This window comes from Diplotaxodon limnothrissa, linkage group LG16 (genome assembly GCF_057381915.1).
Source record: "Diplotaxodon limnothrissa isolate DT_005_m linkage group LG16, D_limnothrissa_male_GT1.1, whole genome shotgun sequence".
In the NCBI taxonomy this organism is placed as follows: domain Eukaryota; kingdom Metazoa; phylum Chordata; class Actinopteri; order Cichliformes; family Cichlidae; genus Diplotaxodon; species Diplotaxodon limnothrissa.
The window spans coordinates 12,181,783-12,325,961 of NC_140611.1; the positions used below are offsets into that span (position 1 = coordinate 12,181,783).

Here is a 144,179-nt window from a genome sequence, read left to right on the forward strand (position 1 = left end):
AGAGCTGGAGTAGAGGTAGGGTTGCGAAGCAGCTTGCAGAGGCTGCGGGAGCTGTAATTAGGCTTAACCTTAGCCCTCAAAGGGTTAAAGCAGCTTAAACCTCTGAGGGCTTAGTCATCAGCCTAACCCTACCATAACCCTGTAAAAATGTGAATAGTTTCTGATGTGTGTCAGACTGTTTTCTAAATTCCATCATTGCCAAGATTTGGGAAAGGAATTTCACGAAAACATTAACTACATGTTCTGAATTCCCAGGGTTAGGTTTCGGAGTATCACTGATGACTTTGAACAACGTGTAGCATGTTTATCTTTACAACCTTATTTAGTTGTTAAAATGATAAAGTTTAGTACCTAAAATTTTTATGTCCTTGTCCTTTAGTTTAATCATTTGGCAAGGCAGACACAACATGGTATCATTAACAAAATGACTGCCAAATGTCAGCTTTTTCTTGTAAAGGTAATACTGTTTAATCAATATGTTTGTGAGCAGAGCTCTGGCCAGCATGTGTTTTTCAACCATATCTTGATTAAGTTCAAACCAAATCGCAAACACACACTAACACATGCAAGTACATAAAAAAAACATCTGTGTTCTCACAACTTCTCTCCCCTAAAGCACCAATTTTCCAGTTAACTCAATTGTTTTAGCTTTGCGCTTTAAGCACTGCTGCCAAACTGTACACACACACATGCATACCACCTCTCCTGTGGTTTTACACATCTTCACTGTGACCCATGATGAAAACACAAGAGGCTGGTTATGTGATGTACCATGTCCTTTAATTGAGGAATGAGCAGTGTGTGTGTTTGTGTCCATGGGGTAAGGGTATGTGTCTATGCTGAGGTGTCACTGCTGTTTGAGGGCAAGCTGAATGCATCCTGCAGGAAGGCAGAGTAGTTGATGTTTTTCACGGCTGCTCGGCCACCATCAAACCCCACATCGACTTCAAACTGGAAACAGGAACAGGAACACACACGTCACTTTGAGCAGATTCAAATACTTAGTGTTGTAAATAATTGATCATTCTGGTGTCCAGCTTTATTTTACTATTTCTTTCTCTCCTCTGTGACTGTTTGTGCTTCTCTGGGATAACGCTCTCCTTTATTGTTCTTTTATTTGCTTGACTCTGCACTATGACTTGACTATGCACTTTTGCACAAATGAAACATTTCAGAGTGTAGCAAAAGGGCTATTTAAAATAGCACTGCTTTTTCAAACGTTAACAAAACTGAGGGCTGTCTTTTACCTCCATTATACTGATTAAACCCTAGGAAACAAAGGAAAATCCTGCTTACAAAAGTGCCATTTAGCACTTTCCACTTTTTTTTAAAATTGTTTCCAAGATAAAGTAAAATGAACAGAACAAAAGAATGATAACAGCAGAGGCAATAAGAAAATCAGCAATGCTAAACAGCGAGCTGGAATGCAGCAAATACCAAAAAGGCACGCAAGGAGAAGTTAGTTTGTCTGGACCTGCCAACGTGACATTCCTGTTGTTCTTGACACCTTAAAAAATGTTAAAAAGGTGCAGTGGCCATTTTTGGTCTCTTCGAGGGTTTGCCTTGGAGATTTTTTAGGACGGCAGAGTAGTTGAGCAGAGACTGAGCAATGAGTTTGGGCTTAGAAGCAGGCGAGGAAAAAAGCAGCTGGAAACCATGGCAGAGGAAAATGGAGAATAAATTAAGCACAGTGTCAGTATACACACACACACACACACACACCGTGAGCACATACACAGATTCCTTCACTCTTGTTCTATTCACGCAAGTCTGGTGAATATCTCTCCTGCTCACCTGTTTCTGCTTAGATTTGGCTGTAGCGTAGCATGCCGAATTTGTATTACACAGGAAAGATACAAGTAAAAGAGAGAAGAAGAGAAGAGAAGAGCTACTTCTTTTTGACCACCTCTGTATGTATGTCTCTCTCAAGACATTTGCCTTACACACACACACACACACACACACACACACACACACACACACACACACACACACACACACACACACACACACAAATTGTCTTCTTATCCGATGACTGTTCCTTTCCGCTCACTTGATTCTGCCTTTGGCTCACTCATCCACTGAGTGATTGCAGGTTAGAGGAGAACGTAAACTCATTTTCAGTTACCCCTATTTAAAAAATCTGTGCACATGCTGTGAAATCACTTACTGTCTCTCACTGAATTGACTCTTTCTTCTTGCTTTATTTGCTTTATAGTTCCTGCTTTTTCTCACCTTTAAGGTGTCTTCAGGCATCACGGGTGGAGCAGGGTGCTCTAACCAGTTAATACCAGCAAGGAAGGCATAGTAGTCAATCTCATCTCCATCTGCAAACCTGAATAAAAGATGCCATCCACTTGAGAAACTGTTTTTTTGTGCTTCATGGTCACAGTCGCTGGAGCTTATTGAACCATTTTGCAAACTAAAATTTAAGAATTGCTTCCTTTTCAAAAATAAGTCACAGATGGAATTACACATTAATTATCAGACTCCTGCAATTTTTGCTTATTCTTCCAGTTCCAGCTGCCCCAAAGGTGCTACAATAATCATGTACTTTCTGTTTGTCTGTGGCTTCTGGAAAATCCAGTCTGAGTCAGAATCTCTGTGGCTTTCATACATTTTTTGTTGAAAGGTGAAATATTTTCAGTTTGTACGGATGCATATTGGACTGTATTCACACCACCTGGGCCAAGTTTAACCCATATTTCTGCACTTTATCTGCACTACTTCAAAACTTTTCTTTGCAACTTGTAACAACAACTGTAAAGCCAAGTATGATTTTTTTTAATGTGGAATAAAAATAAACAATGTAGACTTCAGAGAAAACAGAAACTACCAAACAATATTCTGGGCTGACAAAAGCAGCCAAAAAAATACGTAGAAATTGTCTTTAAGATTTTTAAAATGTAGTTTTCTCAACCATCAGGAGATGTTAGTGCAGATTGTGATTGGGATGTCTACTTGATGTCTTATATGTCTTACCCAGTCAAATACCCCCAACACAAATAATAACAAATAAAAACAAAACTGAGTCTAAACACTGAAACTAAATAAATCAAGCTGAAACAAAAAAATGAAACGCACACTGGAAACCAACTGAAAATAGAAACCAAAATTTCAAGTGCAATTAAAAAAAACAACTCTGGTCAGAACACACCTTTAAATATTTATAAGATATGTCCTTGAAAAGATTGTAACAAGGCACCATTTCTTAATTTTTGTGGTTTTCAGTTCGGTAGAGATTTTTTTTGTATGACAAGAACAATCCCGGGCACAGATTGCGGACTGCACTTCACCTCGGTGAAAATAAACCTTTCTGAAAAGCCTTCTGAAAATGTTCTGACATTTTTGAGGGGACCTTGAACTGCTCTACTCTAAACTGATTTGTGGGCTCTTACTTGCTGAGAAGACCTTCGAGCAGGCTGTTGGGCACGGGAAGGTGGAAAGCTTTACAAATGGTCCTTATCGCTTTTGTGGAGAGACGTTGTGTCCTAAAGAAAAAAACAAAACAAGCGCACAACATATCCAACATATGGTAGAGCCAAAAGCTGCAGCTACAGTTCAGACTCGCATTGGCTGTGAGCCTGCTGTTTGTAGAGACATTTGAGAAAGGCTCTAAGAAAAAAAACAAAACAAAACATGTTGGTTAGAGGCCAGTACATTACATCAGAGACAATGTGCCATCAGCAGCAACATGAGCTGGCCTTTGTTGTTAGTTTAACATAAAGTACATGTAATTCCCATAAGGACTGACATATATTCAGTGCTAGTGGAAAACGTTTTAAAGTGATATCGTATTTGGACAATGTGTGTAAAACAGAGGATGTCTGTCCTGCAAGAACACTTATTCTCCACAGTAATGACCGCGAGTCCAGAGGCGCTGTTCTTTTCATGCCTTCCTTATTACAGGGACGCTGATGAACAAGTTGATGCCTATCAAGGGTGTCTACACTTGTGTCACATAAACAAATCAGCAAAAGTGGGTTAAAGGTCCTATCAAGTGGATGAGCAGTGTGTGCGCATTAAATATGTGATTTTATGCACTAAAACAAAATGAAGGTGACAGACAATGAAAAACACACATAATAGACTCAGGAGACTGTGTGTGTGTGTGTGTGTGTGTGTGTGTGTGTGTGTGTGTGTGTGTGTGTGTGTGTGTGTGCGCGCGCGCGTGCGCACTGGGCTAAACAGGTCTTAAGGATCCATCTGGTTCCCATGCTCCGCTATGGCATTGCTGGAACTAATCGTTGCTCTGAGGTATGGGGGCCACAGGCTGCACGATTGATGCCTTGTTGTGACGCTATCTGCCTGTGTGTTTTTCTGTGTGTGTCTGTGTTTATGTTGCAATAGTATTTTGCCTTACTTGTGTCGATCGTGATCCGCGAATGCTCTGGCCATTTTAGGGAATTCTTCAAAGGCCTTCTTCTTGAGGAAGTCCTGGGCCACAGCCAGCATCAAGCCCACGTCCACCTGGGTCTGCTCGCGCTCTGAGAAACACCGGCCCAGCACCAGCACCTCGTGCTCAGACAGATTGCAGTCCAGTCCCAGCAGCAGGCTCCTATGTGGGGAGAAAATAATATACAAAAACTGATGACAAATGAATTAACCCACATCTCACAATCCTTTAAGGTTGTTTTCACACCTACAGTTCACTTACTCTGGTCCAAATCAGCTCATGAGTATCTAAACACGAAGATTTGGTTTCTGGTTACCAGATAAAACTCGAAGGGGAACTCCAAGTGAACCAAAATGTGTTGCTACAAAATAAGTGAGAACGTGTAGTATGCTTATTGGTCAGATGTGTCTGGAGCAACAAAAGTAAATAGAGGAAAGAGGTTGAGGTTATGTTCTCGCTGAGTGGATAACATGGAGAACTTACATTCAATTTATAGCTGGCCCATACTAACTGTTTTATTCTCCATTTTCCATAAAACGAAGAGAGTTCGACTTAGAATTTGATTTAAACTGACTAAACCCTGCAGATGTGAAAACACCCTTAATATACTGTGCACAGGATTTCTCTTTGCTTTCATGTGTCACTTATTATATTTACATCCCTAGAATTGGATAGGAACAAATTAGTCTCCAGTAAATCACTATTTAAACTCCACATATGTAGTGATTAACTGTCCTTTTCATCACTTTATGGTTGGGAACTAGAACCCTTCTCTCGGTCTCGTCCAAGTTACCACACTCTGCTAACAGGAGGTGCTGGCAGTAATTTCACCTTGGAGAACTGAATACATTGATCACGTACTTCAACACTTGCGGGCTAGAGATTAAACTGCAAGTGTTTTTGCTTCATTACTGTACCTTATCGACTCAAAAGGGATGAAGCCAGTGTTGCTGGGGTCACTGAGAGTCAGAAACTTCCTGATCTCACACTGTTTCTCCTCCGGAAGGGACCTTAGTTTGCTAATGATGATGCCCATGTTGGCTCTGGGAAACTTTAAAGGGTAACACAGAAAACATGCTTAATAGAATAGAATTAGAATAGAATTCAACTTTATTGTCATTGCACATGCACAGGTACAGGGTAACGAAATGCAGTTAAGGAAATAATAGCACTTAAGGAAAAGCGGACTGCTTCATGCCCCCGAGACAAAAAACTAAAACCAGCTTGAGCTGATTTCTTATTTTTCCTCTTTACCTCCTCAGCATGCTGCTCCATGTACTTGAATGTGTATTCATCAGCATCCAGAAGCTGGAAGTTGATGCTGTTAAGGCAGAGGGTAGCTCCCACATACAGATCCTGAGCTGTAAAGTACTGAGACAGCTGACTCTTAAACAGCTCCTGGCCTGGCTTCTTTACACGACCGCGCTCCAGAAACTTACCACCAAGAACACCTACAACATGGGACAGAGTGTAGAAAGAAAGCTTCTGTAATACTTAACTACATGTATCCGAACCATGAGGGTCATCGATTTGTATCTCAGGTCCTACGAGTGTTTCTGTTGCAAATGAGGATGGAAAGTTTTTACCTGAGTTCTTCTGTGGGCGTTCAAACACACTGATGGTGTCATTGGAGAGGTAGAAGGAGATGATGAAGACCCGCTCTCTGTCAACTGGATCAGCTGTAATCATCTTAGCTTGGAAATTCAGCACTTTACTGTCCAAGCCATACCTGTGGAGACAGGCTCACAGTAGAGTTCGGGACTAGCACTAACACACATATAGTGAGAGATAGAGTAGAGATAAAAAACTTTCACTAATTTGATTGTGACTGTGACTTAAACTCATCGAACCTGTCTTTCGCCATAAATTTCTGGAAGTCTTTCCGTGGTGGCTTGGGCAGGAGGTGCTGGCAGAAGCTAAGCGAGTCCTCCTCTGAGCCAAAGCCGTTGTAGGGGGGCACAGGTCTCGGGGGCTTAGGGGCTGGCGGAGCTTTGTACTGCAACGGGGTGAAGTCCTCTAAGAGGAAGCAGAAGAAAGAAGAGACAAAACATTTAAAAGAAGAAAATAAACCCAGGAGGAGAGCTTAAATGATCACAACGAAACAGGTCATCTATCCCTGAGCTGACCCCTGACTACTCAGAGCAAGAAGGGACACTTCCATCACAGTGACCTGTCAGCGGGGCCTCTGTCTTGTTTCCTACTGTGACTAATGCAGCAAGCCCCCAAAACCTGCCCAGGGTGGCAGTGAGCAAGGATACACTATAAGGTTTTTCCCTGCTGGGGAGTAAGTGCCTTTAACTTTAACTGGAGGCCCAGGTGTCTTTTGTCAGTTCATCAGTGGTGTTGAACACTTTCTGTTTTTCTAATAAGCGTCAAGCAATAAGCGCTCTCTATAGACAGAAAGCAAATCTATCCTGTACCATTGGATTCAGGAATCACCTCCACAAGAAAGACGGCTTTGGCAGATGCTTGCTCTTACTGCCCCCAAGTGTTTATATTAATGCAATGCAAGACACAAGTGAAAATCCCCAGGAAAAAATATGTCACTGTAAGCATTTTCTTACATCAGTTATTCCATAGGTGTATACATAATGCAATTTTTTATTTTCAGTTGACAATCCTGTCCAAAGAAACAATGCAAACATTTTTAGTAATACTGAAATAAAGAAATCAACAGCACTGCAGTAGTGTTTACCGTACCGATGCCATATTTGGCGCGGTAGTAGTGTTTGGTGAAGTCATCACAGTCAGCGAGGATTACTCTCCTGCCCCACACATTCACTTCCCCACCTATGATTAAATCACAGTCCTTGTAGAATTCCTCGTGGACAGCTCCGGTCTGCAGGTGAGAATAGAGATAATGACATGAGTAAACAAAACAAAAACTTATATAGAATCTTACTTGTTGAATTGAATTACTTAAACACACATGAATTGGATGGTTATATCTATTAAGAGCCTGGTGCTGAGTGGATACAGGGAGTGGGACATGGTGATCGAAGAATCCTGTATTAAAATCCACAGCAGAAATTATGTCACCAAAAATGGTGGAATAAGATTAACGCTCTGTGGAAGCATTTTAAAACCTTATTTTGGGTCAAACTCAGGAAACCTTTATTTCTGATAAGACTGATGGTTGCATACAGGCAAAACTGAAAATTGATGGAATTATTATTTAATACAGAAAAGTGTGGTCAAACATAATCTGTGTTTGATTAGCAACAGCTTCTTTTTCAGCATGACACTGCCAACGCAGTAAAAGCATATCTGAATAGAGAAACACACAATGGAACATTATCAGTCATGGACTGGCCTCAGCAGAATCATTTTAGCAGTGTGGCATCATCTTCACAGAGAACAGAACAAAAAGCAGCCAACATCCAAAGAAGAACTTTGAAAGTCTTTGAGAGCTATTCCTAAAGGATAGTCAAAGAAATTAGAAGAAAACCCACCTAAGAGAGTTCAGACTGTGAAGTATAAAGGTGGTCATACTTTGACTTTCAAGGTCTTGTACATCCTCTGTTTTTGCCTTATATATTGTATTTCCACATATGTACACACATGTTTCAATAAATTGCCTCTATTTCCTAATTTCCTAGCAAAATATGGAGGAAATGAGGAGTGACACAAGAGGTTTGCACAGTATTGTATTAACTGAAAAAGGAAGCTGCCTTCCCCTAGACTGGATTACTGGATTGTAATTTGACGCATATTTTATCCTCTAACTCTAATCGAGTGTCTTAATAGCTCGTTTTAGGTTTAACCTCTGAGATTCATGTAAATCTCGCTAACTGCCTAGCCTCTCAGTGACCTCTCAAATAACATCCCATTAGCATGTTTGTAGTGTGAGCGTGGCTGAGACAGGACATACTTTGAGGCTGTCCAGTATGTAGCGGTTTCCCATAGTACTGGAGGTGAGCACGTTGAGCACCGTGCGGTCTGTTATCTCTCCAGGCTGCTTGACTTTGGCTGGAACATGCTGCAAAAGGGAAACAAGTGCGGACAGGAAAAATACAGAAACTGTTAAACAAAAATTATTCTTTATAAGTAAATACCATTCTGCATGCACACAACTGGTAAGAGAAATAAAAAGACGGATAAAAGACTGAAAGAGAGAGGGAGAAGCAGATCAACAAAATAAGACTGAAGAAGGAAACGAGATCTGTCGTTAAGGACACGGTGATTTCCCACTGGATGGCAAAGTCTGCTCAACCTTTAAGGCTGACATTTAATAAAAAGGCATCGGAGCAAACAACGTTACTGGACTGAAAACACATAGTTATACATTGACATGATTGATGCCTGGATGTCCTTCAGGATGAATTAAGCTTGGTCAGTCAGTAACTGGAGGAGAAAGCCTACATGCTTGAGGGAAACTGGGTGCTAAAGCAGTCCTGTCAGAGTGAATGAGGTCTCCATGAAAGCAGGAAGACGAAAAGAAGCAACACAACCAGAAAGAGGGACACTGCAAGCCTTTAGGTTAGGAGTAACCATCTTTAAAAGTTAACAAAAACAAAGAAATAGCAAAACTTCAAGCTCAAAAAAGCCCTTATTTATCCTTTTGTATAACCCTGCCTGTGCTTTTTTTCTTTACTCTCTCATTTCTCGACAGCTGTTATCGCGCTCTTATCACGCTGCTTTACCTACCTTAGGTAGTCTGCAGCGACGAAGAAATTTGTTCACTTTGTCTCTGCCAGAATTTGGGGGGATCACCTCCCGGATCTCTATGGTGTCATCAACCAGGAAGTAGTGCAGTATGAGCTCCCGCAAGTCAACATAAATGCTCTGTGAGTCATCCCAGAAGCAGTAGAAGCGCAGGACTTTGCGGTCATGGTCCAAGAACTGCTTCAGCGTATCATGTCTCTCATATGGCCGAAGTGGCTGCATACTCTTTTTGAGCTGAAAGCGTGAAACAAATAGATTATTCGCTATAACTTTCTTTAAAAAAAATAAATAAAGGAGGATTAAAATATATTTCGACAGAGTTAAAAAAAAAAAAAAGAGTTAAAATAAAATACAAACAACAAAAAATGTATTTCGGATGCCCACCTGTTCCCGTAGGCTGCTGTAGGGGTCCTCAGGTACAGTTGTAGGGTTATTTACGTGCACCCCAAGTTTTGTCAGAAAGTTCCTTGTGAAAGAGTCACAGTCAGTCACAGTGAATGTGCGAGAGTGCAGCTTCATCTGTTGGTTGATGTTGAAATGGAACAGGTTGTAGAACTGGCCTTCATTTGGAGGAGGCAGTGGAATACGGTGGCGACGAATGAGTGTTCCTATGACAGGGATCACCAACACAGTAACAAATGAGTCTGGAAACTCTCATCATATTGCAGATTTTTGGGCCACTTGGGAAAAAGCAGAAGATTAACAAAAATCCAAACCCAATCCCAAAAGAGTTGTGATGCTGTATAGAATGTAAATTAAAACAGAATGCAATCACTGACAAACTCATAAACCCATATTTGTCTGGAGAAATGTCTTTTTGCAAGAGACAAAGCTGAAAATCAATGCTGGATGCCCATGATCATCGCCACCCCGAAGGCATCTAATACAGGCATGGTTTTATCATGGAAATCACTGCATCAGCTCAGGAACACTTCCAGAAATCACTGTTCACTTTCCACAAATGGTTGGCAGAAACGGTTAAAGCTCAATCATGCAGAGAAGAAGCTGTATGTGAACAACGCCACCATCTTCTCTGAGCAAACACTCATTTAAAATTTAGAGAGGCAAAGTAGACTGCATCTGTAGTCAGACGAATTAAAATGCAATATTTGAATTTCTTCTTCTTCATCTTCCTCCCATCAAATTCAAAAGTGACCTTATTTTTTTCTTAAAAATGTTACAAGTTTTTATCATGAGTAAAATGTGAGTTTATCAGATTTGCAACTCATTTTATTCTGTTTCCATTTATATTTTGCATAGTGTCTCATTGTTTATTTATTTATTGAGGCTGTAATTGAATTTAAGCAATATTCTCAAGATATTTCCTGTTATATCACAGACACCTTGGGGAATGCCACTGTTCTTGTACTCCGGCTCCACAACCTGTATGGTATCGTCTTCCAGGAAGAAGTAGATCTTACACTTTCTGATTCTGTACGTCTCAGACTGAGCCTCAGGTACAGTCTCCTGGAAGTATGCATCAAAACACAGAACCTAGAAGAACAAAATGATATTTTGTGGCTAAAATTACTCAAATGACAAATGCAAAATGATTACAGGCTTTAAAAAATACCAGGCTTTAATTTTTTTTTTTACTTGAATGAGTAACACAAGATATTGGAAGCTTTAAACCTTAATAACAGACATGAAAAAAAATAACATAAAGCTATACCATGTCTGTCTGAGTGGAGAATTAAAATCAGTTTCTATTATTCACCTGTTTGTCAAAGGTTACCCATGGTGGTAAACCGGTACCACTTCCTATGGGATAGACGGAGTACTTTGGTTTAATCTCCTGACCAACTAAATGTTCTCCTCCAATGCCTGGCTTCTCAGACCCAACCAGCATAGGGACTCCACTGGAATAGTTAAAATGTTGGGATTTGTGGAATCTCTCCTTCCCCAGCTGTGGTACAGAAAGGAGAAAGTATATCTGAGCACTTTCTATTAAAAACATGTTAAATAGACTGGTTCTTATATGCCTGAGTACTCAAAGCGCTTTCTAAACAGCATACATCACTCACCCACTCGTACAACCACTTTTATCTGAGCTTAAGCGCTCTCTAGCTAACAGGCGACCTGGGGTTAGTTTCTAGCTAAGGAAGTCGCCTGCTAACGAAACTCGGTAATTTGCGAGAAACATACGAAGTGTCGTAAACTTACTCTTTCATTGGGAGAGTTCCCTGGCAGAAACGGTAAAGCCATGGTGGTAATACTTATAACTGTTGGATTACTTTCTCCATAAAACTCAGCGGCCCTGAAGTTCCAACGGTCTGTTATTGGTCTGTTACCATGGAAACGTCTTTTGGGGACACGTCTCTTAGCAACAAAAAGAACCAATGAAATATTTTTATTTTCATAACAATATTCAAATTATTGCTGTTCATCGTATATTTTGATGCTAACATAGCCAATTAAATAAAAAAGAATTTATAAACACATTATTTTTCCTACAAGTTAAAAAGTGCAACAGAGCGTAAACTGTGTACTTATGTACTATTTATATATTAAAGTTTACAAATAGTATCAGAGTTGGCATAATATAACCACCACTACTAAGGTAATTAAGTAATTATCCCTGTAAATAATACCTTGCTGTTTAGAGTTTACTGTACATTCTGATGATTTGGAAATAATTCTTGCTTGAACTTTTTAAAAGCCCTCTGTGTCTACCTAAGAAATTATAATTTAATGTATGCCACACACATCCTGCAAAAATTTAACTTGGACTCAAGAATACATTATAACACATCCTGTTTCCTTGTAAACTGTAAACTATTATGCTTGTAGGGCATACAAAAATAAATGGCCAGAGTAGCAGCTCATTTTTGTTTCTAATTATAAGTGCAAACTAAAACATTTTACAAAATCCAAGTGAAAGTAAACCAAAGCATGGATGAATGTATACTAACAGACTTCAAAGGCATCCGAGACTAGGTTTCTTCATCTGTACAGTTAAATAAACTGCACTGTAAATTGAATTAGACACAATTAAACATATTTCTTTATTTTTATTTACTTACATAATAGTCAGACCACAGCCTTCAGTACCCAAAGCGATGCTAAACATAATAGACCATAAAAAACAGAGACCGCAAAGACTGGTGTAACCCAGTTTTTACTTTGAAGATGATTGATTATAATGTGTTAAACCAAAATATAAAAATTAACAGTGGCACTGATGGAATACCCTAAAGACATGCATCCCCTGCCAGGTGTAGGTGAACTGAAATCTATTTGCCCCAACTGTGCACAACCACAATGGGAAATCTTTCCTTCTGGAACACTGTCCCGTTTTTTTAATAAATACATAATAACAGAAACATTCTGCTGGGTTTCCTTTTTTGATTTAATTTACATGATATGTATTATTATTTGGCGTTAAAACTGGAGTGTTTCAAGATGGCCATTCTGGGCTAATAAATAAGTCCCATGTCTATATCAACAAGTATGGTGTTATAAACAGAGGGGTTTGCAATGCAGCTTAAGTAAAAACACAGAGCTCCAAGCTAAACTGGTATCTGTTGGTCACTTGCTGTTAAAACACTTGAGAACTTTTCAGCAAAGACTTATAATTATCCCCTATAGCTTTTTATAACATCAGAAACATAACACAAAAAAACCCCAATAACTCTTCTCATTCGGTAGGTCCTAAGATGCCAGGCCGAGCAGGAATCCTCCGATGAAGCCACTTGTGACGACAATGTTTTTCTTCACAAACTCTCTGGACTGAAAGACACAAACCATATTTCATATGACACAGTCACTTTTTCGTTGTAATGGGAGGGTGAAAATGATCTCACAGTCAACCAGACAACTCACAACAAAATTACCTTCTCAACAAATGTGTTGAGCTCAGGGACTGCCTGATCTGTTCCCTTCTTTAACTGCTTCTTAGCTTTGTTGACATCCTTCTCTACTCGCTTCCAGTCCACTTGGATATAGCCACTGTTGTTAGCTACCTGAAGAAAGACAGATTCATGAAAACAATGTCAATGTGTTGAAAAGCTTAACCTGCACATATTTATGCAGGGCGATGCAATAATACCTGTAAAAGCAGAAGACCTCCCCCCACTGCGGTAGCAGCAACTTTTCCAACCTTCTGGAAGAGGTAACCTGCACACCTAAGGCAAATTGAAAAGAGAGCCTAGTAGCTGATCTAACAATAATAATGACACAAGTTAGCCTAACAATGACCATTGTAAGGTGGCCATTCACTGTCATAAGGTTTGCATGATGTGAAAGGTTCCACTGATAAAGTGTAACTAAGACACTGTTTGCAAGATACCTTAACTGCAGAGTTATAAAGTTGGGAGTGTGAAATTTGTTTTCTTAAGTGATGGCAAAATACAATTTTGTCTCTCTGCTACAGTAACACGTGAACAGCACGATGAGCATGCACTATATGTAATACAATACTGTACAAAACATTTTGAGCTACTCCTCATTTCCTTATATTTTACTTCCAAAGAGCCAGGCCTCCTGGTCATTTTTTAAAGCGGCCTTGAGCAGTAGCTCTCCAGCCCTTCTGATGCTCTTTTAATGTTTTTCTTTGGACGTTCCTTTCCAAGTTCTGAGGTATGCCAAATGACACAAGAACTGGGTTGTAAATAACTTGTCAAAAGTAATAAATTCATGAACACAGAAAATGATCTTTGATCCACCACCCAATGTCATCTCTAAAGTGTCTGATTTGGAAACTGAAACTAAAGAATGAAACTGCTGCCATACACGCTGCTAAAGGCATACCTGGATAACCCCCCCCCCCCCCCCCCCCAAAAAAAAAAACCCCAAACAAAACAAAACAACAACAACAAAAAACACAGTGGAACGCTGTCAGCCACTGATTGTGCAAAGCCTGGACCTCAACATTACTGAAGCAGTGTGAGATCATCATGACAAAGAATGGAACAAACAGCATTCAAAGGAGAACTTTGAAGAACTATCTTTGAAGAGTGCTTAAAGGAATTAGACGAAAGCTTTCTGAGGAGACTTCGGGCTGTTGAAGAATACTCATGACCATGATCACTTAAAAGGTCATGAGTATTGTATAAACTCTGTTTTTCTTATATACTGTATATATGTTTGCATGTTTCAAATACTGTCTGCACACATTTCATATTTTCCTAGGAAAGGGGAATGTGGGGTGGCTAGAGATTTTTGCGCAGTACAGAAATAAAGACATCCGTGTCCAATTAGCCAACAGAAGATATACTGTAAACAAGATGAGACACAGAGCAATTTATAACCATCTAAATCTTGAGATTTTCTCATTTTGCGTTGGGGTGTTTCTCAGCCATTCATATTTACTACGCTAAAGGCAGCATAATTTTAATGAGAATATTTACCATCCACTCACTCCACCTATTGCAATCTGTGTGGCCACAGAGTATTTTTCAGCTATGGGGCCGGAATTCTTTCCGAAAAGGCGGTTCCACCATCGCTGACGTTTAGCGTATTCTGTCAGATCCACGACCTTGTCGTAAATCTCATCTTCCACTTGTGTACATACAAGAAAAAATAAAAGACAGCTAGCATGAAATAACAATGAATGCAGCGGCGAGAAGCCTTACAAGCACAGTTATATTAATGCTACAAAATCAACATACGATTCTGGACGCTATTATCCATAACTCAACGATCAATTTTAGTAGTTTCCTGCTTTTTTACTTAAGATTTATCATGACAGAGGCAGATACCAATAGTTTCATTACGGGCTCCATTACAACTTACTAAAATTCATGGGCCTAACAATAACTTAGCATGACTACATAACTAAAGCTAACAGGTGAAAAGTTAATGTTAGCTGTAAATGGTGCGGCCCAGGACACAGTCAACGCTACAGAGGAAACGGGAAAACGTCTTCAAGGCTTCTTAGCAGCAACGCGAACGTTACTAAATGCACCCACGGTGTCGAGACCGTCCTGGATCCGAATAACATGCAATAACTTTGCAGGCCTCCTTACCCTTGCTATTCGCCATTTTGGAGTGCACTGGTCTGTCCTCAGCTGCTTTCACGTCCGGCGTCATTTGCATAAATTTGACAGTGAAAAAGAAACTGAGACATGGGCAGGCCTACATATACTGCAATGTTATACGTTGTGTAGTAGTAGTAGTAATAATAATAATAATAATAATAATAATAATAATAATAATAATAATAATAATACATGTTTTTGTTTCTTATGAAACATTTGGAGATTTTGCCAGTCTCGCAACTCCATCCAGGTTTCGCGTGACCTCCAATACACTCAGTGCACTGAAGGTTGTTAGGACACAGGTATGGGCAGCTAAAGGTGTGTTGGTTGTGACAAGTTGTTTTTTAAGAATAACTCTAAATGAGTGCATTCCAAGTGGAGATGGTTAGCCCCCTATTTTCCTAACTGATATTAGGAAAACAATTCCTGACTAATTCCTGACAATAACAGGTTTCATTTATTTAGGTTATTTTTGCACTATTAAGTTAGCAGAAGAAATTCTGCCGTGAATTCTCCATGAATGAGTTTCGTAATAACCCGGTGTGCCTAGTGGTAGAAAAAGACAAAACAGACAAACAAAAGAAAGAATCGATAGTAAATATATTAAAATGTTATTACTAAGTTTTATATAGCTTTTTATTTTTTATGGGATTTGTTTATATCTTTTTTTGGAACACCAAGGCATTGTGTTCATTCGCTAACTGACGTCCTCCTGAAGCTTAAAAAACAGATAAATAACACGGCACAAAACTTCAAAAAGGGAATAGTTATAGTTTTCTGGACTGTTTCACTTTAGTTTACTTTCTATGGTTCATTTCACAGTTTCTTCAGTCGTTCATTTTTTTAAATTCATGTTTATTTGTGTTATTTGGAGGAAAATGAGTTCCCAGTTTCTTGAGCTATCTATCTATCTATCTATCTATCTATCTATCTATCTATCTATCTATCAGTCAAAAAGTACATGTGCGACGTTGCAACAAATACCCTTGGCACATATGACAGTTATTTTAACCAATACGTTACCTACAAAAACAGTTACGTAATCATAATATAGCCTGAAGAACCAATCGCAAGACGTGAGGCGGGACTTGGAAACAGATTTGATGTGTGCGTGCGCGTGTTCGTTCGCGTGTTCGCAACACGTCAACAGGAGACCACCACGTGACCGCGGATGCCGCGTGCTGATTGGGCACAATGAGCAGAGGGCGTGTCGAAGGTGGCGGCATGCGTTTGCCTGTGTGACACAATTACAACAACTTTGAGCCGATGGTTGGGGAAGTTTGCGATATTATAAAATAACACTCAGTCCTACAACCCAACATTACATCAACTTCATGCATAAATTGGCACTGGAATACACGTTGAGTTTGATGTACAATGAGGAGTGTGGAAGATAACTTGAAGGGATCATTTCCTTGAGGATTTGGCAAGAATTACACTACGCCCCGTTTTAATCCTGGATAGGTGTGCAACACTTTCGTTGTGACTGCATTTTGGCGGAGTTGCTCGGTGCCGTTGATTTTCCCAGTTCTTTTCCATGAAATCGTGCGGAGTGTCGCTCACCGCCGCTGCCTCTGCTGCTGCCCGGAGTCTCGGCGTTGCTGGTAATGACGAGGAGAAAATGGCGTCGGGAAAAGCGACTGAAATCGAAGAGGACTTTCCGAAGCTAACAGCGCAAGAGAAAGAGAGCTTGGTCGGAATTGACAGGTTAGACGCTCTATTGTGTGAATAGTTTAATTCGCTTAGTTTTTTTGCAATTAATAAATTTTCTTCGCGCAGTTGGAAACAACAATTGCCCCCCCTCCCCTCCAAGTAATACGGAACCGCCTGTGTTGTCTGTCCTCTACTTGCAGTTCACTGTTTGGATTTCATAGGCTTCAAGAAGATGGCGCCAGAACGAAGGCCTTGCTGTTAAAGGTATGCCACAGAATAGGATCACAGTTGCCGCTCTCCGTTATCTCCACAGACGAGTGCATATCCCATATGAAATACGTGGTACAGACCTCCCAACGCCACTCTTGGTATAAGGCTAGCAGCGACATACACAAACCATAATTTCCCCAACTTTGAAGCTGAACCTGCGGGCTGAATGTACAAACCAGCCCTCAGTTTTACATCATTGCATTCGCAAGACAACACGTACAGTGCCAGGTACACAGCGAGCCAACTCGAGTGTATTTCTGCTATGTTTATTACTATGTTTAGTATTAAACATGCCCAAACTAGCCGACAGGGCTACAGTACGATTGCAGGGAGATGGGAATCTCCACCCTGCTCAAATCGGTGGTGTCATCGGTAGTTGAGAGTAGGTACCATGTACATAGCGTTTTATGGAGTGTTGAAAACATACTTGGCGTAGCAAAAATATTGCTTTTAACAAAACTCACAATAAGTGGAAGGCACGTGTATCGGTGAAAAAACGTATTACAGTGGTTATTACTAGTTAAGTATTGCTAGATAGTCATGCACACGTTGTAAACTGTAGGACTAACAAATTTAATACTTTGCTACCAAGCCAACTTGGTGTTTCGTATCTAAAAGCATTACAGCGAGCCTAATAATACGGTAAACGCCGACTTTTTTGACTTTTACCGAGAGGCGTTAACAGAAATATCAGTGTCGCACTATGTCGTCCGTCCCCTCCTCAGTAACGGCAGGTAGAGTTTGGTTTGTGCGTCAGCTCACTCTGTTAGCATGTAGCAGCTAACTGTCCAGTGGTTACCCGCCCCTACCCCCTTCCTGCTCTCACTTTTAGCTATTACGGCATAACCTGGAGAACACTAAGAATGAAAAACACAATGTTAGGTATTAATTTAAGCTTGCAAAAATAATGGCTGCTCAACTTGGCGCAAGATGGCGGGGATAGGGAGAAAATACCTAGCAAAGGTTTGCTAGGTGACTGGCTAACTATCAGCGGTGGCTAGGCTAACCACCATTCGCTTAAAAGATACAACGACGGTGGCGTTCAGTGTTTTAGAACAAAGGTGCACGATTAAAGTGCAAAGAAGGGTTTACAGTTGATTTCACGGTGTGTGTTGCAAACACATCAACCCTGCTCATTCAGTCAATGTTACTACAGGTGAGCTGCCTGTGCTGGATGTGTCTTCAACATGTGGCTTCTGGGTTTCTTGTTGAAGCGGTTTCTTGGGACGTTGTTTTGTCAGGGTCTACTTTCAGATTAGGGCCGAGCCATTACACTCATTCTTTGCACATTTGTGGTGTTGCTGTCCTTCATACTCTGCTGGATAGCTGGACAACCTGACCGTTCAACATCATAACGTTAAACTTACAACGTCTGGTTGTTGAGTCTTTCTTGGCGATGGTGTTTTAGATTGTATCCCATTAAATACAGTTGTGTCTTCCAAAATGAGTGCGCTTTACCTAATTCTTCTTATATTCTTTCCGCATCCTACCATTTTAAAATGTGGTGTGACTAATTCTTTGCACGATGCTCTGTTCATTGAATGGTGAATATTAAAAACAAGTAGATTTGTCGTCGTAGAGTATATAATTTGCTTAAATGGTTTCAAAAGTGGTCCTTGCTGATTGACACCGTCTCTACAGACTTCACTGCTGCACCAAAAGCAGAATTCGTGAGCAGAACAACAATAGTTTCAATGTGCATGGATTTTTAACCAGTTAATGATACATCACAGCCCTTTTTATGTTAGCGTAGTTGTATGTGCAGTGACGAATCATGCGGGAATGTTTTTCTTCTAGACCGCTAGATAAGGTGCATGGTGCACAAGAATAATGTTTTCAATTTTTTTTCATAAGGTCTTGTAATAACGAAGAGATACTGAGTCAATTATCTGAAAAAGTACTTTGCCAGAATCTCTGAAAAATATACCTCTGCTGTAAACAAGCAGCATACATATATGGAAGGTTGCCTTTTTTGCAGAGCAGTAGAACTGATCACAGATAAACACTATGCAGGTTTCAGAATCAGTGCAGCTAGTTAATTATATCTGTCTAAAAACAGTGCAGCAACATTGTGCACGCAACATAGCCGTACAGTGAGATGGATATCATTGTTTTGCAAAGTACACCTGTCAGGGGAAAAAAGTGTCTATGCTAGACCGACATGCATGGGATTCAGAAGGATGGAGTGCTGCTCACGAGTTCTGCAAAACAAGAACCAAAACCAAAAATAAGGAACCATTCTGTGTTGGCTGTTGCTACCAGGCTGATTTCCAGTTCTTGCACTAACATTATCCACTACTACCTCTTTTCCACCAACATAGTGCTGGTGTGTAGCCAGTTCTGCCTTGGTTCCCATTAGACCTCTAGACTCAATTTGAGCGTTTTAAGAACTAGTTATTGGGTAGCTCTGCTTGCAGACATTGGGTCATCTACTATTGTAAGAAAACTAAGGTGGTAAGATACCTGTAGTTTGCTCTGCCTATATTTCTTGCAGTGACTTCTCCAGTAGCCACTGAGATCAATGCTTTCAGCTTCAGCTCCATCAATATGATAGTGCCAGTGTTTTAGAACAGGTTCTAAAAGGAGCATCCGTGACAAAGCCTTAAACTGTAAATAGATAAATACTACTGATAGTTTTGCTGTGTTTCAAATATTGATCTGAGTCACATCACATGACAATAACCTGACAGTGATAAAGTTAGTTCTTTGCTGAGTAGGGCTGCCATGATTAGTCGACTAGTCACGATTACATCGACTATTAAAATCATCGACAACTAATTTAATAGTTGACGCGTCATTTGAAACTTTGTAAGATCCCAAAAGACACAGGAATAAGTAGTAGGATTTAAGAGTGTAACAATGGCCTGAAACAGAAGATGGCAGCACTGCATGTACAAGGATGCCAGCTGCTATTAAACCTTGAAGAAGAAGAAGCAGTGTCCGGTATCGTAGCTGTGTCCAAATTCAGAAACTGCATCCTCCTGTGCCCGCATTTGTAGGCTGATTACGTTACAACGACACAACGAAGACTGTCCAAATTCGAAGACTCCAACAAATGCGGCCGACAAATGCGCCCTTCATTTCCCCAGATTTGAAGGATGGGTCAGGTGTATACTTCGTGGCCTAACCTATCCCAACAATGGCGGCAGCTAGTTAGTTTGAATTTTACTCTTATTATTCTTTCTGGGTCACAAAATAAACGTTTAACATATTTTTTAGGCGAGAATGTAGCTGTGTAAACTTCAGTTTATCAAGACGCCACATATTTTCAAAAGTGCTCCAACGTTTTCGGAGACGTCTGTTATCCACCAGCTTGATAGGTAGCCGGGATTCAAGGCTCACTAGAGCCGGCGAGAACACCGGACTCCCAACAAATCGTTTACGAACCCACAGCCGTCTTTCGTTACTCAGGTTAAACATATATATAAGTCACTTAGATAACTTAAAAATGTTATTGTTTGGCTTTTTTCAGTATTTTATTTGTTCCTGAGTAAATCGGTTGGCTGAGATTAAAGTTATAGTTTTTACACAGGTGAATAAACGTCTAGCAGACAACTGATTATCAGAAGTGTGAGATGCTGGAGAATATACTCCGGTGTCCTGTTATATTTTAGATAGCAAGGGACAGACGGCTGAGTTTATTAAACTCCAATGAAACAATCTGCAAATTTCATTAAAATTTAATAAACTATCATCTTGTCTTTATTTTTAGTTAGCACATACCTTAAACACTTAAAGCTGTAAGCTAATGATAGTTATATAAGAGCAGATGCATGCTGGTGCAATAAGCTGTACGCTGTACGTCCAATGGATGCATGATCTGATTAGTCGACTAATTGCAAAAATAATTGGTGACTAGTCGACTATCAAAATAATTGTTTGTGGCAGCCCTATTGTTGAGTTGTAGCTGGTATAAAGCAAGTTCTGTAAAGCACTTTGAGTAATCAGGCAGAGTAGAAACGCGCTATATAAGCACCAGTCAAGTTACAATTTATTTTCTGTGACTGTTACCAGCTCAACAAGACTGTATTCTGTATGCCCAAATTCACAGTACACTCTGTTCAGTTCACTTACCATTTATTTTTGTCAGTTGAGTTACATTTAATTTATTTCAGCGGTTCCAAATGATACAATTGTTTTTCCGCCTTTATTTTACCCTCTCATGTACGCACACAGTCATACTCATCAATCATTTGTCCTTAGTGACTGCAGCGCGGGCTAAAGCGCATAATTTGTATAGCCATTGTTTAAATACTGACTTTCCAGGTCCATATTTGGGCACAGAGCTGGTACTATGCAAAGCAGGTCTAGAAGGTTTGAAAAGGATATCCCTTTGATAGTATGTGAGTCAACTGTGTCAGAACGCTACCTCCAATAAAGCTCATCCGGTGACCTAAGCATTGGTCATATCGGTCCTTTATAGCCTCATAACGTCTCTGTAATATGCACAGGACAAACTGAACATCTACCTTACTGTTATCAGTCGCACCCTTTTAAACTCTTCATTGCTATCACCTTTTTATTTAGGCTGTTAGCTGCTATGATGCCCTCATCCTGAAAGCAGAGGGGAAAGTGGACCCTGACATTTTCTGCCAGCTTGGACACTTCAACCTTCTGCTGGAGGACTATTCAAAAGGTGAGAGACCAGAGTGTAAATGGCTCCCTGTTCCTGTCAAATCTGCTTCTTAGGATCCACTAAGACATCTTTTTTTTCCCAGTAAAAATTTGACTTCACTCTTGTTTCTTTACTCTGCTTGAAAAAATGTTGATGATAAAATATTCAGATTAGGTCATTTGTGCTTTCTTGCTGGGAAGCGTTGAAGTGTAACAGAGCTAAATATCTTTAGCTTTTAACATTGTCACAAATTGTTTACATCCTGTTGAGTCTTTCCCTCTCTCTGCTTTATGTTCTTATATTTAGCATTATCTGCATACCAGAGGTACTTCAATTCACAGTCGGACTACTGGAAGGTAAGCGTTCATGACTCTTATAGGTAACACAGCCATTAAAAAGCTGTATTCATTTATTTATGTTTTAATTTGCTAGGACTGATTTTTTTCTGGGATACACAACATCCCCTATTACCGATTTTTCTACTGCTTTTGTTTTTGAGCTGGCAGAAAGGTACAGGTCAGCATCAGAAACGGTGCCTTAAATGCGCTGCAGGTACTGAGGGGCGGTAGAGGCTAACAACTGCTCAGATGCAAGAATGTTCAGCATGTCATTGTCCTTAAACAGTGTGCGCATACCAAACAATGCTTGACTGGTTGACAGTTAGCCTGTAAAATGCGCCTCAGCAACCTGCTTTAGATTATTCACTCCTAGTCCAGAGCCACTGCTGGAGTAGATACTGTGATTGACAGTTTGATATTAGAATCAGAATCAGAATCAGAAAGGGGTTTATTGCCAAATGTTGAGCAGGTTTACAACATTAGGAAATTGCTGCGGTGCTTCAGTGCAAACATAGTGTCATAAATAGCACTTAAATAGACATGAAAAAATAAAAGTAGGGATAAGAATTAAAAGTGCTACGTAGAAAGATATGTGCATGAGATATACATGAGATATATACATGAGAATAAGAATTAAGAGTGCTACGTAGAAAGATATATACATGAGTGCAGGTGGTGATCAGTGCCAAACATGGAATGATGCAGTGACACAGCGTAGGGTCATGTGTTAGTGGTGGGAACAGTCATATGGTTATTGTTCATGTGTCCAACAGCAGAGGGGAAGAAACTGTTCTTATGGCGAGAGGTTCTGGTGCGAATGGACCGGAGCCTCCTGCCTGAGGGGAGCAGGTCAAACAGACTGTGTCCAGGGTGAGAAGGGTCAGCTGAGATCCGAGCTGCACGCCGCAGTGTCCTGGAGGTGTACAGGTCCTGCAGAGATGGGAGTCTGCAGCCAATCACCTTCTCAGCAGAGCGCACAACACGCTGCAGTCTCTGTTTGTCCCTGATAGTGGCTCCAGCGTACCACACGGTGATGGAGGAGGTGAGGATGGACTCGATGATTGCAGTGTAGAATTGCATCATCGTCCGTGTTGGCAGGTTGAATTTCTTCAGCTGCCTCAGGAAGTACATCCTCTGCTGGGCTTTCTTGATGACGGAGGTGATGGTGGGCTCCCACTTCAGGTCCTGGGTGATGGTGGTACCCAGGAAGCGGAATGAGTCCACAGAGGTGATGGGGGTGTCAGTCAGGATGATGGGGGGGAGTGGAGCTGTGTGCTTCCTGAAGTCCACAATAATCTCCACTGTCTTCTGGGCATTCAGCACCAGGTTGTTGTGGCTGCACCAGGACACCAGACGTTCAACCTCCCTCCTGTAGGCAGACTCATCCCCGTCAGAGATGAGTCCAATAACGGTGGTGTCATCTGCAAACTTGATTAGCTTGACAGACTGGTGGGTGGAGGTGCAGCAGTTGGTGTACAGGGAGAAGAGCAGAGGAGAAAGAACACAGCCCTGAGGGGAGCCGGTGCTGATGGTCCGGGAGTCCGAGACATTCTTTCCCAGCCTCACATGCTGCTTCCTGTCCGTCAGGAAGTCAGTGATCCACCGGCAGATGGGATCAGGCACATTCATCTGGGAAAGCTTGTCTCGGAGATGGTCTGGAAGGATGGTGTTGAAGGCAGAGCTGAAGTCCACAAACAGGATCCTGGCGTAGGTTCCTGGGGAGTCCAGATGCTGCAGGATGAAGTGTAGGGCCATGTTGATGGCGTCGTCTACAGACCTGTTGGCTCTATATGCAAACTGCAGGGGGTCCAGGAGGGGGGCCGTGAGGGTCCTGAGATGGGAGAGAACTAGGCGCTCAAAAGACTTCATGACCACAGATGTCAGAGCCACGGGTCTGTAGTCATTTAGTCCAGTGATCCTAGGTTTCTTGGGGACAGGGATTATGGTGGAGGACTTGAAGCAGGCAGGCACATGACATGCCTGCAGTGAGGAGTTGAAAATGCCAGAAAACACTGGGGCCAGCTCGTTTGCACAGTGTCTGAGGGTGGCAGGAGACACGCCGTCTGGGCCGGGAGCTTTCCGAGCATTCAGGTTCTTAAACTGCTTCCTCACATCTGCTTCATGAATATGAAGAGTTGTGGTGGGAGGAGGTGGTGTGAAATCCTCTTTTGTGTGGGGTGAGGAGGGGGGTGTTGTAGGTGAACAGTTTGAAGGTGGTGATGGCTCTATGGAGGGGGGAGAGGTGGGGGAATTAGTGTCCAAAGTGCCTCTATTGTTGGGGCCGTTGGAGGTGTGAAGGCTGCCTGATGGCTCGTCAAAACGGCAGTAAAAGTCGTTAAGGGTGTTGGCTAAACTATATATTAGTTTATAGAGCTTGGAGATCGGTAGTCATGTCAGTGTGAATATAGTGTGGATATTCTTTTTTGCTGTTTAGTTATTCTGCTGAAACTTGAAGTGCATTCTCTGAATTGGATACAATACCAGGAAGATGGGGTGGATGGATGGAAGCACGCAGTTAACTAAATGTAACAGTCTTGCAAAGACAGTAGCAAACATGATTTCATATAAACTGGCTTGATTACAGGTCATTTAGTCAGCAGTATTATGTAACCGTTTTGAAAGCTGAAGTTTGCCAAATGTTGCCAGCTAGTTTGTGTTTTTTTTATATCTGTGCAGAGACCAGAGTCACGTTGGAAATGCTGTGGCATGAAGGTTAAAGGCTCCTTTCTACTGTTTGTTTTGAACTATCGCAATTCTGCTTTTCATAGCCTTTAAGAGGTCAGGGGATTTTGTTATTCTGTGCTGTGTCAAAGGTTTAAATGTGCATTGGTGGGAGGCTTTGTTCCCCATACGGAAAAGAAATAGTAAAAACTTATATGTGATTACTCATGAAAGTGGCCACTTTCGCATTACTTTCATACATTATTTTAGTAAGTATCCAAAACATACAAGTTTCATTATATAATTTTTCAAGGGATCTTATATCTGTTTTCACTCTTATATGCTTTTCATACAAGTTTCACACAAGACGGATACAAACTTTATAGGATTTATATATATCTTTTCCATATGGGTCCACCTCTAACTTGGGATTTTTTACTGTAGTCGCTTATTACTTAGGAAGAGACTGTAGCAGGATGACAACCTGCCTAAATTGCAGTTCCAGTGACATCCAATTTGCATCAAGAATAACCATGGCTTTACAGCAGTAACTAATTTACTACTGAATGGAATAAAATAAAGAAATAAGGCTAGTCAGCTAGTCTATAAGTAAGTAAGTAAAATGTATTTATATAGCACATTTCACAGATAAAAATCACAAAGTGCTTTATAATAAGATCAGACATACAAGCTAAAATTAATTAAAAGCCCGTTTGTATAAAAATGTCTTCAGCTGCTTTTTAAAGGAGTCAGTTGAGTCTAGAAAACAGTTACAATTTAATCAACAAGATAACTGATTTAACCGAGGTTAAACAGTGTCCCAGATCTAGCATGTGTGTTTTGCCACCATTAGTCACATAATTCAGGAAAGAAATTCTGTCTTAAATGTTGCTGAAATGTCTTTCTCATTGTGCTGTGCCTAACACTGGACACATGATGCTGCAGGTAGCACTAGCAGCCTTCTTTCCTTGTAGATTAGTGCCCACAATGTGGTTATTTAGTGTTCTGGTTCATATGTCGGTTTCGTTTGACAAAGTCTACACAAAACCGTTCATTAACGGAGCAAAGTAATGCAGAATCAGTGGCTAGCAGGGAATCATCTGGATTACTTTACGTTTAGCTAGTTTCAAACTTCCTATAACCACAACAAGTAAGAGAGAGAGATGCTGGTGTTTGGTTTCACCTCAGCACTGAAAGCGACCAAGCTAGAGAGAGATGGTGTAAGCATGTTTGCTGGAGCCTTAAGTCATATCAACTCACTTAATCACAGTTTTTGGTTAAAGAAAAACTATGTCTTTAAAGCCCAAAAGGTTGATTCTGTTCATCTGGACGTAGCATTTTCAGTGGGAGAAACGTTTCGTCACTCAGCCAAGTGACTTCTTCAGTCTCAGCTGACTGCAGAGTTCCCCAGCCTTATAAACAGTACATTTGCACAATAACTGAAACCAGCCCACTGAATGGGCTGTGAGGTCAGTTCCTTGGTCATTAATATGAAAACCATTGATGAAAGACCACTGATTAATGGCCATGAGAACCATTCAGAGAGTTGGGGAATGGCTGCAATCACAGCAGTGTAAGATGGCGAAAGATGTACCCTTAGGCCTCCTCCTGGAGTCTAGATGAACAGAATCAACCTTTTGGGATTTACTTACCTGGATGACTGAGCATGCATCAAGATATGCCTGCAAAACAAGCTATCTTAGTGGTCCCATTAGCGGCCATTGCTCTGTTGCTAATGTGCAGTGTAGAACTGAATGAATAGACTTTAGATCAATTGGTATCAGAGCCAGTTTTTGAAGTCCGGATTGGACTGATATCCAGTCCAGCTACTGGATCGGTACATGCCCAGTTGAACATTAGTCTTTCACTGTGTAATGAATCCCCTTTTGGGGATGCTCGTTTGTTTTTATTCTTTTTACACTGCTCTGCTACAAATGAACTACGTTTGTTATGATTTTGTTTTCTCCTATCATCACAACTTTTTCAGTATTTTGTTGCTAACTGCTTTGAAGCAAGTTCATAGCATGACAGTTTTAAGCTTGTTTTTCTCCAGTGTGGTCATATGATTTGTTGTCTTTGCAGTTTTTTATTAATCCCAAGTTTTTTGGAAAGTGGAGCGGCTGTGCTGAGAGTTTGCACCTGTATTCTGTCTAAACTAAAAGCAATAAGGTTAAGTGAAGTGTCGCGCATCCTCTTAATTTAACAGGGCAATGCATAGCTTGTCCTGCTAAATTACAAGTGTATCATGCCTGGCATGAACTAGCACATTAACTTATTTGTATTGTTCAGGAGGATCACAGACAATATTGTGAGGGGAAAAGCAAACTTAATATGGTGAGAAAGAGGATCACAAAAGCACTTCAGGGGAAGGAGACAAAAAGTGCTCTATTTCTGTCTACCCGACCACAATTACCTCATCCATAATCATGGTCCCCCATTGTGTAATTTGTTAGCTTAAACCCCAGATCAGTAGTTTTTTTTTCCTTAAAGCATTATTTGAACTTTAGTCAAATTGTCCAGTCATCTATGTTATGATAGTTTCCAGTCCGTGCTCTTCATGTGCTTCAGCACGCCCGTTAAACAGAGGTGTTGAGAGTTCGATTGTGATCAGACCTGACAGCTCCCTGCTTACAGCTCACCACAGTGAAGTGATAATGTAAGCTCGTAGTCTCGATTTCCCCGACTCAGTGCCAGTCCCAATGAGACTGCCTCCCTTTAACAAAGCAAAAATAAAAAATAAATACTGTAACAGAAAGACGGTGTTTTATTTATGTAACAATGCATCGTTTGTGTGCCATGTATAGATTACTGCACTAATATGGGGGAAGGGAGACAATGACTCATGACTGATTTTGGACATGAGTTAAACACAAAACCTAAACTAGATTTCCATATAAAATGATCACTGAGATAGAAAGTTAGAAGCAACATGGGGTTGCTATAGATGGTACAAAACAAATGGTGGACCTGAGAAGTGAAGCCAAGGCAGAAGTGCCTTCAGTTGCCATTCTTTCAATGGTCATCCATCTTCATCCGCTTTATCCAGGGCTGGGTCGCGGGGGCAGCAGCCTAAGCAAAGCATTTTGACATTTAAAAAACAAATAAGAAGAAGGATTCAGGGCCCTAAAATTGAAAATGGAAACCTTTTTTCTTTTTTTGGCTATTGTTTAATGTGGTGCTACTTTCTCTCTTCTATCTTGCTCTCTGTTTCACCTCAGGGAAGAATTCATTTAAAGTGGTATTAAAGGCCTTGAAAAGTCATACATTTAACTAGTATTGAATGTGTATAAACATGTTTTCGTGCCATCAAGGTTATCCTTGCGAGCTCTTACTTTAGTGCTAAATTCTGTACAGTAAACAATGAGCTGAAAAACGTCTGTTTTGCTCTTAACAACAATTTTCCAACCTTTGGTTTTCTCCACAGAATGCTGCCTTTTTATATGGCCTTGGCATGGTTTACTTCCATTATAATGCATTTCAGTGGTAAGTACTTTTGAAAAAAAAAGTTTCTCATTGCATGTGTGATCTCTGCCAGTTTTATAATTGTTTCTCCATGAACCAAGTGGGGATTAAAAAAATCCTTTTCCTTTGCTGTGTAACGGTCTGACCTTGTGGTAAATAAGCGCACGTTATGTCACCCCAACTTTGTGTGAGGACCAAGAAACTTGATAAAAGCAGAACTGTTTCAGGGAAAGACAGAACAGTTGTAAGGCAAGGTTCCCCTCTGGACTGAAGGCTGCCTTCGTGTATCAAGCTAATATGCAGATAAGAGTAAGAGAAATCCTTTTTTGAATTCCCAGTGCTCAATAGGCACTTGACATATTATTGTCAGGCATTAGTTGTGTGTGTGTGTTTGTTGAAGTATTGCTTTCCCGGCTATTGGAAGTACACTTTTCTGTGTTTATGTGATTTATATGCTGTTAACAGGCACTTTTTGTCATTAAATGTTTACATCTGTTGCACTAGAGAAACTTTGTGTGTTATGAATGATGTCTTTGTATTCCATTAAATATTCCCAGTAAGCCAAGAGGCACTGGCTGACCCTCAAGGTTGTGGAATTGGTGTAAGTTATCACCACCTCTGCCATTTAATTTTTTAAAAATTACACATGCTGGTAAAAATATTCTTGACTCTTTTTTTGCTTTCTTAAATCCTTTTAACCTAGGGCTGTTCGATGTAACGATATATATCGGATGACGATATAAAAACGTCTATCGTTTCATTTTACGCTATCGTTTGTTTCGTGGTGTCGCAAAATAAACTGTTTACGGCAATATTTTTTCATGGTTTTGATGGTCACTGTAGTGGCTATATTAATTTCTTAAAGTTCTCTCTATCGCTTATATTTAATATAACTACACTACAGACAGACAAGCGTTTGTTTTTATGCGTTGTCGTTAGCAACAACGACGGTAAAACCACCGCGTGTCTGCTTGTTCCACATAAACCTTTCACAATAAAGCTCAAGATCCTGTTGAGACTTTTCAAAATAAACTGAATCACGTGAAAGAGCAGATTGTTTACAGATGAGAAGCAAAAAAGAGCCGCCAGGTGCTAAAAAATAAACCTTAGACTCAAACGTGAGTACAGGCTTTTCCCCGCAGCACGCCGTGCACGCCGTGTAATAAGCCGTGTGCAGTCAGCACAATCTGGAGCTGAACACTCTTAAGACTGTAGAGATGACAGTGGCCTTCAGGAGACATCCCTCAACTCTGCTCCCCCTCACCATATCAGACAGCCCTGTGTCAGCTGTGAAGACCTTCAAGTTCCTGGGTACCACCATCTCCCAGGACCTGAAGTGGGAGACCAACATCAACTCCATCCTCAAAAAGACCCAGCAGAGGATGTACTTCCTGAGACAACTGGGGAAGTACAGTCTTCCACAGGAGCTGCTGATCCAGTTCCATACTGCGGTCATTGAGTCTGTCCTGTGCTCCTCCATCACAGTCTGGTATGGAGCAGCCACTAAACAGGACAGGAGCAGACTGCAGCGGACTGTACGGGCAGCAGAAAGGATCATCGGCACCCCCCTGCCCTCCATCCAGGATCTGTACCTCTCAAGAACCAGGAAACGGGCAGGGAAAATCATCACAGACCCCTCACACCCTGCACACAGACTTTTTGATCTGCTGCCCTCTGGCAGACGGTACAGAAGCCTGCAGACCAGGACCACCCGACACAGGAACAGTTTCTTTCCCCTCGCCATCTCTCTTCTTAACAGTTGACCTGTCACACTGCTCCCACTGCCAGACTGCAACTGCACCTTATGTACATTTTGTAGTATTCATTCCACCTCATTCATTTCTGTATTTTAGGTATATAAGTTAGATTCGTTATTTATAGTTGGTTTACACAGCTTTGTGTATGTATGTGTAATGTGTATATATAGACACGTGTGTGTGTGTGTGTGTGTGTGTGTGTGTGTGTGTGATTTACATTGCTGTGCTTGAGAGCCACCATCTACCGGAACCAAATTCCCTGTATGTGTCTGCACATATACTTGGCCAATAAACACGATTCTGATTCTGATAAATACTCACAAAGAAAACGGCGGCCGTTACAACTTACCGGTATGTCTAAAAATGTATCGTTTCATGCATCGGTTAAAACACTCGACTCCAGCTACATGACGCTCAGCTGGAAACACTTCACGCAAGTCGAGCTGCCTGAGATTCACAGAATTTACAGAAAATGTTACATTTTTGTGATTTATATCATTATCGGACGATAGATGTCTTAATATCGGGATATGAGATTTTGGTCATATCGCACAGCCCTAGCACAACAGACTTTCCACTTGTGTATCGTGATTGTATAAAATCTTGGAGGCTAAGACTGTATTCAGATTGTTTTGTTCTGCTGCCGCCTGTGCTGGTGTTGATGTGCAAAGATGTGATGAGCGCTGACACTTATTGCATTAGAATGTAGTAGATAAGTCTGTGATGTGAGTGTAGTCATCTTGCTGCACCGACTGAAGTCCCATCAAACAAATCTTGTAACCAGACTTATGGAAACCAGGGGTGTAGCTTTCTTATATACCAGGCTGTAGAGGCTGACCTGCTGCTGTGTCTGTTACCTTTGGGCCTGTTGATTTTATTGCTTTCATAAGCTACACCAGCAGAACATCTTATTTTTTTCCCTTAGCCTAAGCCAAGCTTTTAAAGCTTGAAAACCTTCTTTAGCAAGTCTTTTACTACATTAGTGCTTTTTGCCCTGTAAGGGACCACCTTGTTCCTGGGTCTATTTCACTGAATCCCCATTGTAGAACTTTTACTTTGATTTAAGATCAAATACTTTTAAGTAATGTCCAGCATTTTTGTCTAATGACCAACCAACGTATTATCATTGGTTGGTCATTAGACAAAGGCAGATATTTCCTATCAAATTTAAAATTACATTATACATTGCAGTGCACCGGCTGCATATGCACCTGTCAGGCTTTAGGATCAGAAATGACTACTCGTCTGTGCTCCATCAGTTTCAGGAGTAGAAAAATATGATTGGGTGGCTGATACAGTATTTTCCTATGGAGTACTGGTACCCAGTACTCCATTTTTTAGTACTGGGATTCCAAGCGATCTGAAAATGTGACATCAACAGACTGACGATGAGTCACATGAGCACATCTCTTTCACAAAATTCAAAACTATAATTTTTAACACCAGGCAACTAGGGAAAGGGCTTCACCTGCATTAGGTGGTACTCAATTTTAATGGAAAAACGACCAAAAGGGGGATCGGGCCGAGCTTGTAAGGTACTATTGGAAAGGGCTATTAGTGTAGCCGAGAGACCTGCGCAGAAAAAGTCTGTGTACAATAAAGAGGAGAAAGATTTTTACGTGATGTTCTAAATGGTTAATCTAAGACTGGTTGCATGTTTCAAGTGATAAACTATGTCTGAGTTTGCTGAATTGCAGAGAAATTGTTGTCTGCAGAGCCTGCATATTCATCCTTTGCCCTCTTGCTCGCCATATGTAATTCCTTTCCTAAGTGCTTTCTGAGTCTCTCAGTGCAAACAGTGGTTGTAGAGCTGTACAGTCATGTTTCATTCACACTAAGATGAAACCATGGTTTTGACAGGTTTTTGAATCTGTTTGTGTAAAACGGCTGTGAGTGTTGGGGGATGTTAATGGGGGAGGGGAGCATGTCATGTTGGGACCTCAAGGTCAGATTACGTCAACTTGAGCCGGAGGCCCAAAGGAATGCTGAGCTGTCAAACGGTGAATGTTACTTCACAACGCTGTAGTTTTGCATATCCAGAGAGGGATGCTAGCCTATGAATCACAATCCTTTGATTCTTAGTGTTTATTAAAAATAAAAATAAATAAATAAAAAGAAAGCCATAATGGAAGGATAAGATATTAGGTCATAAATGCCATGCTAATTTTGATGTTGAAATAATGTTGGACATTCAATTTCAAATGGTCACCAACCAGTAGCCATATTTCAGATGTGCACCTTTTTGTTGTTGAATGGTCTTTTCTAAAGGCCTGGGTCGCCCTCTGTTCATCCTTTGGCTCGAGTCTGCCTTATGCTGTGTGTCACAACCTATTTGGTAGAGCAGCTTCACTTTGGATTGTGCCATTTAGGGAGGGGAGGGTGAACACGGAGGGGAGGGTGAACACAGAGGGGAGGGAGAGAGGGAGGGCCCAGATAAACAGGGAGGAGGGAAGGAGGGCAATGAGTTCAGTCAAGCTGCCGTTTGTGTGTGCGTGTATGTTGCACACAGTCAGCAGTGAGCTGAGTGCCCTGCCATACAGGAGAAGGGCTTCGTGCTGATATGCAGTTGCTATTGTTGTCATAGCTACACAGTGAGTGGCTTCAACTGGAAACTAGTATTTGTCTGTGTTTTAATGTGCTCTCGTCTCTGTAGGTTAGTTTATTTCAATATTGCTGAGAGATCGGTGCTGAAATGTTGAAAGGCTGCTGTCATGCTAGCAAATTTACGATTGCTCTGACATACACTACACTTGTGAAGCCAGACCCGCCGATATAGACCAGATCCACTGTGCAGATACTGTTACTGAATGACTGATTTTTAGCTTGCAGCAAAAGTGTTGAAGAGAAATTTGGGGACTTGAATTTTCAAACTGCTGAGCATGCTGTCATTCTTAAATAATCGCGCTCCATTTTCTGCTGGCTGTGCTGTATTTGACATTACAAGGATGGATTTGTTTAAAAAAAGGAGGGAGGGTTTGCATGTGCACTTTGCTTTTATTTTACAGATAAAAACAAAACGGTACAGCGGAAAGTCTGTTTGCCTTTTTCTGGGCTGAACTGAGAAATTAGTTCAGCATTTTGCTGGCAACTAGGGACCAAGATATGAAGTCCTCTTGTTAGCTTTGATGGAACATTATACCATTGTCACGTCAAGTTTATGTGAACTGAAACCTGTTTCAGACTAGAGTAAAAAAGTAGGATGGCAAACTGTGCAACCAGGAAAAACCACTGGTAAATAAGCTTGGCTTTTGGGTGTGTTTGTTTGTTTGTTTTTTCTGTCTGGGAACAGTTGAAAGTCAATGCAGTTACCCTCTAGGAGGCCAGAGGCTGAGTGCCCTCTGCTCTGGGCACCCAACTTTGGTCGCAAGGCAACTGCTCAGCCTCTGGGTGGGAAGTCCAAGGCGGGCAGACTCCAGTCCCTCTTCAGTAGATTGATGAAGGTTTGCTGTTAATTGCCGTCTAATCTATAAATGCAGACAAGTTGCCAACAAATTTTAATCAGTGGTTTGCTCAATCACATATAGAATAGCACAAACCTGAGTTACTGTTCGGGCACTGAAAAGCATGTTTTATTTTGTGCCAATGTGTGTAGTTGCCTCTTGGACTGTTTATTTGGAATGAGAGGGAAAGATGTTACCAGAACAAGTGTGTAATTGGCACGGCTGGATGGCTTAAAGCTGTAGGTCTCTTCTGTCGCTCTTTCCTCAGTGTTTATAGCCGAGTCCCACATGTTCCTGCTCCACAATGATGCTGGTATTTTACTGAAACAGTAGAAGTAAACTCAACTTAATGGAAGGAGGAGAATTCTAATGCAAGACACATACAAGGATTCAGCTTACTTTCTCTCTTTATTTTATTTTTTTTAAATTATAGTGAGCAGAGCAGGTTCCAGTGTGTCTGAATGTTGCAAAAGGGTCAGTGTTAGTTAAATTAATATGCAGAATATTCCAAGTCGTGTGCTTTCCTCTTCAGACACTCGAAGTCAGACGCAACAATACAAAAGTATAATCTGTAAGAATTAAACGCCCTCTCCACTTAGCCAGCTGTGCCACTCAACTTCGATGTTTAATATGAAGTAATGGCAAGAAGTTGTTAAAGAAAGAAAGAGTTAATGTTACACTGCAGTAGATTTCTAAGAAAGCACTCTACTTTGATGGAGGATTTATTTATTTTATTTTGTAAGTCTGCAGTTACCTTGAGAGTTAATAAATATGTATAATTACTCTGCATCTGTAGCAAGTTTCACACCATCACCATGGACTGGAAGTTCTAAGTGTGCAGTGAATGATGGTTGGGTTAGGGTTGAGTTTTTTTCACTCAGCTGCTCTTCTTGGCCCGTCACAACAGTTGCATCATCATTTGCAAAGCCAATAAACTTTGCATGACATTTTATCAGAGATCCTCTCACAGCAAGGCTTTCTAACTGTAGGATGTGAGACTGCAGCCCCGGTGCATAGCATCAGTTAGGTTTCGCACACTGTAGAATACCTCTGATCAATCATATTTGTACACCCGGCACAGTAAGAGCATCTTCATTAACATGCGGACAGCTTGGAACTGACAATAGATAATGTTTTGTTCTTCTAAACATCGTATATGTCAGGTGTTACAAATGGATTTCAGGCTTATATGGAGGAACAGTTTGCAATAAAGCAACTCTAAGGTCAAATCCTGCCTCCACTCGAGTCTCAGTCCTCAAGCCTTCACACAGTTACCGACAATTTCAAACAGAAGTGTTCACACTTGTATCATATTTACCGATTCCTCTTCAGCCTTGTTACCTGCTCCCTGACTTTTGCTCTTGGTGAAATGCTTGTAGTTTGCCGCGTCTTTACTTGTTTGCCCCGTTTAGATCTGGCCCAGCCTGAGAGAGTTGATTATGCACGGTCCAATGCTGGCAAGTCTGTCCCTGGCCCAGGGTACAGCTCTGCAGGTTGGATGTAGGCGGGAACAGATTTGAGATTGCAGTATTATCACAAACAGATTGCATGTAGAGTGCTTAACAAATGTGTTAAACCACGTGTCATAAGTGCCAACTTGTTCCTGAACTGATTCAGAGAAAAACCACCCCCAAAAAACAGTGGTAGCCGACCGACTCGGTCTTATTGCTGTTTTATCCCCATTCTACCGCCATATTGACACACCAGTGTTGATTTGAAGACGGGCAAGTTGACTACAAGTGGTCTCAGACCCTGGTCCCTGACTTTGAAGCCACAATGTACAATTTAAAAATGGTGTCAGACTATGTTAACTGTTCATCTGCACAATTTTATACAATTTCTTCAGATTTACTGCAGATTTTTATTTGTGTAAAAACAAACAGCGGTGGATGGAGCAGCTACAAAGTTTTGCTTTTCTTTGCATCAGAGTTTTTGATCGGGTGTTTTGATGAAGGACTCCCGCTTGCCTTTTTCCACTAAAGGCATTAATGGTGATCACAGGAACAGCACTGCTGTTTACGACACTAGAAACACGTTTTTCTTTCACTCTACCCGAGCTCACCAGCTCGGTAATGGCTCCGCCTCTTTGCTCTTTATGGTGTGTAAAGATACTCTGGGTCCACGTTAAACTGTGCCAGCATCATCACTACTGCTGTTATGTTATCAGTGTTTTTGTTTAAAACTGGGGCCTGTTTGGGCTTAATGTTGTCAGACCTTTTAGTCACACGCTGCTCCTAAACACATTTATACTGAAGGTCCATTTTTAGTCGCACATGCGCGTGAAACCCTCATGTTTACATCATTTAACACATCGGCGCAATACAGAGCCATGCGTTAACCGAAGCATCGAAGCAAAGTTCGTGTTGAGAATTTTTTTTTAATAATCGAGTTCTTGGAATTACTCAATGAAATGTTGTAGCCCTGAAATGGTTTCTTTACCTACAAGTTATGCTTCTATATGTATGCAAACATGTAACAGCTCAAGTGAGACGCCTCTGGCTCCCACCAGACCACTTGCCATGAAAAATCATCTTATGAATATAGTAAGCTAACAAAGTGCACATAACTCCATCTTTACTGTAGTGATGAGGGCCTCCACGTAGTTGACCCTGTTGTGAACTTTGCAAGCAAGCAAAGAGGAAAAAAAATTTACTTTTGGGAAAAGACACATGCGTGAAGCCCACATGGAACCATGTGTATCATAGATTTGGGCTGGTAGATACCAATATACAGTAGTGTCTGCAGCACCTTGAAGAATAATGGGAAGATACTAGGGAAGACACTATCCACTGACCATAAAGGCTACAGTACAATATACTGATACACTGCTGAAGCCATTTTATTTAATTGAAGTAAACAAATTGCCTGCAGCTGTTTGTACAGTGAAATGATTAAGATTTTTTTTCTGTTGTAAAAGTAGCATCAAGCCTTATCTGGGCTACCTCAACCTGGATAATGTTTCGCAACACTAGAATAGTTTACAGCTTAGCAGCTGTTATGTTATGTATGGGTTAAGTTGCACAGTTGCATCTTGCTGCCTTAAATGGCTAATATTAGGTCCTCATCCCTTATCTCAACCTAATTTCCGAGATGGTTTTACAAATGGGATTTCACTCATTTTCCAAGTTTTTTTTCTTTTTTCTTTTCAAAGTAGCATTTACACTTATCTGGTTACCTTGGAGATTTTTATACTCCATATTATTACCATATCCATTCCATTCGCTTCCGCTTCTCCTTTTCAGGGTCGCGGGGGGCGCTGGAGCCTATCCCAGCTGTCATAGGGCGAGAGGCGGGGTACACCCTGGACAGGTCGCCAGTCTGTCGCAGGGCTAACACACAGAGACAGACAGCCAGTCGCACTCACACTCACATTCACTCGCACATTCACACCTAATGGCAATTTGGATTATCCAATTAACCTATCCCCACAAGCTGCATGTCTTTGGACGGTGGGAGGAAGCCGGAGTACCCGGAGGGAACCCACGCAAACACGGGGAGAACATGCAAACTCCACACAGAAAGACCCCGGCCTGATGTTGGAATTGAACTCAGGACCTTCTTGCTGTGCGGCAACAGTGCTAACCACCGTGGCACCGTGCTACCCCTATTACCATATTATTATTATTATTATTATTATTATTATTATTATTATTATTATTATTATTATTATTATTATTGATTGGTAGTGTAGTAAAGTGTCCACATGGGCTATATTGGCATATTTTATTAGGTTTACTGTTTGTATTCATTTCTGTTCTTGTTAATCCTCCTATTTTTGTGGTCTTTTTCCAGGGCAATCAAGGCATTCCAGGAGGTGCTTTACATCGATCCCAGTTTCTCAAGAGCTAAAGAGATTCATCTGAGACTGGGATTCATGTTTAAAGTCAACACAGACTACGAGTCAAGCTTAAAGGTAAATTCAATTCAATTTCAATTCAGTTTTATTTATATAGCACCAAATCACAACAACAGTCGCCTCATGGTGCTTTATATTGTAAGGTACACCCTACAATAAAAGATACAGAGAAAAACCCAACAATCATATGACCCCCTATGAGCAAGCTCTTTGGTGACAGTGGGAAGGAAAAACTCCCTTTTAACAGGAAGAAACCTCCAGCAGAACCGGGCTCAGGGAGGAGCACCCAACTGACGCGACCGGTTGGGGTGAGAGAAGGAAGACAGGATAAAGACATGCTGTGGAAGAGAGACAGAGATTTATAACAAGTACAATTCAATGCAGAGAGGTCTATTAACACATAGTGAGTGAGAAAGGTGACTGAAAAGGAAAATCTCAATGCATCATGGGAGTTCCCCAGCAGCCTATGCCTATTGCAGCATAACTAAGGGAGGGTTCAGGGTCACCTGGTCCAGCCCTAACTATATGCTTTAGCAAAAAGGAAAGTTTAAAGCCTAATCTTAAAAGTAGAGATAGTGTCTGTAAATCTAAATAGATATGAAGTTTGAGACAGAATCCAGTCTGTGTTTTCAGGATTTTATTTCAGTGGTGTCATATCTTCCACCTTGTCTTGTTTTATGTATTTTCACTGAGATGGTAAAATATGTTGGACTGAACTGAAGCATGCATGCACAGATAAAAAGGGTGATCTGAGGTTGCTATACTGAGGCTGCAGAACAATGTCCAACTTAATAGGATGCACTGTAGAGGACTACTGAACAGATGTTGTCTCACACATTTTAATAATGAAGTTACTGATTTCAGTTGGAATATTCTAAATATCTTGAACTATCCATCACAAAGGACTTGGGGTGACAACTCTGGCTGTGGTCTGACGTGATTTAATAAATGTAGTCAGAAGTAAAGCCATAGGGAAGCAGGCGAGCTATCTTATCTTGTAATGTTGTCATAACAACCTTATCAGCTAATATTGGAGGGATACTGGAAGCATTTGCTATTGTGGGTGTTTATGAAGTGTATTATACAGTCTTACTTTGTTCATTGCACATCTAAAGGTTCTGCACCCACAGCTGATAGAAGTGCAGCTAGAACAAATATATACATTTTGACTCGAGTCATCAGCAGAGTGTCCTTGCCTGATGAGAGTGCTGGAACAATTGAATCATTTTGCATTCATGCCACTTAAGTTTCATGAATTCCGATGTACAGTCACAGATAAGAGCCTTTTAACTTTTTAGATAATTCTGACCTCCCTAGTCCTTTGGATCAACACCGGCTGCAGGATCATCTGTCCTGTGTGTCTGTAATCCCCGGATACTTGTGAGTTGTCGAGACAGTAACAAAAGGAAAAAGGCATTCTGACTTTTAGCTGCCGATCTGTTGTCGGGGATCCCTTTGGGGATTGATTGCTCTGATCCTAGGCTTTGTCCTGTTTCAGACGTTATGTCACACTAGCATACTTATGCCAGTGCACTACAGAAGTTTAGACATGCCAACTGGATATTACAAGTTTAAAAAAAGTAATATTTATTACACTGCCATCGCAGAGGATTTTATTCATGGTGATTATTTATGAAATAAAAGTTCAAATAACCAGAACTAAGAATAGAAAACGAACTAAGAAAAGATTAAATTCCAATAAGTTACAAGTAAGTGTCAATATTGCAGCAATAGGTGCATCAGTGTATTTAACACTCTGAATGACCACAGTCAGAAAATAGCAGGGGAAGCACTGCAGTAATATTCTTCCAGGCTTACAGAATATGAAGTTCATACATAGAGCTGTTCGATATAACGATATATATCGGATGACGATATAAAAACGTCTGTCGTTTCATTTTACGCTATCGTTTGTTTCGTGGTGTCGCAAAAAAATAAACTGTTTACGGCAATATTTTTCATGGTTTTGATGGTCACTGTAGTGGCTATATTAATTTCTTAAAGTTCTCTCTATCGCTTATGTTTAATATAATCACACTACGGATGGACAAGCGCCTGTTTTTATGCGTTGTCGTTAGCAACAACGACGGTAAAACGATCGCATGTCCGCTTGTTTATTTTCCACATAAACCTTTCACAGTAAAGCTCAAGATCCTGTTGAGACTTTTCAAAATAAACTGAATCACGTGAAAAAGTATGCAGAGTGTTTACGGATGAAAAGCAAAAAAGAGCCGTCAGGTGCTAAAAAATAAACCTTAGCCTCAAATGTTAGAACAGGCTTTTCCCCGCAACATGCCGTGTGATAAATACTCACAAAGAAAACGGCGGCCGTTAAAACCTATGTCAAAAAATGTGTAGTTTCATGCATCGGTTAAAGTACACGACGCCCAGCTGGAAACACTTCACCTTCCCGAGATTCACGGAATTTACAGAAAATATTAAATTTTTTGTGATTTATATCGTTATCGGGACGATAGATGTTTTATATCGGGATATGAGATTTTGGTCATATCGCACAGCCCTATTCATACATTACTAAATCTTTTGGGGAAGGTATAATAAGTGCCAGACACACAAACTCAGACACATATCGCTGTGATCTCAGTCAGCAGCACAGGAGCTCCTCCTCTCCTCTGATGCCCATGGAGGATCTAGAAGGAAAAAGGTCGAGGTGGTCATATTTTCTTAAAAGTAAGTTGTGAGTTAGTGTTGCCTGATCTCCCTGACTTTCTTTTTTTCAGTCAGACTAAGTAACCTAGTTTGAATGTGAGTAGAAATCCTGCCGAAACACGTTTGAGCGGTATGGTTCAGAGGTCTATGAATTCAAATAAATTTGTCATTGATAGAAAAAAGCTGCAACATACACATTTAAACAATTCTCTCTCCAAAGAAAACACACCGACATCAGATTAACAGATAAGATGACACAAGAGGAAGTGCATGTAATCAGCAAGGTGAATTACATTTCCAGAACAACACTGACAGTCCTGTATATGTGCAAGAAACGAAGTGTGCAACACTCGGAATTTAAGGTGCATGACACGTGTCTTAACTATATCAAGCAAATATTCTGTATTGGTTAATGGTGAAAGAAGTATTTCCTAAAGCTTGACATTTTCAGTTTACAGTTTATTACCAAAGGTTTTAAGAGTTTATACACATGGTGCTCTGTGGAGCTAACTAGGCTGCACGCGTTGCACGTCTTCACTCGGTGTTGGAGGCCACCCCTCCCTGTTTGTTCTGGCTCGCTGCCAACACATATACACACACAACTGCCCCACTTATCTAAAGGGAGGGGTGGTCTCTCACGCAGAGGAGCTGAGATTGAATAAATGTAAGAAACAGAAATGAGAAAGGAATCAGAAACTGTTTTCTGTAGTAAATGCGTGCAGGAGGGAGAGGGAGGGAATGTAGAAATGGACTTTCATGAAGGATGCATGTTTCAAGGTGCAGAGCATCAAGTGACTGAGATGCCTTGAGTTTCTAAGAACACATTGCAATGTGAATCACTGCATGTAACTGCACCAAACTTGGATTTCACATACAGCGCAGACAATTTCATCCCATTAGTGTCTGCTAATGTGGTTAATGAGAGAAGAGGAAATGATTTGGCCCCAGTGTGCTTTAAATTGAGGTTATATGAGTTGGCTGCTTCTGTAGAGCTGCGTAGCCATAGAGAAGAGCTTTGAGCTGAGAAAGAGAGGTGAGATTTGGGTTGGGTGAGGGAGGGGGGGCTGTAGAGGTGGTGTTTCCCTGCCTGTTCCAGCTTTGAGGTATTGTGTGTCATCTCTCAGCACTCTCCACTGCAGCCGTCTGCTGAATAGTAATCAGTGACACCAGGATAGAAGAGGGGGAAGGAGGTGGCGTGAGAGAGGGAGGGAGAGAGACAAAAAGAAAGATTGCAAAGAGACAGAGAGAGAGTGAGGAAAGCGAGACATGGGGAGGGAGGTGGAATGCCAAGCTGACAATCCTGCTGCATTATCTGCCTGATGGTAGAGCAAGTGTGAAAGGGAAGGAGGGAAAGGATAGAAGAGGCTGAGGCGGAGATCTACTGGAGGATGCTGTGGGGTTCCATGAGGAGTGTGATGTGAAAGCGATCTAGGTAAAAGCATTTGTCTTTGCCTCTGTTGCTTGACATTAAAGCATGTGGATGCAGTTGGAGTGTCTGGTGTTTAGTGGCTCGTAGCGCTGTTTAAAAGGGAGTTTGTCCTAAGCAGGGTCCTCTGTGTGTGTCTGCATGCGTGCGCATGCATGTGTAAGTGTGTGTGTGAAGCTCCACTGGCCCAGGGTGAAGCATGCAAAGAAAGATCCAGCTGGACGGCTCTTGATTTTTATCTGGCTGACATTGACCGTCTGTGCGGCTGCTGTCGCTCCAAGACAGCGGGCGCCTCCTTTTTCTGTGTGTGCCTGTGCTTATAGCTGCCTTTTCCCCAGCATGGACCGCTGATACTGGTGCTTGCCTTTTAAGGTTAAAGCAAGAAATCCTCTTTAATTTGACCAGTTCAGCAACAGCAGCAGTACAGTTTGTTCCAAAAGTGTGCGTGCCATTGAAAGAAGTTCAAGGTTTTGGGATTTTCCTCGTGCTCAGGTGCTGACAGGTTTTACTGACCCAGATTCTAGTGGTGCCTTTTTAAATGCACAAAGCATCATTTGGGACTGCATAGGGTTACAGTGCAGCAACCCTAGGGACTGAAAAAGGGCTCCAGTGATTCGTCCAAATAATCGATGACATCAACTATAAAAATTAATTGATGGGGGAATTTTATTGTCGATGCATCATATCATAAATTTCTTTTTGTAACTGCAATACACTACAGGAAGCTATAGGGCAGTATCGCCTATATCGTCTGCCAAGACTGCAGATAATACTAACGAAGAAGAACGTAGCGCGAACGGCAAAACAGGAGGACAGAAGAAAATAGAAACTGAGATTTTAAACAAAAGTTATTTGCAGAGTGTCCAAACTGGCACTTTCCTTCCACGACAGGACTACTGCTGTGCACGAGCATTTAAAACGCCGGCACCCTGGAGCTGTGACGTCAGCTCTGAATGCTTCAGTTTTAGGGAGTTCAGTGCATCGCGTTAATACTTTATGTTCAAATTTGTCCAGTAATGTTTATGTTAGATTACCTATCAGAACCTTCTCATGCATGATGCTTGCTAAGCGAACACCATTTCAGTTTTGTTAGCTAAAGAGTGAAATGCGATAATGTAGCTACTCCTGTATGCTAGTTTGTTTGGTTTTTGTTTTTTTTCTCACATTATTATTAGTGTTTATTCTGAATAGTAATTAGTACAAGTTTCTGGGTCATTATTTTATTTTGCTGTGGGCCGAGACAACACAGTGATATTCACAGGTGGGAAGACTTGACTAGGTGAAACACTGGAGCCTAGAAGAGGAGGTTCACCCACTGGAAGTGGAGATAAGCATAAGTGAAATGATCGTTGACTAATTGAAGAAAAATTGGCAGATTAGTTAACTACCGAAATAAACTGCAATGAAAACTGTCACCTTGAAGCCACTTATAGACAGGACATCTTGCTGGAATTTACATTTCACTTTCTCGTATAATGAACTTGAATACAGTTAAAATTACAGCAGTGTGTCAGCAACATCTGGGCATTTTGTGGAAGAACTAAAGGGAGTCCGAGAAGGCCAGAAGAGCTGTGTGACTTGGGCTAATCAGTTCAGTGACCCCATATAGAAGGCATTTCCTGGTACTGTGGCACGCCTTGGCCTCTGCAGACATCTGCCTTACCCAGAAACCGTAGTTCAGATGATGGAATTGGATGCCATTAATAGCCTGCCACTGGATATCAGCGTCTCATTTTGAGGACAAGTTGGACAGGAGAAAGGAGGGGTGAGATTTGCGCCTTAGCTTTTCCAGCTCTGTGTCCTCTCTTGTTGCAGTGGCAGGAGTTCATTTATGGTTTATTAGGAATGCTGGGGATTTGGGTAATGCACATTAGCTGGAGAAGAATAGAAATTTCTCCACGATTTCCTTAAAAGTATCACTCCTGTGCTCTGTGCTCTCGGAAAAAACTAGGTTAAATCGTTTTTGTTTGTTTTTAATCTTGTCACAGAGATGTTTGATTTGTGTGAATTTGCTTTCACACTAAAATGATTACATTTTTTCCCTCTCTGCAGCATTTTCAGCTGGCTTTGATCGACTCCAAACTCTGCACTTTGTCCAAAGCTGAAAGTAAGTATAGGTGCTATAATTGTTCCAGCCAACCAGTCACACGCTACAACGTAAAGTATGATCACATATGATGGGCCGTGTTGCTAGTGGTATGTAACACATATTGAAAGGGCATAGGAATATTTCTACAGAGCAGATTTTTTTTTTCTCTCTCTCTGTTGCTGTTTCCCTGCTGACTCTGCCCAAGACTGGGGTTGCCTAGGAGACAGCACAAGGAGAGAGAGCGAGCTGGAAGTGCTTTCAAGCACATTGCAGATACACACTGTGATTTCAGATTACATGTACACTCTGGGGAAAGTGTCCTACTCCCCCTCCCATCTGTGCTCCATAGTGCTAGCAGTCTGTACCCACTGAGCTTCATGGAGCCATTATCTAGCTTAATTTCTCTCTTTGTTTGGGTTTTTTTGTTGTTGTTTTATTTCACTAATTTCTAATTTCTCACCCCCACAGTTCAGTTCCACATCGCTCATTTATATGAGATCCAGGTAAGCAATCGATAAATGTGGGCCAAACAATTTCATGTTGTACTCAATTAATATAGCATCATGCACCTGCTATAACTTTATATTGATTTAACAATTTCTCTGACAAGGGAAGACCTTCAGTGTAATCCAGCCTTTTTAAGAACTCAGATACTGTGGCTTATAAGAACAACTGTACTGTTTATTCATAAGTATAAAATAATTCAATTATTAAAAAATTATGATGAACAACACCAGTAATATAAAGCTTTAACTTCTAACTATTATTGTTTGGCTCAAAGGCTGCTGGGAATGATTCAGGGTATATATAGGTACATTACACCCCTACTTTGTACTAGACCACTGGTGTCGATGAGTTACTATATCTAGGTATTGTTTTTATTTACATGTATCTGTCCCTTTGCCTTGTTTAGGCCAAGTTTGAATATGTTAATGCACTCCTCAGTATGCCATTATGAAAATATGCTGCACTGGGGGTAGAGCAGGTTATTTACTAAGTGGAAGGTTGTTGGATCGATCCCTGGCTGCTCCAGTCACAGATCCCAAGTTGATGCATCCATCAGAGTGTAAATGTTTGTATGTCAGGTAGAAAGCACTTAGGCATAGAAAAAAGTGCTTTTTTGAATGGGTGAATGAGGCATGTTGTACAAAGCGCTTTGGGTGCTCAGGTAGAGTAGAAAAGCGCTATATAAGAACCATTACTGTTACTATCATGTTGAAACAACATGATCAGGACCTGTTGGAAAATGTGTCAATTAACTACAGAACAGTGTTTGTTCAAGTATTATCTAAAACTAAATGACTCTAAATGTCAGATCTTGTAGGTAATGGCAGGGCTTCATTACCAACAATCCCCCCCCATTGCAATTCTTCAGTTGTAGTAGTTCCAAATGCAGCTGTTCATTTGGTTGTATTTGCCTTCAGCCTTAATGACAATCATTAGTCGACACAGGAAGGAACATTAAAGAATCTCTCTCGCTTGTGTGCCCAAGTGTCAGTGTTTGCCCAGAGGTGTTTTTATTGTGTGCAGACAGGAAGAGTCTAGAGCCAGACTGTATGTGCAAGGTCTGCACATACACAGTCTGGTGGGTTGGTTTTTAAAAGGCTATTTTAGACCTGATAAGAGAAGATTCTGTCCATGCACTGACATTACTCTACCTGATGATCTAGACAAAAGGTCAGTAAGCCCACTAAGTTAAAACAAACCCTTGGTTCACCAGCAGGCAGCTCAGATTTCCCCAGATTTTTGTTAAAGCACACAAACATTTTAGTGCAGACACACACACCTGCCAGACTTGTTGAGTCTCCCTCCCCCCGTGTGTTTGTCTGTGTATGGAAGGACACTATGAGTGTGAGGAGGTCTTTAAAGTCTTTGTCTGTCTAGATAAAACCATAAAACACTGGCTTTCCTGTCTGGCCTAAACAACCCCCATGTCTACTTCTCTTGCTTGTCCTCCTCTTCCTGTTCTCCCCGCAGAAGAAATACAGAGCAGCGAAGGAAGCGTATGAAAGTCTGTTGCAGACGGAAAATCTTCCTGCACAAGTGAAGGCGACCACACTGCAACAACTTGGTGAGTGACCTTTGCTGATGTAGGCCGATGCTCATGTCCACATGTGAAATGTACCGGATTAAACTGGCTGAAAGTATCTTCAGGCTCGGTTGGTTCGATTCCCGGCTTCCCCTAGTCTGCATGCTCATTTACCATTTACCATCTTGCAAAGAATGGGGGAAAAAAACCATCTGCAACCAGTGATTGCTAAAATCGTTGTATTTTTACATCACATGTTGTAATAAGTGGATTTTTATCTAGTTTGATTAAATAATTCTGGCTTTATTTACTCAGGCATTGGTTTCTCTCTCTCTGTGTGTGTGTGTGTGTGTGTGTGTGTGTGTGTGTGTGTGTGTGTGTGTGTGTGTCAGTATTAATCAAAAGATTTCATACATTTATATAAAAAAGTTTTTTTTAAAAGAACCACACACGCTGTGATGTTGTTGGTAAATTTTCTATATACACTTGCTGTATTACCTATACCTATTTAACTGCTTGTTAATGCAGATATCTAATCAGTGAGTCACAGAATAGCAACTCGTTGTATTTGGGTGAGAACAAGATGACTTATTGTAGTCCAAACTGAGCATCAGAATGGGGAAGGAAGATGATTTTAGTGATTTTGAACATGGCATGGTTGTTGGTGCCAGGAGGACTGGTCTGGTAGGAACTATCCAGTGAGCAGCAGTTATCTACAGTGGGGCAAAAAAGTATTTAGTCAGCCACCGATTGTGCAAGTTCCCCCACTTAAAATGATGACAGAGGTCAGTAATTTGCACCAGAGGTACACTTCAACTGTGAGAGACAGAATGTGAAAAAAAAATCCATGAATCCACATGGTAGGATTTGTAAAGAATTTATTCGTAAATCAGGGTGGAAAATAAGTATTTGGTCACCTCGAACAAGGAAAATCTCTGGCTCTCACAGACCTGTAACGTCCTCTGTAAGAAGCTTTTCTGTCCCCCACTCGTTACCTGTATGAATGGCACCTGTTTGAACTCATCATCTGTATAAAAGACACCTGTCCACAGCCTCAAACAGTCAGACTCCAAACTCCGCCATGGCCAAGACCAAACAGCTTTCGAAGGACACCAGGAAAAGTATTGTAGACCTGCACCAGACTGGGAAGAGTGAATCTACAATAGGCAAGCAGCTTGGTGTGAAAAAATCAACTGTGGGAGCAATCATCAGAAAATGGAAGACGTACAAGACCACTGATAATCTCCCTCGATCTGGGGCTCCACGCAAGATCTCATCCCGTGGGGTCAAAATGATCATGAGAACGGTGAGCAAAGATCCCAGAACCACACGGGGGGACCTGGTGAATGACCTGCAGAGAGCTGGGACCAAAGTAACAAAGGTCACCATCAGTAACACACTACAACGGCAGGGAATCAAATCCCGCAGTGCCAGACGTGTTCCGCTGCTGAAGCCAGTGCATGTCCAGGCCCGTCTGAAGTTTGCCAGAGAGCACATGGATGATACAGCAGAGGATTGGGAGAATGTCATGTGGTCAGATGAAACCAAAGTAGAACTTTTTGGTATAAACTCAACTCGTCGTGTTTGGAGGAAGAAGAATACTGAGTTGCATCCCAAGAACACCATACCTACTGTGAAGCATGGGGGTGGAAACATCATGCTATGGGGCTGTTTTTCTGCCAAGGGGACAGGACGACTGATCCGTGTTAAGGACAGAATGAATGGGGCCATGTATCGTGAGATTTTGAGCCAAAACCTCCTTCCATCAGTGAGAACTTTGAAGATGAAACGAGGCTGGGTCTTCCAACATGACAATGATCCAAAACACACCGCCCGGGCAACAAAGGAGTGGCTCCGTAAGAAGCATTTGAAAGTCCTGGAGTGGCCTAGCCAGTCTCCAGACCTCAACCCCATAGAAAATCTGTGGCGGGAGTTGAAAGTCCGTGTTGCTCGGCGACAGCCCCAAAACATCACTGCTCTCGAGAAGATCTGCATGGAGGAATGGGCCAAAATACCAGCTACTGTGTGTGCAAACCTGGTAAAGACCTATAGTAAACGTTTGACCTCTGTTATTGCCAACAAAGGTTATGTTACAAAGTATTGAGTTGTATTTTTGTTATTGACCAAATACTTATTTTCCACCCTGATTTACGAATAAATTCTTTACAAATCCTACCATGTGGATTCATGGATTTTTTTTTTCACATTCTGTCTCTCACAGTTGAAGTGTACCTCTGGTGCAAATTACTGACCTCTGTCATCATTTTAAGTGGGAGAACTTGCACAATCGGTGGCTGACTAAATACTTTTTTGCCCCACTGTATGTTCATGCCAGAAGTCAGAGAAGAATGGCCAGAATGTTTTGAATTAATAGAAAGACAGCAGTAACTCGGGATAAGCACCGGTTACAACCAAGGCAGGAATGCACAACATGTTGAACCTTGAAGCAGATGGGCTACAGCAGCAGAAGACCACAGCAGAAACTGACAGTATACTTTGCACAGGTTCACCAAAATGCCAAGATAACCAAGGTAGTGAGGCGCACAGATTAGTTTGTTTGGTGTATTTGGCTTAGTATGTTTGTATATAGTTGTGGTAGCCACTGTTGTACCTATCAGGACTTGCTGGAAATTGGTTTTTGGCTAAAACTTCCCATTACAGATGATTTACGATGCTTGCAATAGCCCTGCCAACCTTGTGAGACCACTAGGAATTGCCATAGATTGCTGTCAAGTAGGGGTGGGCGATATAAACGATATACGATAGAAACGATACCACTTTCTGACTATACCGCTCTATCGTGATAGCGTATGTCGATGATGTCATCAAGCTGCGCCTGTTTTGGTCGAAAGCATCGCAGCGGCTACAACCATTATCATCTGCAAATTATGCCAGGCAACAGTAATGGCAAAGAGATGAAGCACTTTTTAAATATGGGGAAAGCCAAACACTGCGCGTCCTCCACTTCCGTAACATTGATTCATTAATGTTGAATTCTCTCGCAGCTGTTCTGTTCCCATGTTGTTGCAGTATATTAATAACTAACCTTGTATTGTGGATGAATAATCTCAGTTGTTGTCCTGACTGAAGTTTGGCCCGTGTATAGCATCCTGCTATGCGATTGCATTTGTCCCTGACCACCAGAATCCCTCACGTTAACTTTTATCGAGTGGAAAAAACGTTGGCGTTCATCCTCCAGCTTCACTGTGCTAATGTTATGCTAACATAGCTGTATCACTACTAATCACGTAGCACAACATTATATACCAGGTAGTCCAACTTCAGTAACCCTGCAAACGCCATCGCTGTTTAGTTTTCTGTCTTTGTTTATGTTGGAAGTGGTAGCAGAGCTGTACGTTTTAATTAGTTTCAAAAATCTCTCAGTCAGAACATGGTATGTCATGTTTAGGTGGAAACTAGCGAGCTAACTTCCTGCTAACTTCTCACTCCGTTAAATTGAATAAATTCTGTTTTCATGGATGTTAAACTTAATTGTTACACCTGGTAAAGCAGCAACGCTGATGAAAGAATTTAGACAGTTTTTAACTCTGTGTTCGTTTGACTTTGGGACCTGAAGCCGACGGAGTTTTGGACCCAGATTACTCCGCGAAGCTCCTCACTACGGCAGCCGTAATGCTCTGACAATCCATCAAAACATTTTTTAACAGATTTCTGCACGCAAAAATAGGTTCGAGGTCAGTAAGCACAACCAGAATTCATACATAAGGCGCACTCGATAAAACAGGCGGAGTGAGAACACATCCGGGAATTTTTTGCGTTCTCGGCTTGATGCGTACTTTGAATTGGAACAGTACTTGGTCTCCGACTGATGACGTATCATGAGTACACGGGAACGCAAGTACACATAAGTACGCATATGTGGTTACACAGGTGTATAGGAGAAGAGCTGTGGGAGGTTTGTCATTGCTCATTACAGTCTTCCTGAGCCTCTGTGTTTGCTTGAAATTGCCCAGTTTATGTGTGTGCACGCACACGTACTTGTGCGTGTGTGTGCACACACTTGTGCGTGTGTGTGCTTGAATGCAGGGAGGAGCTGTTTGTAAAGGCTGGTTCATATCAGATGTTTAAGCGTTTTGAATATAACTGCTTCTTTGACTTTTTCCACTGTTACTCTCATTAAAGTTTCAGGAAGTAACAAGTTTTTATTTATTTGATCTGTTTTTTTTTTTTTTCTCCTTTGGCAGACAGAACTTAATCTTATCAGAAATCTTACCTTTTTCATTACATTTAAAAAAAAATGTGGATTTTGATTTATAACACTTGTATTCTCCTTTGGTATGTAATCATCACTAAATAAAAAAACAAAGCCAGGAGGTGTGTTACAGTTGAATCGTGAAGGCTGATGTTTTGTTTTGCTCTTCTCAGGCTGGATGCATCACACAGTGGAACAGTTGGGGGATAAAGGCACCAAGGACAGCTATGCCATCCAGTGTCTGCAAAAGTCTTTAGAGGCAGACCCAAACTCTGGCCAGTCTTGGTACTTTCTTGGCAGGTACGAAAGCAAAGGACGCAGCTGTTTGCGTATTATCTTGTCTTGTGTTGTCAAATTTAATTAGACGGCAAATTCTGATTTAGTTTTAGTCGTAGTCTTTTGGCTGACCTTACTGTATATGAAGATTATTTCTGATTGGATCACTTCCAAACACGTCCCACCTTTCTGCACAACTTAATCGGATCTCATCTCTTCAAATTCATTAGTTTTTATTTAGTTGTCATCTTCTTTTCATCACAAAAAAAAACACTTGTTGCCAAAAACATGACATAACACTGTTAGAAGGCATCACAAGATAATTTGTTTGTTTTTTAGCAACCTTAAAATCTAGCTAATGCTTCAGGATGTTAAAATGCATGCTCCTGTGCTGCTGTTTCGGTTGAATGTAGTAGATGCCCAGTCTTGACCATGGGGCCAATGCTGTCCTTGAGGTTACAGCCTAAGCAGGGAAAAAACAAAAAAAAGGCATCCCTTAACTGGGTTATTGGTCTTTGCATAATATTCCTTTTAGACTAAGCAGTCTTTACTTGAGTCACTATGTTGGTGCACTAGAATCGGCCTTGCCTGATGACCCACATAAATAGACCTTCCTCTGGATCAGGGTGCTTTTCAGTTCACCGACTGAAAGAGTTTCTAGTTATTCAGGAAAATAAGTTGAAACTTGCTGCACAATAGTCAGCATTCAACACTGTAACATCACTTCACCATAAAACACCATCTGCACTGGTTTTTTGACTCTGTGTTTTGAAGCCTCAACTTTAAAACAGTTGATCATACGTGGACAGTGTGTAGCGTTACCAGCTTCCTTAGCAGGCTGCATGTGTAAACTGTATAGATTAGCAACACACGTCTGGTAATTGGTGCTAACCGGCAGACTAATAAATACCAGAATTTCACTCACCAGATCTGGGCAAACAGCAGGCATTCTTAATATTTTGCCAATTATTAAAAGCCTTACAAGCCTATGTGACCAATTATTGATCTTTCATTAGGGCAAGTAGCTGTTTAGGTAGAAAAGCTTTTCTACTGCTTGGAAGCTGAAAGCTGCTCTTGCTCTTGATATAGCCATCTGAGTGATACCATGTGCTTGGTAGTCTAAGGAGCTTGGAAAGAAAAGCGCCTGGAGTTTCCTTGAAGACGTTTCACCTCTCATCCAAGAAGCTTTTTCAGTTATAAGTGCAATCGGTGGAGAGTCCCAGATTTAAGCCCTATTGGGAGTGTCCCTAAGATGGCCACGGACCCCCTATTGATCCTCTGCCTAATCACACGAGCCAAGGTGTGTGTGTGTGTGTGTGTGTGTGTGTGTGTGTGTGTGTGTGTGATTCACAATCAGCCAAGGTTTCGGGTGAACCCGTTATGAAACCTAGCCCCACCCTATCATGTGATTTATTAAGGTCAAATGGCCCAGGATGTGAGTGGGCTTTAAGGTGTATGAGAAGGGATCTCAAAACTTTTCAGAGATGAGAGGTGTATCGTCTTCAAGGAAACGTAAAGAATTCCAGACACTTTTCTTTTCTAGCACCTTAGACTACGATGACCTGGATGACTGAGAACCTTCACAGACGTGTGTATGTTAGTTAAAAAGTACCTAAAAGCATGGAAAATGTATCTGTCTCTGTCATGAGTTCTTACATTTATGCATGGGCAAACAGTAATGATTAAAACTGTTTTGTGTGGTTTTCACAGCCCAGGAAATTCTACAGGACAGTTTTTGGTTAATTTAAGTAACTTGACTCGGTCGATTGCACATCAAGGGGCTTGGTGTAAAAAGGTGTCTTAAAAGCGGGCTAAGATGCATGAAGAAAGATAGAAAGCGAATATGTTTTGGAACAAAGTTCAGTGCAGATTTTTCCTCAGCAACATCTACTAGATAGCTAAATGTTGCTCCCTTTGCTAGTTGGCAACAGAAAAACTAGTTGGTTAAACTAAATTTAATGCACAAAGGCATTTACATGTCCCGTCTAGCAACCCTCCTCTCCATTATACAATGTTGCAGATGGATGAGATGCAAGGTAGCATTGCAAACCACTGTATTAGTACTGTATTGAAGTTTTGTAGTGTTGTATTTTAAACTACAACATAAACTGTTGTATGTAGGCTGTGTAAGCGTAAACTGACACATAACCAGTAGATGCCCAACTGTCTTCTGAATGTTTTCACATCAGTCAATTTGTTCCTAAAAACAAACATCAAACTAAACCCTGAATTGTCTGCTTTAGGGTAGAAATTGGTCACCAGAATGGTACCAGTCATATTTTTATACAGGGAGTGCAGAATTATTAGGCAAATGAGTATTTTGTCCACATCATCCTCTTCATGCATGTTGTCTTACTCCAAGCTGTATAGGCTCGAAAGCCTACTACCAATTAAGCATATTAGGTGATGTGCAACTCTGTAATGAGAAGGGGTGTGGTCTAATGACTAGGGGTGCAACGATACACAAAATTCACGGTTCGGTTCGGTTCGATACTTTGGTGTCACGGTTCGATATTTTTTCGATACAAAAAAAATGTTCATGCCTTTTTTATTTGTCATTTATTAAAATTATAAATATATATTTTAACTCAAAAGTACAGTTTTTAAATTTAACCCTAACCCTTGTGCGCGTTTTTTATTTTGACAGCGAATGCGCACCTGCGGACCACTTATGTGCAGCCCTGGTTATTTAGCTCATCATATTGCAGCCACAGAAATTCTTTTGTCCATGAAACCATAAAGCTGCACTTTCTTTTTGCCTTATAGTCTGATTTGTCATAACTTCTCCGTTTTGTGGTAAGCTTTTCTTTGGCTGTCACTTCTTCACCCTGACCTGTCTTATTTGGCTCAGCAGAACTGAAATGCTTTTACACACGCACTCACATAAGCTCAGCGATTCTCTGCGCGATCAACCTCTCACATGTTTAAGCTTGCTGCGGGAGATTTCACTTGTCATGTTTGCATAGTAAGCTAACGATTAATAAGACGATGTCAGAGGAATTGGTGCACAAATTATCATCACTCACAGATCAGTGCTGTCGCTCTCTATACACAGTTCGCACGATTGCAAAGTGAAAGCAAAAAAACAAGCGCAAATTCAAACGCGATTTCAATATGTCACATATTGACAGTGGCTCACCGATGCCAATGACATAATTACCCAGCTACATTTCTGAAAGAATGCAAAAGCATTGACATATATTTTTCCTACAATAGCCCGACGGGCAGGGCAGAGAGATTTTGGTAGCCCGACTGAAAAAATCGCTAGCTCCGGGACATCGGGCTAGCGATTTTGCGAGCCCTGTATCTGATTGAGGAATCACTCATCTTTGGAAAAGAGAGTTTATTACAGAGAAATGGCTCTTTCCAAAATAAAAGCTATACTATCCGCTTCTTCTGGGCTATATTCTCAGCAGCATAAGGAGAATCATGTGCTAACAGCTGTCTAAATGACTCGGCTAAAGTTAGTAGCATGCTTGTTGTTTTTGTCTTTGCACTAGGATGATGTCGGCGTAAATGTGCAGTCATATTCGTTGTGTTCCCACTAGTGCTTTCAGGTTAATCTCGTTGAAATGACCTTAACGCCACAACACGGCAAATCTCCGTTAACGAGCTACCGCCGATCGCTCCGTGCATGGGGCTAGACGGCCAACACGTTAACGAGCTAACTGCGCTAACACACTAGTTCACACCAATGTAATTGAGCATTGCATGGCACATCCAACATACTGTTTTACTTTAGTCCATGACTCGCTTACCTTCAGGGTCATACGTCACATGAAAACCAAAATAATTCCAAACGCCAGATCTGAATGACGTTCAATTTGCCTGTTGCAAGGAGAGCTTAACTTCTGTCTCGCTAGCTTGCCCTGCGCTCTTCCTTCTGACTATGCTGTCTGTGTTGAGGCTCAGTGAATCTGCATTCGACTACTCCGCCTAGGCTGCACTGTCGAGCCTAGGCGGAGTAGTCGAATGCAGATTCACTGAGCGCTCAACACAGACAGCATCGTCAGAAGGAAAATTGATAAAATAAATTACAAATGTTGTATTGTTCGAACTGAAAGCACTGTATCGAACGGTTCAATATCGATACGAATATCGTTGCACCCCTACTAATGACATCAACACCCTATATCAGGTGTGCATAATTATTAGGCAACGTCCTTTGCTTTGGCAAAATGGGTCAAAAGAAGGACTTGACAGGCTCAGAAAAGTCAAAAATAGTGAGATATCTTGCAGAGGGATGCAGCAGTCTCAAAATTGCAAAGCTTCTGAAGCGTGATCATCGAACAATCAAGCGTTTCATTCAAAATAGTCAACAGGGTCGCAAGAAGCGTGTGGAAAAACCAAGGCGCAAAATAACTGCCCATGAACTGAGAAAAGTCAAGCGTGCAGCTGCCAAGATGCCACTTGCCACCAGTTTGGCCATATTTCAGAGCTGCAACATCACTGGAGTGCCCAAAAGCACAAGGTGTGCAATACTCAGAGACATGGCCAAGGTAAGAAAGGCTGAAAGACGACCACCACTGAACAAGACACACAAGCTGAAACGTCAAGACTGGGCCAAAAAATATCTCAAGACTGATTTTTCTAAGGTTTTATGGACTGATGAAATGAGAGTAAGTCTTGATGGGCCAGATGGATGGGCCCGTGGCTGGATTGGTAAAGGGCAGAGAGCTCCAGTCCGACTCAGACTCCAGCAAGGTGGAGGTGGAGTACTGGTTTGGGCTGGTATCATCAAAGATGAGCTTGTGGGGCCTTTTCGGGTTGAGGATGGAGTCAAGCTCAACTCCCAGTCCTACTGCCAGTTTCTGGAAGACACCTTCTTCAAGCAGTGGTACAGGAAGAAGTCTGCATCCTTCAAGAAAAACATGATTTTCATGCAGGACAATGCTCCATCACACGCGTCCAAGTACTCCACAGCGTGGCTGGCAAGAAAGGGTATAAAAGAAGAAAAACTAATGACATGGCCTCCTTGTTCACCTGATCTGAACCCCATTGAGAACCTGTGGTCCATCATCAAATGTGAGATTTACAAGGAGGGAAAACAGTACACCTCTCTGAACAGTGTCTGGGAGGCTGTGGTTGCTGCTGCACACAATGTTGATGGTGAACAGATCAAAACACTGACAGAATCCATGGATGGCAGGCTTTTGAGTGTCCTTGCAAAGAAAGGTGGCTATATTGGTCGCTGATTTGTTTTTGTTTTGTTTTTGAATGTCAGAAACGTATATTTGTGAATGTGGAGATGTTATATTGGTGTCACTTGTAAAAATAAATAATTGAAATGGGTATATATTTGTTTTTTGTTAAGTTGCCTAATAATTATGCACAGTAATAGTCACCTGCACACACAGATATCCCCCTAAAATAGCTAAAACTAAAAACAAACTAAAAACTACTTCCAAAAACATTCAGCTTTGATATTAATGAGTTTTTTGGGTTCATTGAGAACATGGTTGTTGTTCAATAATAAAATTATTCCTCAAAAATACAACTTGCCTAATAATTCTGCACTCCCTGTAGTTCAACTGTTCTTTGGTCCTTATTTCTTTCTTTGTCTCCTCTCCTCAAGGTGCTACTCCAGTATTGGGAAGGTGCAGGATGCCTTCATCTCTTACCGGCAGTCCATTGATAAATCGGAGGCCAGTGCTGACACCTGGTGCTCTATAGGGTAAGAGCAAAATTTGTCATGTGTTGGCTATGCTGAGAAGTATGATTAAGGTCACAACGAAGAAGGTGAAGCTCTTTAGGTCTGACTCAAAATGGCTGGTGGAGAAGCAGCAGCTGCATAGAGGACATGGAAAAAGTGTGAAAGGATCTATTGTTAGAATTATGAAGAACAGATTAGGTCCCCTGAGAACTGTGAGTTTGTAAGAGGATAATGACCTAAATCCTGGAAGATGGCAAGAGAATAATTTCCTATCTTTGCCTCTGGGTCCAGGGTGCTTTACCAGCAGCAGAACCAGCCTATGGATGCACTGCAGGCTTACATCTGTGCTGTTCAACTGGATCACAGCCACGCCGCCGCCTGGATGGATCTGGGCACTCTCTACGAATCCTGCGGCCAGCCGCACGACGCTATCAAGTGCTACATCAACGCTACTCGCAGCAAGGCCTGCCTCAACACTGCTGCACTCACACAACGTATCAAGCTGCTGCAGGTAGAGCTGGCCTTTACATAAACCCAACGCACTTTGTTACGTGTTGTGCATTTTGGTGTGTGCGTGTATTAAAGTGACGTGTTAAGTGCCAAACATTGCCAAAGCAATCAGCTTTTTGAATTGCAGGCTGCGTGTTTGTCCTTTTGATTTCTGGTAACAGAAATATGAATAATAATTCATATTGGTATTTTGTTTTGGCGTTTTCCCCTCACTTTATTGTAAAGCATTCCTTCATGGCATTGAACATTTTAGTATATCACCTATATAAGGTGTGATCAAAAACATCTGAGAATTGCCCCAAGAAAATGTAACTTTACCAAATTTGTAATTTTTCCTTTAAGGTCATCTTTTTGTGGAGGTCAGAATGTTTTCAGCATGGCTGCATTTGTAATATTGCTCTCTGGAAGTCCCGTCTTGCACTTGCACGCCTGCGATCTTCAAGCAAAGACGGCAAACATCAACCAATCAAGTTTTAAACTGATCCAACTGTGGTTTTGAGTGCTGGGCCAGCTTCAGTTTTCACTTGAAAATTCACAACATGTCAAAAGCTCAGGAGAGGTAAAACCAGAGTGGGCGTGTGAGTTTTTTAGTATTGAGTAAGTTCCCCTGAGTTTGGCCACCAGAGTCAGACTCTTGGTGTGGAGTTCTACTATAACACCAGAGAAATGTATCTGGCTGTGTGCAGATACAAAGCAAAATACTTTTTTTTTTTTTTGGCTACAGAAAATAGTCTTGTGTCACAATCTACCCTACTAGCAAGTGCAAGTGGTCAAAATGGGACTTCCGCTTACCTACAAATAGCTACAAGCTTTTCAGACATCCACAAAAAGGTGACTTTGAAGCAGAGATCAGCCAAATAAAACCAGCCAAAGTGTTTTTATCTTCTTCTGTTTTTTTAAACGGGCTCCTTTGAAGATTTTTTGATCACAGCACGTACACGAGCAGTAACTTTTCTAGTATCTTTTTTTTTTTTTTGTCCAACCCAAGTTCAGCACTAAAGTTTGTGTCTTACACAATTTCTCCTAGGCTCAGTTGTGTAACCTACAACCAGGTAGTCTGCAGAATAAGAGTAAAATGCTTCCTAGTATTGAGGAGGCATGGAGCCTACCCATTCCTGCTGAGCTCACGTCCAGGCAGGGGACCCTGAACACTGCACAGACACAGCAGGTGAGATCCAGCTTATAAAGGAAACTCCAGTCTCTTATAAACTAGTTAAACTGTAAATTGAAGAGGATTGTTTAAGCCTTGCCCTCATACTTTTAGAGGATTTAACTACATCATAGTCATTTTCCAAAATTCTGGCTAGCATCAGTGTTCAATATGGATCCAAAGATAAAAAGCATGAAAGAACTGGAGTGAGGCCCATTTTGCAATAATCTTAATTGCTAAAGTGCAGTTTCCCTTCATAGCCCCTCTCTCATCAAAAGGCACGTGTTAGAATTACTAAGGATTTCTACAAAGAACTCATCATGCCACACTGCTTTTATCTTTTTTACAAAAATGCACAAATCTTATGCAGACATTGCAACAGAAAATGCTGAAAATGCATGTCTAATGAGCATAGCATATCGAGTAGTACGAATGCATGGATTTGACCTGTGTTTGTCATGAATGGCATACGCGAGTTTTGATTGCCACAACTGACTTAGAAAAAAAGACTGAGGCTCAACTCCACCACTGTCACATCAGTTTTAACCCTTCTTGTTTTTTCTGTTTGTCTGTTAGTAAAATCCTTAAGTCCTCATTTTGGCTTCAAATCACCATATTTGCATCATGCTTCATCTGTGCCACAATAATAATGAGGTCATTTTCAGTGATTCTAAGTATTGATCAGAGTGAACCAAGTGATATCCTGTCTGCATTAGTGACTTTACATGAACAGAATATGAGATGTTCAAACTACTTTCCTGTAAAGCAACTAGGGATGCTCTCAATACGATTTTAGTAACAGACTGTGAATAATCAAGGATTCACATGAATTAAAGACAGTGGCTGCAATCTGATTTTAGTCAAACGACCAAAATTGTTTTACTCAGTGTGACCTGAAATGAGTGACTAAGCCCATAAGCTCGTGGGAAAAGCATTTAAACCCATCAGGATCGAGGGCCGTTTATCCATAGACTAGTCATTTCACAACCACAGGTATCACCCCTTGTCGCCATTACAAAGAATGCAGATTTAAGCCACTTCAAGCTTGCTTTACTTTTTGGATTCTGAAAGAGAGGGAGAGAGAGCTGTGTCAGTGCCAGGTGAACAAGAGGCCGATGCAAAGCACTCGACTGCTGGCTATAGACTGTTTGCCAGGCATTGTTTGGAAGGAAAAGGCTAAAGAGATCTGAAAGTCACAGAACTCTAGTGGCAGTCGCTGTGTTGGCAACATTGGGGTTAAGTGAAACATGATCATCACTGCTGAGAGAGAGTGGGAAGTCAGGCACAGAAACTAAGGCTTTTTATTTCCTCATATCTGAATCCTGAACCCAACAAAAACTGTTTCATTATCAAATATCCAGTTACAGCCCTAAATGCAACAAATAGCACATTGTTTCACATAATAATCACAGTATGAATACTCTGATTACCACCTTAATCCATCTCAGTTATTTAGATTAAGGTAAACCATATTTGATATCAGAGTATTGCCATACAAGCATTGTTTAAATGCTCAATGTTTTTGCATGTAAATGTGTAGTATGGACCCTGTCCTTTGATCTCAGTGTGGGGAAAGTTTGGATACTTTGGCTCATTTTTTTTTAATTTTAGCTTACTTTTTTTTTGGGGGGGGGCAGCTTTACTGTTGTTGATAGTCCAGTGTGTAGTCACAAACTGTCTTTGATGCATTTTTAGGCCTGTAAAGGGGAGGGAGGCCAGTCTGCCAGCAATCATGCAGATCCGCAGGCCAGTCCTGCTAAGAAGAAACGCACTGCCAGCCCAGCCAAGGTACAGCCAGGGATGCTACTGTGTGTGATGGTGGAGAGTTAAAAATATGGTGCATGGTACATATTTGTGTCTCTTTTACAGGGTGCTGCAGACTCGTGGGGAAACACCACCAATCAACAGCAAATCAAGCTTCAGGTAGGAACATGCATTTCTTAATTTGGTAATTATTACTATTTTTCACAGAGGCTTCACATTTTAGTGGTTTACATTTGCATAATATGCAAAAGATCCAAGGTTGGAGCCCAATAGGGGATGCAAGACAGACAAAACAAAACAAAAAAAATTGCCAAATCAAACTTTATTACTGTTACACATGATTCTGATTTAGAAGAAAATGTAAAGTCTGATCTGACATCTGACTTTTATTAGCTAAAATGAGACATACTCAAAGAGGTCGCTTTGGGGGTTTATATGCATTTCACAGAACCACTTATATCAGCTCGTGATATTGTATGTTTAACATTTTTATCCTGTCTTGTCATTTTTCTTTATATCCTCCATGCTTCCCATCTGTATCACATTCATAAAGTTGATCATGGATTGTACTTGGACATCAGTTTCATTTATAAATACTCATTTATTTATTTATTTACATGGAACTCAAGTGTAAACCTAGAAACTCTTTAAAGATTGTAACACTTTTATATGAAAATAACTGAAGCAGTCATTTAAAATTTTAACATATATGTTTTTTATTTTACTTTTTAGGTTAGTTGTCATTAAGGATAACAATCTCAGAATCCCCATATAGTATGGGTAAAAATGACAAAAATACCATTAGGTTGTGTTTCTCTGCAGCTACTTTAATTGCCAAAACTCAATGACAAATTTATATTGGCATAATGTAATCAGCTGGACTTTTGAGTCCATTGTCTTGAACTACAGCTGCAGATGTAGTGTTAATTCTGCTCAGCGTCATTGCTGAGGGCGTTGCTACCTGTTGTCCGAGGTGGTGGGATTGAAGATTGTACAATGAGACAAGGTCGAATGGTGTCAGAGACTGCCACCACAAAAACACAGAAAGGGATAGGGCTAGCTTGTCATCATGACTGAAGTTTAGAAATAAGAAAAGGAAAATTGATGACAAAATAGATGAAAATAATACACAAAAAATGCTAAAGTTAATAAACCAAATATATTTGGGTGTTAATTAAAACATGTGTGTCTTGCTCAAGTAATAGATATGTGTGGGGAATGCTACCTGTGCATTTGGTAGTAAGCTTTAATAAGTGATCTTCTAATTTTAATGCAACACTGTTGTGAAATGTACAGCACCTGGAACACTTGCGGACCAACCGAGCAAACCTCAACCCCCACCAGTTGCAGATGCTGGAGCAGCTGGAGAAGCAGTTCTCGCTCATGCAGCATCATCAGCAGGTACACACATGCTACCTTGGTTATTAGTGACGTGAGTTTCTACTGGCTAATGTGTAGGAGGTTTATATTTTACATACAGTTATGATGGACATGAATGTCAAGGCATTGTTGGGCTTTCAGTGATTTCTCAACCTCTTAGTTTGGTCTTCATGAATAAGTTTTGGCATAATTCTGGTTGGAGTGGCCACACACTTGTACCACGTACTTATAACACTGGTTTATCTAATTACATTTAAAATTTGACTACAAGAGAAGTGATTGGCTTGTGTAAATCTACCATCTTCTTTGTGAGGTCTGCTTTGAGTCCCACTGTATGAGTGAGCGCTGTGAAACAAATCCTTTTCATGATACTACCTGCTGTAGCCCTTCATGGTCACCAAAGGGAAGTGCACAGGCCTTGGCAGTTGAGACACTTTTAGATTTTGATGAGCATCATTTTGATGAGCACACTCATTTGAGAAAGAAGGTGTCTTTTTTTTCTTATATGTGAATGATGTGAAAGAAAATGAGTAGCTTACAGCAGCAATTGACAGCTCAACATAACCTAAGCCTTCGTGTTCACATTAAGTGTGTGTGTAAACTCCTGATCAGAACAGTTTGTGTTAAGTGTGACTCTTTTCTCATTCTCTGCCCTGTATCAGATTCGGCAGCAGGCAGCAGCAGGTGGCCAACCGAGGCCCAGCCTTCCCAACGGCGAATTGGCTGGGCCCTCTCCCCACCACGCAGGCTTCTCTCGCACCTCCCCTCTCAATCACACAGCCACCCGGCCCCCGTGTGTCACTCAGCCCACAGCCAATGGATCCTGTTCCACAAGTCCTTCAGCGGGGCTGCCTGGACACCCGGACAAAAATCACAACCTGGGACTGGGAGGTGGCGGCGCAAGCAACGGAAACGTGCCTTACCCGCAGCAGAACTCTCTACCTCACAACTGCAAAGCCGCCAGTCAACCCAGCACCAGCAGCACTACCAGTAGTCCCAGTCAAGCAGACGAGACATGGAGGAGCCAACAACGCAACACTACCACTCAGGTACACTGTTGACTGCTTTGAAATGGCTTTGTTTTGCACAACAGCAATTCACATTCACTGGCCACTTTAATGAGTACATACTAGCACCAGGTTTGACCTCCTTGTGCTGTTAGAACTGCCTTAGTTCTTAATGGCATAGATTTAGCAAGATGCAAGAAATATTCATCAGACATTCTGGTCCATGTTGGTTGTAACATCAACAGGTCACCTTTACCACATCTACACACCTAAATACTTTGAGTTGCTGCCATGTGAATGACTGATTAGATTGGTGAACTTGTAGACCGTTTGCACATGTCACTTTCTGCATTATTTTGTTTCTGCATGTTTTTCATGTGAATTATTTTGGCTCATTGAATGCACCATTTATTAATCAGTATGTCTCACTCTCTCTCTAGGGGCTTCAAAAAGGTCCAGGTTCACATTCGGCAGGTCCTAATGGAGAACCCCCTTTTTCTTCTTCCTCCTCCCCTCAGACCTCGTTCACATCATCTGGCATTCTGAATCAGGTTGGACATTCCTCTGGGCCCTGCACTGCCTCTTCCTCTGCCTCGTCTTTATCCCCCACTTCCCCTCAGACAACCCCCAACCACTTGTCCTCACCTCCCCACTCCGCTACTACCTCAGGGGTCCACACCAAAGACACCACGCCTTCAGGGGGCAACACCGGCAGCAGTGCTGCAGCTGCCGCTTTGCCATCAGGTCAGGAGGCTGCCATCAGGCATTCCGGAGGGACGTCGCATAGTCCCAGCACCACCCCTGCGCAGGGATTGACTAATCACATCCAGCCACGGGTGACTGACGGCTCTGCCAGCGCGTCTCTGCCCAGCTCTCCTGCCCCCAGCGTGCTCAGTTCAGACAATCCTCTCTCAGCCTTGATAAAGGGAAAAGCTAATACTACCAGTAACGACAATAACAATAACTACAGCAACCACGGAGGGTCTTCCTCAGAGAAAATGAACAATGTCCATCCAGGTCTCAATGGCGCCACCAAGCCAGTTTCAGAGCACTCAGTGGCATCCTCGCCACTTTCTGCCACTGCGATGCCCTCTCCATGTTCAGCAGACCCTCACACCATTAACAGCCTCCCCTGCCTTAACAGCCCGTCCAGTACAAACAGTCAGGGGCCCACGCTCAATGGAAAGGGGCTGGAGGACTCCCAGAGCCCAATGAAGGTGGAGCCTTGTGGGGGGCCTCATAGACATTCTGGCCCTGCTGGCCTGGCTCCCTGGTCCTCAGTTTCCATCTACCCCAGCTCCAGTGAAATGCTCAAAGCATGCAGGTACGAAGTCAGTAAAGCTAAGACCACATATAGAATTCACTGAGTTAATATAGTGCATGCCCAAATTAATATTCATTTTACTCCGCTTTGGATTTAAGTGTAATTCTGAGTTTTTCAAACTTTTCAGCCTGCCATAAATTAGTCACAGAAGTTTATATAAGTACAAATTATTGTGTAAATCTAAAACTGAAACACCGCGAGAGCTAAAGACACCTGCAATGCCCTCTCCAGCTCACTGCTAACACCTTCCCATTATCTGTTAGGGTTGGGGTAACCGACACAAACCGTGTCGGTTAATGCAGCAGACACATTCATATGTATGAAACCATGTTGTGAAAGTGAGGAATGCCTTGATTCTTTGTTACATTTAAAAATGCCCTGATATTTTGACCCCGTACTATACACCATTTAGCTCCCTCCCAGCATCATTCACACTCTGCACTCATGTCAGACAGAGATCTGAAGTGTACATGTGCTTAAATGTTTGTGTGAACCACATAGATTTGTAACTGTCACAGTGCTAGAAACTTGTTTATTCTCGCTCTTTCCTTCTTTAGAGAAATGTGGAGGACATTTTTGCCTTTAATCTTCAAGTCATGCAGAGTTAGGCCATCGCTCATGTTGGTCCCTCTCCTTATCGTGTTTTTGGGGGTTTTGTTTTATTTAAGAGCAGAATGACAAGCAGCTAATTTAGAAAAATCATCCATGTTTGCCTTCCAGTTAGATAAGTTGCAGGGTTTCCAGCACAAAAGTCATTAGACCCAAAAGCTAATGCTAACTGGTGGCACAGAGAGAGGGATGCGCTGTCAGACTTGTAATAAAGAGATGTACATGCAGTGATGTGAAGTGTCAATGAACCTCTAGTGAAATTACCGTAAACCAAAAGTTGTTTTTCTTTTTTTCTTTTTTTCTTACTGATTTATTGATTTGTGTCTGTCACAAAGCAGGGCAGTTAGAAATAGTGGTTCCAGATACAGAAGCAACATCAAAGCACGAATGAAAGGTGTATGAGCAGTTGATGGTAACACTATATTAGTATATGTTAGGGGTCTCAAACTTGTGGCCCAGGGCCCACTTGCAGCCCACATCACCCCTACTTGCGGGGGATTTGGCCCAAGAAGTTACTTTTTTTTTTTTGTTAGGGAGGATTTATTTGTTGTTGAGTGCAATGTTAAAGTAAGTTCTTTAAAAAGCAAAAAATCATTTAACATGAAGGCAATATGAGCAGAGAGCACAAACTTGTTGAGGGATTGGCTGTATTAGTTCAGTGAGCTGCATTCTCAATCATCCAGGAAAGTAAATCTCCAAAAAGTTGATTCTGTTCATCTGGACGAAACGTTTCGTCACTCATCCAAGTGACTTCTTCAGTTTTCTTCTTGAGTAGAAGTTACTTGGATGAGTGATGAGTGACGAAACATTTCTCCCACAAAACGCTACGTCCAGATGAACAGAATCAACTTTTTGGAGATTTTCTTTCCTGGATGATTGAGAAGGCATCAAGACATTATAAAGGGAAGGAGAGCGAAGGGCGAGTTCACAAAATGAGGCACACTAAGCACTGATGTTTCAGATTTCTACCTAAGCCGATACACAGCGTGATGATCTCGTGTTCTTTACCTGCAGGAATCTGGGGAAGAACGGCCTGTCGACCAGCAGCATCCTCCTGGACAGGTGTCCCCCACCACGGCCCCCTCGTGCGCCATCTCCTCCGCTGCCAAAGGACAAACTCAATCCCCCAACACCCAGTATTTATGTGAGTACAGCTGTGCCATATAAGGAGAAGTATTCATCATGTTGTTGATTCTCAGTATCTTAGCTACAGCTAACAAGCACAAACACTCTAAGCTCCTTTTTAATGCACTGATACTCTCAGTAAGCCTGGAGTCAGTTCACGTTTTCCTGTCTGACATACAGCTAGAAAACAAGAGGGATGCCTTCTTCCCCCCCCTTCATCAGTTCTGCACCAATCCCACCAACCCGGTCACTGTCATCAGAGGACTGGCTGGAGCACTCAAACTAGGTAAGAGGATGGGATGGCACAGTTTTGTAAATTAGGTGTTTTCCGTGTTGAGGGTTGCAGGTGTGGCTGACTCGATGTTTCTTTCCCAGTCTCACATGGCTCTGTGGGTGTGTCTCTGAAATCACAGGAGGGAGCATGTTGTGTGGATAACTTTGTATGACATGTATGACAACAGCACCACCTGCAAGCTGAAAATGTTACTGCACACATTTCCTGTGGAGAAAACTAGTTGGATTTGCACCAAAAAAATAATATAAAAAAATCACTACCATCAGCTCTTTCCCCCCCCAACTATTATGTAACAGATTGTCCTCAGGTTATTAATAAAGAAAATAAAACAAAAACCAGTTCATGTAACATACGTGTTCCACTCTGTTCCCCTTAAGTCACAAGTTCATATCGATGGTTCGCTAAAATCTATTTTAACACTTGTTTAAAATGATGTAAGATGCATGAAAGCTGTTCTAAACTCTTCCTTGCTTCCTCATCCTCAGACTTGGGCCTGTTCTCCACTAAGACACTGGTGGAGGCTAACCCAGACCATTTAGTGGAGGTGCGGACTCAGCTGGCTCAGCCCACCGATGAGAACTGGGATCCCAGCGGCAACAGGAAGATGTGGCGCTGTGAGAGCAGCCGCTCACACACCACCATCATCAAATACGCCCAGTACCAGGCATCGTCCTTCCAGGAGTCTCTGCGGGTCAGATTTTAATTGAAGTTCTTATTTTGGCTTTCAAGTAAAAAGATAATCAGGATCAAATGCTTGGTTTTGTTTGTTAATTTTCACTACAAAACTCTGACCTTGTATTATGTTACAAATCAGCCACCTCCCATGTTACATTGAAAATATTTTCACCGTGTTGCTGAGTATGTTACCAGCCTATAAAAATCTTTTCTTTAACAGGAAGAAAATGAGAAGAAAAAGGAGGTGGAAGCGGAGGCGGGTTCCTCAGACGGGTGAACTTTCTCTGTCTTTCTGTGTAGATTTGAAAGCTTTGCGAGCTCTTGTTTCTGTTATTAATGACCTTTTACGCTCTTGCTCTTAGTGTGAAGCGAAGGAAGGGTCTGTTCAAACACATCAAGTTTGGCACCAACATCGAACTCTCAGATGACAAGAAGTAAGTGACTCATTCATTTTAGTCGATGAAACGTGTAGAGCGATTTGCAGTTGAAGAAAGATGAAGCACTAGTCCCTTTTCTTCGTTTCATTGACCTCTGCCCTTTCAGGTGGAAGCAGCAGCTGCAGGAGCTGACTAAGTTGCCTGCCTTCGCCAGAGTGGTGTCAGCTGGTAACCTGCTCAGTCACGTAGGTCACACAATCCTGGGCATGAATACTGTGCAGCTCTATATGAAGGTGCCAGGGAGCAGGACACCAGGTATAGATCAACGCAGTGACCACAAGTGTGTGTGCAGTCTTTTGTCTCACTCTGTCTCACTCTGAGTAATCGTGCTTTTTCATAGGTCACCAAGAAAACAACAATTTCTGCTCCGTCAATATTAATATTGGTCCTGGGGACTGCGAGTGGTTTGCTGTGCCTGAGCCATACTGGGGCGTCATCAATGAATTCTGTGAAAAGTACGTGGACAGAAAAGATCGTTTGAAGTCTGTTAGGTGAAGTTCAAAGTGGTTCATTGTATCTGATGATATATTTCTTTATTTTACAGGAACAACATTAACTACCTGATGGGCTCCTGGTGGCCCAACCTGGAGGACTTGTATGAGACCAATGTGCCTGTTTACCGCTTCATCCAGCGTCCCGGGGACTTGGTGTGGCTTAATACAGGCACAGTTCATTGGGTTCAGGCCATCGGCTGGTGCAACAACATCGCGTGGAATGTCGGATCCCTTACAGGTTAGGAAAGGAAAGCTCCTTCTCCATCGGGGCCAGCTGTATGACTGAATCATGCACAGATGAACATAAATATGTGCTTTTTTCTTCAGCCCATCAGTACAAGCTGGCGGTGGAGCGCTACGAGTGGAACAAACTGCAGAGCGTCAAATCCATCGTTCCCATGATCCACCTCTCATGGAACATGGCCAGGAACATTAAAGTCTCAGACCACAAGCTTTATGAGATGATCAAGTAAATGCCTGTAGATTCATCATCTCATTCTTGGTTTTGTGTGCATGTTACCTTGATCTTACCTCAGGTGTGTTTCTGTTTCTTAGGTATTGTTTGTTGCGCACTCTGAAGCAGTGTCAGATGCAGAGGGAGCTGCTGCTGGCTGCCGGGAAGGAACTGGTGTGGCATGGGAGGACCCAGAACGAGCCGGCACACTACTGCAGCATCTGTGAAGTAAGCGCAGCCCTGCTCATTTGTATTTTCTTTCCTGCTGCAGGCATGCCATTCGATCGTCACTTTTCCTACTTTGGTAACGCTTGTGCACCTGCTATTTTGCACCTAGGTGGAAGTGTTTGACCTGCTGTTTGTAACCAGCGAGAGCAACAGCAGGAAAACATACGTGGTGCACTGCCAGGACTGTGCCCGTAGGGGGAGCACTAACCTGGACAACTTTGTGGTGCTGGAGCAGTACAAGATAGAGGACCTCATGCAGATTTATGACCAGTTCACACTTGTAAGTATCGGGCACAAATCCACCAGGGCGGGCCACAGAGAACCATGAAATGCTTCAGTGTGTGCTTCTTTGTCCCCACAGGCGAGTCCCCTGCCTTCCTCCTCTTGATGGTGATATTCTCTCGTTCTGAGGACTTTTAGTACCACAAATCAGAAACTCTCCGGAAACCTTGTTTTTTCTTTTCTCTCTCTCTCTCTCTCTTTTTTTTTTCTTTTTTTTTTTTTAAGTTTGTTTCTTCTGATATTCAGGAAGTAAGCCGGCAGTCACCCAACTGCACCCTGTAGCTAATCCCATAAGGCAGCTGCCTGAAAGCTGTGTGTCTATGCAACCTGCCCAGAGTGGTGTGCCACCCCAACCCCCCCACCCACCCACCCAAACAAGTGGACTAGAGGGGGTGAACGGTAGCTCCACCTGTCATCACGACCAGACTGTTCTACTGCTGGCTCAGCTGGACTTCACCCCAAAAACCACACAAAATCACAAAAGGAGGAGAAAAGTCAAATTTTGTACATATTAAGTTTAAACTGGCAACATCATCACGCAAAGACTACTGACTCGATAGTTTTCCTGTTCCCCGCCATTTTTGTCTTCTGTTTGTGAGTTCACAAGAGCTTTGTTCCCTCCTTCCCCTCGATGACACAAGTACATTAGCATAGCGGGTCTTTTGTATGTTAGACACCTCCTCGGTCAGGAACATGAGTTAAAAACTGTTTTGTAATGCGAAACGTTGAGTGACAGATTCTTTGAGACATTTCCCTTCGTTTGTTTGTTTTGGATTTTTTGTAATCACTTAAGTTTTTTTGAGTATGCTGCAAGTATGATGAGACTTTGGTTCCTTTGGGTTGAGGGAGAGGAAATGAGTTGTAGGCCATGTCACAAAGAAAAAGGGTTGCACATAGTTGAAAGAGTGAACTTAAATTTGTGATGTTTTCTTTTTGTATTTGGTTGTAAATTACACTATTTATAAATGCCTATTTATTGCCTGAAAAATATTTGTTGATGGAATGCTGTACTTTTTTTTCCCAGAGTACCTGCCATTAAATTTGAAGGAGCCTTGTGATTTTTTTTAAAGCAGGGCCCCTCATAACGTTTTCTATATGAATAAAACTGCTTAGTAAGCATTGTACAGAGACCTTACATTGAAATGGGTTTATTGTTTGAAGGATGTTTTATGCGTCAATAAACAAAACCGGTCTTTATTTACATCTGCAGCTGTGTTGTGTCTGTGCAAACAGTGCTGTCTGCTTGTTGGGTGGAAAGTGAAAATATTCCATACATGCCAGAATTATCAGTATCATCATCCAGCAATATAAAATTAAATGCAGTTAAATGTTTAAAGTTTATGTAACACAAGACGAGTGCAGAGCCTGCAATACAAAGGATGTAGATAAGATACAAAAATGTATTATTTTTTAAAAAATTTAAAGACCGGTTACTGAAAGGCTTCCATGTGGATGGGTGGAATGCTAATTTATCATTGCATCCAGAAAATGCAACATTCATTCACTTGTTCTAAGATTAAATTTATTTTTCACCTCAAATTTCTACACACAATACTCCGTAACAACAAACTAAAAAAGGTTGGCTTTAAATTCTTTCAAATTTAGCCATCGTCCTGTCCTTATCAGTGCTGCTGGAACCCATCCCAGAGCGCTAACACAGTGAGACAGACAACCATTTGCACTCGTGGTCAATTCGTGCATGTTCTTGGGAGGAAGCTGGAATACCGCGAACCACTGCACCACAGTGCTGCTCTAATTTATTAAATGTAAGATGCAAAAATTATAACATGTGCGCCAGAATCCAAGCCTTTCCCCAATACTTTGTTGAAGCACCTTTGGCAGCAATTACAGTCTCAGGTCTTTTGAGTATGATGCTACAATCTTGGCACATATTTTTGGGCACTTTCTCCCATTCTTTGATGGGGAGCTTCAGTGCACACCCATTTTCAAATCCCTCTCCAGAGATGGTCACTCAGGTTCATCATCATCACCCATGGGTTGGAGAAGAGCATGCTAAACGTCCTGTGGTGAATTTGGCTTTCAGGCTAACACATACAGCTCTTCAGCTTTCAGATGTATTTTATGTTTGATTTGCTATTTTCCCAAATTAGATGTGTTACCATAGCCAGCTTTGCATCGTACAAATGATGGAAATGCAGAGATCACAAGTTGCCACAAGTTTTGACAAGTTGCCACATGTGAGACTGCTTTCAGCTAGCCGCTGTCACAGCTGCCCTGAGTGTTTGTCATGGCAGGACTGTCACTACATGCCCTTGGGCTCATTGTTCCTCTAACCCAGATGTGCTCTGGTATGGAAACTTTGGTATTCAGTAGGACTGATGCAATTTAGTCTGCACACAGCCTGTGTTTTGTAGCAGGCTGTGAAAATGCTCTTGAACACTGTAAAGTTGAAGATTTTTAACACTGGAGTCTCTGTGTGGATCGACTTCTTTTTCCAGACAGCCTCAAGTGAAACCTAAAGGTACTGCAGTTGTTATCAATCCCTCATTTTCCAGCTCTGGAGGTTGCCCTTTGGGGTTCACAGCCTGCTCCAGTCGACTAGCATGGGTTCAAAGGAGGTCTATTATGCTCAGTCCAGAGTTAGAAATTTACAGGGCAAAATAACCCTTTAGTTAATCTTATACTGGCGTTATGGTTTAACGGGCAGTTTTACTTAGAAAGCTTCCTGACTGAGTGAAGTGACCTGGATGTATCTGCACAGCAGCTTCAAAGAGACTGTGTTAAATTCTTTTACTAATGAAAGGTGTTTCAGTGCTTCCTCCATTACCTCCTTTATCAGATGATACTGGAGCATCCTTTCTAAAGAGAAAAGGAGATAATATCATCACACAGTTTAAAACCACACACCATCTGACTGTCCACAAACGTAAGTAACTCGACAACTAATGCTAGATAGACTGGTTCTTAAACACACCGTTTCTGCTCTACTTGAGGACTTTATAATAAAAAACGTCTCATTCATACAAGTGCTTTAAAAAAAACAAAAAAAACATCTAAGTGCTTTCTGTCCAACTGGAGGAACGGGAGTAACTCAGGGTTCAGTATCTTGCGCAAGGACACTTCAGTAAAATCTGCTTCTTATGAATTTGTTTCCTAATAGCTGTATTGAAATGATCAAAGTAAAGAGAAGGTTGTAGAGTGACGCGGTATGCATTGCTTTGTCTTGAGGATTCCTGGTAAGCCCTTTCCTCCAGAGATCTGTGGTTTTAATAAAGGCAGTGTTGAAGTACATCAAACAGCAGGGTGAGCAACATCTTTTAGTACAGCTGTTTCATGTTGCTTTTGTGATTAACATTTTGCTTTAACCTTGGTTTTCCCCCGCCCTGCCCACGTTTATTTAGCCTGCATAACAGAGAGCAGGGTATAGACATGAGGTGATGCGTCTAATATGCTATAATCTTTGGGATGTTGTAGTTTTAACTTCACCTTCACCTTAACTTCATCTGTCAGATTTAAGAATACTCATGGAAGGGTCGTTGGATTGTCCTCATGAATACTTTTCCACTACAACAAGAAAAAGACTTTAGGCTAAATGTCTATATCAGCTACAAGCATTTATCTCATGCTACAGCCTCACAGTTCATCTCCTGTCTGAAACAAGCCATTTTGGATCTTCTCCCTTTCTTCTGATTGGCTTCTCCTCACAAGCAAAAACTAAACTAACATAACAATAAAGAGGAAATATACTTTGTACTTTTAGTCTTTAGTTATCGAAACTTGCCTGATGAGGCTTTGACAGACGTATTTATTGAGACTGTAAGTCAGCTGCTTTTTAGCTAATTAGAAAATGTCAAACTATCATAACTCTGAAACAAATACTGTAAAACCACTGTCATTTAATGGTCGGGCATTGTACAGCTACAAGCATTTCACCCCCATGTCATATTGTGTATGGTTGTGTGTGTGTGACAAATAAAATTTGAATTTGAATTTGAAAACAGCAGATGAGAGGTCAAAAAAGCTGCAACTTAAGAAAAGAAAAGAACAAAACACCATGTAAAAAGAAAAAAAACAGATGAAGTGTTTCTTTGTGACAATAAGACCAGCTGCACATGTAAGTTACTGTAAGTTACATGCTTACAGTAAAGAGCTAATGGCAAACATGCAACTACAGTATTGCATGAATTGTGATATAAACACACATTACCTGCATCCTTTTCTCCCTCACTATGCTAAAGAATCCTCCGGTTTTTGGCTCATAGTGAAAACTTCTCTACACGCTGACCTAATTATTTGACACTATGGCCACATTTCATATGAACAACTAACAAAATGAAAAAACTTTTATTTTTTGTTTATTATATATTTTATGCTACTAGAATGACAAATGTTCTTTTTTACGAACACAAAATGCTGACAATTATAAGACGGCTCGGTGTGTTCAGAGACAAACATAATCAGATTGGTGGGGCCTGACTGATGCAACAGTACAGATCAGCCTCCCACTACCAAAACTACAGGTGGCTGAAAACAGTTTGATAAGGTGCCAAACAGCAGTTGAGACAGCTGTCCTGTGTTTGTGGCTGTTTGGCCCGTGCTCTGTGGGTGGTCATTTCCACCTTCACTGGAGCAAAGCAGGAAGTGAGTCAGTGTGATGGCCATCGCCTGCGTCTTTGAATGAACAGTTTTTGGCTCTATCTCTGCCTGCACTTTTTGTTTGTTCACTCACCTTGCTGTTCCTCCTACTAATACGATCAATTTAAATACTGTACACTACCCTTTAAAAGAGAATCCTTTAAAAAAGCTAAAGTCATGCTTGGCCTGCTACTTTTTGTAGCTGATGCACACATTAGAGTGAAAATAGATGAGCCTCTTGTTACAGGTGAATGCATAGGTTCTCATACAAAATGATGTATTTTAGTTGAGATTCCTCATAGCACACATAAAGAAAAAGAAATCTGGAAATACCCCGGCTCTAGTTACCCTTTTGGATTTTGTGATTTCTGTCAGCTCAGTGCATTTCTTCCTGTTAAACCCTAACTTCATATTAAAGATCCTTTAATAATACTACCTGCCTTCAGTCCTGCAGCGTCAGCAACTGGGTCCACGCTTGGCTGCTATTTGTCCATTCTTTGGTTTTTCTACAGCAGGCTGCCAGTAAAAATTTAACTTTGCCAAGTGGATCAGTAAGAGAGCAATTAAAATAGTTTTGCTCACAGGGCTTCAGTTTTCTTTAAATTATTTCACAGAGTTGTTGAGCTGTGCGATATACTGCTTAGGGTAGCGCTTAAAATATTACATTTAGAATCACTGAAACATGTGTGTGAAAGCACTTCCCCAAAAAGAAATAAAATATGAAACAGGCCACCTAATTTCTTGTTTGTTTTTTGGTGTAACTTGTTTGCTTGAACACAGCTGAGGTCTCCTTCAGTGCTCGCTGGTTTTGTGCACAGAATTCACGAGGGAGCCTGTTATTCCACCATATTCAGTCCAGTGCAAGTGTGCCACAGTCAGACTGTGTGGCATAACAAAGTCATGATGCCTCATTAAATGTCCCCATGGTGCATCCAGTTTCAGTGGGGAACTGTTTCTTTATAAAATCCAAATGACGTCTATAAGTACAGAAATGGAAACAAAATAATGACCCAGAGCAAAGCAGCTGAGAGAAATCAAAAGCTTTTCTGATGTTCTGCCTACAATCAATATAAAGTTCTGTCTTTATCCTCTACCCACTAGGTTGTCACATTTGGTAATTAAACAGTGTAGTTTTTTTAGAGGTGCTGTGCAAAATCTACTTTACGTTTTCCCCCTAAGAGAAGAACAGATAATTCCGTGATTTACAACTGAGGAAAAGAGGAACTTTGATAATTGTCAGTTTGTAAAAGAGGAACAGAAAGTGCCTTCCACCTCCGGGCTAATAATGGTTCAGAAATGTTACAACCAGCTAAATAAATAGTGAAATGACTGACTGGCTCCATTTGATTAAACTGTTTCTACATTTATGATCAGTTTAACAGCCTTGATTTAATCTGACTCTATGTAATGACAGCCCAAACCTCAAGTAAAAGAAAGAATAAAGATATCTGTTATATTCACAGTGTTTTGAAATGGCATGTGATAGCAATATAACTCCAGACTCAGTTATATTAATGTCTCAACATAAACCAAGCCACTGGCCTTCCCTCTGGGGTTAGAGTTTGAGCTCAGTGAACGCTCCTTTTTCACCTACTTTTAGAACTCCCATGTGGGAAAGCTCATAACAGAAAAAGGGTTAAATGAATGTGCCCTGTGGCTAAAAAAACAAACAAAAAACCCAGTCATACCCCTAACCTTAGATAAGTTGAGGTTGACTTGGACACGAGATCTGGCAACTTTGCTTTTATATATAGGAAGTTTACCAAAATACAACCTTACTGTAAAGTGCATTTATAAATCTGTCTGCAGTTATTTAGATTACACTCAGTCTGACCCTGACCACTATTGTCTGGAGACTGGTTGCCTCCCACCAGTCGACCTGTGCAATTAACTTGTCATGGAAAGTAGTTTCCCATTCTCAACCTCTGGGTGACCAATTTATTGCAATCACCGAGCAGCCACCATTTTTTCGTTGTCACACAGAGGTTGGTGCCTTATTTTGAGTCTACCGTGACTGAGCCATGAGTGCCGTAATTGCCTAGTGACCGGTCCAGTACCCAGCCTCTGATCGTAGGTTCCAGCCCTCCTTCAACTCATCTTGATAAACAGCTGGAAATGGATTGATGTTTCCACTGCAGCTGGATGGAATGAAATGGATACATTTTCCAAAACTTGTTTGATTCTCTTTCTTTTCCATCTCATTAGAATGAAATCGTTGAGAGAAATGGACAGATAATTTGCTGTGCACATCCATTTCCTGTTACGTTTGCAACGTGAACCAGCAGTATGTCTGCAAATGTCTTTTATTTCAAACTACAAAGGTTATTTTTAAACAGATGTGACAGTACCCTGCAGTCCACCATTCTTTGTGGGCCTCACAAGCCGGATCAATCCAAATATTGATAGTATTGATACCAACCTCGGTATTGGTGTATCAATGGAAGCACGATTGGATCTACTCTTTAGTTTGTTTCTCTCTTCTAAGTTCAGAACGTAGCTGCTGTTCATCAGAAAATAGACACGTCTGTGCAAACACCACTCTTCTCATGCTGGTACTCTTTGCTCCATCCTCTCCTCCCTGCAGTCACGTGACTCAGCGGCACTGAGCAGAGCCAGGCAGACTGACGTGAGTAAGAAAGAGGAACATGGCGTAGAGGTGCTTTGTGGCTGTAAATGAAAACATTGTAATCAGTGATGTGTGTTTGAAAGAAACTCAGTACTGCACCAACTCATGTAAGGACAAGAAAGGGCATAAAAGAGAAAAAGCTTGAACATGAACTGTGAAAAATGAACACATGATTGTCAAGTCTGTTTTAATGATGTGACACATTTAAGACAGAACTGATGCAAAGTGCTTTTGAGACAGGCACATTTACATTCCAGGTTTCCAAAAAACCCGGAATGTAAATGTACATGAAATACTGAAAGGTTTTTTTTTACTGTGTTACCTGGTTACTGTGGAAAGTAAAACTCTCATAAATCATGACACACTGCTGTCCGCTGCATATGCTTCCTTTATAAGTTAAAAGCATCAATATTGGCATTGGTATTGACAATAACGGCCCTCTATTTACTTGGTATCATATCAATATCACAATTTGCAGTATTGCACAGTAAAGTGCATAAACCTGGCAACTGACCTCATCATTCTCTCACGTCATTTTTTATAGTGCTGGTTTAGTTCATTTTTTAAGGTACTCATTTGTGCACTGCTGTCTTCAGGTCCAGCTACAGGGCATTTTAATCAGGTCTGGGTTTTGACTTGGCCATTGCAACACCTCGATTCTTTTCTTGTAAAGTCTGTATGTTGTAAATTTGCTGCTGTGATTGGAATCATTGTCCTGTTGCACGATCCAAATTTCAGGGGTGTATAGCTTTTTATTTATTTTTCAGCTTAAAATATCACCCGCTTTAACTTAAAGTAGTTGTACGGTGATATTAGTTTTTACCACTAGATAGCAGTAGAAGCTTTGGTCTCTTATTCAACCCCCAAAATAACAAATACCCTGGATTTTCTGGATTTGATCCACATAGAAACTTCAACAAATTAAAATAAAATGTTAAAGTTGGCTAGCTACTATTTTAATTTTTCAAGGAAAAGAATGCAGCAGCAGCTATTTACCACCAAAACTCCAGCGACCTCAGTACTGAATGTGTAAACTGCTGCTAGTATAGGACAAAACAAAACAAAATCCATCCATTAATCCATTGCAGCTTACAAAAACAACATTTTTTTTCTTTACCTAAAAAATTAACCACAGAGAGGAATTTATGCTAAAACAGAAAGCCTACTTTAAACAATTTGTAACACAGCAGTCAGGTCAATCATTCCTTTTCACTTTAAAGGTCCTCTTTAATTGTGTTGCAGTCTGTTCACACATCATGTTATGACAGTGTTATCTCTGCTAAGCTGCAGCAGGAGTGTCAAACAAAAAGTATGGCTTTGGCACTAAAAAAGCACCTGTGAGGAAAAGAAACCTTCATCAGAGCTACTCATTTAATAACAAATATCATACTTGTTCTGTGGTTTCACCAAAATGTAATTTGCACTGAGGATCATCACTGGAAATCATTGGATCTCAACTAGATTTGATAAAGTTTGGCGCATTTGAATAATTTGGCAGCACATATATGACTATGAAATGGCTTGAGGCTAAGTTTCAAGTCAATGTTGAAGAGCCGCTTTTCACAGAAGTTTTTCTGGCATGTGACACGGGGAGTTGGACAGGTGTAATGAATAGTTGGCTGAATGGCTGCATTCAACTTAGTTGCTTTAATTTCAGCTCCTGAAACTGTACATGCTGTTTCACTGACACGCTGTGATTAATCGCTGGGACATTTGAATAGTTTGGGAGCATGTTGTTAAAACTTCTTTTCTATAGTCAGAAATTCATGACTTGTGAAAAAAAGCCTCTATATTATCTTTCTGTCTTTTATCTCACCAGTCCTTTTTAAATGGTAAATGGTCTGTATTTGTATAGGTCTTTACTTAGTCCCTATGGACCCCACTACATTCAGTCATCTACCTATTAACACACTGGTGATGGCCACAGCTGCCCTGGGGCGCACTGACAGAGACGAGGCTGCCGGACACTGGCGCCAACAGGCCCTCTGACCACCACCAGTAGGCAAAGGGGGAAGTGTCTTGCCCAAGGACACAACAACCGAGACTGTTGGAGCCGGGGGTTGAACCGGCAACCTTCCGACTACATGACAAACTGCCAACTCTTGAGCCACGATCGCTCTTTTTTATCAGTAAAAAGAAATATCCTGGTAGTGTGAGTATAGCATCAGTTCATGCAGGCAATACACTCAAGCTCAACCAGCAATCTTGACAAACTGGCAAATCTCAAATAGGGTACAGTATTTAAAAGCTGCTTCAGCCTGCCCACTATTGCTGCTTATTGGCAAGCTGCATTGCAATCCACCTCCACCCAAACTCGTCCTTTCCATGCTGTTTCTGTTCTATTTGTTGCCATATCTTCTTTTCTGTGCTAGAGGTTATCAAACACTTATCAAACTAAACACATCACCCGCTGCACGGCAAGGCTGACACAGACAGACAGACACAACTTACACGCCCGCAGCTGTCGTTGGACTTTAGGGAATAAACCAGACCAGCTGGAGACAACCTACACCTGCTGGTTTACTTTTTTATTTGTGAAGCTTTGTATAACTACTCTACAAAGTACAAAAAGTGAGGCTAAGAGAAATGTATTATTATTTATCTATGTGCGAAAAGTGCTTTCCATTAAAGCTATTAATGTGTTACGCCCATCATTCAACTCAGCAGGAGGAAAGTGCTTTGTCCTAACTTCAAATCAGACATATTTCTTCGCTTTCTTCAACACCTGATAGCTGGATTCAGTTTATTCTTGGCAAAAGCTGTCACTGCTGTTACTGTGTATTCAGATCATTCCGGTTACAGCTTATTTTGTCCATTCATTTTTCAGTTAGTCCAACTTTGTACTACATGGACCCATCAACACACACTGGTGCCCTCCACTGCAGTATTTGGGTGACCATTCTGACAAAGTGGGCATTCAGTTTATTATGGATCATTGTAAGTGACCCTATCCTGCTGGTTAAAAGCTCATTAAAATGCTGTTTTAGAAAGATTTCAAATATAAAAACAAAAAACAATGGAAGTTGCAAAGTGCTGAGAGACGGACTAATGCAAAGTTGAAAATTTGTTGATTTGAACAACAACGACAGCAGAATGCATTAACATCCCGCTGTGATACTGCCATAGCGTTGGTTGGTTTGTTTGGCCTCTGAGTGGGCACCACTTTCCTTTTTGTTTTGGCTTATGGGTAAAAAGGATCGAAGTATTCAAAAATCTGGCGACTTACTGGCAATTACTCTGACAACCTTTTACATGAACAGTCGGTGTGAAACATATGAATACAAGGCTTATAATAACACTAAAATTAGACTTTTTGGTCCTTTATGGTGCCTGAATCTTTAAACAATATATTCCTTACCTAAATCTTTGAAAATCTTTAGAAAGCATGTGATGGGGGACATTCATTGTGCTCACTGGATGACATTCATTGTGCTACTGTAATAAAATGAGTCATAAGTGCGAGTTCATTCATCTGTAACAAGGTCTGTAGGCACTGTGCTTGACAGTTACTTCATTATCACGACCACAGGTGGCTGTGTTGAACCGATGGACTGACAACCGCTTCAACCAAAACACTTTTAATTTATTCATGATCCCTTTTAAATTTTACGTTTAAAAAAAAAAAAAAAAAACTGTACTGGCAGGCTATGTTTTTTCTCCACTCTTCACTTACCTTCAGAGTGAGGATGGGGTGGAGGCTGACATTTTAGAAAATATCAAAGATGGAAGCTGAAGTCTGGTTTTGTAGAGATTTCTGTTTTTGGTCTGTCAGGTATAAAAGGCAGTTATACACATTTATAAGTGCAGTTATGCACTTTATAATTACAATCATGAGGTTCAGTAACAAAGTGGATTCGTGGGTCTGTGCACACACATATTATGGATGGACAAGCTTGTGCACAGCATGCACCACGGGCAATGGCTGAGCACAAGATCAGTAGAGGCTGGGGTCTATCACACCATGGTCCCAGGTGCTGGCTGTGCAAAGATGCCCCTGAGACAATCCAGCACATAACAGCAGGGTGCAGGAAGGGATGAGTGGAATGCTATAACCAAGTGGCTCGCATATTATACAGGAACATCTGTGCTGACTAAAGTCTGGAAGTCACGAGGTCAAAACTGAAAAAACAAACAAACAAAAAACGCCAAACATGACCAAACTAAGATCCTGTGGGACTTCCAGATACAGACAGACAAACTAGTGATGGCTAACCAAGGCAGTCACGCAACAGCTCTCCTGGCTCTTCCATCGGATGAGATGCTTGCAGATGTGAACAGTACTCTATTCACCATCCCTGCTACCAGTATCACTGAAACCAATGTCAAAGCAATCCTAAAGCACTTGACTATAAAATCAAGGATGCTTGTAGAGGAAGCCCCCTGTGGAAAAGAAGGTTAGAAGCCAAAGTCAGGGAAGACCAGAAGGATGTTAGTCAGTTAACTAAGATGCTACTGAGGTAGAAATTAAGAAACAAGGGTTCACAGCTCTGATCACTTGGCTCAAGAGATATGGAGTGGAATGACCATCAGACACCTCCTGTGTATGGATGACATCAAGCTGTCAGTGTGTCAAAATGCTTGTAAAATGTATGTCATCACAGATCTCAGCGTCATGGTGAGTGATAGCTAAGCTGTACTTGAAGTGAAACCTCAATGTTTGTGCTTAAAATGAACCAAACAGCGAGCAAAAAGAAAAGCAAGTGAAAGACTGATATCTACAGAGTTTGATGAATTAAAAAAAAAAGATTTATGGTCTTTTCTAGTGTGCAGACCTACATGTCATTTCAGGAATGCTTATATGGTTTGTTTTGAATAGCATAAATGAAGTACACTACCCACGATTTTGCTAACTCACCCCCATTTAAAGTTTACAAGTTTGTTGTGTTTTTACTGGTGAGAGTTGCACCACACGGTTTGCAGTGCTAGTTGCCCCCCACTGAAAGAAATGTTCTTTGCTGTACTGTTTTCAACAGTCAGATTGGTCTAACCTTACTGTACTAGTAGTTTACATTTCATTGGATCACTTACAAAGTCGTACTGCCTTTCTACACAACTTAATTAGTTCTGATTGGATCTCATATCTCCAGGACACATTTTTATTCTTTAATGAAAGTATCAGTCCATTTCATCATAGTTTTAGTTTTAGTTTTTAAAATATAATGATTGTCTTGTTTTTGTCAGGAAAAAAAGGTTGTTGATAAAAACTAAGCAAAAATTATTGGTCAAAGAAATGAACATGGGAATAACTGGTAGGAGGCAGGGTGAAGATATGCAGCAGCTACTGTCAGGGTAAATCATATGAGCATCCTATATGAACAACAAAATCAGCTGTGCCATTAGCCGATGTCGTCTGGCAGTGAGATCAAAGGTCCTCTCTAAAGATGAACTTTTTTCTTATTAAAATTTCCTCCAAATCACACAAACTCCACTGCCTTCATTTAAAAATCAAGATCTGTGATGTTAACAATATTTTTCATTTCAAATAAAATGTAACTTTTGAAACAAGATGGCTCTCAGTCCAGGGAAAGTTCTGCTTCCAGTGAATCGCAGTTGTAAGTTTCAAGTATCCACACCACTTCAGCTCAGAGTGAAGATGAAACATCCAGATAAAGGATCAGGTTTTTGAGCTGAGAGGATTTGAAAGCAGTCTTGCTGAGCAGCAGAGAAAGCCTAACACTTCACATCAGTCTGATCAACCGATGACCCCACTTGCCATTAAAACCATTAAAACTGTGATCAGAGCCAGTTTAACACAAAGCCAGCAGATGTCACTATAGTTGTGAAAAAAATGGACACTAACGTAAGGGTGTGGAAAGCACCACACACACACACACACACACACACACACACACACACACACACACACACACACACACACACACACACACACACACACACACACACATTACTAAACAGGATCAAAGCTGTTCCTAAATCCTTAAGGTGTATTCCAGATGCGTTAGTCACTCATGTGAGTCAACTTGTATTTGTTCCGTTTACTCCTAAACAGAGTGAGTCACGGCAAAGTTGGCAAAGAAAACACATGCAAGTATTTTAGAACAGGAAATGGATGTACAGAAGGGCAGAAATTATATTTCTTGGACTGTGTGCATCAAGCACTTTCAGCAGCCAAGAGGAAATCATAGTCATTTGTGGAAGTGCTGGGTTTGTGAGGAATGTGTCTGTAAGAAGCACGGACTGCCGTTAATGCAGAGAGCAAAACATCTGAAGTCTGACAAGGCTGAGATGAGAAAATAAAATAGCTTTCTGGTAGAGAATGCCACCAAAAGATAGTTTTCTTCTTCTTGTTCAAGGATGATTTATTGAAAAATAGCAAAAGTTCCAGCTTGCATCCAGCTGCTTCAGTTAAACTTTGGTATGAAACTGGGATCAGAATAAATTGCAGTAATGCATTAGCTTTTAACAATGAAGAAAAGGGCTGAATGTAGCTGAAACATAGCACAAAGTAACAGTGTATCTGTTGTCTTTATAATAAGTATTATTCTTAATATTAATTATTAGGCATCGTTACGCACCATCATCAGCTTAGTCTGAAATGAGGTGTTAAAACGTGATTTCCTCACAGTTAACAATCTTATAATATTGTATAAAACACACAGACAATATCCATAAATCCATGCATGAAAACGTATCCACGTGAGCTTAATATCCATCAAATATAATCTTGAAAAGGAATTCCCATATCATGGGAATCCCAGTAATTTCTGTCTCCATTAACCACTTTTCTAAAGGAGGTATCCACACCTGGTAACTAAATGGAACAGACACCATGAATATAGCAAGTAAGAAAGAAAAATAGGTCTTATCATCTGCATCACTAAAGAAAAAGTCTTAATAAAATAGTGTTAAAAAAAACAAAGAAGAAGAAAAGAATTCACTTGTGAATATCAATGGATAATAACATATAAATAAAAGGCAGGATAAAAATCTGGAAAGGATTCAGCTTTAAAAGCAAATGTTTGTATGTAATATGTGTGTAGCATTTCCGTTATTTCACTCCAAGTAAATTCACAGAAAGACTTTTGAAAAGATAGACGTAGAAGCACCGTGACGACCATCCACAGCTCTCATACGGGGAACACGGGGCATTTTTATTGCTTTTTATTGCTTTTATTTACTCAAAGGCAAGCTAAAATACATAGTACATACCACCCACAAAATGTATTTGAATAAAAGAAGTATTTTTCATTAAAATAATATTGTAGTAGTTAATAATTATGCAAGCATGTTATTCTATTTGTACAGCTGTTTCGTAAAGAAAGTAACCGCACTCTTGGTCGGTTATTCACTGTCGTTTTTGAACTCTTCCTCGTCTCGGCTGTTTCACACGTACACTCTGTATTGAGAACTGCGAGCCGAGGTGCTCGGCATCCGCTCTGTTCGGTTTCAGGAGCGAGACAGGCGGAGGCGGAGGCGGAGGGTCGGTGTGGTGCGGTCCAGTGACTCAGCCGAGAGTCAGAGCCGGCGCGGTGGGTCGCGTGCGTCTCCCGGGGCGCGAGGAAACCGCAAAGTACAGGGCTGGGACGAACAAACAACCGCAAACTTCATGCGACCTCACAAGGCAACAGAACCGCAAACTCTCCTGATAATGCAAACACAAGATAGTGACAGGAAAAACGCGCAGGGTGACTGGCAAAAGGCCAACAAACTGTAAGTCATCCATTCACAAGCCTTCTTTATTTGGGTGGGAAAAGTCCCTACACCTCCGGCAGCCATAACTCATGACTCATTTCTTATGGAAGTTGTTAGTTAGCTGTTTATGTAGTCAATGTGATAAAGACAAAAATGGAAGATTTAAATCTTATGATAAAGGCACAAAAAATGGGAAGGAAAAAAAAATAACACTTGCAGCAAAAGCAACTGTTGCCTGCAGTGAAAAACCTACAAAAACCTTTGTATTACGGCAAGAGACGCAGAAACCTGAAAAAAAAAAAAAAAAAAAAAAAAAAAGCTCTTGAAATCTGATTTCAAAACAAAAGCATTTGAAACCTTATTTCAAAATAATAGCCAACTTCGAGTGAATTTAGCTTTCAAATTAACAGACACGTTAAGAACATAATAATAAATATCATTCAGTCTTGTTTCCACACTCTAATGTTAGATCCAACTGATTAGACCCTTGTACTCTTGTAGCACCCTGTCACTATCAAGGCCATCTTCTTGTGCATTTCAAAGTAAAAGCTCTCTGAATTTTCATTTTTGAACTACTCTTTCAATGACTTCAGAATTTTCTTAGAAGGACAATTCATGTTTCCACAGGATAATTGGAGTTTATATCGACAGTATACACCTTCACAGGGATGCCATGTCAATATCAAGACAATCTGCCATTTAAAGATGCTGACTTATTGCAGAGTATTTGTGAACGAGATGAGGCCTGTTGTTTGTATTCCTAGACTATTTAATTTATTTAATAAAATATCAGGTCGCCACGCAACATGCCATGAAACTATGGGGTATCATTTTTTTCCCCAACCCCTAAAATCTAAGATGAATGAAATCAAAGGCTCTCAACTGTTACAGTTGTCATGGTGCGCAATGTACTCCTTCGTGTTCAAAGAGAGAATAGCTTGCTACCACACATTTGAAACCGTTGGACTCTACTGTGCATCAGCGCAGCAACATTGGCTAATACAATGGCTAATACACAGTGTTGGGAAGGTTACTTTAAAAATGTATTCCACTACAGAATACGTTTCTGAATACTTTGGATTCTGAATACTTTGGATTGCTTAATATATTATCATGCTTTTTACAGCTACATGAATGTACTATAGCTGTGTGATTTATTACTATTACTGAAGGTTACTCGCCATTTTTGCAGCGATCTCATATTAAAACTATTCCTCTGGCTAATACGTCGGGTTCTGTGTCAGGCTCGTAGGCAAAAACTAGCTTTACTTTGCTGTCTCGGTCAACTTTGCTAGCGAGAGACAGAGAGAGGCGTTGAAAGGCTGCTCCAACAGAACTTATTGTTTTGGAGGAAAACACGAGCACAGCGTACAGTCAAGTCTTAATAGCTTACTTACAACTGGGCTCGTCAGGCACTCTTTTTGGCTGCAGTGGTTATTATTATATTTACATGCTTCCATCTCTCGTTTCTGGTCAGTGACAACTCATACTTTTCCACTCACCTTTTTCTCCCTCCCTCGCACTCACAGACACATAATGGGTATGGCAGTCTATTCTCCCTGCAGCACGGACTACACTGCCCATGAGGCTACATTCTTTAAGGCTATGCCTGTAACATTCTGCCTGTTGCCTTCATATTAAATCATTTTTTTGAATAATAATTTTAAAAAATATTTCTTCACATCATTAGAGGTGACATGGGCCGCGAGACTGACACACACAGGCATTAGAGCCTCTTAATGTGTGTTTTGTTTGGGTTGCCACCGGCATGGAATTACCAAAAACAGAGAGGGCATAGCCTAACATATGAAACAGGAAAAGACTGTATTCTGAATACCATCTTAAACTGTTACAGAATAAAGAAAGTATACTTTATTGATCCCCATGGGGAAATTACTCTCTGAGACCAATGTGTAGGGACGGTACCTTGCTCAGGGGTACCTCAGGGTAGCCATTCAGTGGATTCGAACCATCAACCATGGGGCCATCACTCTACCTACTGAGCTACCCCTGCCCCCAGATGGAATACGGTTACCCATATTTTGTATTTTAAATATGTAACGCCGGTACATGTATTCCGTTACTCCCCAACACTGCTAATACATTTCCTGTTACTACCTGAACTAGCTGTTAACTAGCACTTCTGGAGGTGGAGACAACTGTCATCTTTTCAGAATTTTGTAGTAGAATTCTTTAACTGCCACATTTCTCCATGTATGGTTTCTGTGGAATAACAATGCTAATTTCTTGGATCTAATACAGTAGCATACTGAACATGTAATTCGGGTAATTATGCACAGTAGTAGTTAAACACAAAATAGCACCAAAAATGAAGGTCCACAAACCCTGCAATTCCTGTCTCAATAAACAGGTGGACTGGATGTACACACATATCACACTCCTCCTGTATCACTGGAGGGGACGCAGGAAGTTCAGCCGCTTTGCCTGCCAAGTGTGCAGACCGTTCAGCGTTGAGCAAGCTCACCATTATGTTTTCAGAAAGTATCCATTTCCCCACATGTGCCAAAGCAACAACAAGGTCTCCATGTGGTAGAAGTCCCCCAGATTCCGCTGGTAAGAGCTGGAGTATTTTGGAGCTGAGTCACAGGATGCATCGGGTTAACTTGATGAGCTTCTTGTGATTTTGTGCACACACACACACATAGTGAATTAAATGTGCATGCATAGTAAAAGTACTCATTACAATGACTCACCACCTTGCAAAGTGTTTTGATGCTAGAACAGCACTGTAGGTCCAGGTGGTGAAAGAAAAACTTCTGCATAGCCAGAGGATGTTCTGTGTAACAAGCACAAATAGAATCCAGCTATTTTAGCCAACAGAGCTATGTTTCTGTTGGTTTAGAAGAAAAATTGTCATACTTATCATCTAGTAATCTGTTATCCCACAAAGGTTTTTTTGTCTTTTACTTAGGTCAACTTTATAGACAAAGACAGCTAAGTCTGAGATGGTTTGGACATGTGCAGAACAAGGAGCCTAGAGCTGCCAGGCAAGAGCAGTTGTAAATGGACTGGTGTACTCTTGTACTTTAACTGAGCACTCAAAGTGCTTTTCACTACAAGTCACATTCACCCATACACATACAGCTATATTTCTTGCCTTTAAACACTTTCTAACTACTACGCACATGCTCACACTCCAATGGATGCATTAGGGGCAATTTTTGCTTCAGGATTTTGCCCAAGGACTCTGACATGCCGACTGGAGGATGGACCTTCCAATAAGTAGACCACCCGCCTGAGCCACCGATGCGCGCAATACAGGAAGACAAGGAGAATTCACTGATGTAGTGATAGACATGCATAACAGATGGTCTGACAGGATGGGATGGAGGCAGACGATCTGCTGTGGAGCAGTTGAAAGAAGAAAAAAAAAAGTCAAGGTAACTTTAGTTTACATAGCACACACCTAAATGTGGAATTTCTAATTAATCTGATCAGTAATAGATCATTACTATGAGTTATTCTTCTATTCTGGCTCCTACAGGTGCTGTATAGATCTTTCTAAGAAATGTCTCACAATACTCATATTTTAATCAAAATTTTCCTGAAACTCTGGACCTTTCCATTTGTCAGCAGTGTGTCAACGAAATCATTACCTATAACAGAAATTTGTTTAGCCAAATGGTATGAACATCCACTTTGCAGATGCTGGAATACAACAGATCCACCTTCTTTGTATTTAAAAAATTGTGTTGTTCTGCAGATTTTCAATCAATAGGATCTTAAAATCAATAGGTTTTAGAAAAACCCTTTACAACACAACCTAACAGTTTAAAAATCTGTACTTAAAATAACTGTTCCAATCACCCTGTGGCTTTTGCTGGGAATAGCCAGTAAGGATTCTGGGTTTTGGCTTGCTCCTTATTCCTTAAGTTGGAAGGTGGTAGAGAGCAAGCAGGGTTCCTTGCAGAGAGTGAGGAAGGTAAGTAACTGGAAAAACTTCACAGAAACAAAACTCAGCCTGAACTAGTCACCACTTTGATATCTATAACAATCTGGCAGTAAGCGAGCGATGAGCTGTCCTTTGATGTGCAGGAGGTTGATGAGTGGATGAGAAGCAGGTGTGTCTGCCAGAATCTAGCCAGGTCTGTTTTGAGGACCTTCAGAGGGTCCTGACAGGCTGGTACGCCCTCCCATATACTCATACCCGGTGGGAGAACAAGTAGTGAGAGAGAAAGGGAGAGAAAGACAAGAGGAAGAAAGAAGGTAGGGGACACTGGAATGTGAGGAATCATAATCCATACAATTAGAAATGGTCAGGAAATGTTACATTGAGCACCATGATAAGATGACAGTCTTATTTAAAAAACTGCAGAGATTACATATATTTTAGGCCATTTTAGTCTTTAGTTTCACCTTGGTTCCCTTAACAAGAGTCCACTGGTATTTTTTTTACAGGTCTTCTTTGGTTCTCGGTTTGATTCACTACCTCTAACCTCCTGGGTTTCGCTTTGATAATGTTGGACGCCTCTATGTCTTAGCCATTTGTTAGCTAAAACCTTCACTGAGATACACAAACAATTTGTGAGCTACATCTATATTTATGGATTTCTGAGATTGCTCAAGGACAGATTGATGGATGGATAAGATGACTGCTAGTGCAAAATCCAAAATCTATTTCCTGCCGCACTGTATTCTGCAGAATGTATCACACTTTTTTAAAAAGGTATTTGCAGTTGTACTTTTTATTAACTTCCAGCATTTTTACGCTGTGCAGAGGTATAAGCACAGTTTGACCATCTTGATATATTTGTTATGAAAGCAGTCATGTGTTTTCACTTCCAGAAGTTCATCACCAGGAACTGCAAAGATAGTTCTTAGATTTGTCATCCAGCGATGTGGCAGACAATATTACTGCTGTCATTCATCAAGCTACTGCAAAAGTACACGGCACATTTTTGTGGAATGCTTTTTCCTGTTGTAAATTATTAACCATTATAACATGAATCAGTGGGTGTTGACCTCGGGACTGATTCATACTTTTAAAATGTGCAGGGGGAAAATATTTATCTGCTCATTCAGTAACACTGCTGGTTGGAGGTGATTTTCTCATTAAACTGTGTTAGCTGCACAGGCTAAACTCGATATTAATTCATTAATAGGTTGATTTTAGGATTGAAATGGAGAGCAATTACATAACTAAAACTGGCATTCTTGAATAGTAATTAATCAATTAGCCTTAATATTAATGCCAGTGAATTGTCGTGGGTTTGATGCATGACATGAAAAACCTGATCTGTTTTCACAGCAGTTTGACTCTGTGTCAATACTGCCTGTCCGTAAATAAATGTGAATGAACTGATATTTCAACTATGTCAAAAGGAATTACAAGAATACGCACTGTCCATTTAATCTCAGCTGTGGCGAATATAACTGGATCTATAATAAAAATCATTTGTGTGTGCACAGTTAGTGTTTGAATTGAATACCAGCACTCAATGCTACTTATCTGAATTGAAACCTGTATTTTTTTCACCTGCTAATATTGCTACTATTTACTTATTATTTGAACTATATGTTGCTGATATTTGAGTTTGATCCTTTGCTGTGATGAACCTCAGTAGAATGGAAGGAGCCACATGGTGGCAGTGTCCACAAATGTTGTCAGCTTGTCTTCAGTGTCCACATGAATAGAACTCTTGCTTGTGGCTTCCCTGTTTACAAGGTGATTGCACCTCCAGCTAACAAGCCATGTCCGCTGTGACAAAATTTAAAACAGGAGCGATCTCTGCAAAATACAGATGGCAACCCAACTGGCACCTGGCCAGTTTTCCAGAAATCTTGAAATTCCTTCCGCTGTTATGCTTGAGTCACCGTGACTCTTCTGACAATCATCAATCAGCAGAGAGGTCACTTGAACAGCTATTTAATGGTTCACATTGCCAATTTGAAACAGTGGTTAAATCCTCCCACAGCGGTGGCTTTTAGTCATTTTGTATCGCATTTTGTTGCCAAGAATATCTGGAACATTAAACAAAATAAACCGAGGGGAAGATCAGCAGCCTGAATATGAGTGATAACGGCAATGAGTAATGATGACTTGATTGTAAAGCAGATCCAATAATAAAATGTATAAAAAATATTTTGTTAACGGCAGGAAGAAAAGCATCAGTGTTCTGTTTGTTTAAATCATAAAGCAACGCTCTCGTAGACAGGTGCTCCGCTACCTGGGCAGCAAGGGAAACTCCACAGTTCCAACAGATGGGAATAAGAGACTCCTCTTTATCTGCTATGTTGACATAACTTAATCCAGTTCTTCTGTCTTGTCAAAATTCTGGCACTGCTTCGAACAGAACGGCTTTTATTTTTAAGTTAGAGAGAAGTCATTGTGTTTTTTTTTAAAGTATGACAAATACGTGTGTATGTGAAATAGTCCACATGCTTGTGTGTAACAACCAGAAACAGGAGAAACAGCTGAAGTTGGGATTGAGTTACTTCCTGTAAAAACAGACCACAATGTTTGGTCATCTGAAGTGCCTCCAAAAGTCATCAGATTATCTGGCTTTGCCAGATAGTACGGTGCTTTCCACCTACTAATGCAGTATAAGTCACTGGCCCTTGACTAACCAGAAGCACTACAGCGATGCCTCTGTGCCGCCTGCAGGCTCCACATGACAGATGTTGTTTAGAAGTTGGCCAGCCGGCTCCCAGCTATGACCTGCTGTTGTCCTGGTGCAGAATGACGCAGGTATTGCACAACATTTTCCTTGGTTATGACTGTGTGACATCACCAGCTCCTATTAATCCTCACTTTCCCAGTTGCCCTGACGCGTGACATGCACTCAAACGATTGCACTGTTATGTGTAAACACCACAAACAACTCAAAGAGCGCATGCATACACACATAGACCTTCGCTGCCTCAGGTCCAGGTCCTGCTGTATCTACAGAGGCACCTGTCGTACATGACGTCACGTGTGAGTCAGGTGAATGCATCCATGCATGCATATGGGTGTGAGTACAGGCTCCTACTGGCTGTGGGATGTTTGCATAATCAGCACAGCAGCACACCTTGGTCACAAGGTAAACTTTCCACTGTGTCAGAAAAAAAGACACTTTTTCACACTTGAGTAGTCCGGGAATGGCCTACTTTCAGAGAAAGGAGGTAAAAAGGAGGTAAAAGGTCACAAAGAGAGCTGGGAGGGTCTGACTGTACATGCTCTTTGTATATGCAGTGAGTAAAGGACTTATTGTTACTTTAAGAGAACTTTAAGAGTACTTTTTCACTGTATTACAGCAGTAGTTCTTAAACTGGGACTCTCCAGCTGGAGTATCATAGGGCGAAAGGCAGGGAGACTGATCTATTGCTGGGCTAATATAGAGGGACAGGCAAATATTCACACTCACATTTACACCTATGGCCAATTTAGCAAACTAACATTCATGTCGTTGGATCATTGGAAGCAGAGTACCTGGACAGACATGCAAACTCCATACATAAAGACACTAGCCAGCTGGTGGATTTTCTCACTTTGATGCAGTGCTAACCACTGCACCAGTGTGCTGGGAACCATTTATATCAATAGACCAGTAATATTGTGTCCATAATTCTTTCCACCGTATATTTGGACCAATGCTCTGACATGGTTGTGATGCATTACAGTAAGCTGGGATCATGGAATCACTGCCTTCTCTTAGGATGTAGCAAACTGATCCCACTACTTAGCTTGGCTTATTAGCTGGCTAATATTTGAGTGAGTCCCATTCGATACTAAGCCTAAAACCAGATAAATCCATCATTTCATGTTGAAAATCTACAAGTTAGTTGTTTGTAATAAAAATTTCCTCAAATACATGTATTTGCTTTCTTGCTGAGATTTAGATGAAATCTATAGAAACATGTAGTTAGCATAGCTTTTGTCTATGGAACCAACTTACCTAGTGACTGCTAGCATAGGCTCCAGCGCCCCAAAGACCATGAACTGAAGAAAATAGATGGACAGAACTTTAATTATGTACTAATTGACACAAGTAAAGTAAACTTATCAACTGTTTTCTCTCTGTTTTTAGTACTTGTGCTAAGCTACAAATCTTAATATTTGGTTGCAGCCATACTTTAAGGACAGAAACATAAAGTGGAACATTTCATGCTTGGTTAGGATCCTATTACTTCCCATCACCTTTTCATACCCACGATTAACCTTCAAAGAAATTAAATTTAAAATAATTTCAATATGAAAGAATTAACTATAAAGCCAAAAGTCTGTATTAGGAGGAACACAGAGGTGGTGATTGCATAAAACATTTGCAGTTCACCTCTCATGAAATCGTGTTAATTTTTGAATTTTCTTTTTGTGCGTGTTCATTTCCAGTTGCTGTTTAGCTAGAATTATGCAACAAAAGTACTTGGTTAGATTTAGAAAAATCTCATTTCCTCTCAGGATATTATGGGTAATTTTGTGAGAAGCCAAGGTAGCAGAGTTACACGCAAAGTATTTTATGCCTGCGCTGCCTTGACACACTGGCTGTGTGATTACTGAATACTGCCAGCTAATTGTCCTGCTTGAAAATAGAAGCTACATTTAAATCTGATGGGAGGAAGTCTGGAACATGCATCCATATATGACAAATTTTGAGTAAGACCTGTCTGACAAGTGCCATAACCAACACCTTCGGATGCCTTGTGTACAACTAGAAGATGTCAGCATTTTTGGCCAAATGAGCGTTTGATGTCCTGAGATAAAGAATGGGATGTTTCACAGTGTTAACCACATGATAGAAGGCAAACTTTACCCACCAACAACAAGCTCCCCTCTGCTTGCCACAATGAGCAGTCCATTCCAAGTGCCACGTCAACACGGTGTCATGGTGTCTATTTTAGACTGTAGGACTTGTGAAAGGGTAGCAAGCACATTAAAATGTAACGCCAAGTGGTCCTGCCCAAGAATCTGTTGGTGGCAGCTAAATATCAAACTACAGGCACACAATACAAATTGCTTTAAGGATTTTCCTTTGAACGTCAAACAAATCATAGAACAGTGACGTATTGGCCGGGCATGTTAATGTTGAAATGATTCCTGGATGCCGCACCAGCTGTGATCCGGACTCTTTTTAGCTAGTATTTATAGTGAGTCAAGTAAAGTAAACTTGAGACAGGAAATAGAAATCAACACACTTTACATGAATACACATCATTTCCTTTGCAAATACTGCAAATCACGCTTTTTTCTATTTCTGTATGTAGACTTAATTGGGTTTGACTTTGGCTTTACTTTCTTGAGCTATAAATGAATGTTCAATTAGAAAATAAAAACAAAGAATAAATAAGTAAATTTATAAATAAACAATAAACTCAAGGAAACTTCTTTTAACCGACTATTTAAAAAAGAATTACTGAAGCTCTAATAATGTGATTTTTTAGTGCTAGCTGCAAAATGAGCATGAAGTGTAAAATTAAACTATTCTGTTTGCCAAATGCTAATTTTCTCAATGAGAATTTTTAAAAACTTTGGATGCCAGCTATCGTGTTACCCTGTGAGTGGCACTGTTGGGTGGTGCTTTCGCAAAACATTGCTAATGTTCTGACAGAAATTGCTGGCTCTGACCTTAATGTGCTAAAATGAAACTGAAGGGATTATTTATTTCTAATATCCTGAAGTCAAGGATATACACTTTAAATTCTAATGATGGCAAATGAGAGCTCTTGTCAAACCCCTTTTCATAAAGCCTCTTTTAACTTAATGGTCATTTCATGCAAAGTGGTATCATCCTAAGGAGATTTTGTTTGGTTTTACTTGAAGAGGTTTTGATAAATCCACCTTTGCAAGTTCTGCTGCTTTCTCAATGGGATTTTTCTTGTTGTATTGAAAAGACCTGAAAAGTATTTACTCTTAAAAAGTATCAACACCGAAGAAATGCTGACCCATCTGTTTTCAGTGTCTAGTGCTGTCACATGATGTCGAATAGCCTGGATATTCCTGTTGAACATAGCTTGGTCATCATATTTGATATCCATCCTTGACTTTCTAGCAAGGGGAAGTTTGTGTACAAGAAATATGATCATTTTTTCAATTAGAAATAAATGGCATAAGCAAAACATTTGTGGAAAAGAAGACTATGAAATGAATGAAAAGCTCTCTTCAGAGTGAGAATTGAATATATGACTTTTATCTGTGTTTTCCCAATTGCAGTAATATGAAAGGACTCTGACAGGAGCACTACCAACTGTTCCTATATCTATGTATGTATGCATGTGCCATGCGTGGTGCACTTTTTTGCCATTGTAGCATATCTGCGTGTGATTGTGGCAATAGTACTCTAATGTTTCAACCATGTTTGCTGGGTGTGGTTTTCAGACAGTGTGCTGAGGCTCAATGGTGTCCTTTGAGACAAGTAAAAGTGTCCCTAAAAATTCAAAAACGTTCTGTATGAACTTTCAACCAACTATATCAATACTTTGTACGAACTAGTTTCTTCTAAAATAAGTAAATAAATAAATTCTTTAAAAAATGTAGTCAAAGGTAAGCCCAGTCTATGAATGCACTTGCTGGTGGTAATCAAAAACTATCATTTATAACAGTAAGGAGGCTAAAAAGGGGGGAAATGGACCACTTTTCGACCACAACTACCCATCACTAGCAACCAAACGAAAAGAGCAAATGTGTTGCGAAAGGTAGTTGTCTTTTGGCTTTGCCTTCATTAGACACATCAACAGTCCTCAATCTGAGGGCGTCATCTGTCGGGAGAAGCTGACTAACATGGTGCCACAAGCTAAGGAGGAACTAGAAAACCAAATGTCTTTTCTTAAAGAAACTTTGCCTATTTCGTAAGAGCACTGGATCTAAACCAGAGCCAGCAAGACCATGTTGGCCAAAGTGTCACGTTTCATGCTAGATGAGTGGTGATGCTAGCTTAAAAACATATTCCAGTTGTCATGCTTGGGCTTGGTAACCCCTTGAAAAAACACTGACAATGAAGCTACTCTGTGCAGATAAAAGCCCAGGTATGGCATGAAATGCTCTTTCCTTTGATGAGATTTGCCACAAAAAAGTCAAAACTACTGGTCTAGTGGATCATATATTTAAACGGTGTAAATAACAAAATAAAATTCTAGGCAATGACAGTCTCACAATCTTAGAAAATAAAACCTAAACTGTTCAGTTGAGACAGTGACATGAAATTGAATTCCCCTTATCCTGTTGATAATAATCCTCCACAATCCAGCAGTTAATTGTTTTAATAAGAGTTGAACTGCAGTTGACTTGCCCAGGAGACCCTAATGGTGGACCTGTTGTTAGCCTGGACGATGCAACAGAGGCCCATCTGTTCCGCTCCTGAATGATCATAAGGCCAGGCTGAAGCATCTAAATATAGAAGGGCCAAATTAAAATCAAATGACTCAGATGCTTGATGACTGAGACGAGTGGCTTCAGTCAGTCGGTGCACTGCCTGCCTTTGAGCAAACATGCAAGCCCGGAGTCACTTATTCCACTCCGGGTCACCTCTCAAACCTTCAAGTGTTAGAGGAAGGAGGTTGGTGGTATGGGATGGCGGGGGTTGTGGGGGAGTGAAAGGAAGACGGGTGGAGGGAGGGACGACAGAAAGGCTAAATCAGTTGGCCGAGGAGAGGAAGCTCTGTCATATCCAGGAGGAAGTGTGAGTCAGTCGTTGTACATTCTTCAAGGCTGATTCAGCGCTGTACAGGAAGTGGGAAATGCTTACTGCTGGGCTTTAACACCAGGAGGGAAAGAACCTCGTCTGGAGCGGTGTAACTGTAAAAATTGTCCCCAGTAAAAAAAAAAAAAAAAGGAAAAAAATTGAGAACACACACGCGTAATATTTTGTGCACGGAAATGACTGACTCATTGCTTACAAGTTCGAAGGAGGTGGCTGCCACTCAAAATAGATTTAACACAGACAACAGAAAGAAGAAGAAAGACTGTATCAACAGGGAGAGCGGCAAAGAGCTGTCAGAGAAGAGGAGGGCAAAGGGTAGCGCTCTGGGTCTTCCTCTTTTTCTTTGCTCCCCAGAAATCCCCCCTTCCCTCTCCCATCACTTCTCAGATTTCACAGTTCCCGCTATAGCAATTTAACTCCTTCTGTTCCAGTAAAAAAAGCGTTCAGTTTCAGCTACATCCAAGTGCTGTAAGTCACTCAGAAGGAGGAAGTGAAGGTCTGGCACAGAGAAAGGCTGAAAGCTTGCTTAATTGTGCCACTAATACGTCAGTCTGCGTTTGTTCCAATCGAGTTCGAACTTTGGTGTCACTCAGCTGAGGTTTTCCAGGTTGTGACCTATATTTCAGTTCAAAGCCAAGGTTGATGACATCATGGTGGCCATGTGGGTGGCGGTGGTGGTGAAGGGGAAAGAGGTAGTTGTTTATAGGATGTCTTCCCCCATTTATACACCCATGGACAGTCTGTCCCACCCAGACTCTCATGGTCACTGCCCCCGTCCTCGTGATAAAACGCTAGCTTATCACCAGTTTCCATTCAGCTTCTTAGTCCTTATGTAACGTCAACCCAGGGAGGAAGTGCTGTCCGCTGTGAATGAAGAATGTATCTGTGTGTGTGTTTGTGCTGAAAGAGCAAGACGACGCGTGGAGTGGAACGAGTTTCCACATGACAGAAAAAGCCTCCAAACATGTATGACAGTGGAAAAAGTGTGCTCAGCTGATTAGTGCACACACACACACACACACACACACACACACACACACACACACACACACACACAGCTCAGATGGTTCCCAAACTCTCTCACACTTCTTACAAACACATACACACACACATTACTCTCACACTGTGTCTCTGTCTCACACAAAACCATGTTGTATTGTGCGGGTTGTTGCTAGGAGACAAATTCCAAACCTCTTGAAACAGAGGGACTTACTCCTCATTTCTAAGCCGGTATGTCGGGAGAGAAAAGGGAGAGTGAAGGAAAGGGGCAAAGAGGGATGGGGATGAGGAATGGGGGCTCTAAGAGACAAGAAAGCAAGTCTCCCACGCACAAAAGCTTTCGCTCTCAGCAGGAAGAAGTCCACAGACTCATCAGTCTCTTGCTTTGACATCAACTCCGCTTCTCAAAAGATCCTACAGGGAATGGCGATACGCATCCACAGTATCGTTGGTGCAAAATGGCTCTGCAGTACTATTCTTCACCTTTTCAAAATGAAACTATTTCTAAGGAGGAACATGAGAGTGACAGCTGCGGCCAAAAAGACTTTTAGGATTCATAGAAGAAAATGTAATTGGGGTCTGTTGTATTTTGGAATCCATGTCTCAGGATAGAACTCAAACCTAAACCATTGTATTAAATCCCACCATCCGTTTGAAATGGCTATAGCTTTACTAAGGTTCATATAGGCTGAGAGGAAAAAGCCATAATTTCAAAACTGTATAAATGCCAGATATTCATTCATGTTCCTGGGTGAAACAATTTTTTTTTTGTTTAGCTTAAAATACAAGCATAAATACAAGAATATTTTTTAAAGAATGTTATTTTAAGAAATAAAATCCATATGTGGAGTATCCTCATTCTCATATTTTCTGAAGCAGATTGTGTGTGTGAATAGTGGACCCAAATGCAGACACAATGAAACCTGGAACGTAACTTGAATTAACAAAAGGCGAGCAGTTTAATAAAGCCGATGAAAATGCACAAAGGGCAAGGCAAACTAATGCAAAACTAAACATTAACCTAAACTGGGGAAACTAAAATAGAACACGAAAAACCCTGACATGACATGAACAAACCTGGAAACATGGCATTAAACAATAGATGACCAGACAGTGAATAAAGGAAGACAGAGAACTTAAATACACAGAAGGGTTATGAGGGAATTGAGAACACAAGGGGAACACAGCTAACACAAATGAACATGATGCCAAAGGCATAGCTGGACTGGCCATCGGGCAGATGCCCGGTGGGCCGATGGTGATTTTGGGCCGATTATTATTATTTATTTTTTTATTTTGTAACGGCATAAACAATGAAAGGTGGTGGATTGGCCAGATGCTGGTCGATGTGTAAAAATAACTCAGTTGTTTGGTGGTTGCCTTGGCGGAGCTTCAACAGAGGCCAGCAGATAGATGAGGGAAATGGGAGGCAGGAGGAGGAGAGACCCGAGGTGGCCGCCGGTCCGAGTGTCAGGTGAACTGAACTTCAGGTAAGAAGTTATGACCTGCAGTCTATCTGGGTCAGATATAAACCAAGTTTAGGTGGAGTTTATTTTTGTTGTGGTGACTTTTTACCGTCAGTTACAATAAATATGCATGACGGAGTTTCTATACAGCTAGGTGGGTGCTATGATGTTACTGAGAGTGAACTTTATTTTATTCATAAGGTTCGTTAGTAGAGTTGCCAACCGTCCCGTAAAAAACGGAATCGTCCCGTATTCATAGAAAATATTACGCGTTTCGTATTGAGCTGAAAAGGAGCACAGTTTGTCCCGGACTTCAGCTAGAATGGAAAAAGACACAAAGCTGGAGTTATTCTGTGTTTATGCCACACAGCTGCTGCTTCTTCTGTCATTCTCTCCCCTCCCTCTCCTGTTGCTACTTCAATCATGAAACTGATCAATGATCAGCTGATCGGCAATACGACATGGAAAACGCAGACATGAAACACATAACAGACTGGGGAAACTGAATGATACGCAAGGGGAGGAACATGGAGACAGATAAGGGGAACAAGGCACAGACATAACTAAAAATCATACATAGAGGACAAGAGACTCACACAGGAAACAGAAAACGACACATAAACAAGGGAGCATGCAAACACGATGATCCAATCAAACCTAACTATGCAAACAGTAAATTATGCTATTTTAATGTGTCAGGGAGAAATCCCTCTTCCATTTAGCGCTACTTGTCCAGCTGTGCTGTATGAATTCTGTATGAAACAGTTTGCTTGGACTGACTTTTCCTGTTTTCCTGCAGTGTCATCCCCAGTAGGATTATTATAGGTAAATAAAACTAAAGTAAAAACTAAAACTAGATTCTGAAAAACATTTTAGTTAAAATAAAAATAAAAACAACACTTCTAAAAAAAAACAACAACCTAAAGCTAACTGAAAAGATTTTGTGAACTTGTAAAACTAAGATAAATGTTAAAAATTAAATAAAAAATAGAGGCAATATTTTTAGTTTTAGTATTTATTAGTTTGACTTGAAACACTGATTGACATGCTTATTGGGACTCTGAGTTGTTGCTTTCCAAAAGTTCAGTTTTTTTTAATACCTGTACTGATTTTTTCCAAATTTTGCAAAAGAGTAACACTAACACTGAAACTTATAAAACTAAACTAAAACTAAACGTAAAACTAAATCTACCAAAACTAACCAAAATTAAAATGAATTGAAATCTAAAAGTCAAAATGAAATTAGAATAAAAAACAATTAGAAAACACAAAATTACAATAACTCTCCAGTGTGCAAATTTCTGCTATTGCATTTACTGAGACTGGCAGCAGACTTTTGAGAGTAAATGAATATGTCTGATGTGTTTTATGCATCATGGACCATGACTAGTGTGTGAATCATGCATTGAATAAGAATCTGCTTAGGGTTGGTCTTTTTACAATGGAGTGTGGCTGCAGCAACTGCTCCATCAGTTGCAAGTTTTTTTAAATCCCTTCATTGCAAGGCTTTCTAACTGCAGGATGTGATGAGTCAGTGAAGCTCACTTCTGTATGATGACAGTGATAGATTTCCTGAACCTTTCTGCCACCTATGGGCAATTTAGAGTTTCCAATTAACCTATACCCACTAACTGCATGTCTTTGGACTGTAAGAGGAAGCCAGATACGGGGAAAACATGCAAGCTTCACACAGAAAGACCCCGGCCTGATGGTGGAATTGACTTCAGGACCTTCTTGCTGTGAGGCAACAGTGCTAACTACCGTGTTGCCCATAATAATAGTAATGATAATAAAAAAACACAATGTACAGACTTATGCTAATAATTATTAATCACTTATTTGGGGATGTGTTGTGCTTGGACATCAGAGTTCACATTAGTGAATCAGTCATTTGTACCTGATATTTATTATTTTTATTTTAGATCTTTCACCAAATTCTTAGCTTAAGAATATAATTAGTATCACCATGAGCTGAGTGTGAATTTAAGATAAGTGGTAATTCATCTTTTTTCCCAACAGATGTTTTATTTGTTACCAGTGGATCAAAAAAGGCAGTAAGATTCATCCTCTGGGCAACAGGAATATCACAATTTTGGTCAACTCCATCCCAGAGATATGAAGATATTTCCCATGTATCTTCAAACATTCTTCTGCTGGTGTGTCTAAAGTAGGTGAGTCAAAATATAAGCCTTTGGGCCTTAACGTGACCAACAAATGGTCCACCCTTGTTAACTGGAAGGTTCTGCAAAAGGTAAAAATGGCAGAGTTTGTGCATAGTTTAATTTTGTTTTGCAAGTGCATTTACTGCAAGTCATCCAGAATGACTAATACCATGGGACTGATTTATTCTTAATAATTTGAGTTTCATCACAACCCTAGTCTGAATAATTGTCAGTTTTTTATCCTTCTCACCAACAAAGACGCTTCCATGGGCTGCCACTCCACTTTGAAGAGAGGTACAGAAGCCAAAGAGCCAAACCCCGTGTTTCTTTAATTTATGACAGGCACAAAGTAATGCCAATACACCGAACACGTGTTGAAATATTTAGTCTGGACCAGAAAGCTAAATGACCAAGATATATACTGAGCATCCAAAACTGCTAAAAACAGACAACTTTCTTCAGTTATAAGAAACAGCTAAATGCTATTCAGTGAAGGCAGCAGCAATAATGACTCATAAGTATATTATTTGAGACTGTTTGTTGTACATATGGCATTGCAACAAAGTCTCAAAGCAGTTCTTGAATTATTCATGAAATTGAATCTGTTGATTCATGTTTGTTTTTGATTCACATTTCCACTTGGTTTCTCTTGTTATCTGTTTGTGTCCATGCACTCAAACCAGGGTTTTTCCAGCTTTAACGAATAAAAAAAATCAGGATTTACAGGTTGGCAAGGTGGTGGAAACTTTCACACAATGATCTGCAGTTGTTCAAATCCCACCTACCTATGATCTAGTGATTTTTCTTTCTTTGACTCCTGATATGTGTGTGTTTAGCTATTTTTGTTGCCGTTCTGTGTTTGGTTAGGTTAAAGCTCCAAAGAAGTCTCGACAACATAGTGCATGCACAAAAAATTTCCATTTGAAATGCAACAGATTTAAAGTCACGTCGACTGTAATGAAAACAAAACAAGACAGGACAGTTTGTGTCTGTGTAGAAACAGATTTTTGCCTTTTTTGTTTCTATTTCACATAGATCACATTAGATCAGGTGGGCACTGACTGAAAGCTGTATATATCAATTAAAAGTAGGTAAGAGTTCTCTCTTTTGATTATTAAGATTTCTTATTTTTGATATTTAACCCTTCAGAAAGATTCTCCCGACACCTCCAGTGATAAGTCTAGGCCTGCAAACTGCTAAGATGAATAAAAGTATGCAGTGTAAAAGCTTGTAAAGTATTAACTGGAATGCAATTAAGGAGTTAAAAAAGGATAGTAAACAACAGCACCTTGAACCCTTTCAGCACTAAAATCTGTTACTATGTGTCAATCATAGTGGCTGTCCATACTTACAATGTCATTACCTGAACAACAACTTCTGCATGTCAGCATGCACACACATACACACAATGAGAGAGAAAGACACTTTCAACGACCTGTCATGTGCTCTTCATTTCTATCGTACCATTTCAGCTGCTCTGCTATATACTCACTCCCCCTTTAGTGTTTGCATATTCTCAGCTGCCTGATCTTTACTTGTCTCTCGTGCTGTGAAAAGCAGACCTTTAGCCAAAAGATTGATCGTTGGAGAATTCACACCCTTATTTGACAATGCTGTCCCCTTGCTGTCAGGTCTCCCCCTGACACTAGCTGATCCTCTAGCCCATAACGTCACATACTGTGATGGTGCGAGGTCAGCTGCCTGCCTGTCCATCTGTCTGACATGACAGGGAGTGTGCCGCATGATTTGCAAGGTCAGGGTTTCCCGCAAGATGAAAACTAACCAGAATGCTATCACACATTTCCTTAGGGATTTGATGCGAGAGATATAAAGGCTTCTGACAGAATGTTATTCACTGACTCTCCACCTGTGACTTGTCGCACCCACAAACACCTAAAGGTCACCTACTGAGGCTACTGTGTTTGCCGTTGAGTCACCTGCATGATGAAGACTGATGAAGGGACTCCAATCTTTAAGAAGACTTCAGTGAACCACAGCTAATGCAATAACTAAACACATGACTGACTTAGCCTCAGTTTCCTATTCTTGCCCTGTAGTGGCATTAGCCTTTACCTGTGGTATCCAGCTACTGTAGCCCATCTGCTTCAAAGTTCAGTGTGTTGTGCATTCAGAGATGGCCTTCTGCGTACCTTACTTGTAGCAAATAATTTGAGTTACTGTTGCCTTCCTATCAGCCTGAAGGAGTCTGGCCATTCTTCTCTGACCGCTGCCATCAACAAGGGATTTTTAGCCAGAAAACTGCCACTCACTGCATATTTTCTCTTTTTCCAATGGCTCTTTGTATAGTAGTAACCAGCTATGAGGGCACAGAGGTCTGAACCACAGACAAGATAGTAAAATGACATGACTACATGTGTGATGCTCTAGGAGGCTTTTACTTTGGAAAGACTAAACAGGAATTCTATGAAGTTATGTCCTTCCCTGCAGTAACTCCAACTGAGTTGTTTTTAGGGGATTAGGTTGACACATGAGTCATGAGAAATGATGATTGGTTGGTTTGAGGCACGACGTGTGAATCAAAGGTACAGTAGAACCAGAGCCACGAGTAAGTAACTTTTTCCCTGGTGCTATTTTAATTTCAAGTGAAGAAAAATTCTATATTCTGTTGTTTTATATACAAAACACACTCATTCCACATTTCTATATACACAGTTGCCCTGGAGGAAAACTGTACAATATAAAGTCCTATAAAGTTTCCAGATTTTCTGTCTTTGGTTCTGTCGAGGCTTTTTCCTCTTCAAAAGTGTGGCGTTTTATATGAAATATGATATACAACCCCAATTCCGAAAAAGATGGAACGCAGTGCAAAATGTAAATAAAATCAGAATGCAACAATATGCAAATCTTAGAAATCCATATTTTATTCACAATACAACACAGAAAACATACCAAATATTCAAACAGAGAAAATGAAAATGTACCATTTTAAATTATTTTAAGAAAAAAGTAAAGCAATAAATTACAGTCACAGCTCATGAAAGTACATAGAAGTGGGTTTAAATTTGATGCTTTTTAAGTTACCTTATTTTAGAAGCATTGTTGAGCCCTCATAACATCTTAAATAGAGAGATTTGGACATGAAATGAAAGCTGTTGTCAGGGGCTGAGTCTGTGACCCAGCACTTTCAGTTGGTTTTGATCTCTTTCATTATATTTTGAAGATAATGTACAATTCTTGGATTATAATTAGTTGGCTTTGAATTTTAGTTTAGTCTATGTGTCACCTAGGTGTTCTGTGTTATCTGTCATTATATCTTGTCTGCGTTTTTCTTGTTGTCAAGCCTGTGTTTTATTTTGAAAGTCTCGTGCTTCTTTGTTCGGCGTGTTTAGTTTACTCTTCCCCTGTGACATCGTTATGCTCATTTGTGTCAGCTGTTTCTCCATGTGTTTCCACTTCCCCTGAGTTTCCACACCTCCTATGCGTATTTAGGCTGTGTGTTTCATTCAGTCTTCGTCAGGACGTCTGTTTTCATCCCTTCATGTTACGTCAAACGTTCAGGTCCTTCATGATTCAGTTCAGGTCATGCTCATGTTTCATGTTAATGTGTTTTCCCACAGTTTCCCGCATGCTCCTGCTCTGAATCATGCTCATGTCTTTTCATAGTAATCATAGTCTAGTTTTTCCCAGTTTAGGTTTTAGTTTTAGTTTTTGCCATTCATTTTGGCCTTTTTTTGTATTCATGTTTTTCGAACAACAAACGACTCACTTTTTGTTTAAACGTAGTTCCTTCTTCTCTTGTGTTCTGCATTTGGGTCCTCCTTCTCACTCCCACACAGTCTGGGGAAGACTGTGACACCTGTTTCAAAGCTGCAACTAAATTAAATTTTCAACCATTCCAAGAGTCACAATCAAAAGTTGGAGTTTTACTGTGCAAACTATGATATGCTAAGAGTATAAAAATCAGCCTCATTTGTCTTCCTCGTTGATCAAAAGCACATTTAGGCTTAGTTTGGAAGATACCATCATCGTGCAGTACTAGCCGAACAATCTGAAATAATTAATGTAGTGTATTCATTGAGTTTTTTTTTTTTTAACTTTATTTCTGGAGGATCCCATAATGTACAGGAGAGATAACAGCCCTGAAATCTTATATGTTGCTGACTGACTACAGTATGTTTCTATTTTATAATTGCTTTGTAAAACTGCAAGTGATGTGGATATTTTTATACACACTGCAAAGTAGTAATAATGTCACAAACACAGGATTTCCAGATTCTTTTCTCTAGCATTCACATTGGCACACAAATCAAAGCGGAGGATTCTTCACATAACTTTCCAAAAATATGTAGTCAGAACAGAAGAAAATATCATTCATCAAGCTTCTTGATGGTCTTTAATCTAAAGAAGTGCAAACATAAGATCTTCTATTAGGGATAACAAGACAGCAGCAATACAACAGCTACTTGTATGATTTTGTGTGCAGATTTTTTGTGTGTGAAGATGCGGCTGTTCTGTGTCCTGTGTCTGGGTTAGGGTTAGTCTGCTGAGATGCTTTCACGCCAGACTCAGTGGTAGGGTTCTCATCAGCCTGACTCACCAAGTTTGATATTTGATAACAGAGCGGTGAACATGTAGTTGTTTGCCTTACTCACCCACCTTTTGAAATTCTGGTGAGCTGTGGTCAAACCAAAGTAGCGAATGGCACATTATGTAACGCCTACATTACGCTGCTGTAATTACTGGTCTCGTCAGCCCATGACCTGGACTATCATGTTGCAAGTGATGGTTAGTCACAGGTTTGGTTAAGGTTTTACGTAAATGTCATGATTCAGTGTGCGTCATTAGGAAGCACAATCAAAGACACTGACCTGTTGTAGTGGTTGTCTAAGTGTATGTAAGATAGGTATTTAGATGCAGATGTGGCAGACCCTGAGTTATTTTCATATTTGACTTTAAGCCTCCATTTTTGTCTGTACATCAAGCTATTTTCTTGTCACATTTGGTTTTTTGTTTTTTGTTTTTTGTGGTGTTCAGGATTATATCACATAAACTGTTACCTTTCCTGAACTCATCCATATGACTCCAAGGCTGCCAATTACTATAACCCTCTCAGAAAGCACATGTTATTTGAAATTCATGTTATTTATATACAATTCATTTGCACAAATGATGGTGAAAAGCATACTCTGTTTCATCATCTTTTTGGTTCCGATGGGAACCATAAATTACAAAATGAATACACGCGTCTTCCATATGACTGAATCTAATGATCGAGATCATGAACTCATCAGAAAGGTGTTTAATTGGATCACAGATCAAATGTCCTGATACCTAGCTTCACTTTTTCAGAAGTGGCAGTCCATCATTTATAACTAGTTTATGTTTCCTGTGTATTTTGGTGTATTTTTCCCTTTTGTTGTTAATCGACCGTCGACTGAAACCAGCAGAGAATTTTTTTTTTGAATAGCTGTGAAGGATAATGAGATTCCTGTCCTTTTCTGTGTTTGCAAATTCTTTTATAATAACCTCTTTCACAGACGCATGTTTTATGAATAATTTTAGAAATATGTGCGCTTTGTTGAAAAATGTGTTGCTTGTTTTAGGGAAAAACAGAGATGAATTGCTCCAATTAATTATTTACTAATTATTTGGTGGCTGGACAGACCCTTGAATACTGGGTGAGGACCTCTGTGAGAGCTCAGTGTATGACCACTGCAGCTATATGTTAAGGAGCCAGTTTAGGTTCTTCTGAATCTGAATCTGATTAACTAGCAACTTTAACTGCCAATGAAGACATAGCCACTTACTTTGATTATGTGGTCATTTTGTGTGTTTCTTCATTAAGGCATTCATTTCTTCATTCTTCATTAAGGCTGTCATTTAATATTTTACTTAAGTCAGGAAAGCTTGAGTAAAAGTCCAGAAGCTCTGTGTCCTATAGATGCTCGAATGGAATGCAAAGTGTTAATTTTTCTACATGTTTTTCTGTATTTTTATTGAATATCTTTATAAAACCAATTGGATAATTGGATAATAAGCAATTTTACAGACCCTCTACCAGACATACAAAGAAGTAACTCTGTTCTATTGAGAGGTGGTGATACTGTAACATTTACAAAAATTCAGCTCTGTCGTGGTTTTGAGTTTTTGTCTGGACTTGAAAGGAGGAGACAATAATGTCTGGTTGCTGAATGCTATTTTCTAGGTTACCATGAGTTTTGTGATTGAGTCTCAGTCATTTGTTTGTGTTCTTTATTCCTAGTTTCTCTGTTCTCTCTGTTTCATTTCTTTGTCTCCCCAGTCTGTCTTGTCCCCATGTCTGTTTCTCCCTAGTGCAAAGCCTGTGTGTTTTAGTCTTTGTCTCCGCAGTTATCTTACTTCCTGTTTTACTTTGATAGTTTCCTGCCTCGTGTGTAACATATTCACTTTTGCTTCCTTTAACTCATTTGCCTAGATTAGTGTCATCTGTGTTTCCACCTGTGGACCGTTCTCTCATTACCCCTTGTGTGTATTTATCTCCTCAGTTTCCCTCTGTTCCCTGTTGCCTCCCCCCCCTCGTGGTTTAGTCCTCCTCCCTTGCAGTCTGTTCCTCACTGTGTCAAAGGTTTGACTTTCCTAGTTTTGTCATTCATGTTATTTTGCATTTCATTTTAGCTTTATTAAACCAGCTTTCAGTTTAATCCTCGTTTTTGCGCGTCCTGCATTTGGGTCCTGCCTCTGCCAGCCACTGTGACACAGTTCAAGTGGAGTGTTGATTTATTATAGACAGTAAAACAGGAAAGGAAATTTAGGTTTTTTAATCTTTTAACCTTGCTTATAATTACATTACAATAAAATAAAGAGAGCCCGAATAAGTCTCTGCGGCACTGGAAATGACTTTGCTGGAATGCATGTTCGAAGGAAATTGACCTCTTAAATATACGAGAAGTGTTTCTAGAATTACCTCCGTCTCTAAAGTTCAGTGCAGGGACAGCGCTTTTCCAGGGATGTGCATGAGGTTATGAGTTTATATCTCAAACTGTCACCTCTATCTGACAAAAATCCACTTATAGAACAATTTGCTTTAGTTCTTCTTCTGCTTCCTCTTATCTTTCCAGTTTCCTGGATCATAGCCATTCACCTTGATCACAAATAACAAGATAAACTTTTGAATGTGAAACCCATTTCCAGCTACTAGCTGCCAATTCCCGGGTAAGCTCTATTCCACGAGCTTCTGAATTTCTGTCATCAGTCTTTCTGGAAAAATAAATAAATCATGTACTGTACATATTCACATCCACTAAAAGGCTTTCTCTCTAAGGTAATGAAACCTTTGTCATCTTAAATAAAACAATATCTTTGTGAGTAGAAAAAAGAAAAAAACAAGACCTCCTTTAAGAACTTAGTTCATTTCAGCTTGAATTTATTTATATTCTTTAGACTCATAACCGGATAATCTCTGGTAAGAGTGTTCAGACCCCTGTTTTCCCAGTTAGTCTGAATTAACTACAGACTCTTCTTTGTCAAACCTCAAAATCGACTCTGTGAATGTCTGTGGCTTATAGAAAATGATGCTTGGTTACTAAACAATATAAGATCATTTTTCAAACACATACAGTGAGTTTCGTGACGTAGTGCTCAGAAAGGCTCTGTTCCATTTGCATTGTTAAACCTGTCAGTGGCATTTTGAATGAAGTTTTCTCACTTCTGGAACAGAATCCAGAAGTTTTATTTTCACTTCGCCTCTCTTTAGGGCACTGTTTTTTTTTAATTGAAGTGAAACTCACATGCACAATGTCAACAGGTGTTTCATTCATTGTACATAACAAAGAACCAAAGTGTGCCACTGTGACATGGTGTCCATTCAACAAAACAACAGTACATGAAGGTCAGGTGGTAAGATGGGTTACCACACGTTAGATATAAACTTTTTGTTAGTGAAGACCCCATAACTGTTACACAATAACCATTAAGGAGTACGTTTTTGTAATAAGAAGCTCCTTTGAAACCCTAAAATGAACTTGGACCGTTCTTCATAACATATGTTATTACTATCTATTGGCTGCAGGGACATTTGTAAAGTGATAACGTCTGTCCATAACTGACTCACTTTCCTGGTACAAACCAACCAATCGAGACTCTTCTTATTGACTGTTGTTTTATCTAGAATGCTGCAGCAATGAGTCCTAAAACCCAGAAATGATGTAGCATTTTGCACCACCAGTTCACTTGTCTCAGTGTTTCTTTTTTTGAATGGGTGTTCATTAGATGTCTGCAATAAGGTCTGTGATTAGCACAAGTTTTAGCTTTCTTTTCTACAGCGTATAAAAACATCGATAAATACTTCACTTCTAAATTTTGAAGTTTTTCCATGTCTCAGACAAGGCATTTGCTAAAAACCATGGTCCAAAGTTTTGTGGTGGTGACGCTAAAAAACTATGACCATGGTGTTGTTTGTTTATGGCACAACATTAATTTAGCTTTGGCAGTTGCATTTAAACTTCAGAATTCAAAAATACATCCGTTTCTAAAGATTAACATGTACGCTGTAGACTTATTTTTTTGCAGACTTAATGAAAAAAGCATTTTTGAAATATCACATCAGGTTTTTGTTGAGGGATCTCAGGGCAATGCTAACTTGTGAGTTGGCCTACAGCACTCTATTAGGGGCGTACCCTTCAAAACACTAAGCATACACATACTCTCTTACTTTGGTGTTTTTTCACTTCAGCTCATATCAGTTCAATTCAATTCAGTTTTATTTATATGGCGGCAAATCACAACAACTTGAGTAACCTCAAGAGGTTTTATATTGTCAGGTATTGAACCCACAATAAAAAGATGATTTTGCATCTAAACATATTGAACCATTGCTGCGGACTTGTAAAGAATTAAAATATTTCTTTATGTCTTGGAAGGTACAGAAAAATCATGGAACACTATCTGTAGGGTCTATCCATCCCTCGTTTTGCAAGAAAGGGGCTTGCAAAAGGTGTCACAGGGCGAGGGGTGGGGTTCACTCTGGGCAGGTCGCTGGTCTGTCATAGTTATCACTATTAAAAAGCCTGAACATGAAAGCGGCATCAATTTAATGACTGTTGTTCAAGAGAAAAGCCAGTTAACTGTATCTTACGAAACCATAAACATCTTGTGACCACTGTAAACCACGTCATGTAAATCTCCCTCTGGAGGCTTACTGATGGGGAAAGCCCTGCTGTAGAGGTCATTGAGAAGGGCTCGGATGACTTATTACAGCAGTGACGCAAACAAGAGAGGGAGTGTACGTTTAGCTCACCTTCAGATAACAGCACCTTCACCTTTTACCCTGTCCTCCTTGAAAGTGTTTAAATGTGCGATGGAGGACGACAGATGGCCTCATCTCTCTTTCATTTTCCCACAGATTTTTTCCCCCTCCCCTTATCGCCATCATCATCAGTCATTTTTTCTCAGCATTCTGTTGTTTTGCATTCTGACTGTCCTCACACCACGCACGTCATCGACAGCTTATCAAAGCAACAATAAACCGCCCACGCACCCCTCCCATTACAGGCCATTAGCAACCACTTGCATTGTTGGGATTCTCATAGTGGGTCCCGATGGAGTCGCTCAGCTCGCTGTCACAAAAACAGAGTTGGTAAAGTTGAACTTGAGGGCTTGAGTAGCGAGAGACTGACAAGACCTGTATTGATGATGGAAATGAGACGAGTGATTCAGTGTGGGGGATGTAAATGCAAATCTATTATAATTACACCCGAAGGGGTTCCAGGTGTTATGTTTTTTTTGTCCTATAAGGCCACATTTATGAGGTCATATCTTTTGCATTAGCACGCTTGTTTCATCAACTGTCAGCTCGGCTTCTATTTCATAACAATCACTGTCTGAAAAATGTAATTTTCCACACGAATATATAATCATCATTTTCTCAACTCCTTTGTTTACTTGCACAGACTTTATGCAAATCTTTTCAAGCTGACACATGAATGGCGCCGGTTCACTTCTTTATACCATTACCACTGAAAGGCTTTTACATAAAGAGTTCCTTCACGTTTTCCCTTTTAACACAATGCTGACATGCCCGCCTGTGTGTACACTGAAAAATCTATTGTACAGCATGTACAGCCAGATCAGTAGAATGCCTTTCAAACAGTCTTTTGAGCGCAGAATTTGCTCATTGTTGTTTCCCCAAAAGATGCGAGCGCTGCTTTCATGTAAAATCATAAATGGTGGGAGCGTTATTTACAAGCAGCAAATAAATCTTTGTGTCCTGTTGCACGGGGACAGGGTTTTGATTAGTGAAATATGCCAGACTCAGCTGGAGAGGTTCTTATCCTGTATTATGTATTGCAGCTCATGTGTTAGTTTGGTATAAATGAAACAGCATCACTCAGCTACCCCCCTTTTTTTTTTAAACGTGCAGCGATAGGAGGATCTAGTGTAGGTAATTTTACACTCAACAAATAATTTTGTCTGTAGAATTTATTATTTATTGATTTGTTCGAATGACAGCTGAAAACTCAGTTTATAAAGATAGAAAACACGCAGACATACACGGAGAGGAAGAAGGCACATGCGCTCATGGTCACTGTCAGTGCAGCTCGTATAGAATATCCCTCACCAAAGCCCAGAGTCATATTCGATTAGCAAAAAAACAAACAAAATTGATAAATGACTGAACTTTTTTCCCTCGGTTGCTTAATGAAGCGAATCATTTCAGCCTCACTCATATCAGCTCTACTTGAACCTTGGAGCTGTGGAAAAAGTAAGGCACAAAACCTTCACTCTATATTTGTCTTTGACTTGATTATAAAAGAAATAACACTGTTATTCAAAAGACCCGCTGTTGCAAGGGAGCTTTGCCTCGGTTTCTTTTCTTAGCTGCGGAGACTTATTATATTTTCAACTGTATTGCCGGAGCGTTGCTGGAGGGCTGCAACAGGACAAAGACGCTGCTGCCGATCCCTGCTGAACACACACATTAAAAGTAGAATCGTGCCCCCCTCCCATCCCTTTTTTTCGGTTTCTTGTAAGGCTCGGTGCCGTAACATGTGTTTTCAAAGCCAGCTGCCTGCTGCTTTATTCATGTAGGTATCAGTCTAGTTAGTGTGTGTGGAAAGAAGTTGCCAGCAGAATTTGTCAAATTACAGTTTGACTGCATTTCTTCTGGTTTTGTTTTTTTCAAATTAAAATCGTTTGTGAAGTAAAAACATACTTTGGGATGTAGAAGTTGCTTTTGGGGTTTGCAGACTTTCACAGGTAGGGATGTCTTCTGAAAGCACTGTGTGAAGGTTTGGTATAATCCCAGGTGTGTGTGCGGGTGTGTGCTTTTCTTGTAGCGTGTGTGTGTGTGTGTTGGCTGCAGGGGAGACAGTGCTGCCCCATTAATAAGGAGCCGGTCTGACAGCAGCCTGACAAGCTCCTGACAGACAACAGCCCAGCTTTGAGCTGAGTTACTAGAATATTCCTGGCATCTCTTGCTTGGGGTTAACTCCTGGGACACAAAAGCAACACTGAATCAATTTAGATTTAGTAGATTTGGAGATTTCTTTCTTTCTTCAAATGTGATTTTCAGCTTGACAAACGACAGTCACTCAGCAGTATTAATGTGAAATATTTTCTCTTTATTGAATTGTCAGGGTCAGGCATTTGAGCCACATTGACAGAACAGATGAATGCTTACCTTTTCGAGCGCCCGTGGGATTATATAAGAGCTGCTTATATTGCTTGCCAGAAACCCAGCAGACAATGTAGCTGTAGAATTGAACCACACAGAAATCTACATTGTATGCCAGGTTCAGGACGAAAGCAAAGGTCTCTCCGAGGGCTTTTCAAATACACATTGCTGCTTTTCCTTTGGAAAAATACGCTCCTTTAAATTTCTCTCACAGAACTTTAATATTTACAACCAAGGACATTTCATATTAAGAGAATCTTGCAGAGGCCAAGGAGAGAAGGCGAAATGAGTGAGAATTTAAAGAAGAATGACAGAGGAGGAAGGAGTGAAGAAAAAAAACCAACACAAAAAAGCCTTGACAAGGGGCCCTTGTGGAGTTGTGACACAGAGAACATCCTGTCTGTGGGGTCACAGGATGGAGCCCCCCTGACATCGCAGCCAATGCGGGGACTGGAATGTGTCACTTAGCCAATAGGAAGAGGAACGAGCAAGCTTGACTGGGAAGTAGGCAGAACTGTCAGAGACCCAGTAGCCAGATGTAGCTGCTGATTGCTACACAGGATCTACACTGCCTACTGAGCAACTGACAGCAGCTAGAGAGGCGTGAACTGCGAAGGCTGGCCGGTTTAGTCGTGTCTGGGTGGGGAGACTCTGGACCCCATCTGAAGAAAGAGTGAAGAGAAACAGAAAATAGGTCCATTATGAACACATACAGATCTCAGGGACAGACCAATTATGTAAAACAACAAAAGGAAAATAAGAAAGAAGGAGAAGGTGTGAGTGCAAGATGCAAATATGTAGAGGCAAAGGAAAGAGCACAGGGGGCAAACTGCAGAGACGAGATCAAGCGGGAGAAAATGAGGAGCCCGAGGGAGGGGAAGGATATAGGAGATAATCTGCTGACGAACATCTCCAAGCATGGCATTATCAGTTGCAGATTCCTGTCATTCTTTCCCATTAGCCCTGAGGCATGGCAGACAGAGCCACCGCCGTGCCGACCCAACGCTGAGCCCTACGCATAAAGAGAGCGCTAACTCAGTCTTCATAAAACTGCAACCTAGATACATGTGATTGGAGGAGATGGGTAACCTGGAAGGAGACAGCGGGGCCGATCTTTCTCCCTTCATTTCGCTCTGCATACCTGAGGCCTCATGACTATATTGATCAAACATTCTCTGACCAGCTGATGGTCACTTGACTCCACTTTCTTTTTATTAAGGGAAATGTGCTGGCTTCTCTCTCCCCCTCTCTCTACTCTGCCCCTCTTTCCTCCTCCTTCCTCGCATTCCAGCGTTCTGACACCGTAAATGCTCTTTCTGTCATATGCGTCTTTACATTTCCCCCATCTTACTTTTCCTCGTTTCAGCACCTCATTTTTTTTCACCATGCCAACTATGTCATATCGTTTGTCTCATCTTACCGTATAAGAGAAATTTCTCTGACAGCTCCCCAACTGAACTTACCTGTGAGCCTAAGGTTTAAAGTGCTAATACTGTTTGGGCTCCCTGCACTGAGGGATTTGAGGTAGGGAGAAGGGGAAGTGGCCTAGGGCTCTGTTCTTTTGACAATAGTGGCAAAGAAGCTGAGAGAGGAGGGGACAGTGGCGAAGACAGTGTTTGATGCAGATTTTTTTTTTAAAGAATGAATTTCTTACCTCTTGTGGGAATGGCTCGCGGTCATTTATCTGGGACAATCCATGCAAAATCAGCAAACCTGGAAAAAAAAGGAAAGTGATACTTAAGACTTCAGATGCTAATTTTAAGATGTAAAAAACAACAACAAATAAAACAAAAGATGTCGTTTAGCATAAAATAAGGACCGGTGTGTGTTAAAGCTGTGCTAGTGTAGTGTCAACAGGTCCAGACTGGTGAGGCTCAGTGAGTTCACTGGGCTAAGAGGCAAAGTGATAAGGTCTATGTGTTATCGCTTCCCTTTTTTTCCACACTTTGGTGATGCTGCCACTGCCGCTAGGCAGAGAGGTCAAATGTACATAAGCCAATCAGCTTTTTCAATTTTTCAATCGAAAGCAACACATTGAGTTGATGCGATATGGACATGCTTAGGAGGACAGAGGGTGAAGGCACACAGAGACAACAGAGGAAGTGAAACACCATCTCAGATAAGCCAGATTAATCGGGGTTTTCATCAAAGCGACACCAGCTCTCGGTTTTTAAACACACGTCTTGTGCATACTCAGATGCTACGGCGTTTGAGGAGCTGGACTGAAATAAAAGCAGGTGGACAATCTGATGCTTAATACTAGCCAGGAAATCCAGGAAAGCGAGCATGCGTCTGTAGTTCTTCCTCTAGAGAGGAGTGAAATGAGCAGTGATGCGGAGCGCTACAAAACTGCAAGATGAAGTGGGGAAATGCAAGCAACCCAAGCGACAAGGGCGATTTGGACTAGAGGAAGAGGGGGTGAGCGCTAGGAGGCCTGGGGATGGGTGAGGTGGTTCGAGGAGGGGCGAGGCCAGGCGTGCCATTCCATTCCTGCCTGCGCTGGCCTATTCTATTCCTAGAGTGTGGTATATGGCAGTTGATGTGGCTTTCGTCTTAGCTGCCTTGAAGATGACTGGGCCTTTACCACATCCACATTCACACACAGACACACACACGCTCGAAACACATTCACAAAGTGGCAAATGTGTTCACATATACACCATGTAGTACACACAGATGTATACACACACACACACACACACACACACACACACACACACACACACACACACACACACACACACACACACACACACACACACACAAAGAGGAACTGAATCATTACCCTGCTTTAGCCTCAAAGTAGGGGGTGACCACTGTACAAGTATGTGTGTGTATTTTGTGCAAGCACGAGAGTTGCAGTTCTACAGTGAGCGACACTGGTTCACTGGTAGTGTGCATGTGCTCGTGCTGTTGCTCAAGTATGTGTGGGCATGTGTGTGTGGGTGGGTGTGTAGGATGTGTGAGCTGGGTGTGGATGCATTCCCTCCCTCGCTCTCTCTCTCTTGCTCTTTCTGCACGTGTGTGCGTGTGCAATACGTCCAGCACTCCATCTTTAAAGTCCCCTACTGTTCCAGCGCTGGGCTTATTATCTACAGTTGCTCTTCCAACAAAAACAAAAAAACAAATCCAGAAAAAAAAAACAGCCTGGAACTGTATCAGTTTATTTTTGAATACTAAGATTTGGATAGAAAAATTGATGGTAGAGAAAATTGGACTTTAGAAGCGCAAGCACATATTTTACTTTTTCTCACTGAAGCTGTCAGTGCTAGAAGAGAATTGGTGGACACTGACAGACTAAAATTCAAGAGTTTAGATTAAAATAAAAAAAAAAGCAAAAAACAAACAAAAACAGTCCACTTAATCTTTTAACGTCCACCAGGTCACCCGCAAACCATTGAGCATTAAGGGTTCTAGGTTGCTTTTAGTTGCACAGCAAATGCACACGATTTCAGAAACTAGTTTTTGTTAAGTTTTTGTTTTTCCAAGTCTCCTACATGGATTTCAGCCCTCTACTCCATCTGTTATTATTCCATCTGCGTATGCCAAAATAGGTGAAAATCCATCATTCGAACTTTAGTGTAACTCTACCCCAAACAGACTGCTGACAACCTGGTGAGTGTGAAGAAGTTCATACTTAGCTTGTTCCCATACAGCCTCGGCAATTTCGCTGGGTTAACAAAGTGAACATTGCACCAATCACTTTGCTTTCACTCACACAAAGAGATGCTTAGACTACAAGATGAGACGAGCCTGAAATGCAGTGCTCACCAACTGCTTGCCACCAATTAAGCAGCCGTTCCATGAGGCCTGCTGCCAATCAGATATTAGTTCTCAGCTCCCCAGATTTCAATATACCCCAGCCTGACAGTATAATTGGTTATGATGGGGGAGTGAGAGCTTCCAACCAAAGAGAGGAAGCCAGTAGCTCATATTCGGTGGCGGCAGAGGTTATGGAAGCTCTGTCTTTGCTGTTACCTCTGTTCGCCATCCAAAGTCATTCCCTGTTCCAGAATATTGCTATCCTGTATCCACGCTGCTAAAGTCACTTTCCCCGCCACCCTTTCCTTTCCCTCCCTCTCACTTTCTATCCTTATTATAAATTGTAAAGATAAAACAGGCCTTTACTTGTAAAGCTATCCCAAATGGTTCCTTTGAGTGCTGCTAGGTGGCTGTCGGTTGAGTTACACACTGAATCCAGACCTTTAGACTGAACAGCCAAAGAACCTCTCCAGAGGGAGCCCCAGCCTCAAATATACAGCTTGTACCCCAAACCCAGGCTCAGCCCCCCGGCCTACAGAGAGGGATGTCTGCAAGCTCTTCGAGGGGGCTGGACTGATGGGAAAGACCTGGCGAGATGACCAAGGAAAGCTAACTACCTCCTCGAGCTGCTTTATGAAGGTTTGGCAAATGTGCAGGGAGCACAGAAAGAAGGGAGCCGAAAGGAAAGGAAGGGAAAAGGAAAAAAGTATAGAGAAGGAATGGAATGGATGAAAGGTGTCCCATTGTCCAAAATCAGTGTGAGGGTACTTTGCTTTGTCGGGTCACAGGGTTTAAACAGGACCAGCGCTGAACCCTGGCACACATAGCCATAAATCTGCTTCATTAGTGCCAACATAAGGCAAAGCAGAGGCTATAATGTAATAATGTAAGCTCTGTCTGCAAGAGGCACAACCCGGCTACTGATACCTTCACTACCTCCACCCTGAATACTAACGCACGTCTTGACAAATAGCCCAAAGAGACTGAAAGTAGATAAGTCAGTTGTGGAAAGTTTGATTTTTAGCAAATAATCAGAAAGTCTGGATGTTGTTGTTGGGAAAACTGTTGAGCCCACTGTGTGTCTTCTTTTAATCAAGAGTACACAGGGATTTCATTCTGCTCTCTTGAGTGTTGTATGCAGCTTGTCTAATAGCAACATGACCACAGTTCCTTCTTGACGTCGTCCTACTGAAGCCACTTTGAATAATCAGCCAAGCTGAGTCATTGTGCTAACTGATTACCTTTGGAAAACAAAAGGAACACCTTAAAAACGCAGCTCTGCGGGCCTTGCCCATTGATCCTGGTTTTCCATGACGTGCATCCGTCTCTACAGCCTCTTTCTCGCACACGCACGCACGCACACTCACATTGCAACTTATTGGAATTCAGTGAGGCCCAGGTAGGGGAAGCTTTGCCCATATATGTGCAAAGGAGGAACCAGGCCAGGTGTGTGTGGTTAGTACACGTTGGAACGTTCTTGAACACACACACACACACACACACACACACACACACACACACACACACACACACACACACACACACACACACACACACACACAAAAGAAATGCACACAAGACGTATGCAAACACACAGAATCTCTAACGGGCTTTTTCTGTTGTGCATGCACACACAGTGCTTTGAGCCCTGCGACATCTAAGTTATCTAGCTAAGCTCTTAACACTACAATCTGCCTGTGAATGACAGACTTGTGTAAGTGAGCTGTTGATGTATAAACAAAGACAAGTCATGCGAAAAGGAAAGTAGGGAAAAGAAAAAGGAGAAATGAGTCAAGTCATAGTTAAGATTGTTCTTGCGCCGCTTAACCCAGTTTCAGTTACATAACTCCTGTCAGCGTTGGAATAACTACGGTATGTCACAACGCCTCACTTCCCGACGCCAGCCGCTATGAATGCAGTTCAAAGTAAAGCCTGCCACAGGTGACTTAAGTCCTAAGTTCCTCCAGCCATCTGCCACCTGTCATTATGCGGTCCACGTTTGCCCCCTCCACTCCACGTCACGAGCACATTGTTCCTGATATTAAGTGTAGCCGTTATATCCTTTTGTTGTCAAATTGAGTGTGGTGGAATAAACAGAAAAGCTGCTTTTATCACTACCGTGTGGATATGTGACCATTCCACAGCAGTTTGTCAGGATGACACCTTTCTAATTAACCTAACCTGCTTGCTTGAGGTCCTTTTCAGTACATTAAAAAAAGAATTCTTCCATTTAAAACTCACAAAGAATAAATATTTCGTATTAAAAAAATTCCTGCATATTTATCTTTGACCATAAACCTTTATTTGTATATATTTTATTTCCACTAGTTAATAGCCAAATAAAAATAATATAAAAATAAACTAATTGGTATTAGCTCTGCATCTCTACATTATGTCAAAAAAAGTAACACATGTCAATATATTCATTTTTTATGGGTTAAATCTGCTCAGCCAGTCATGGCCTTTTAAAAAGATTTAAATCTATTTAAAAATTGAAAGTTTAACCATTCTGTTGAATAGTTCAGTTTAGTTAGATTGACTGAGCTTTACAGTGCTGCATCACTGCCAAGGTTAAAATTAGGTTCAGTTTGACTAAAAAATGAAAGGTTTGTAGATGACTCACCTTGCTGTTTTTTCAAGCCACTTTTATTTGGTTGTTAAATGGTTGTAATCCAATAGCCCCTAAAATCTCTACTCATGCCAGTAATACAGTCAGCAAATAAATGTATGATGCAGATGTAGATTTCTCGCCTTTTTTGTAACCAAATCTCAATGTTGCTTTGACATCTGGAAAATTATCTTAATCAACGTCTAAATAATCATAATAATAATCATAAAACGTAAGAAACTGCTACAACATGCCCTGGATTTGTATACGTGACAAAAAAAAAGTGCTCTCCTCTTCTTATTATCCAAAAACCAAGTCATTTACGTTTGCCTATAGAAGCTGCAGAAAGGTGGTTGGCCTGAGATGGTTAGCTGCTTATTGTCAAGTAGCACAGAGCAGGGTTCACCGTGTAGGCAGGGTGATAAGACAAAAGGGCAGATTCCATGCTAATCTGGGCTTGGGAATTTAATCTTCCTCATCAAGATACCTGCGATGCATCTCGCCGCCAATCTCTTTTCTATCGTGCACTCGCGCCGGAAACGCTGCCCCGATAAGTGCCGACAGATCCTCGCGCACCAACGTGACAATTCCTTATCACCACTCCTCACTCTCTTTCTCGCCGTCTCCCTATCACACCTCCTGATAAACCATAAACTAAAGTGGGGACAGGAGGAGTGTAGGAACTGCAGTAAGCTCAAGGAGTGGCCATTATTGTGTCGCAGTAAAACAAAGGGTGTGCATGTCCGTCTGTAGGGTTGGCTTTTGGCAGGCACCGGCATGGTAACGTGGTTATGGTCCACACACACACACAGAGGTCACCCTGATAAATTATTTTCCTGTTTGTTTCCTGAGAACGGCCTCTTACATTATCTCATCATCTTGATGAGATCGACAGATTGATAGCATGACTTCCTTCTTTGTTGAAATTCTTTAAGCGGAAATCTAAAAGTGTAGACGGTCACAAAATAAACCTTCGTCCCCGAAAGTGAGTCATGAGGGAGCATTATTACGTGTTAATGCTGGAAACTTTCCCTCTTATTACATGACAAGTAAGAGTAATGATAGCTGGAAGGAGCATTATGTTAGTCAGAGAGAGTGGGAGACAATTTGAAGAACAACAGCTGGGCAGAGAGCCACAACTCTTTAAAAAAAAAAAGAAGATGAAGAAAAGAAGAAAAAAAGCCCACTGCTTCAAGACACACACCCCTCTGTTCAGATTGTGACTAAGCCCGCTTAGGCAAACACATGTCACCCACAACCACTAGCACTGATTCACACGACTCCTTAAAACACTCTCTCTGTGTCTTGCACAGACCAACACATATACACACATGCGGCGGCAGCGCTTTAAGAGGTGGTAACCAGGAGGGACAGCGGCGACAGCGAAGGGGAGAATGACTCCAGAGTGCCGGCTCTGCAGTCATCAGACGTCACTCCTTTGCAGCCAATCATGTCAGCTGCCTGCCATGTCCATTCATAAAGAAGCCACATGCTCGCTGTCCATGCTGTATGATATTTTATCCACACCCCACCTCCCGCTCCACCACCAACGCCACCGCTTCCACCTCCACCCCACCCCAGACGCTCAGTTCATTCATGCCTTCTGCTGCAGAGCAAAAGGACTGTGCTATCTGTGTCAGTTGAAGAGGGGGGGGCACAAACACACAGCGTGACTGAAACAGAGAGGAAGTGGTGCTTCTGTATTTAAAAATGGCCCATTGACCACAAAGACCTATTTTAATCACAAGACTTCATATCAGCGTTGCCTTCAACAGACTATGTCTGGTATATTACCGCAGCACTGATGATAGCACACACCATACATTTTGCCTCCCATCTAATCCTGGCTGTGCGACTGTAAGTCAGCCTCAGAGCAGAGTCAAACAAATCGGCTGTGTGACAGTGAATCAGCTCCTCTGTAACGCGATCGCAGCGCTGGGGACGCTCACGCTAGTGACCATTCAAACTCAGAGCAATCCGAGACAAGCTGAAGGTGACCAATCACCAGCTTCAAAACAAAACAAAATTGAACAGAAAGAAAAATCAGAGCACAACTTCACTACTTCAGGCTGTGTGAGAGTTTGCCGACAGCCTACAGACTGCTCTTCCTCTCCACCTATTAAGGATCTGGGAGCAGTTTCTCAACCTTAACTTGTAACATATGATATCCATCAACAGCAGCAGCAGCAGCAGCTCCCCTACTTTCTGGGAATCTTTTCCCTTTCTTTTCTTTTTTCTTTCTTTTTTCACTTACCCGTCTGGGTGAGAGTAGTGTTTCCTCCCAGCGCTGAGTTTGGAATGAGGGAACCCCCCCACATATGCACACCCCTTCCCTCAACCTCCACTCGAATTTCTTCCTCTCTGGTGTCTTTTCTTTAAGTTTTTCCCAGTGTTTCTGGGCGTCCTCTCGCTCTGTCTCTGCTTCAAAGAGGGATTCCGGGTTCCCTTTCACTTTGACTTTGCTTGGTCCAACAGAGAGTGAAAGAGAGAGAGAGGGAGGGAGAGACGATGTTGGGTAACGGTGTCTCACCCACGTCACTGCCCAGGACCGTGAGGGCAAGTGACATAAAGCTCGCCATAGCTCAGCTTCTGAGAGATTTCATCCTTACATGTCTCCTCATCTGTTTCCCTGTCTTTTTAGCCTCCTCCCGTTGCATTCTTCTGAGTGTAATCAGTAACAGGCTTAAAGTGACAGCAGCAGCACTGAAAAACCGGCTCTCTCACTCACACACAGAAGCACACACTTTCACGTACGCACAAAAAGACACACACACACACACAGACACACACACACACACACACACACACACACACACACACACACACACACACACACACAGACAGCTTGTGAGGCTCCCTCTGGGCTAAAGGTGCTTTCCCAGAGCTCTGGAGACACTACAGCCGTTAAACTCCCTCTAAGCCCCGCCAAAGTTGCACTATCACATGTTTCACAGCAGTCTATCTCTCTCTCTCTCTCTCTCTCTCTCTCTCTCTCTCTCTCACCTCCTTCCTTTTCTCTTACCCTTCACCCTCCCCTTCTCTCCCTCAACCCCTTGACTGACACTGTCGGACATACTCGCTCACACACACTCACAGGACTGCTGCTTCTCCCTCTCTTATACATAGAGGGGGCTGAGCCTAAAGCAGTGTCCTGTTACAGCTCTCAATTGAGGTTAGGGAGAGGACATCCATTCAGAAAAAAAGAGAGGAGGGAAGAAGGAGGGGGAGAGGGAGGAGGAAAAAAACTTAAGGGTAGCCTCTCTGTCTCTCTCCCTCGCTCTCTCTCTGTGTATGTGTGTGTGTGGTGGGGTCTTCAAAAGCAGGAAACTCCCCCGCTAGAGAGTTGAGACTTCTATTAAAAAAAAAAAGGAAAAGAAGGACTGCTTCTCATATAGTGCTTTGTTACTCGAGCACTATACTACATGTATCAGTCAGTCATTCATACAAGCGCTTTTTACAATGCCAAAGTGCTCTCTGTCTAACTTTCACACTGGAGGCCATTCAGGTGATCGAACCTCCCGCACTACCTCCCGAGCCGTAGCCACTCTGAAATGAATATGAAATAAGGCAACACAAACAAAAACAACAGCTACAGTCTTTGTGACTTCCAGCCTACATTCTCCACCCATAAGGACATACACCCACATAAACAAATGCTATATATGTGCATCGTATCTCGACTGCTTCATGCGCCACATTTGAAGATGGAACTAACAAATGGGCTGCTGATTGAGACCACAAAGAGAAAGTACCAGAGTTTACAGAACCGGACGGACTCATAAACAAGCGAGTAACCACATGTTGACCACAGCTACTAAGAAGAAAGTACCTAAGTTCACAGGTTAAAAAAAGAAAGAAAAAGAAAACGGGGCAGGAATGGATGATGACAGTTCCTGGGGAGACTGTGATATATTAATTTACAGGAGTCTTTGGCACCTTTTGTCCCCCTGATCTGAAACTTTTGACCTGAAGCTGCCCTCGACCTCAGTCAACCCCCCTTGGTTTCTACCTCCCTCCTTGGAGCTTGCTTTCTCACCTACATCCTGCTATTTTACCCCAACTTCTGCCAACCACACCTATGAACCATCACCACCCTGCCCCACCCTCAGCTTCCATCCTCCTCCTCCCTGCTCGTGTGTATGGGGTAAGAGTGGGCTGAATGGGAGTCTCGAATTGAAGGGATCACATAGTTGGTTTGTTACTCACACGGGAGGCCATGTGACTCACCAAAGGCCATGCTTCACCCATGCTACGCTCCCGTTACACATATTGTGGTACGGAAACACGCACACACGTTTTAGTGGAGCCGGATAAATGCTTTTGTCAGACCTCATTCATAACTATTTAAATAACCTCTGTGAGTCACATAACAAGTAGGGTTAAGTAATAATTGACCTATATACACACATTTTGGTATTAAAGCCCTTAAGTGCAATCTCAGGGCAACTTGCAACCTATTGTTTTTTTGTATGTACAAGAACGCCACTGATTACCTGACCTGACTGTCCTGAGGAGGTAAAGCTCTATCACGTTATAAAAGAAGCTTAGGAAAGTTTCTCACCTCAGTGATGACGTGAGTGGGATCCCAGCTTCCTGTGAGCTGCGACAGCATCAGTTGGCTCTCCTGTTTGGGACACAATTGAACCTAGTATGAGGGATTGTTTGTGTATGTCTCGTTGTTTCGGTGCGTTCTCTTGTACACACATGTACACTGTATAATTTCATGCTACCTGCCCAGGGACTGTTGACGCAAGTCAGCATTAGTGCTTAAAAGATTTGGTTGTATATTTTTTTTAGAACATTAAAACACTGAGATTTGGTCAAATAAAAAAAAAAGTTTTAAAGGGCTTCTAAATAAAGCCTTCATGAGAAATATTATATAAGATTTTTTGTTTTTAGTCTAAATTTATAATTCTAGTGTTTACAAACTACATTTCCATCCAGTGTCTTTGGACCTCATGAGCTAACATCAAAGACATCATCGCATATAGCTCTGCTTGTCGCGCAGAGAGAGTGAGTGGGTGAAGGCTGAATAACAGCTCTCTCCGTGTGTGAATGGGTATCTGTACGCGCTTCGCTGTGTTCAACGGGTGCCGCTGAGCCTCGGCATCAGGCTGCACTCAAGCCAGGGATGACTCAGGGTGAGAGCGGCTAAATGACTCCAGACCTGCCGACAAACTGCGGCATGAATGTGCGCGGGTCGAGTCACCGGGAGGATTTAAATGGGACTCTGTGCGCTTGCCTGGTTTGTTTTTGTTTCTTTCTGTTTGAAATAACTTTGTTAATTTTCTCTCGTGTATTCCTGTGTGGAGCTATTTCGGGTCGACCATTTGATATGATGTGCACTACCTGCCAAAAGCAGCGATCTGACAGATTATTCCTGATCTTGTTATTCAGATGCTCTGCAAGCCAGCGACAATGAGTCATTGATTTCTTTTTTCCCTAACAAGTAGGTAATTTATAGTTAAAATGAAAAGAGTGCAACGGTCTGTCTTTAGCAAATGATGAATCTGCAATTATTGATCCTAAAAACAATTTATAATAACACAAAACCAAAAAGGAGTCAGGTAAACATGAGACTGAACATATTTTCTTCTAAATGATCTAATCAGAAAATATGAAGAAAACTGTTCTGTTTTGCGGTTAAATCCCGTGTTAAAGACAGCAAATTAATTAGCGTGTGTGCTGATGAGACTCACATGATGTGAGTCTCAGTTTGACATTAAAGGGTTTCTCCTAAAGAGCAAAGTTTCTCAGTAACTAAGAGGTTTGCCATTTTAGAATGTGACTCAGTCTATTGTGGGCACAAAGTGAGCACCGCCTGCTCGCTTTCTCTGGGTGGATACAAGGGCGGAGATGTGTTTCAACACACATGCACAGCACAGGCGGGGGTCTTTCCTTCATGTAGTTACAGACACACACGTACCCCCCCACCCCTCCACCCACACCCACACACACACACACACACACACACACACACACACACACACACACACACACAATGGAGATTTCAGTGGAAAGGAAACTGGGGATTCCTAAGATTCCTGTGGACAAAAAGGTGTGAACTCAGGCGGCTGAGCAGCCTGGGAATTCTGCTGGGTTGACTTGAGAAGCAGTTAAATGGCTGACCAGAGTTAGTGGTGACACACAGACAGACAGAGATAAGGAAGAGCTGGAGAGATAGAGCGAAGGAATTCAAACAGCAGGAGAGAGACGAGAATGTGGAGAGAATGCAAGAGAAAATATTGAAATGGTAAAATGGGTCCGCGGGGCTGTGTCTTTACAAGTAACTATACCGGTGCTTAATGATTTACATGAAAAAGGTAACGCTGTTCTTCTGCAGTCAGATGTGAAACAGAGTAGTCAGAGAATAATGGCACAAGCAACATACAGAATTTTGCCTATTTCAAGAAAATCAAACTGTGTGTGTTTGTGTTTTCAATGGTTTTAAATACTTTCTTATCCACCTTGTCTTAGCTGCAGTGGCGTTTTATTCATCCTACCCAAGTAAACAGGGTCAGAGAGATAGCAGTGATAGAGGTTGGGTGGGGGAGACACAAAGACCAGCAGTGAGAAGACCTACAGTAAGTTTCCACGGTGCTGCTCAGAGTAGTTTTAAGACATGACAGTTCAAAAAAAAGCTCACTTGTGGAAGATTTTCTTTCAGCTGGGTTGAAGTGAATAAACAGATTGGCTGTCCATAAAAAAATTAATTTAAAAAAATGCTTAAAAAGAAAAAGTGAGCAGCAAATAAAAGCAAAAAACCCCCAAAACAAAACAGCTAGAAACTGTGTTTCAGAGAAGTAGGGAAAAGGTCAGCAAGACAAATAGAACGTGCAGCTAGATATTTCCACAGACGTGTCAGAACATTTAGAGAATGTCTCCAATGCCCCAAATTCTTGTGAGCACTCAAAGTTCTTTCTCAAGTGGCATTCCACATAGCCAGAGAAAGTTTGAATTATAAAAGCACAAACTCTCTCACACACGCACACGCTCACACACTATGTCACAGATGCACCTGTCTGTGCCAAGACAGAAACTCCCAGCCACTGATAGACAAGAACAGACGTAACAGTGACGTCATCTCATTCACTAACCCGGCACACAAAGACACACCTCTGAAGAAACGCACGCTTGTAACCAACCAAGGACAGGAGATGGAAATATGGCAATCAGACTCCCTCCCCCGCCAGCCTAGTGTAGCTGTGTGTGTGTGTTCTGCACTGACTATATTAGGCCCGTCGGTTTCTAGCATGGGGAGACGGCGAACACGCCGATACAACTGTGATGTCACGGTCACGTTGGAGAGGCATGACTCTACATCTTATCTCTCATCACGGTGCTTGTTCTGCATTGCTCTCCACTGCCCTGCAGTGACGCGCGTGTCTGTTTGTGTAAGTGTGCATGTGTCTGTCTGTCTGTGTGTGTGTGCGCGCGCACTTATTACCCTGTGATAACCTTGGGCGTTAGTGACACGCAGGGATTTCACAGCAGCTCTAGTGTCACACGAGCACCTCTGAGCTCAGGTGAAACATTTTGACAATACTTGAAATTTCCATTACTACTGCAAGTCTCTGTAATTGCATCATACACGCATGCTTCTATTGTGACACAATGCATAATTATTAGGTTGAGGTATATAAAGTAATAGCTGCCATAACGATAGTGTTAGTAACATAGTATTAAAAACATCATTTTTGCTTATTTTTTTTAAACTTTAGATGATACTTTTTAAACATTTTATTTCCAAAGCAAAATCAGTTTTGAGCTCGTTGTATTTTACTTTGCATATTTTACATTAGTTCAGCCTGACAACCCCCCCCCCCCCCCCCCAAAGAAAGTCTATTTAAATTATGTTTATTTACATGCACTGCTCACATAAATGTACTCCATTAATATTTCAGTGCTCATTTTTGACAGTTAAGACAACTCAAAAAAGAAAACAGCAATGTTACGTTTTATTAAGTCAAAGATGCTCATTTTAAGCTCCGCAGTCCATAACAGGCCCACCAGAGATGGTTCCACCTCCGTTTAATATTATACACACTCTTTCAAATACAACATTTGGAAGTGCATGGAGCTAAAATCTAGTTGTGCCTATTGCACAGAATTAAATAATATTTACCTGTCTTATAGGCTTGTCCCTATTCTTGTATAAATTATTGTGGTTAATAGGTCAATTCATATGAAAACAAACAATCGTGCCCTCTGATGAATGAAGGCTGAGTATTTCTGCTTTGATTAAATGCAGTAATAACAGTTGCACTGACTGCAGTTTTCATGCTCTTGTAGTAAAATGCATAATGTGCCCGTGACAGCATGATCTGATTAGTGCAGAAATGCATTACTTACATATGCATGAATGTATGGCCGCCAGTATTGTGGTCCCTTTAACAGAACCCACTAATGCATAGCACTGACTCCCTCACTTACACTGCAAGACTTTCTCTCTCTATTCCACAACCGCACAGCGTGGACTATACGAAGGCTGGGACGGTGCTGCAGGCTGGCCCACTCCCAGGATATAAGAGCAGTGAGCTCTGCCAAGGCGGTGAGGGGTCACACTGTGGAGAATGTGCGCATGTGTGCGTGTCAGAGGATGGCTATGTCACACATGAGCTCCCTCGCTTGGCGGGTGGCTGTCTGAACAGTGACACCAACAGCGGATGCCCACATCTTGACGCTACAGTGCAGATAAAGCTCTTGTGAAACATTCCACTCCCCACTCCCACTGCTCCTACCAGGGTTTCCTGCTCTCACTTCCGTGTCCTTCCCTCCCATTCCTCGCCTGCCTTCCTTTTTCACCCGTCCACATCCCTCCAGCACTTCCCACCGCCTCATCGACTGCTGCTCCACACCCCTGGGCTGATCCCATAGCTGGCCCACTTACTGGTCCTACACCCCAGACTGGTGGACTCCCTCTTGGCTTCCTGGAGAACCACCTTCTATTATCAGAACAACCGGCCCAGCCCAGAAACACCGCTGCTGAGTTCACTGGGACATTGTGGCCCTGAGAGTGGTGTCATGAAATCTCCTAAAATGGAACTACAACAATTTAGAGTTAATTTGATTTTAATCTTATCAATTACTGATGTCAAGTATGTATGTCAGTATGTGAAGCTAGCAATGACACTTGCTTCAGCTTTTCTTAATAAACATAATATTGAGATGCAAGTTTCACATTTAGAAAGACAATTTACAGAATAGTAGGATGACAAACCTATTTCATTTCAGTTTTGTTTTTATAGCAAAACAACAGTCATCTCAAGGTGTTTCACACTGTACCGTAAAGACTCTACAATATCCCCTATGTGCAAGCATTTGGCAACAGTAGGGCAGAAGAACTGCCTTTTGACAGGATGAGACGCAGCTAGGCTGAGGGACACTCAGCCATCTGCTGTGACTGGGTTTTGGGGTGAAGGGAAAAAGATGACAGAAAATGAAAAATTCAGAGACAACTAACAAGTCCCCTTAGTGAGTCATTAGTTCATTGACACAAAAGCATGATTTTAAAACTTAAAAAAAAAATTATGTATCTGATGAAGCATGAATACCAAACACTACTCTACATCTAGAAATATTTCCCACCCTATACAAGAATTTGTTCCACCAGATACAATATTTATTCTCATTCTTAGAGATATTGAGGATGACTGCAGTTTTCAGCTACCTGTATTAGGCTACTTAACCCCTAAAAAAGCATGAAGAATCTCCTCTAAGCTATTTTTTTACCACAGTATTTACAGGCTAATCATGCTCCTGTACACGTGAAGAAGATTTACACATCAAATCTCGCATTTTCCTTTAAACAGCAGCTCTACTTGCAGGATGAACGGAGAGCATTCATGAATGATCCTGCAGTGAGTAAATAACTTGTGATCTGCAATGCAGGCTACACTCCTGTGAGCTTCACACTAGAAAGTTTATTAACCTGGCAAAAAGCACCAGAGACAAACGGTCCCTGTTGCTTTTGACTAATGGACTATGCATATGCATAGTGTGGAATGGGAGTGTGTCATTCACTGAAGATTAAATGGACATGCAGCATGGAGCTTTGTTTTCTCAGCAGACAGAGTGAGAAAGAGCAAGTGGTTCCAGCAGATGGGGCTGGGCCTGATACCGCCATCTGTCTCAGAAGTGCAAGAAAATGCATAAGCAGGCTGAGACTGTGGTATTCAGAGCTGTTCTGTGGAAATACACGAAGGTCTAAAAGGTCTAAAAATACAGAAGTGGTCTGCAGAGCCACTTTTTGATCTAAGTTTAACATTAGAAATTCACATCAGTAAAATAAAGAACCAACAAAGATGCATGCAACATCTTTGTGTCCCCTGCCTTCTCCTGTAGCTCCTGACCATGTTTTGAGGAGCCGTCAGCCCCACTGAAATTGTAATTTACTCCATCTTCTCAATACCTTCAGAGCCTTCTCCCACCACTGCCTTCTGTCCTATGTGTAATCCCAGCAGTTACTTCTCCCGGGACTTGTAGACTCCTCGTAATAAACTTAACAGTTTCTTCAAAACGCTGGCAGGGAGAGGACTCTTGCCCGTGTGCTTCTTCCCTCAGCGCTCTCGTGTCTAGGGGCTCAGCAGCAGGCTGACTCACAGCCCCAGCCCACTCTTACCTCCCACTCTTCCCTCCCACTCAGCCCCAGCCGTACCCCAGCGTGGGAGGCAGTGCAGCCCAGGACCAGAGCCTCCGGCTGGGCACACACGCACACAAACACACACACATAGCCACCATGGGCCCACGGCTCTGGAGCTTTGGCTTTCATTCCCCATCACCCACACAGAAACAAAAACATGCACACACACAAAACCCACATGCAGTACCTACAGTGATTTTTCGATCACTTCTTTAATGATGTCATGTGCCTCACATCTGAAGAGAGCAAAGGCAGGGGAAACACGTGGGAGTGTGTGGGCCGTGCATGCTGCATGTGTGTGTTTGAATCTTTTGCCAGTTTTATATCAAATACACTACATTTAAAAAAAATGTTGACATCTACTGTTGCCTACTGTACGTAAAGAGCTTTTAACACAGCTGAGCTCAGTAGGTTGTAGTTATTTATAAATTGCAGCTACAGGGGAGGATTTGGATTGTGAGAGTGATGAGGTCTCCTTAGATATAGTAGATGGATTGTGAAAGGTAAGATTTCAAGAGAAAAGACTGATACAACATTTTGATCTAAAGCTCGCAACGATGCGTTCAGTGCAAGGTGCATTAACAAAAACTTCAAATGGAACCTGGTCTGCTGCCGCTCAGGTTCAACTTTTCCATTTGAGAAATGAATTCAAGCTATTTCTGCATCAGTGAAAAATCACAGAAAATGTGTGATTCTTACCAGCAGGACAGGAGCCATGGATTGCAGGTCTTTGCCGCCTTTTCACAGATGTGCATCGTGAAGAGCTCGAGCTGTGAAAAACGGGTGGCAGAGGAGCATGTCACTCACATCATACGGAGCCTTTTCAAATATTCTTATCACTGACACCTTTATCAAACAGAAAATTTTTGAGGAAGGAAAAAAAGAAGATATTTTACGAAATTGATAGACTCGCACAATGTCACACATCGTAGGATGCTTGTACTGTGAATAATATTCAGAAAGGGCCAGATTGCTCATTAGAATATCTCACATTTGTGTGTGGGCGAGCTTTTAGCAGTCCATCTCCCTCTAGTCCCCAGCACTGTTCCAGAAACACTGATTTGTGTCCAATACCAACCGGGATCCTAACCTCAGTCTGTCCATTAAAAAAGTAAATCGATGCACCAACTTCTGTCAAAGTTTCAAGTACAGTACATGGCATATGCTGTCAGCTTTCAGATTATACACTCCGACTGTGTATAATCAGATAAAGCTCAGTCTCCTCCAATACTGTCACTAATGCTTATTTTCCCTTAAGGGTGAAGTCACATTTGTGGCATGTTATGTTTGATATGAGCAGGGTTGCAGAGGCAGTCTATGCACTTTGGTTCTCTACTTTCTGTACTGACTAAACAACAGATACAGCTGATGGAGGATCAGGAGGCAGGGACAACCTGTTGCGCATGACTGCGCTCCTCATGGCAAAATGAAAATCACTTAGACTACTGCAAAGCTCCCACGAAGTCCTAAATCTGATGGACTCTGAGTAGACTGAGGAGCAAGTTTTGATCAAAAGTTTGTTTGTTTGTTTTTAAAAAGCTTCTAATTCTGCAAACTCCTCTGAAATTCTGTTTAACGTGCTTATTGTCAAGTCTGGAAAAAGAAAAACGAGACACTAAACGTGCAAAACAATATTAAGCTTTTAAAGAAAATACAAAATTTGAAATTGATATTAACGGCCAGAGTTAATACATTAATAACCACAGAGATCCAACTGCACGTGTCACAAGTGCCCCCTGTTGGATACAGCAACACTCTTTCTAAAACTAACGGAGCATGGTTTCAATTATAGTCCTCTAAAGAAAGAACAATAAAATCAAAGAGAAAAATGTGAATAATTCGAACAGACAATCTAATTCACTTAAAAAAAACCTCAAGTCCCTTCACGCCCGATTACTGTGATATTCGCATTAACAAACACATCAAACACACCATTCAGAGATTTCTTAGAAAGCCAGTGCACTCACAATAGACCGCTCACTCTCTCTCCTCACGCCACATGCATCTCTCTCTCTCTCTCTGCGCCCCTCGTCTATCCCGAAGTCACGGGTCTCCCCCGGGGTAAACGCATTCCAACACACAAGAATTTCCTCCAGCCCTCAACTCACGCCCCCCTCCTCTTTTCTTTTCTTTCTCCCTCTCTCACACGCGCGCGCACAAACACGTAAACGCGGGCGTGAAGTAATAGCGCTCGCACAAGAGGCCTTGCCAGAGAAGACCACACACTGTTGCAATGCCATGTTCAAGTCTCGCCGCATGTAAACAGTGCCAGCCCTAATAGAACTTCTACACCACACCGACAAAGTCAAAGCACACATTTTTAAATATTTAAGTCTATGAATAAAACAGCCCTCTTCATTTTCTTATTCACTACTGTTTTTTGGCACTGATAATAATAATACTAATATTAATACTACTACTAATAATAATAACAATAATAACAATAATGACAACTGAAATTGTAAATTCTTATCATCAAACTGCGGTACCTGTGTGTATTCGTCTGTGTTGCAGATCAGCTGAAGCTAAAAAAGAAGAAAAGAAAAAAAAAAAGAGCCCAGTTTGCAGACACCTTCCTCGAGCGCAGCGCTCCGAGATCTATCCGTTGCGCGTACGAGAGCACGCGAGAAGCAGAAGCTGAAACAACACATCACCGAGGGCTGAGCGCAATAAAAAGAAAGAAAAGAAAGAAAAAGTGCTGGTGGAACAAGCGGAGACAACCGCAGATATATGCGGGAGGAAAGGAGGAGGATCGATTTATCACGTCTCTCGCATTTTGTGCCGTGGTAATACACCGCTCTATTACTCATCTGACGTGAGAGTCCCTTCTCTCTCTCTCTTTCTCTCTCTGTTTTATCTGTGTGCCTGCCCGCCTGCCTGCGGGCCTTTACAGCGGATCGCTCGGAAATGCCACTGACTGGTTCTTGTTGCCTCGAACTGGAGGCTGGCTACCCCCCGAAAAAACAACAATCAGTCACATCAGTCGGCCACAGCTCGGTCCCCGCATCGACCTCAGCCCGCGAGAAATCCCCCCCTCCTCCCGTCGCCCTCCCCTTGAGCTCCGGGGACTGTCCCCTGCTCGACCGCGGAGACTAATATCAGGATAGTGATGCCACTGTCAGTGACACACCCAAGAGAGAGAAAAACACCTGCACACAGAGAACAGAAGTGAAAAACGAAGAGGGGAAGGCAGAGAAAATTTCTACATTTCTGTGTGATTTCAGCACCTAATTTCAAACTCCAACAAACCAGTAAACGCCACTCAGCTGCAGATAGTAAAGAATTTCTTTTAAAAATCAAAAGCTCCAAAGCGATGAGGACATTCCTCCGGTTTTCCCTGCAACTAAATCACAAGACGAGGTGCTGCAAAATATGCTAAACAAACCTCAGCTTTCCAGTAATAAATTAGGAGCTCTAAACATTTCCTTTAGGAGTAGATAGTACATTTTTCCTCCTGCTGTGTGCAGTGGCTTTCCAGAGTCGGGTGGGGGGTCATCTAGGGAGAAAAAGGTCCTTTGCAAGCTGAGCGCACAAGGTGAATTTCACTTAAAACAGATTTCACTCCTCTGCACAAGCATACATGCAATGCTAATGTTTTTGTGGGAACCCCTGTGTTATTGTGCCAGGTCCAAATAGCTCTGCACAGACATTTAATGATGACTTTAAGAAATGTCACAGCTTAGCATCATCTTTTTAAAAAGAAAAAACCTTTAAATATCAACTCTCTCCTGTTCAATTTTTTAAAACTCTTAACTACTCCAAAAAAAAAAAAAAAAAAAAAGACAGGCTGAACAGCAAGCAGTCACATTTAACAGTTTTACCAATGGGCTGAAGGATGCTTACAGTTCTGCGACTGTTTCATTTAGCAGCTCAGCTCCCCACAAGCGCTCAGTCAGAGCGTGAAAACATTTCAGAGATAACAAGTTGACTGAGAGCTGTCTCTCTGTATCTTTCACTGGGGAAATACACCTGCAGTGGGATTGTACCTGCACTGTTTAATGTATGCGTCTGCATTTGTATAAATTTCCTATGAAATATGTGATATGATGTGTTCTTGCTCACCTGCTCCCTCCCCCCGTTTTGCTCTTGCAGGCTGTCTCATCACTCTCACTTTGAGAGTGAGAGTGATTTCTTTTGTTTTGTTTTTTTTTTTTGTGACAGCGATCTGGGAAATTAACAAATGTTTCTGCTGCTTGTTTCTCTTCAGTCCACCGGCGCATGGTTTTTGAGGAGCTATGAGGTCTCTGAACCACAATGACAATATCACCGCCGGTATGATGACAAGGGGTTCATATTGTGAAAATTCCCTGAATAAATTACTGTGCCCACTCTTTCTCTTATCTGGTTATGAGTGCAGTTATGACCTCAGTTTCTGGTATTTGGGATGGGTATTTCTTCAATGTAAACTTCCCAGAAATATTTCTGTGTTTGCAGGCTGTTGTTTTTTTCTGTAAGCCGTGTGACCAAATTAATTTAACCCTATGGCGCTTGGCAGGTCACCTCACACGGCTAAGGAGGACTTCATCTAGGATTTCACCCGATTGATGGAGGCAAAGAGGCAGCTTTTTCATACCTGACGGAGCTTTTGATGAGCTCTGCACTGTTAAGACTTGTGATTAACTGACTGAAACGATTATTTAGCAAACTAACAAGGCGGGTAAAAATTGACTTGACGCTTTTAAATTTTATCATTTCACAATCCGATTCACTAGGGAATGTTTGGCAGTCACAGTTAGGCTAGATAAGCATGAAATCTGAGGAATTTGAATTGGTTTTGCTCACAGAACAGATTCAGTAAATTAATGGTAAACAGTTAAATAAAGGTGCATTTTGCAGTGACCTCAAACTGCTATTGCAGGGTGTGCAAAGACTGCAGCGACTGGGGATAATCCCACACTTTCCCCCTTCATGTTTCTCAGCAAGAGGACCCGGGCTTTCGATTCTGCGTGTATACTGATCTGACTCGGAGTGAGCAATATTGATTCCAGTTCTGTACAAATGCGACCCCGTCACCTCGCCCTTCCCTTTCCTCCTCCCCGACACACGTCATATAACGTCTATAGTGCACATCAGAGGCAGGAGGTGCGGGGAAAGGAGGGGGTTGACCTGTAATGTTCATTGAACTCCAGTCCCCTTTTTTCTGTCTGCCCAAACCTGAACAGCAAACACCTGATGAAATCTCAACTTGGGAGATACCGAGCCGACTTTGAAGTCGCAGATAAACACTTTCGCAAGGCATGTTTATGTGTCGCAGACTTTGATAATCTTTACTTCATGATGTCAACAGAACAAGTTGAAACCGCAGTGTCTCTGGAGACTCAAGAAACTGCAAAAAAAAACACCCCTAAAACTTCTAATTGATATAATTGCTGGAAATGTCATAAAGTGTTGGCATTTTGGCGGAAATCTCTGCATTCTTTCCGTCGCTATTGTCCTTCACAAAGTGGCACGTCAGAGTTAAAATGCCTTATCTCGATTGCTATAACGCTAATCCATTCTCAAGACTCGGCCAATTGGTGTTTTATGAGCCCATTCAACAGTTTAGTCCCGGGTTGATGTTTTACACATGAAGCCTTCAAAGAAGCGGTGTTGCTTTGTCATACTTGAAGAATTTGTCACTCGCAGAACTCCCTTTGAGCTATCGGTGGTTTTTAAAAGAATTCAATACAGCGTTACCATTGAAGTGACTGGCATACCGCAGCTCCAGTACCTCCACCAGTGTGTTTCAGCACTGGTATTTTGGCTCCCAGGTTCATTGTGTATATGAAGGCAGAGGTGTGTTTTCACCGTCTCCTCCCTGGGAATTCCCCTCTGTTCCAGACTCTAACAGTTTGTTGGAGCCGCAGCTGTACATATGTGTATGTGTGTGTGTGTGTCAGGATGTATACACATTTTAGAGTGCAGTTATTCACATTTCAGTGTGCATAGGCATGCAATAATGTAAGTGTGCATGCTTACAGTGTGTGCGTGCGTGTGTGTGTGTTTCCTCCCTGATTCCCAGGGTTCTGCCGAGTTAAACCCTCTTAAATGTCCCCCTGGCTTTTGTCCTCACGTTTCAGCTGAATTTCCCCGCATTCATCCCACCATTCAGACTCTGTGTGTTCGAGCGCTCTGGAATGCATTGGGTTTGACAGGCGCCTGAACTGTGTGTGTGTGTGTGCATGTGTGTAAATGAGCATACAACATAAAGAAAGGAAAGTTTTTTTTTCTTTCCCCTTTTCTTTCCTCCACCTCTTTCTGCGAAGGTGACTCGGAAACACACAATCACCTCACCTTTTGCACACACACGCGCCCGCGCACGCAGCACTTTTCATCTTTCTACACACACACACTCAACACCCACACACACTTCGAGTCACATGTGCTCTCACTCAAAGAGAGCTCTGCACCCACTCACCCTGACACCCACACACCACCCACACACTCACGTGCACTGCCAAATAGCTCACTCTTTACCCTCCCACTCTATCCCCTCTACACCCACCCACCCACCACCATCACCACCACTGAGCACACGCATGTATTTTACACACATAAACACACGCACGCACACACACACACACACAGTGCTGGGCATGCGCCTGATCTGGTTTCCTCTTTTGCTTTGCAAGCGACCCGCAGTGATAAAATAAACACAAATACGTGATAATCACATTCCAGGCATTTCTCTCCTGCCGGTGGGAAGTTTCAACTGGTTTTCTGCAAGAGTTGGTTTGTGTGAGAGTGTGTTGTGTGTGTGTGTGTGTGTGTGTGTGCAACCCCAGAGGAAAAAAAGGAGAAAGAAAATGAGAGAGAAAGAGAAGGAACAAAGAGATCTGGGGAGAAGTCTCACACATTCCTCACTCCTGCCAATATCCTACCAGTATTGTAGACCATCACACAGCTCAACATGCACACACACACACACGCACACACACACGCGCACTCGCACACACACACACTATGATACAGCCAGATCTGAATAAAATCTCCCAATTTGCACTGCATCTGTGGTATCAGTCCAACACGAGCAATTCTTTTTGCAAATCACAGCATGCAACACTGAACCAAAGGAAAAACTTGCACTCACAATGGCATCATCACATTAAAAAAAGAAGAAAAAAAGCGGCACTGCATGGGATTCATAAAGGCAGAAAAAGAAGTGAAAACACACAAAATTCTTTTGAGCCCTGTGCCTCTGAATAGCAAGAAGAAAGCCATCCTACCTTGTGTTATTACTGATTTTTGTAGAAAGAGACAGAAGCAGAGAGAGAAAAAAAGAGGTTGTAAACGTGAGAATGGAGGACCTCCGTTGGAAGTAGTAGATATAGATAGGACCTACCTGAGCACATGGCCCGCACACTTCCTCAGTCAACACGCTTTGTTTCTCCTCCTCCTCCCCTCTCTGCTGCTACATGCTTCTCCTCCATCTGTCTGTCTCACTGAGCCTCTCTTCTTGTCTTTCTCCCCCTTCCCCTCTCTCTCTCGCTCTCTCTCACTGTCACTCTCGCTCTCTCTCCCTCCCTCTCATGCTCCACAAACCCTCTCCTCTCACTGTGCTGCTCTCTTCAAACTTCACTTCACTTTTCCCCCCCTAAAACAGCAGCAGCCCGTCCTTCGTTTTTCACCTTGCTCTTCTTCTCGGGCACCCAATAGAGTCATCCCTCTTTATGTGAGAAGTGAGAGTGATCCATGAAGGCAGGCTTAACTAGAATGTCACTCTCCTCCCCCCATTGTTGTTTGTGTGTGTTCGTCTATACTGGATTTTATGTGTTGCTATCTTGCCAGTTATTCACCTCCACGCATATGTCTTCAAACATTTTTCTCACTTTCCTTATTAGTCCACCTTTCCTGTCTCATACTTTTGCATGGTTTACACGCAAACACACACACACACACACACACACACACACACACACACACACACACACACACACACACACAATGTCAATTAACAAAGATGAATTACTGTGTGTCCGTGGTACTTTTTCTGCGAGTTCATTTCTTGCGCATATTCCTCTCACAAGATAACACCTGCATGTGTAATTTATTCAAGCAAGAAAATCTCGGCTGCAGATTGCAAGTGAGCGTGATGGAGGAAGGACAAATGGAGATTGAAAGACAAGGGAATAAAATTGGTAATACAAGCCAACAGAACCAAAACCAACCCCCCCCCCCCCCCCCCCCCCCCCCCAAAAAAAAAAACAAAAAAAACCCCCCTGACATGCATATCCTTGTGAGACCTCTTTGGGTATCATATGAAATCAGTGCACACATGTCGCTAGACTATGCATTTGGTTACGGATCCATAGCCCTTCTTTTTGAAGCATGGCGTTCAGATTTTAAACTAAATGTAATGTAATGTTTGTTTTTGCTTGCTAAATGAAATCACATCACAAAATAAATAAATAAATGTAACCGAACTGAAAGCAACACGTACATATTTATTTTTACGTGACTATGGATTTGGAGAAAACACAGGCAACAATTTTAATCAGAGGCAATGCTATAGTCTGGGAAGAGCTACGTCATGAGAGCTTATAGAACTGGGCATGTCGATTTGTGCACAAATTTAAGAGCCGATGTTAAAGATGCAAGTTTTAGAGCATAGGACTACTTTGGGCTAACAGAGATTTAGGTTAAAACGCCTCCTTCCTTATGTTAAAATCTAGTTTTTCCATATTTATCTAATACACAGTCTTTGATTTGTGAAGACAGAACAATGAATTAAAAAAAAGAACCTTGCTTTATCTGCTTTGCACCATGAATATTGTTAGAAAAACAGAGAAATTGCAAATTCATTGTACATCTTTGCGGATAAACTGATTAGAAAGACATTTCAGACATAGTTCCTGTACAAGCTCAGTCATCTTCCAGAGCGCTGAGCCACAACAGGCACAATGTAGCAGCACAGACTGTGTCGAGCGTTTTTCATTTTTTAGCTCGCTGTGTGTGTGAGTCAGTGAACATGCTTTGGATCAGTGGTCACAAGAAGCTTTAAAGGCGTTTGCTTTATAGAAAACTGCAATGCCTTGTCCACACAAAGATCTGTAATTACTGTACATATCTTTGAACCAGCAATTAAAGACGATGTGGGCATTCCTGATGTGAGCTAGAATATCTTGTTTCATTACACTGGACAAAATTTTCAGCATTGATTTTTTTTTAATCAAAACTGCGTAGCTGTGAAATACTCATATAAACAGCATTCTTAGATAATTTCTTGTGCACTTACGTAATAAATAGACTGAAAATAAATAATTTTGCAGTTATACAGTTGTAATTCTTTTAGGTTCTTATACTACCTGACGTGATGGCTGACCTGACCCCACTTTATGCACACATATCACCAACTGCGTTGAATGTAAATTAGCATAATTACACACTTTTCTGAGTGACTGATTGTAACTCCATTATTTACTGGGTACATTAAACCAGTGCCACTGTTTTTTTTGTGTTTGTGTGTGTGTTTTTGTGTGTTTGACTGTTGGGTTTTCCTTTTGTTTTTAACTTCCATATTTCCATGAGTGCGTTTTCCAAATGCTATAAACATGACCTCCAAACAACTCCACAGTCTTGTCAAGGATGCTTTGTTAACGCCGGGATGGAAAAGGTGCCCTTTGTGAGCGACAGCCACACGGTGGTCGGTGATATCCAGCAGCCATGAGAAAGTGAGAAAACACATGGTTATTTTGACGCCGTAATCAGAAATTCCAAATTTGCTTCAGTGGTGGGATAGTGGGAATGCAAACACACCTCACTGGGCAGCGAGAGAAGGGGATGAATGTCCATAATATGCCGTTGTCTTTTCCATTCCCCTTTTAAATATTAGTCCGTGTTTCCACTGCCTCCATAATAATACGGAAGGGAAGCTGATGGGATATCTGGGTGCGTTTCCATGTGAAGGGACAGCAGTCACGGTCCAGCGCTAATGTGTATGGCTTTTTGATGAACAAGGGAAGCATTTGTCTGTCTTGTCAAACACGCTTTGTTGTTTTTCCTGCTTTTGACAGAAATTATGGCCAATGTGATGTCTCAACTGAGGGAACGTCCTCCAGCGTGCTCCATAATGTCAAATAATAACACAGATACACCCGTCCGTCTGTCACCGTGGTATAAATTTTCTCCGTCTGCGATTAGAAATTAGACATGAAGGATAGAAAGTGAGTAACAAAGCAGGGCAGGTTGGTTCGTAATGCTTGATTTACCCACGAGGCACGTTGCCGGCTGTCGGAGCCCACACCCACCAACAATCAAGGCATAATAAGTGATTTCATCTTTTGCCTCTGCTTTTGTGCAGCAGATTAGAAACTCTACTGAATGACCATCCCTTGCCCACCTCTTCTTTGCATCCGCCCTCCTTTCCCTGGCCCAGCTGTGTACTGTATGTGCACGTATGAGTGTGTGTATATAAGTGTGGGAGTGTGAGGGTGAAGGAGTACTCTGCGTGGGCTGAAAACAGTGCTTGGGCTTCATGTGCTGTGGTGTTAATAGGCCTTTTCTCCCCTCAGCGGGACACAGAGAGCTGTCATTTACATGGAGGTAATGGAGTGATGGAGAAGTGGATGGAATATATGTGTGGGCGATCGATGATGAGGGCCTAGCACCTAGCTCTTTCTCTCTGTCTCCCTCACTCATTTTTTCCCTACTCTTGCTTTTCTTTCTTAGCGTCTTTCTCTCCTTCCCTGTCTCGATGTAAGTCTCGTTCTCTGCTTTTCTTGCATTAGTCATCAAGCGGTTGTTATGATTGCTACCAAGAGAAGAAATTCAAAGATGGGAAAGTAAACATTAAAGTCCTTGAAGATGTTGTGGATGCAAAGAATTTCTGTGTGAAGTTGAACAAAGAAAGGCAACAGTAACAGAAGCAGGTTAATATTTTTTAAATGTACCCGCTGGCTAATTGAATATTCTTCCACAAGACATTAACAATCATTTGGTGATCAAATAATTTTTGTCTTGTTTGGCAGTTGCTCAGTGTCAGTGGCTGAGCTTGAGCGGTGTCCAAACACATGGGAGAATCAATTCACTCTGTGGGAGAGTAAAATAGCCTGTGTGGAAGGGAAGGCACCCATCCAGCCAAGCTGCTATCTTGAATTTAGTTGTTCTGTTAAATGACACAAATTTCAGTGAAAGGATCCTCTTGCTGTGTCAGTTTTAATAAAATCTGTATCATTTAACTAGATTTTTCCCCCCACAATGGGGTGAATAGGATGGATGGAAAACAGTCTACTTTTAGCAGAAGTCTTGTGTTCTGGAGTTTTAAATCAGCTAAGTTTCTGGTTACGTCTTCCCGGCTATTGCTCTTATTTTATTTGTGTTTATTGTATTTTCAGATTCCTGTTCATTCCTTTCATTTTTGTAGTATTTTTGTAGTATTCTTGTGAATTTTAGTTCTGGTAAATGTAAGCTTTACCAGTCCTAAACGTAAGTCCTTTGGACTGCTTTCAGTCTGAACTAAGACTTGTATCTTTTATTTTTTGGTTATTTCTGTCTACCTCTTTGGGTCCAAGCATCTCAAAATTCTTGTGTGTATATGTAAAGATGTTTTAGGCTTAATAATAAAGTTAGGAGACTAAAAAGGAAAGGAAGGAAAGAGTGAGAAGAAAAAGCTAAAAATGGTTTGTGGTATGCTTCAACCCAAGCTTCTTCAGCACCTTTGGTACAGCTCAACCAGGTGAGCTATACCAATGCCCCCTTGTCCTCACTTTTTGACATTACACTTTGATCACAACAGGCTCTTTGGACAAGGAGGCATTTAATGGTGGCATTTTTTTTTTCATGAAACTCTTTGAAATTGTAGCCAATCTCATCCCTGAATATGGGCCCACTGTTACGAGGACTTAGCCCACTATGAGATCCCCCAACTGAAGGTGTGGTCCTGAAGGATGCCATGCCTGGTCTTGGGCGCCAATATTAGTCTACTCTCCGTCACAGCTGGGTGGTTCATTGTGCAGCTTGCAAGCAAAACACCTGCTGCTGCTCCTGCCAACTGCATTCCTACGGCTGTTTCCTTGAATTCACCACCTTCTTCAAAGAGAAACCATGACTTTCAAGGTCACCATTCATTTCCAACATTCTCGTCCCCTGTGCTGCCAAGCTGTCATGTTCATAACCACCTGGAATCCCAGTCTCCTCATTGCTAAGCTCAAGCCTTTCAGCGTCATCATTTACATCCAGCCCAGCATTCTTGACCCTGCCCAGCACCCCAGGTGGCTTTATGGTAGTCCCTGCACCTGGGTCAGGCCCAGTTGACACCAGGTCCATGCCTGTAGCCATATCTGGATTGATTACTGCCAGACCTAATCCCATCACTGCTAAGAAGGCAGTCAATGTTAGACACAAGCACATCCCTGATCCAAGGTTGGTTAGCCATAGATTTTGAATAATAGTCTAATCTAGTCTATATCAGTAAATCACATTACATTGTGTACATACAAGGAATGTATTAAAACATAAATATAATAATATTAACATTCTTTCCTTTGAGCAGCTGAGCAGCAAAAGGGGGAAAGAAGCAAAAATAAAAAATTTCCATCTATCTCTGTAGGTAGAAAACGGAAATTAAAAAAAAACTGCATTGTTTCTTCTTATGTCAACAAAACAAGTGATTTATAATTATAGAACTGTAGAGAAAACAGCTGAAAGAAAGCAAAGTAATATTATTTCTTTACCAGAGAAATCAGATATTGTTTGGGCGCATCATACTCTGAAGGCAGTGGGGGTTTTCGTCCAAGAAAGGTACTTTTGCTTTGCCTGTTAGCACCGAGGCGTGATACAGTTAAGAAGATGAAGGGATTGCCCATGGGAAAGTTTGGGATGGTTGTTTGTGTCATTTACTGTCACCAGAGAGTAAATGCATTTCCTTGAGTTTATTTCTATTATTACCAGTTATGTTAATTAATCTTACCAGAGAAGATAAACTCGAGAATTTCCCAAAAGTGAAACGTGTTTAAAAAAAAAAAACCAAAACCAAAAAAAAAACATTAATCAAATTAGAAAAACAACAATTTTAACTTCTCAATTAAATCTTTTCCTTAAGTTTCTTCCAATATCAAAAACAAAATTCCATTTGGTTGATCTAATATCCATAATTAGATATTAGATCAACTAAACCACTTATTGCAGCTTCTCATGAAAGCCAAATGTTTGCATCCAAAAGCATTTTAACACCTTTACATTTTTAACAACATAAATTTTAAATAATAAAACCTTTTGCATGCAAATGTTCAGAGCAGCTTAAATAAATGTATTATTTGTGTTTGGAAACTTTGAGCATTAAAAAAAATAATTTAAAGATACATTTGTGTGGGTTTGCAGCGATGTACGTGGAGATAAAGCCACAGCTTGACAGAAAACATAACTCTGCAGGGTGTATTCTTGATAAGAGATAAACTGCTGCAGGTAATGATTCCACATGCTGAACTAACGGGAGGAAGCCGAGACAAGTTTAGTATCAGGAGATACACTGGGGGGACCAGGGGGGGCTCTCCCCACCTCTTCTGAGACATCGGTGGTCCTATTAACTTGTCACTAACAGGAAACACTCACCACAAACTAACGTCTTCTTCCACCCAGATCGCACACACACACTCACACAGCTCATTGCCTTACAGGGACCACATGACTATAACAGCCATTAGTTTCTCACTTATTCATGTGCTATAACTGCCCATATAGTGACAGCATCGGGGAAATACTAATGTGAAAATGTGACAAAATAATACTTAAGTGAGCACATGCATGTACGCATATATGTGTGTGTGTGATTTCCCCATGCACCTCAAAGAGGGAATTCCCCATCAGCTTTTTGACTGCAAGGGGACTCTACTCGTGTCCCAGCAGAGAACACACCTCTCACTCTGAGTGCTGGAAACTTTTCTGATGCTCTGCGCTCTACCTTTCAAAACTCCTTCTCATCTACATCTTTGATGACTTAATGGCGACAGTCTCAGTTTTTGCAGCCCAAACTAAACTTTTCAATTTCTCTGGGTAAACATATAGAAAAACATGTTATTACATCACTGGCCTCCAAGTTAGTTATTCTAACTAGGCAGAACACAGTACCTTCATATCAAAGGAACAACATTTTAAATCTTTACTTTTCTTTTCCTAAACCTTGAATACTTGAAAAAACTAAAGACTTAATTTGACCTTTGGTTCCTATACCTTGAAACTAGCTTAAGTGCAGTGTAGTACTGAACAATGAGCCTACTTCATTGTAAGTAATAGAAAATGCAGTTTTTCTCTTTAAATAAAATACTCTTAAAGAGTAGACTTTATCTTTTTCATTACATTTTAACATTTCATTAAAAATATATTCGTTTTAATAATTTCCATAATTTGTGACCTATTATGACATGAATGGGTTTTATTTTTTTAAACTGCTTTACAATTTATTACTATGTACTATCACTTTTTACATTTTGCATTTACATTTTTTAAACTACAGCTGAGCTATTTAAAATAAATAAATAAATAACAGAGGGCTGGTATGATGTTAAGGGTGTCGTAATCACAGGCTGTAATCCCAAAGATTGTGGAGTCAAAAGCAGGACAGAGACCCATGATGAAAAAAGCAAAATTGCTTGTTATTCCTTGTTTTTCTTTTACTGTTCACAAAAATAACATAAGCAACGAATTCCTTTCATTCCTTTGCATGTGATGACTTAATTGAGAGCAGTAGCTGAGTTGACTGTTTGTTGACAGTTGGAAGCATTTCTATGTTTTGCTGACTTACAGGTTTGTTTGGGGGTTCAGTCAGGGCTGGACTGGGACAAAAAATCGGCCCGCGCATTTTGACTAGAGACCGGCCCACCAAAAATGTGACGTCATTCAGGGGTAAAACCGCAAAGGATTCTGGGAACTTGTGGCAAGAGGTACTAGCGCATGCAGGCTTTCAATTGAACTCAGTTACACAGCGATAAAAAGAAACACAAAAAATGGCAAGAAGCTGTTGTATTATTAACTGCAATAGCCGGTGTTGTGCCAAAAAGTGATTGTCTGCCAAAAACTGATTTCCGGGTCTCTCCTCCTCTTGCCTCCCCTTTCCCTTATCCACCTGCTGGCCTCCACCACTTGCTGATGTTGCTAAATATGTGGAAGCTATGCCATAGCTACCGCCAAACAATTCAGTTATTTTTACACATTTGGCAGCCTGAAGGGCTTGTTTCTTTTTGGCCCTAATTTTTTCTGCACCTCCTTTCCTTTTTTTGTTCTCCATTTTCTTTAGTTCGTCTATAAGATTGCTAAACAAGGGGGAGGGTGCATCCGACCTCCTCGGCTGTAATTGGTCCAGCCCAGAGTCGATCATGACCAATTGGCCAATCCAACACCTTTCATTATTTATACCCTTCCAAAAAAAAAAAAAAATCGATCGGCCCATATAAAACAAAAAATCGCCAGCGGCCCACCGGGCAAATGCCCGGTATGCCCGATGGCCAGTCCAGCTATGGGTTCAGTCATTGTCCAGACTAGACAGTTCACAAAAAAGATAGATGAGAAAATATAGTCAAGGAACTGACTGAAACAGGAGCAAAGGGCTAACATTTAGAGAGCCTGAAAAGTGCCCTAAGGGGGACAGCAAATGGAGGTGTAACTGGTCCTTAAATCCAATGATGCAATAAGTTGATGAGATGGCATGTGATGGGTAAACAAGAGAGCCCTAGAAGAGGCTTTCTCTCTCTTTAACTTCTTTGTTTTAGCATGGCTATCTCTACAGCTTACTTACTTAGCTGTAGGGATAGCCATAGCTTAAGTTTAACTGATAACCAGTATGTTTAGCAAACAATTTGGTGTTTAAAGTTAGCTATGTACTGGAACTGCTTCTCCATACCCATTTCTTTCTTTTCACTGTTAATCAGTGCAATTAAAATTTTCATTTTTTAGTCATTTCTATATTTGTAGCTAGCTATTTCAAAGTGTTTACCATTAGGTTTAGCAGTAATTTCAGTTCTCAATCAATTTAATCATATTTAAAATCAGTTTCTATTTTCTTTTTTTCTGATTCGTTAAATCAGAATCAGATTTACGACATCTGGGATGAGACATCTGTAGTCTCGATTGGGAATCACTGCTGTAACAGAGAAAGAATTCCAGTATTCCATTAGATTTACAGACTGTATCTACAGTAGACAAACAAACAAAAACTGATAGATACACAAAAAAATTTTATTCACTTTGAGCACTTTGAGTTTGTTATTTTGTTCTGCATAAGTTTGGACTGGTTTATGAATATTCTGGGACAGGCAAGCTAGAAAGTTGTGTACCATGTGACAGAGACTCAAGTGTCCTTGTCCCTGCTGATCCATAAGCACATTATGATGCAGCTAGTTGAACCTTCACCGCTCTGATGGGAAAAGCACTAGAGAAAAGTCAATGAGATGTTCTGTCATTTTAGGGCAGGATACAGAGAGGCATTACAGAGATGAGTGACATTTTAATTCACATAAGTGGATGTGAAGTTTTTGTAGATGTAAACACCTCAAAATTTTGATTCAGTGGGAGAAGTAGACAAGTTTTAATCTGTCAAACAAGCATTTCAGCGGTTTTCTTTAAGGATTTCATGTTCAGTAAAATGCTTTTTAAAATCTGCTGTTATTTTTATGTATATTTAAGAAATTTTTCTTTTTATATTTGATGAAAAGAGAGTTATGGAAATAGATCAGAGATGGAGGGGGCTGGGAGGAAAGAAGGTGGATAGTTTAGACTGCTGTCACAATTTATCAGCCTCTTTCTGTTCTACCCCCAGATGAATGGAATCACAGGGCTACTGATTATTTTCACGCCAAGCCTTTCCATGTTGTCTGCAGTGAGTCTGGATCATTGGTGGGGAACCCTGCTTCTCCAATCACATTACTTGTCAGAGACACAGTTTACCCACGTGATTAACATGTATTTTGCATTTGTTTGTCTTAGTGCATGTGTGTGGGAGAGAGAATAACCATTACATAAATGCATAGGTGTGCAGGTGGACAGGTGTGAGTGTTACCGTTGTGGGAATTCCCCAACCTGAATCCTGTTAGCTATTTGTGGGTCAACTGCTTTAGCCTGAAGCGAAGGAAAAACTGTGTTCCTCACCACAGTGACATTTAGCTCACTTAGTTGTAAACAAAGCAACATGTTTGGAGCCACAAAAATGCTCTGGATTTCTAAATGCTTTGGACATAGTGTAAGAGCTCATTGAGAAAATCTGAGCTGAGTAAAGTAATGGGACACATCCTAGAGAAGTAAGCGTACATGAACGTGTGTCTGCTGCACAA

At 41.3% G+C, this 144,179-nt stretch overlaps 3 protein-coding genes and 1 long non-coding RNA gene across 4 annotated transcripts; 1 reads left to right on the plus strand and 3 right to left on the minus strand.

Moving 5' to 3' along the window:
• Positions 1-808: 808 nt before the first annotated feature.
• Positions 809-11,266, minus strand: efhc2 (EF-hand domain (C-terminal) containing 2). Its single transcript, XM_085374606.1, has 15 exons — positions 11,225-11,266; positions 10,779-10,967; positions 10,405-10,555; positions 9,446-9,669; positions 9,044-9,295; positions 8,268-8,375; positions 7,097-7,235; positions 6,247-6,412; positions 5,983-6,125; positions 5,651-5,847; positions 5,314-5,447; positions 4,364-4,558; positions 3,399-3,491; positions 2,236-2,335; positions 809-951 (listed from the first exon to the last, which is right to left on the minus strand). The coding sequence occupies exons 1-15, from the start codon at positions 11,264-11,266 to the stop codon at positions 835-837; spliced, it is 2,250 nt and encodes a 749-aa protein (XP_085230732.1). The 3' UTR covers positions 809-834.
• Positions 11,267-12,075: 809 nt separating this feature from the next.
• Positions 12,076-15,097, minus strand: fundc1 (FUN14 domain containing 1). Its single transcript, XM_085374551.1, has 5 exons — positions 15,028-15,097; positions 14,410-14,560; positions 13,110-13,185; positions 12,895-13,023; positions 12,076-12,790 (listed from the first exon to the last, which is right to left on the minus strand). Exons 1-5 carry the CDS (start codon positions 15,095-15,097, stop codon positions 12,713-12,715), a joined length of 504 nt encoding a protein of 167 aa, XP_085230677.1. The 3' UTR covers positions 12,076-12,712.
• Positions 15,098-16,287: 1,190 nt separating this feature from the next.
• kdm6a (lysine (K)-specific demethylase 6A) lies at positions 16,288-68,336 on the plus strand. Its single transcript, XM_085374550.1, has 30 exons — positions 16,288-16,746; positions 16,893-16,956; positions 21,490-21,598; positions 21,884-21,933; positions 28,001-28,059; positions 37,028-37,148; positions 43,240-43,294; positions 43,745-43,779; positions 45,254-45,347; positions 49,692-49,818; positions 55,370-55,468; positions 55,739-55,958; positions 56,985-57,125; positions 58,803-58,895; positions 58,977-59,030; positions 60,168-60,272; positions 60,914-61,300; positions 61,699-62,582; positions 64,206-64,335; positions 64,497-64,602; positions 65,097-65,302; positions 65,507-65,559; positions 65,649-65,720; positions 65,830-65,978; positions 66,064-66,178; positions 66,268-66,455; positions 66,545-66,686; positions 66,773-66,899; positions 67,009-67,179; positions 67,261-68,336. Exons 1-30 carry the CDS (start codon positions 16,577-16,579, stop codon positions 67,285-67,287), a joined length of 4,353 nt encoding a protein of 1,450 aa, XP_085230676.1. The 5' UTR covers positions 16,288-16,576; the 3' UTR covers positions 67,288-68,336.
• Positions 68,337-110,530: 42,194 nt separating this feature from the next.
• Positions 110,531-122,213, minus strand: LOC146615824 (uncharacterized). The gene is made up of 3 exons (XR_014906945.1): positions 118,555-122,213; positions 111,585-111,643; positions 110,531-110,592 (listed from the first exon to the last, which is right to left on the minus strand). It is a non-coding gene; the product is annotated as an uncharacterized LOC146615824 (long non-coding RNA).
• Positions 122,214-144,179: the final 21,966 nt, after the last annotated feature.

Excerpts from the sequence above, each read along its gene's own strand:
- efhc2 (XM_085374606.1), bottom strand. The coding sequence starts at position 11,266 with ATGGCTTTACCGTTTCTGCCAGGGAACTCTCCCAATGAAAGA. Across the intron at positions 9,296-9,445 it reads ACAGCAGCCTACGGGAACAG|CTCAAAAAGAGTATGCAGCC; the intron begins GTGGGCATCCGA and ends TCACGCTTTCAG. Across the intron at positions 952-2,235 it reads TGCCTGAAGACACCTTAAAG|TTTGAAGTCGATGTGGGGTT; the intron begins GTGAGAAAAAGC and ends TCCTGTTTCCAG.
- kdm6a (XM_085374550.1), top strand. The coding sequence starts at position 16,577 with ATGAAATCGTGCGGAGTGTCGCTCACCGCCGCTGCCTCTGCTGCTGCC. Across the intron at positions 16,747-16,892 it reads AGCTTGGTCGGAATTGACAG|TTCACTGTTTGGATTTCATA; the intron begins GTTAGACGCTCT and ends CTCTACTTGCAG. Across the intron at positions 28,060-37,027 it reads CATTATAATGCATTTCAGTG|GGCAATCAAGGCATTCCAGG; the intron begins GTAAGTACTTTT and ends GTCTTTTTCCAG.
- fundc1 (XM_085374551.1), bottom strand. The coding sequence starts at position 15,097 with ATGCAAATGACGCCGGACGTGAAAGCAGCTGAGGACAGACCAGTGCAC. Across the intron at positions 14,561-15,027 it reads CAAAATGGCGAATAGCAAGG|TGGAAGATGAGATTTACGAC; the intron begins GTAAGGAGGCCT and ends TATGTACACAAG. Across the intron at positions 13,024-13,109 it reads GAGGTCTTCTGCTTTTACAG|GTAGCTAACAACAGTGGCTA; the intron begins GTATTATTGCAT and ends GTCTTTCTTCAG.